The sequence below is a fragment of the Poecilia reticulata genome, chromosome 5 (genome assembly GCF_904066995.2).
Source record: "Poecilia reticulata chromosome 5, P_reticulata-male-v2, whole genome shotgun sequence".
In the NCBI taxonomy this organism is placed as follows: domain Eukaryota; kingdom Metazoa; phylum Chordata; class Actinopteri; order Cyprinodontiformes; family Poeciliidae; genus Poecilia; species Poecilia reticulata.
The window spans coordinates 11,191,345-11,335,523 of NC_088834.1; the positions used below are offsets into that span (position 1 = coordinate 11,191,345).

At 37.6% G+C, this 144,179-nt stretch overlaps 6 protein-coding genes and 1 long non-coding RNA gene across 7 annotated transcripts; 4 read left to right on the forward strand and 3 right to left on the reverse strand.

Annotated features, from left to right (window-relative positions):
- Positions 1-3,764: 3,764 nt before the first annotated feature.
- LOC103464427 (uncharacterized) lies at positions 3,765-20,329 on the reverse strand. Its single transcript, XM_008408513.3, has 6 exons — positions 20,143-20,329; positions 14,258-14,408; positions 11,568-11,603; positions 10,874-11,025; positions 7,715-7,942; positions 3,765-5,821 (listed from the first exon to the last, which is right to left on the reverse strand). The coding sequence occupies exons 1-6, from the start codon at positions 20,207-20,209 to the stop codon at positions 5,637-5,639; spliced, it is 819 nt and encodes a 272-aa protein (XP_008406735.1). The 5' UTR covers positions 20,210-20,329; the 3' UTR covers positions 3,765-5,636.
- A 5,512-nt stretch (positions 20,330-25,841) lies between these two features.
- On the forward strand, positions 25,842-31,005 carry alas1 (aminolevulinate, delta-, synthase 1). Its single transcript, XM_008408515.2, has 11 exons — positions 25,842-26,026; positions 27,226-27,460; positions 27,593-27,775; positions 27,876-28,016; positions 28,100-28,319; positions 28,824-29,008; positions 29,097-29,276; positions 29,369-29,533; positions 29,971-30,239; positions 30,381-30,543; positions 30,680-31,005. Exons 2-11 carry the CDS (start codon positions 27,256-27,258, stop codon positions 30,838-30,840), a joined length of 1,872 nt encoding a protein of 623 aa, XP_008406737.1. The 5' UTR covers positions 25,842-26,026; positions 27,226-27,255; the 3' UTR covers positions 30,841-31,005.
- A 20,075-nt stretch (positions 31,006-51,080) lies between these two features.
- poc1a (POC1 centriolar protein A) lies at positions 51,081-81,635 on the forward strand. The gene is made up of 11 exons (XM_008408517.3): positions 51,081-51,300; positions 55,256-55,340; positions 55,436-55,607; positions 55,814-55,993; positions 56,139-56,246; positions 56,467-56,582; positions 58,214-58,347; positions 62,173-62,241; positions 62,376-62,528; positions 73,653-73,925; positions 79,533-81,635. The coding sequence occupies exons 1-11, from the start codon at positions 51,286-51,288 to the stop codon at positions 79,638-79,640; spliced, it is 1,413 nt and encodes a 470-aa protein (XP_008406739.1). The 5' UTR covers positions 51,081-51,285; the 3' UTR covers positions 79,641-81,635.
- b9d2 (B9 domain containing 2) lies at positions 53,372-54,242 on the reverse strand. The gene has a single exon (XM_008408516.3). It carries the CDS (start codon positions 54,076-54,078, stop codon positions 53,551-53,553), a length of 528 nt encoding a protein of 175 aa, XP_008406738.1. The 5' UTR covers positions 54,079-54,242; the 3' UTR covers positions 53,372-53,550.
- Positions 81,636-91,967: 10,332 nt separating the features above from the next.
- On the forward strand, positions 91,968-104,590 carry dusp7 (dual specificity phosphatase 7). The gene is made up of 3 exons (XM_008408518.3): positions 91,968-93,259; positions 96,109-96,537; positions 100,038-104,590. Exons 1-3 carry the CDS (start codon positions 92,851-92,853, stop codon positions 100,352-100,354), a joined length of 1,155 nt encoding a protein of 384 aa, XP_008406740.1. The 5' UTR covers positions 91,968-92,850; the 3' UTR covers positions 100,355-104,590.
- A 27,139-nt stretch (positions 104,591-131,729) lies between these two features.
- pacrg (PARK2 co-regulated) lies at positions 131,730-132,674 on the reverse strand. The gene has a single exon (XM_008408519.3). The coding sequence runs from the start codon at positions 132,515-132,517 to the stop codon at positions 131,843-131,845; it is 675 nt and encodes a 224-aa protein (XP_008406741.1). The 5' UTR covers positions 132,518-132,674; the 3' UTR covers positions 131,730-131,842.
- Positions 132,675-134,555: 1,881 nt separating this feature from the next.
- On the forward strand, positions 134,556-138,675 carry LOC145551662 (uncharacterized). The gene is made up of 3 exons (XR_014087552.1): positions 134,556-136,783; positions 136,868-136,939; positions 137,031-138,675. It is a non-coding gene; the product is annotated as an uncharacterized LOC145551662 (long non-coding RNA).
- The last annotated feature ends 5,504 nt before the right edge of the window (positions 138,676-144,179 follow it).

A 144,179-nucleotide genomic window follows, 5' to 3' on the forward strand; every position in this document is an offset into this window, starting at 1 on the left:
GATGTTCCTACCAAGACTAATGTGGTGTCTCATGACATTGTTCTTGCCAATCCTGCACCTATAAAGCAGAGGGCATACCGTGTCAATCCCACAAAGAGGGAGGTTATGAAAAAGGAGGTAGAGTACCTTGTTAAAAATGGACTTGCCATTCAGAGTTGCAGCCCATGGAGTTCTCCGTGTCTATTAGACATGAAGTCTGATGGAAGTCCAAGGTTCTGCACAGACTTTCGTAAGGTGAATGCTGTAACAGTCCTTGATGCACACCCGTTGCCTCTCATTGAAGACTGTATTGATGAAATTGGACCAGCAAAATTTGTCACTAAACTTGACATGCTGAAAGGGTATTGGCAAGTACCTCTAACAAAACAGGCCTCTGACGTCTCAGCTTTTGTCACACCAGACTGTTTTCTCCAGTACACAGTGATGCCTTTTGGGCTATGTAATGCTCCGGCTACGTTTCAAAGGCTTGTGAATAAAGTACTGGGAGATGTGCCAAACTGCAGAGTATATCTAGACGACATAGTTGTATACTCAAATGACTGGCCTAACCATCTGGCAGCTTTGCTTGAGGTCTTCAAACGTCTTTCAACTGCCTCACTAACACTCAACCTTTCAAAGTGTGAGTTTGGTAAAGGTACCATTCTCTATCTTGGCCAACAAGTTGGTGGAGGAAAAGTGTGTCCTGTGGATGCAAAAGTTAAAGTCATTTCTGACTTTCCGGTTCCTTCAAGCAGAAGGGAGCTCCGTCGATTCCTGGGGATGGCAGGATTCTACCGTCGCTTTTGTAAAAACTTTTCCACCGTAGCTGCTCCTTTAACAACTTTGACCAGCCCTTCTAAACCTTTTACTTGGTCTGATGAATGTCAGTATGCTTTTGAACAGCTAACCAGATTGCTCTCGTGTTCTCCTGTTCTTTCCGCCCCAAATTTCAGTTTGCCATTTAAGCTGGACATAGATGCCAGTGCTGTTGGGGCAGGAGCTGTCCTTCTACAGGATGATAAAGATGGCATAGAGCATCCTGTGAGCTACTTCTCAAGGAAGTTTAATCTTCATCAAAGTAGATATTCTACCATTGAGAAGGAAGCGCTTGCACTACTCTTGGCGTTACAGCATTTTGAAGCTTACCTTGGCTTGAGTGTGGAACCCATCACTGTCTTCACAGACCATAACCCACTTGTCTTTCTTTCCAGGATGTACAATCAGAATCAAAGACTTATGCGGTGGGCTTTGATCATTCAGGAGTACAACCTCAAGATCTGCCATAAAAAGGGGTCAGAGAATGTGTTAGCAGATGCTTTGTCACGTGCATTTTGAGCTTGCATTTTTTTTCTTGAGCATTCCAAACATTTTTGTTTGGACTTATAAGGGTGGGGGTGTTACATGCCTGTCAGGCTGTTTGTTTCTCTTTCCCCTCCCCCTCTCTTTTGTTTGTCTCTTCACAGGTAGTAAGGAAAGCTGGTGTCAATCTCTCCTGATTGATCCTCGTCAACCAAGGCCCAATCAGCATCCAGGGAGGCCTTATATAAGCATCCCAGCCGGAGATCTCTTGAGGGGGAACTGACTTTACCTGACGCATGTCTTGTTGCTCTTGGTGTGAAGGTTTGTGGTGGGAGTTAGAGGGCGAGGTAAGTTTGGGGTACCCTGTACATGTCATCACGTAGGTGTTTTTCTGTTAGAAACATTAGGTAAGTAGGTGGGTGCCACCCATGTAAAGTTTTGGTGGAAACTTTTGTTAGATTAGGTAGGCAGGGTTTTTGTTTTCTATTTCTTTTCTTTAGCATAGACGGTAGTTAGGCCCTGTTTTGTTTTATTATTTTCTTTGATTTGGCACCACCTAACCGTCCCTTTCTCCCCCACAGTTTGTACAAGCCTTCTGGGATTTTTATCAATAAATCCCTCTTTTTTAAAACATTCACCTGGACTCTGTCAAGTTTTTGTGGTTGTCGGGTTACTCCCCTCCTCCTCACAAAAGGGGGGGGCCGTAACACATTCCTCAAAGAGAAACATGTATTAGTTTGCTGTTCTTACAAGGCTGCAGAACCTTATACCCCCCCCCCCCCCCCAACATCAGGCTTTACTGCTAGAATAGGTCAATCTGAACAATATTCTCTCCGAAATTGTCTTTGACAGGGTATGAACTGATTTGATTTGTCATTACAGCTGTGGAAAATATTGACAAAGGAGGCTAGATTTCCAGCAGGTTATCATCCCAATAGTCTCAGATGTGAACCCATAATAAGTGTGAGAAAGTTTATTTCCATCATTAATGTCATATTTTGCAACAAACCAACATTTGTGTAAAAAAAAAAAAAAGGGAAAAAAATGTTGTTAAAGCCCTATCCTGACCTTTACTGTAGAGTGTGTGTTAAAATCCTGTCCAGTTCATTTTTAAAAGTAACTGCTGGCTACTTAAAACAGTCTGCAATCCAAGTGTTTGCTTCCTGGACGTTCACTGATCCACCATGTTGACATAGAGATACAGTATCGCCATATCAACATGTAAAGACAGTCGTGCATAGTTGTGAAATAAATAGGACAAAAAAAAAAAATCACGTTAATAAACATTTTTGAAAAGTGTGACAAGCAAATATTAATCTCCTTTACTGTGATATCTCCCTTTATATGCATCCTAATAAATTTGATCCAAGTATAAATCAGCTGTTAAAAATCTCAGTGCAAAGGCGTCAAACTCGCAACCTGCAGGTTAAATTTAGCCTGCAACAAGTATCTATGTGGCCCTCCAGAGCAGTGGTGTCCAAACCTTTTGACCCTGAGGTCAAAACTGGCAAATTTAAACTACTTGCAAACCACAAAATTCATTAAATTAAAAAAGCAAAAGTTAGGTTTTTTGTTGTTTTACCTGCTCTATAATAAAAAAAATGCAATAAATCTATAAATCCTTAAAGATGTAATTATAAATAAAGGCTCTGGATTGTTACCTTAAAATAAAAATGGTCAATTTCTAAATTTTTGGGCTCATTAACTAATTTCTGATTTGTTGGCCAATTTTTTTTTTTTTTACCATTCTTGGCTTATGGTTAAGGGGTTGATCAGTCATTTCAAGGGCCACAAATAGCCTCCGGGCCACACTTTGGACACCAAATTGACAGTTGTGTGTCTAAATTTGATTTTATCAGTCAAAGCAGTTTTAATATGTAAAGAACCAAATTATGTCACTGTGAAAAGATGTTAATTTTAAGAAAACATTTAACAAAGCACTATGGGACAACTAAAAAAAAAAGACTATGAAGGCATGTCTGTTCACCCAACTGAAAGTCTCAGAAGAGCATTAAGTGGTCCTGGAAGAGCTGGAAACATCCACAGGTCTGGTGGACCAATTTGAAATCCTGTTGAAAGTAGGGGATGCCAATATGGTACACTTTACATCATCATGACAGGGCAGCTGATCAGAATAGACATGAAAGACAGATGGAGCTTAATACTGGGCGAAATCCTACTGGAGGCTGCAAAACACATGAGATTCCCACTGTAGCTTTGGAGGCAAGTTTAGATAAAAATATAATCATGTAAGAATGTCCCAATCAAAGTCCAGACATAAAATCAATAAAAAATATTTAGCAAGATTTGAAAATTGGCGATTATAGGTAAACTCTATGCAACCTAACTGAGCATGAACTTTCTTTTTCAGAGAAGACTGAACAGACGTTTTGGTGTTTAGATATGTGGCTCCGGTAAGAATACACCAAAAAAGATCTGCAACGGTGGTTGTTGCAATATTTAATAATAAGATCATAACACCCATCTTTCCTTTTCCTTCCTCAATTTTATTTTCCAAAATATTTAAATGCCTTACACATTAACTCTTTCACTGAAAGTGAATTTAAATAACCAGATGCAAGCAGGAAAAAATATATTTTATGAAAGTCTGTAAAATAAATGGTACATATTTACATACGACAAGAAACATATTTTGGATCACAAGATGAAAAACAGTAAAAGCTAAGCTGTTGTTTTTTTTCCCCCAGTGACAATGATTCAAACAAATCTGAAAAACTAAAAAATACCCAGCGAGTTTAAAACAAAAGGCAAACCAAGAACTTGTTTTTCTTTAAAAAAATGAAAGTAAAAACAACACATTTTCAAATGACTCGAGTAAATGGCAAAAACAGTTGAGCTCTTTAGTGACAACAGAACAAAGAAAACACATACAGAAAACGCACAAAATTTCACAGGAAATACAAAAAAGCATCAACTATTCATAAATCAAGTTGTTCAATTACGGTACAAGGGTATTTTATTGAAGTAAACCATTTTATTGTAATTTGAGTTCAAATAAAATTTATTAATCTCTAATCTGAATGTCTAAATGACAAAGACATGAAGTAATTGTTTATGTAAACAGGATACATTGTTTGAAATGAAAAAGATAAATTATTATAAGGTGCGCTCAAATAATAAACAGTTCAAAAGAAAATAAACTTTTCAAAGCCAGGACATGTTCATCTGGGTTCCACAACCTAGCTATGAAGGCACATTTGTGTCTTGCATTTCAAAAATGTAACATTTCTCCTTTTTGGTTTAGTCTAAATGTGTAGTAGACTGAAGAGACAAGACCTTAAGTAACACTAAATGAAGCTGCAGATGCAAAAGTGTACAGATGTACATTTGACAATCAATAAAAACTAAGGGTGCACTAATTGCAGTTTTCTGGCTGAAAAAGCTCGACCTACTGATTTTGATTCTGATTTCCGTTAGTTTCTGAAGTCTGAAATCCTGCTAAATATAACAAGAAGGTCCCCGAGTTGGCAACAGTGGGGCAACTATTGTAAACTACAAACATGACCTCAGAGGTGTGTCTGTCAGTCAAGTTACTCTCACGGCACAGACAGACAAGAACAGTAGACAAGAGGGGACGAACATGTGCGTATCGGCCAATCACAGATCTCTCAAAGTGTAAATCTGGATAAATCATCCAGTCGATTTATTGACTGGATGATTTATCGGCGCAACTGTAATAAAAACCAAAGCCTATGAACTCTACCACATATAAGCTATTGTTTTTTTTTATATACCATTTTCCTAACTGATGAGAAAGTGTTCCCTTTTATAAAGAATGCTTAGAAAAAAGTATTTCAGCAGTGTATTAAAAACTAATATACACTTTTTGAAAACATTATAAAAACAAGGGTATGACAAGACAGAAAAAGTTTAAAGAACTTTTGCAAGAACCTGGCAGATATTTGAGGTGTTGAGCATCAACATGAAAGCACCTTGGTCAAAGTCTGAAGGTGAATGAACGAGTCCAGTTGGTTCAGCTGGACTTAAAAGGCAAACAGGAAGTTTTGAGGCATCTTCATAAAGCTGAAAGATTTCTACACACTTTAAAAACTCAAGTCAGACAGAGCTTCATGTTTTATTCCCCCAAGATGTGTAAGGAGCCACAAACAAACTGAAATCAGACAATATTTACACATATGTAGGAATGTAAGCTGAATGTCTATGCAAAACAAGTCAAAGGGCATCAACACGTTGTACTTCGAGACAACTGAACACAACAGATGCTCGACATTATATTACATTGTCATGTTTACCATCGAACTAAAGGAATGAACACTTTCTCCTCAGGTTCTGCCAATGTCAGGAACGTTGTAGTTTATTTATGGTATGAAGTACTTTTACCCGGTTGTGGGTGGTGCAACATAATCTGGGTTGTATGCAGGCTGTGCCAGGAAGTCCGCGTGAGAGGATGGAGCGTTTGGCTGTGGGTGGGTGGGAGGATGTAGAGGATACGCTGGCTGTCCGGGGTTGTACGCAGCCTGGCTGTAAGGCATGGGCTGGGTGGGAGGGTAGGCTGGACCGACTGGAATAGAAGGGAAAGTAAGAATGAATGGGCCAGACCACATGAGAGGTCTGCAACATTCAGTAAACGGAAATTATCCGTTTCCTTTTACTTAAAAAAAAAAAACCTCAAACATAACCTAGTATTTAATCCACCTCCTCTCCTGCTATTCTGGAGTAACAAGATGACACAAAAGCAGACAAGTCTTCTTGCAAAATCAGCAAAAAGCTTTGTGCTGATTTCTTACAAAATCTTTTTGCTGATTTTGCAAGTTATCGCAACATTTGAGTTAAATGAAAGCATATTTATTGATGCATTTTAAGTACTGGTGGAACTTTTAATCAAGATAACTGCAGGGTCTGTAATTAGTTATTCACAATTTCTCAAATTTTCATCAAAAACCATATAACCCACAAATTAAGCAGCATGTTTAATTCAAACAACCTCTTTGCTACTAAAATAATGAATTTGACTTTGAGACATATGAGCTCAACAACAAAAATATTTTCTGTTTTTAATCTACTAGTTATTCAACTATCAGATTGGTGCAAAGTGCTGTTTTATCAATGGAGCTTCCAAGTGTAAACACCAACCCAAAAGCCATTTTTTAAAAGCAAGATACATTTGCAAATATACTCCAGGACATAAATTTTTATTTTTGCAGACATGTTCTGTGCTCTGATGAAACTAAAGTGGAAATGTTTGACCTGAATGATCATTGTTATATTTGGATAAAAAAGGAAGACGCTTGAAAACCTCAGAACATCATCACAACTATATGGGGTGGCAGCATCATGTTGGGTGGGTGTTTTGCTGCAAGAGGGACTGGCAAACTTCATAAAATAGATGGCAAATAGAAAATAAATAGATCTATTTTATCTATTTCATACAATAGATAAAGAACATTATGAGGAAATATTGACGCAACATCTAAACGATAACAGTCAGAAAATTAAAGCTTGGGCACGGATTATCTTCCACATGTGCAAAGACTAAGCATACAGCCACATTAGTAGTTATCCAGTGGCTTCTGGACAATGTTTTAGCATTGACATCAGAAAAAAAAAACTCTGTCCATTAAAAAAATGTGAGGAGCTGAAAAGGTGAACAAAAACAAGACGACCTACAAACCTGACTTTGTTACATCAGTTCTTTCAGAGATAACGGGCCAAATCTACAACAGGCTATTCTGAAAAGGTTTTGTAAGGAAAACCTAAACAGTTTACAAGAAAATCTACACAATTAAGGAATTGTATATAAATTTCAGAATACAAAAATGTAACACAAATAGATGTGGCGGTCCTAATTGACAACCAATCAGTGAAAAACAGGTAATGTGTCTTTTTATATGCAAACTAGTTTCACAATAATGAGACCAAATTAATTGTTTTTATTCCTTTGTGCATTTTGAACAAAACTTGAAAATATTTTTATCTGCTAAATGTGGTTACAAATAAGTGTGTTACTGTTGCCATTAAAATATCTTTATTGTTAATATGCGTTTTTCACTCTATTGAGAAAAAATGTTTGCATTTAGTTTCCAGTCCCTGAAAAAGACGCTTAGTCACTGTCCTGCTAGCTTTACTGCAGACCAGACAGTACATTAATGAAATATTTATCCTCTGGATCACTGCTTACACTCGAAGACAGTTGTTCAGAGGAAATTTTTACCTGACAGCAGCAGAAATTGAGAAATATCATATAGCTATAAAGCGACATAAATACTACACTGAGAAAAAAGGCTGACTAAATACTCTTGTGTAATTTTAGATATGTGATAATATCTACATGACAGTTGTAGATTTAAAAAAAATTATAATGTAGACTGGATTTATTTAAGACAACCACAAACACATGTGGCCATCTTCTGGGCTTTTCTTATTCATCTGGACTCAAGTAACAATTCACACTCACTGGCTTCTTGATAAGGTGGTGGGGGTCCTGGGGTGAACGCCTGTCCTTGATAAGGCGGCATAGCCATGGGTTGTGTTCCATAGCCAGGCTGAACTGGCATGGGCTGGTAGGGTGGATACTGGGTGGCCTGGTAGGCCTGGGGCTGTCCAGGCACTGACATTGGCTGCTGGGGGTACTGCTGAGGAGCAGAGGTCACCACTGTGGTATGGGTGGTAGTAGCTACCACAGCTGCAAGAAAACCACAAGCAAGGATGATGAATGTCTGACAAAATTAAAATGCACGATTCTCCTAACAGGATTCAGTAGGAAAGACACACAATCTAAATAACTGCTTAGTTTAAAAAGTCAACTGATTTCACTAAATCTGACAAATCAAAAGTTGTTCCTAACATGGAAAAGTTACAATAGATAAAAACACATAACTACGCCCATCAACTGACACCACAAGATGTTTATAGAACCATGAATTTATTTGAATCACTTATCTCATTCACATCATTATTTTGGCATAAGGAGTGTTTTTATACTCATTAATGCTGATAAAGACTTTTTTTTTTGTAAAAAGACTCGAGAGTAGTCGATTATGCTTTATAAGTAAGCATAAAACATGAATATATGCCGACTATCAAAAGAACAAAAGTTTAGGTCGTCCACTGAATACAAGTCATTCTTCAAAAAGAAAAAGAGACAAATCCACACCTGTAATGAAAAGAAACCTCATCACACTATTTCTGCTTGAAGACAGAGGTGCAATGAAGAAATATATCTATCCTTTAAAGAAAGGGTGGGCATCTTCCCAACCGTTTCCTGGAAGTGACGTCAACAGTTCTTGAGGTTTCCCCTCAATGGTTGTCATGGAAACAATGACTCAGACTGAACATTCCTGTATCTGATCCCAGAAGGCAGAGCCAGAAAACCACATTGTCGGGCTTACTTCTGTTTTATGCTTAAAAAACAGTAGTATCTGTTTTTTTTTTTTGTTTTTTTAAGTAGTAGCTTTTTATATTTTCTGTATTGCATTTTTTAGTCTTGTGGTTCTCTATCCTTCTCTACAATGTCTGAGCGTACTACTGTTTATCTACTTAATCTGCTGGAAGCAAATATAGTTTAGGGGCTTTTTAAGAAAAAATACTATCAGTATGTCTAAAATTAAAAACAAACACCTCTGCAGCAGTACAAAAATCCAATTGGTCAGAGCCAAACAACAACTGCGGTTAAGCCTTAACATTAAATGTTTAGCGGCAGATCTACATGTCTGGGATCATCTTTTCCAGAAGCTACCTGCCAAACAAAATTCCTCCTGCCGCAGCCAAGATCCGCGTTCCAGGTTCTTGATGATTCTGAAGACTTTTGGAAATACATTTTGTGCAAATGTAAGACAAAAGGAATAACCTTTTAGAAGGCATATATTATATTTACATCTGGAGTGAAAGCAACAGCATATTAGAAAAGAAGCATCACCCTGAGAGCCTAATATGGCGGTGGTAGCTCCTCTGGGACTGCTTTGTTGTTTCAGGAACTGGACAGCTTTTCACTATTGATCCATGAATTTTGCTCTCTACCAGAAAATCCTGAATCCTGGATGTAATGTTGTGACTTTCTGTTCAAGCACATTTGGGTTCTGCAGCAGGACAATTGTCCAAGGTCAGTTTGATTACTTAATTAAGGTTTTGAAGTAAAAGATACGTGACAGCTATCGCCAACCCTTGAGGACAGTTGTTGCTGCCAAGACTGGTAGCATCAGCTAGATTAAGAGGGCAATTTCTTTTTCACACAAGGCCACATAGATTAGACATCTTATTATCTCATTAACACAAGAAATTATTATTTGAAAATTGCTTCTTGCATTTAATTAGCTCATCTTTGTAAATCCAAAAATCAGTTTTATGATCTTAAACAGAAGCATAACAAAAGCAAAAACTGTAAAAAATCTGTAAAATGAAAACACTGTTTGAGATACTATGCATGCTTCAATATACTTCCCAAAAGGCAGCAGCTACTAAAGCAAATTTACTAAAGCAAGAAAACAGGTATTAGCATCAAGTTTGGCTCAAACCACAAGCAGTAATTATCTTTGACGACTGAATGTGTCATAATCCAAAAGGATGATGACTAAAAAGAACATCAGGCTTTATGAACCTCCGCTCAGCTTGCCCCTTGATGTCACGTCTGTGCTATTTCTGTAATGGAAGTCAGGTGGTGGGTGGGCCACACGTCCTGAAATGAGTCCCTGTTCTGTCTTACACTCAAACACACTGAAAACCACAAATGCAAGTTTTCTTCTGACTGTGTTCAAGCCAGTTGCCACACCACTACATGCACTGACAGGCTCGCAAACAGCCGGCAGCTCTAGTTCGTTTCTTGTAGGTTGTGTGCAGGAAGCCTACATGTGTGCAGCAGCACGATGCAGACACTGCAGCAAATGCCTGCAAAATGTCAACGCATTATATGCCCAATCTCCATTTAGGTTTTTTAGCTAGTTGGATATGTTAATGTGCCAGGTAATAATAATTATTATTATTATTAACAAAGAGCAACAGCTCATAGGTTGCAGCTATTTCTGGAAAAGAAAGTAATGTATGTTTACCATCCAAACTTAGCAAACACAAGTTTTAATTACATTTTTACATGACAAGATAAAGATTATTATAATCACCAAATAGTATTTGGTCAAGTTTAGAGTATAGAAGGAGCAGGTCCAGCAAAGATTTAATCAATTTTGCTTTTAGGGATGATTGTTAATAATTTACAGGTGCAAATAGTAAATTGATACTGAATATCTTAGAAATAATAATAAAATGCATTGATCTATAGTGTGCGTATGTAACCAATTAAGTCACAAATGTGATCTTATTTTTGAGAAGGTCACATTTGAAGAAGAATTCAGATTTTCTACTCCAAATCAATTTTTTGCTCCAATCTGTGACAAAAGCCAGGTGTACCCAATGAAAAAGGGCTGGCGCATCTCTTGAAAAAGTTAAATTAGTGTAAAGTTCTGAAAGAAGAGTGGCATTTAAGATTTACATGTTTATAAGGTGGAAGTCAAATTAGGTATCTGTACCTTTTTAGCTTGTGTTTTCAGTCAGAAAACCAATTCTAAAACTGAATAAACTTAATACAAGCCATAAATGAATCAGGTGTTTCCTGAGAACTACTTACGCTGCGGCCTGCGGCACATCTTGTAAATACAGCAGCAGGGACAGATGCAGCAGCAGACGAGGAGAAGAAGAAAAAGGATGGCGGTGATTACGGTACTAGTAATCACGGCCACATGTGTGGAACTGCTGAACTCCTTATGGAATTTTTCATTACTAAAAAAAATAAATAAAAAAAGATGACAGAAAAACAGACATCAATGATTACGTAATCTCTCAGCAGAAATCTGATTCTTTCTCTCCGTCTTTAAGTAATGTTGCATCATTCTCATGTCCACAGCAACATACGAGATCGTTATTGTTAAGTAACACTCTACAGTGAGAAACTGTTTAGGTGGTTTGTGGAGCTTCCAAGCGTGCAGATTTGAAGCGAACCAAACCAAAAGAAGGTGTGAAATTTTCTAGGGCTGAGTCCCCAAACACAAATCTGCAACCACCAATAAATTCAAGCAGAACTATAAAGAAGAGTTGCCCCGAAATCCTCAAAAACATTGTGAGAGACAATTTATTCAGAAAACTACAATATCAAATAATTTTCTTCTGAAAGTGGTTAAGGCTCCTGCATCATGTTTGTTTTGTACACTTACAATCAGACTTTGAATGTCAAAATTGACAATATTGTGATGTAATTTATTCTTTAAAAAAATTCATAGATTTTTTTTTTTTTTTTTTTTGCATGAAAATGTATACAAACTTACCTATCCAGATTTCCCCGACTTGCCGTATTTCTATCACTGCAAAAACAGGAAAATTCAGAAAAAAATAAACAAACGAGAGCAATCCTCTTTTGCTGCCACGGCAAACACAAAACCAATGTTTGACGTTACTTTCTATATCCATGCTTTTTTATTTTAGTGTAAGATGATCCTTCATTTGTCCCTCAGCAGTAAAACATATTTGTGTCAACAGCAAATTGACAAAGAGAAGAGAAGCACATATGCCACAATAAAGATGAGCAGTTATAATCAAATAAAATAATCACAGGACTTAATCAAAGGTGAGACCATCTTTAAAGGATATTAACATTTACACTATTTATTTACATGTTTTCTAGTCTGTTTCCTGTTTTGCTTAAACAGCAAAGTGAGTGGCTATTTTTAATTAGATATTTTCTGTACCCTACGTAATGGCTTTAACCTAATAAAGGAAGTTAAAATATTGTGATGCTGTAATTTTTTTTTTTCTCAACCAGAAAGAATCCTGCGCCTTCAAAAAATGTTGCTGTGGTATCAAAACACGAAATCATGTAAGGAGCATTTTCTCTTAAATTTCAGCATCGAGACAACTCTAGGTTAGATTTCAATAAAATCAGAAAGTACTATACGCTAGATCACATGTGTCAAACTCAAGGCCCGCGGGCCACATGTGGCCCGCCATGTCATTTTATGTGGCCCCCCAGCGTTTTATAGGATCATGATTGACTTAAAATAGGTTTTCAGCACGAATTGACTACAAACTACATCTCCCATAATGCATTCCGATTGTTACCAGCCAACATTACGGCTTCTCGCCACTAGAGAGCAGCAGAGTCACCTCAAGCTGCTTATTGATTTTCCCAGCGAATAAAACTGAGACGTCGACAAGCCAACATCAAAATGTCCAAGAAAAGAAACATCGATTTACAAGACTGTAAATGAAGATGTGTGTGAGTTGGTGTCAGGGCGGCAGCTAGAACTTTTTTTTGTTATCCGTTATCTTGACCGACAACATAAAAAAAAATCGTTCATGTACTATTTTTATCCGTGAAATTACAACCATATTAACATCGGCTATTAAGTCGCATTTTATGCGGTTTAGTTGATATTCACCGTGAATCCAGATCCCACATTTCTCTCCGTAGTGACAAAAACTTCTGACTGAGGCCTCAGTAACTTTTAATAAAATAAATTAAGCGACTTCACTTAAATTAGCATCACTTCACCCGCTGGGGTCTGAACGCACTTCTTCCTCTGCAGAAAAATCTGCGCTAATTCATCAGTCAGTTGGATCTGTCTGATCCAAACAGATCAACTGAACTCTGAGTGTTTTGCCCTGTGCGCGGTCCGGTTTGCGCTTTTACCAGGATTTTTTGTTGTTGTTTTGCGTGTTTTCGCTTCTCCGAAACGAACAGATGTTCCGTCTGCAGCTCCTCCAGAGCGCCGCTCTCCTGGGTAATGTGCACCGAGAAGGCTCCGTTTGTTAAATCTTCTGGATGAGTAACTTCCAGCGGTTTTTAATTCTTCCGCAGTGGTTGAGCAGCGGACTGCGCATGTTACGTCTAACTAACTTCTGCGTCGTCATTTATTTCCTCAAGATAAATTACCGGCTCCTCAAATGGATTAACACAACGTTGCATTCTCTTTAGTTTTCTCTGGTCTGTAATGGAGACTTGAATTTAACGCGCCATTTCAACCAAAGGTTTTGAATGCGCTTCCTAAGCAGACGCTCCAAAGCGTTATTTAACAATATGAGGTGTTTAATTTATTTTTAACATTGTATTTTCATACGTTTATGCTAGGGCTGCCCAAGTCTAGTTTTCCAGAGCTACTATCTGCAACTTTAGATGCGTTCTTTCTCCATCACACCTGGATCATTGACTCATTATAAGCCTCTACAGAACTGAGTTGCTGCTGATGAGGGAAGTCAACCTTTTGTCTGGGGTGTTTTAGCAGGGATGCACGTAAAAGTTGCAGTCTGGAGGACTGGACCTGGGCACTCCTGATTTGTACCGTCAATGTGGCCCGTTGAGGGAGGCCAATATGCTGAAGTGGCCCTCGGTGAAATTGAGTTTGACACCCTTACGCTAGATTATTAGTGCGATCACAATACTAAAATTTCAAACTCAAAGCGGAAAAATATTACTGAAAGGCAAAATATTATTTCTAAAAAGGATGAGTAAATATCTTCGCTACCAAAATGAGAATATTTCACAGTTTCAGTTGGTGGAAATTGGGCTAAATGTTAATTATATGAAAGTTGTGGTTATTTTTGGCAAAAATAAAAAAGGTTGTATTTTTTTCTCTCAAAATCAAAACCAATTTAATAACACTGCTAATGACATATTACTGATATTCTTAACAATATTACTTAAAAATAAGCATAAGTTGGTTGTTTAAATTATTGTTGACATCTTTTGACTCCCACACATACTCATTTATATTGATCTGAAAAATCACCTGTGCTTATTTGTAAGTAAGAAATAGGAAATATCAAATATCTTTCAAATGTATTTTTTAAGTAATAGAATGTCCAACTTTTTGTGTACCATTTTCAAGATTAAGATTCTCAATTATCAAAATCAAAAGGTTACATGTAATGCAAAATTACAACTACTGCAACAACTCGCTCCCCAATTTATATACATTGTGAATTGATATATGAAGATATAAAGAAAAATTTAATAACCTACCATATTTCTTGAGCGCTTTCAGTGAGTTTTCGAAATGGAACGTAACAGCACTCTCTGCTTTTACAGGTACCACAGCAAAATGATCCCCATTCGCATTCTTTAGGCATGTGGTAGATATTGTATAAATCCCTGTATGATTTACAGTCATGTGCTGTAGGAGAAGACACCAAGAGAAATGTATTAGAATGGTTCAATTTCGTAGCATTGAAACAATGATTAACGATTGAGTTAATGTTTTTTACATGTGACCTGGAACAGTTTGTAGCTCTGATATCCACATTTAAATCAATCATTTTTATTTTTCTTGATTTAAACCCTTTAAAGTAGGAGAGCTATGATCTTACATGTTAAAACATGGTAGAAAAATAAAACCCTACAGTTGACTAATTGCTTACACGTTGACATTGAATAAAATGATCCCGATTTAACAAAATTAGCAAACTGCAGGTCATGGAGTTCAAGTTTCAGCTACCATCAGCACCATCTTACACCGGTTAAAAGAGTCACAACACAACATCCTGTTGGAACAGGTTTGCAAGTAAAAGCGATGACAATCGAAATGGAGTCAATTTAACTTGATTTGCTTGGAGGGTACAGTTCTCAGTCAAGGTTTACATGGTTGTTGTAAACAAATATATTTTTAAAGAGTACCCAAAGGGACACTCTGAAATTATTTTATCTGCCATAGGACAAAAGAAATACCATAATTGATTTAAATGCCTTTAGTTGACAAAGAGAAGCACATAAGGCACACCAACAAAGAATTTTACTTGCAAAGAAACAACTTTTCAAAGAAATTTTAAAAATTAGCATGAATTTACAAACACCAATAAGGCTTCCCCTGCATGTGCAATTACTTAAAATGTCTACATTAGGTCACCATATTCTTTAAGGTTTATTCATTTATATCGGATTTTTAAAAATGCTTTATTAGAATTATCAATTTAACCATCTTCTTGAACATTTTTTTTATATTTTTATAATATAGTTTGATTTGGTTAAACATATCCTGTTAATCACCTAAGGAAAGAAAAAAAAATGAATCCTGAAATCAACCCAGTCAACATGATGAATTAAACTAGTAAAGTGTTTTGAATTTACATTTAGCACCAAATTGACACTACACAGAAAACTAAATTAAAGTGAACTGAATTGAAAAACAAATTTAAACAACCCTCGCAGGTTAGATTGGCCTCACATGCATGTTGAAACAACATGAAACCTGTCGAAACAGATCCGGTGCGTTCCACCTTTTAACGAAAATGAATATTTTAATACAGTTACTGAGGAGATACTCGGCTGTTCTCTTGTATATCGAGTAAAAATGAATAGGAGATTGTGAAATGACAAAAAGGGGAACTTCAGGTCCCTCAGATCAGCGAGTCTCCATAGTGACAGGGCATTGAGAAAGTTGGGAGTTTCCAGGCTGTTGTCGGCAGAGGACAGGTTAGAAGTGTGTGTGTGTGCATTAAGAGCAAACATTCCTATCATGTTTTAAAATTAAGCAGCATTTACTTAAAGCTACAGTACATAACTTTTATGAAAAATATTTTTATTTTACATATTTGTTGAAACTGCTACTATGTTGTCACAGTATGGTACAAGGCAGATAATCTGAGAGAAAAATAAAACTAATCTGCCTTCTCCCAGTGCTAACTACAAACAACCAACCAGAACCAGCAGTTAAAGCTGTTAATCACACTTGTTTACATGCTGCTCCTACACAGCTCTGACACATGAGGAAATAAATAAAGCAGAATAAGTAACTTTAAACATTTAGTTAACTTCACCAAGTCTATGCCAGGCAAAATGAATAGATCTCAAACTGCAGTCCTCGAGGGGCAGTGTCCTGCAACTTTTAGATGCGTCCTTCGTTCTACACACTTGAACTAAACACTGAAAATGTCTCACTGGCATGTAGTCAAGCTCTACAGAGCTCTGCTAATTAGCCAATATGGAGCCAGGTATGATGAAGCAGAGAGACATCACTTTGGCCCTTGAGGACAGGAGTTTGAGATCACTGGTCTAAGTCAAGCAAAATGAAAAATAAAAAAAGCAAGAAAGTGGGATCATGTTTATGGGCGATAGCTCTCCCACACCTGAAAACTTCTGGATTATGGGACACAAGAAAACTCAGAAAAATGTGCTCCGGTCAAATCAAACCAAAGATTAACTTTTAGGCACTAATGCAAACAAAATGTGTGACAGATATCATCACTGCACACAATCCTGAACACACCATATCTATAGTGTAGACCAGGAGTGGGCAACTCCAGGCCTTGCGGGCCGGTCTCCTGCAACTTTTAGATGTAGCTCTACTTCAACACACCTGAGTCAAATAATGAGACCATTAGCAGGACTCTGGAGAACTTGACTGCACTTAGGAGGTGATTCAGCTATTGGATTCTAGTGTGTTGGACCAGGGAGACATCTAAGAGTTGCAGGACACCGACACTCCAGGACCAGGATTGCCCACCGCTGGTGTTTACTCATATCTTAAGGATGCTTTACTTCTGTACAGGTCCTTCTCAAAAAATTTGCATATCTTGGAAAAAGTTCATTATTTTCCATAATGTAATGATAAAAATTAAGCTGTCATATATTTTAGATTCATTGCACACCAACTGAAATATTTCAGATCTTTTATTGTTTTAATACTAATGATTTTGGCGTACAGTTAATGAAAACCCAAACTCCTTGTCTCAAAACATTAGCATATTTCATCTGACCAATAAAAGAAATATGTTTTAATACCAAAAAAGTAAACCTTCAAATAATTATGTTCGTTATGCACTCAATACTTGGTCAGGAATCCTTTTGCAGCCTTCAATGGAGTGTGGCATGGAGGCAATCAGCCTGTGGCACAGTTGAGGTGTTATGGAGCCCAGAATGCTTCGATGGCGGCCTTAAGCTCATCCAGAGTTTTGGGTCTTGCGTCTCTCAACTTTCTCTTCACAATATCCCATAGATTCTCTATAGGGTTCAGGTCAGGAGAGTTGGCAGGCCAATTGAGCACAGTAATACCATGGTCAGTAATACCAGTGGTTTTGGCACTGTGAGCAGGTGCCAGGTTGTGTTGAAAAATGAAATCTTCATCTCCATAAAGCTTTTCAGCAAATGGAAGCATGAAGTGCTCCAAAATCTCCTGATAGCTGCTGCATTGACCCTGCCCTTGATAAAAACACAGTGGACCAACACCAGCAGCAGACATGGCTCCCCAGACCATCACTGACTGTGGGTACTTGACACTGGACTTCTGGCCTTTTGGCATTTCCTTCTCCCCAGTCTTCCTCCAGACTCTGGCACCTTGATTTCCGAATGACATGCAAAATTTGCTTTCATCCGAAAAAAGTACTTTGGACCACCGAGCAACAGTCCAGTGCTGCTTCTCTGTAGCCCAGGTCAGGCGCTTCTGCCGCCGTTTCTGGTTCAAAAGTGGCCTGAGCTTTGACCTGGGGAATGCAGCACCTGTAGCCCATTTCCTGCACACGCCTGTGCACAGTGGCTCTGGATGTTTCTACTCAAGACTCAGTCCAGTGCTTCCCCCAAGGTCTGGAATCGGCCCTTCTCCACAATCTTCCTCAGGGTCCGGTCACCTCTTCTCATTGTGCAGCGTTTTCTGCCACACTTTTTCCTTCCCACAGAGGTGCCTTGATACAGCACTCTGGGGACAGCCTATTCGTTCAGAAATTTCTTTCTGTGCCTTACCCTCTTGCTTGAGGGCGTCAATGATGGCCTTCTGGACAGCAGTCAGGTCGGCAGTCTTACCCATGATTGCAGTTTTGAGTAATGAACCAGGCTGGGAGTTTTTAAAAGCCTCAGGAATCTTTTGCAGGTGTTTAGAGTTACTTCGTTGATTCAGATGATTAGGTTCATTGCTCGTTCAGAGAACCTTTTCATGATATGCAAATTTTTTGAGACAGGGATTTTGGGTTTTCATGAGCTGTACGCCAAAATCATCAGTATTAAAACAATAAAAGACCTGAAATATTTCTGTTGGTGTGCAATGAATCTAAAATATATGACAGTTTAATTTTTATCATTACATTATGGAAAATGATCAACTTTATCACAATATGCTAATTTTTTGAGAAGGACCTGTAGAGAAGGAAAACTGGTCAGAGTTCGTAGGAAGATAGCTAGAACCAAATATTGATCACGCCTGGAAGACAACCTTTCAAAAGCTGCCAAAAGCCTTTGGCTAAGGGATGAAGTTTACCTTCCAATAAGAAAATTGATGTTCAAGCACTTTCCATCTAATCAGGTTGACTTTGAGCTATTTTTCAATTAGAGTGAAAAAAAGAGAATAATGCTGAACAACTTGCTCATACTCAGGGGAGTTTTATGCAAATGGTTACCACACCTTTGAGATTTGAATTTACAAAGCATGTTTAAAAATCACCAAACGCATCTTCCACTTAACAATTCAGCATTACTTTGTATTGGTCTGTAACATAAAACTCCAAATTAAATACACTGAGGTTTGTGGCTGTAGTGTGACAAAAAAAAGAATGGAAAGGTTAAACATGAAGGAGTACTTTATAAATGCCCTGTAAAGACATGGGAAACTTTGTGGGAGTTTTTCAGCAAGTTCTACTTTGTTCTTAAACTTACATTCTATCAAAAATAACTACATTTTATGTTTTCCTTACCACATAGGGTTAAATTCAAATAGCTGTTTACCAGGCCTACTTTCAGAGAAACTGAAAGTATGCATGGGATTGCTGCTTTTGATCTAGGAACAATTTTTGTAGTGTTAATCCCGTGAGACTTTCAATGAATAACAAAATATTTAAAAGTATTGCTTCAGGCAGTAATTGTATGCTCTTTACCAATATAACCACACTACGTAATGTAAGTGGTACATTGAAATAGCCTACTTGATAATGGCTAGGCTTTATATCTATAGCAGTATTTGTTGGGCTCAGAGAGTCTGAACCAAAACCACACATACGCATTCATGCGTACACAATGATTATTTTGTTTAATTCAACTCAAATATGTTGAGGTAGATAAACAGATGACTAAATAAATTTGTGGATGTTCAAACTAGAAGATTACATATGTTGAAGAGCAGATATGATTTCCAAGTGGAAATAGTGCTTTGAATTTATTTCACTATAACCAGAAATGAAAGCTTGGTTCAGTATGTTGATTGTTTGTTAGTTTGATTGATTTTCTTTCAGATGTAAATAAGAAGAGTCAAAAAGAAAAGTTACTTTCACTAACCTATTTTAACATATATTATAGTTCTAGAATTTGGAGCAATAAAATGTATCATTTACATACAATGCACGTTTCATAAAATAAAAAAAATACGCAACACATACATTTTCTCTAATTCTGTAATAAACTCGTCAACATTAACTTGAAGTTTATTCTGGTCTTAGACAGACGGGAAGTGACATACATCCTGTTGCCAGGGTATTGGATCCAATCACAAACAAGGAAAGTGGCCCCTACCTTTCCCGTAAAAGTAAAGTGCTCTGGTTAATGTTTTCCCCAATTTCTTTTAACTAAATAAATCATATAAATACATAAAATATATAGACAACATTCTTATGGATAAATTACTTTGCTTAAAAGTTCGACAAGTTAGTTTTATCATAGGCTTTTCCCTACTACCAAACCCACATTAAAGTGATTATATTGGTTGGTATTCATTTAGTTTGCTGAAACAAATAATTTAAAGAAAAACATTTTAGTGTTAACAAAATACCATAATAAATAACCGTTTTTCAGTGACTGTCAGCCTCTAATTAAGGGACTGTAGGTTGACGTCGTTCCGAAGTGTGCCGTGCGAGACCCCGCCTGAAGCTAACGTCTGCGGCTAACCAGCTGTCAGAAAGCGGCGACGGTTTATCAAGTTAAACAGTCACACTCACCAAAGACAGAGATGGACATGGAGGCACAGATGACCAACACGACTACACCGGACACGCCTGGCACCATGGCTGCTTTATTTGTCCCAGAACCCGTGCTGAAGCTGACTATCTCCTCCACCTCACCGACTGAAGGAGGAAGTCTACTGTCCTGAAGCCACTGCTGCGAGTATCCAAGGAGCTCCGCCCGCGTTCAGCGTTCACACAGGGTGGAGCATGAAGTAGCTCATGACAGGAAGAGGGTCCTCTTATTTGCGAAAATGTAGAAATTATATTTGCCTCCATTTTTCAGAGACATACAGAAAATACAAGATAAAGCAACATCAACACAATCTGCGACTCTGAGGGAAGCATGAAGCTTTCCGAAACAAACCAAAATACAAATAACATAACAAACATGTAATAAAGATACTTTTTTGTCTTCTTTTTTTTTTTTTTAGAAAAGGTACATTTGAAATAGCTGGAGTAGTATTTTAAATATGTATTTCTTTAACAAAAAAAAAAGTAAATTTGTAAAGTGTAGATAAAATACTGTGATAACATGCAACAGTATGAAATCACATACAGCAGGGTAAACTCATTTTCAATTTGGCTAGATTTATTGGTAAAATTATTCAACTGTTAAAATGGTAAATAACCATCTTTATTATTTTTATTCAATGAGTACTTCTTAAAATTAATTAAGGTGGAACATATTTCACATTGATGTAATTTGCCAGTATAGAGAAAAAAAAAGCTTTGATAAAATATTAATAAAAATGTTATCAGTATTACAATATTGCCAGGATTATTAGCACATAGCTACTTGTCTGTAAGATATTATGCATTTAAAGACCTGGGGCGGAGCCAATTTGATCCAGACAGACTTTATCCCAAAGGGAAATTAAACGTAACGCATCACCCACAAATTGTGGACAGTGACGCTGTGGGCAAAAAGGAGTAGCAGTCAGTCTTGCAACAAATTTGGTAATACCTCTGACCTAAGACTGTTATATGACAGTCTCATGATGATCATGACATGCAAACAGCTCAATTTCAAAGCAGGAGAGATTATATTCCACAGTAGCATGTTCTGGATGAAACAATCAGTTGTTGGCAGGCACTGCTAATCCACTTCTCCTACTTTTGCCACTTATCTTTAAATATATATTTAGAAAGCCAGACAGAGAGACATTGGAATCGGATATATGGTCTATTTACATTATGACTAACGGACGAGATGGTTTGAATTTCCTTCCTTTTTCTCTGCTTTTTGTCCTGCTCTGCATCCACAAAGCCTCCTTTTTAACTCCTCTGGGAGTGTAGTTAGAGTTCAGGTATAACTTGATCTATTGAGATGCTGATTAGGTGCTCCTATTTGTAAGAATAACACTTTTTTGTTGCCATCGTTGCACTGTCTGAAAGTAAAAAGGAGCAAAAGTCCTTCCACAGCATCCAAAACCAGAGGAATTGTTCAAACATGTAATCCCTCAATCAAAAGTCTACAGAGCTACTCCAACAAGCTGTCACCATGAGCTGCACAATTGTTTTTATCCATTAACACGTGTTAAATACCAAAATCATTTGTAAGATTTTTTTTAGATCATTCTTGTTTGTTTACATACGTTAAAATTGCCAAGCCATTAAACAATTAAGGAAATTCCAGATGATGATGTTATGGATTTGTAAAGTTTTGATTGATTAATTAACCACATTTGCCTTTACAATCCTTTGGTACAAAAGCACATGTTTGGCTCAATAACTTCAAAGTGCACAGGTCCTGGTGCAAAACAAGCCCAAATCATCAGCCCTCCACCACTGTGCTCAACAGTGTTTGTGTGCTTAATTTTTACCAAACATGGAAACTGTGCATTATGTCTCAACATTTCTACTTAATCATCTGGGGAAAACACTTGAAGTAAGTCAAAGGTCAGGGTTGTTCAGTGGACTGGTATTTTACTTTGTATATGTAGTTTTCCACTCATTTCTTAATTTCAAGGCAGGAGAGATGATATTCCATAGTAACATGTAACATGTTCTGGATGAAGCAGTCAGTTGTTGGCTGGCACCGCTAAAAATAGATTAACAAAAGAAGCTTTTCCATTTTTGTTTGGCTTCAGTTTAAGTAATAATGGCAGTGTGCAATCTGTTTGGGTTTGTGTATTTGAATTATTTTAGAGACAAAATATGTTTTATTGTAAGTTGATATCCTAATCCTTACATCCATCCATTTTCTTCCGCTTATCCGGGATCGGGTCGCGGGGGCCCAGACTTCCCTCTCCTCGGCCACTTCTTCCAGTTCCTCTGGGGGAACCCCAAGGCGTACCCAGGCCAGCCGAGAGACATAGTCCCTCCAGCGTGTCCTGGGTCTTCCCCGAGGCCTCCTCCCGGTGGGACGTGCCCGAAACACCTCACCAGGGAGGCGTCCAGGAGGCATCCTGACCAGATGCCCGAGCCACCTCAACTGGCTCCTCTCGACGTGGAGGAGCAGCGGCTCTACTCTGAGTCCCTCCTGGATGAACGAGCTTCTCACCCTATCTCTAAGAGAGCCCAGCCACTCTGTATCAGGGTAGCTAATCCTTACAGTAAAGGACAATTTATTTTCCTTTGTTCTTGACTGTAGATGAAAGATCATAGTTATTTTCTGCCATCTTTTTATCAAATATTACATGGACAGGAAGAAAAGTAATGACAAAAAGTGTCATTCAGTTGTGGCTGTCATGTGATATGTCATGCCAGATGTACTCCTTAATCATCTGACCAGTTGGTATTTATATATATAAAATCATGGTTTTAGAATAAAACTCGCCCTTAGGTGTTCACAACTATTTCATATTTGGGATTTTTTTCTTTCTTGTCTTGAGTTAATTTACTCTTGTTCTAACTGATTTTTGTCACGTCGTTCTACCAATACAGATGTTTTAACCAGTCAAACAGAAACAAAAGTAAATGAATACTGTTGTAAATGTTTCTGTATTCATGTACTTATTTAATTGAATCAAACTGAGCTGCTCTTAAAATGTTTGATTGAAAAAGTAATTCCCCACAGGCACAGAGCTATGGGATCATGTTATCTTAAATAATTACTTTGTTGCTTAGCTGCAGTGCCGGTAATGGGAGTGGTCAGAGTCACATGAGGCCAGAAATGTAAACAAAGCATCAAGACTTAGAAGTTCCCTTTAAGGGCAGAAAAGCCTCTGAGGCAATACTGGAAATGCGATTGTCTGGTTCTAACTTCACATTATATTAATTCAGTTTTTATTGTGTGGTCACAAACATCGAAACTCTTGATAGTGAAAGAAGTTGTAGCTATATAGACAAAACATGAAATAGAATGAAAAAAACGTTAACTCTAGCATTCCAATAATTTAGTAAACTAAAAATATTTAATTGTTCGACAATCATTTGCACTTGTAGATTATTTACAACTTTTAATCTGTAAATTATTGTATTTTCTGAACTGGATAAAATTATTTTATAAATAAGGTCAAATCCCTCATCTTTAATTAAGTAGCCTGGTATGAACAGCAGGGGGCAGCAGAACACTGGGGATTCAACAGATTGAACTACAACGCAAGGCACAAATCCTTCCTACATTTAAAATAGTTCACCTCAATATATAATAACAACTTCTGTAATTATTTGATTTATATCCTGTGTATGTTTCAATGAGAAATGTTTGAAATTGCTAGTATAAAAAAAAGTTTAATCTTGTAGAAAATGTACACCTTTTTATTTTCATTTTGTTTTTGTTTAGTAGATAGGAAATACTTCTCCATCGTTCTAGTTATTATACATTTATCCTTCTTTCTTTTTAGCTTTTAAAAGGGATTTGTGCATGTGTCATAGTTGCACATATTTTGTCATTCACTTCCCACTGAGCATAAAGTTCATAAACCTCCACTTATTAAAAATAGGGGAACCATAAATAATGGTAATGTGAATTTTTTAAACTCCAGTCAGAGTTAAGTTTTCTTTCCTTTTTTGGTTTAAATTTTTTGGAAATCTGTTTTATAGAATAGAACAAGAATTTCTTGTAATTATTTTTTGTCAACCTCTTACAAATGATTATAATACGGGGTATATTAGAAACTATTTCTTGCAAAACCTCCTTAGGCAGCTGTTGCACTCAGTTTGTGATTATGATGGGGGGTTAGAGAATGAGAGAACTAAGCTTTTGGAAAATAGAAGTAGAATTGACCAATCTCATAAACCTTAAATTTGTGTTACTTTTAACTTTTTCGATTTAATCAGTGACGCATGATGGTGTCACTGAGTGAACAGGATGGCGAGAGTGGCGCATTTGAGGCACCACAGATGACCTGAATTTATCAATCATGCATATGTTTTGTATGCATGATTGATAAATTCATTCAAGTCAACCACAATCGTGTTCGTAATCATCAAAAAAATATACCCCCACTCAGGATTCCTTATATAGAAGAAACATATCTCCATATGTTTCCATATGGTGAAATATTGCTCTATCCATTGGTGTGCTGCTGCAACTTAAGTCAGATGAACTGTCTAACTGACCTGTGACTTGAAATCCCACTAAGCAGTGTTGTAATGTTTGCTTTTGAGTCATGTCTGAACTGACAACCATTTGATCCAGCTCCAGACTAGTCTTATAACCTTCATAATTACTATCATTGTAATGTGCATCATAAAAATTATTTATCTTCTTTAATATTTTACCATCTGACCACAATCTTACAGTATGATCATTTTGAGTAAAAATGAGTGGTGCTTCTTTAGCAGGACGATTAGAAATACTGACAAACAGCTGAATGTGTCTTTATTGTGCAGGATAAAGTTTAGAAGCTGTTTCTCAGGCAATAGTAGGCAGTGGGCAGTAAAAGATTAGGGAGGGGCAGCGTAGCGTTACACTTGACTTTGTACAACAAGAGATGTCTCAGGACAGACTGAGACTTTTTAATAAAAAGTGATTTAGAAAAGGAAATTATTTGTTTTCCAATATGAACTTGGATTGGTTGACTTAGGTAGATTTTGCCTAATAAATTACATAATCATGTGAAAACTGATTTTAGCATATAATTAGTTCTAAAATCTGAAACATGTAAAAGTGACAAAAAGGGGAAAAACAGACAGAATCTTTTAAGAGCCTAAATATTTTTAATAGCACTAAATTTAGAAAATATACTAATTGAGTATTGCAAAAAATGCTACTTACAATCTTTTACTGTAATATTGTAAAAAAAAAATACATTTGTTTAATATAATATAACATTTTAGTTTACAAAAGTATCATATATTATTACACATAAGTACAAGTTTAAATCAGTTGGGGGCCAGGGGAAACAAAGGAACAGTAACAAAAAAACAGCAGCAAATGCCAGAATAGATAGGAAATGTAACATTTATCAGTTTTTGTTTGTTTAATCGTTAGATTAAATACAAAATCGTTTAAAATGGTTTTAAAAAGCTTTGAATTATGGTGTGAATTTTACCTCGAAAATTCTGCCTTTAGTTATCTGATCAGAAGATTTCTTTATAGATTATAAGTTGTCCTTGATCGTGGCTTTAAATACTTATGCATTATAGTCAAAGATCGACTTCTTCACATTCTTAAATCTCAGGGGTATAAAAACTAAAGCTTACTCGTGATTAAAACCTCTTTCCGCCGTAAACATGTCATTGACTAAATGACGTATATGACGCAAATATCGCGAGACTCAGCCATGCCTTACAGTTCTATAAACCCCCTGCTCGTCCTCGTCCTCTTCGTTCGTCCTCAGTGCAGGATAACGCAGCGCTTTAGATCTCTTCATTAACAGATACTACAAGTAATTCTGACCAGGCATTATATTTATTTAACATTTATATTGATTTCTTCCGCCCTACTCCACCCGTGAGGAATTTGCTACGCTGTTTGTATTTTTAAAAGGTGAGTTTTTAATGTATTTTCTTAACGGGTACATTTTTACTTCTGGTTGCTTAATATGGCAGTGCAGCTAGCGTAAAGCTAGGAGGTCAACCGGCAAGGATCAGCGGAGAGACTTTAATGTTCACATTATCTCCACATTGTGTGTAAAATATACCGTCCATTTATTTTCTACACTGTAATGCCAGATGCGTGTCGAAATAGCTGTTTTAGTTGTTACGAAAAAAGTCTAAGGTTTGCCAAATAACATATATATAGCTAGCTAACATTTTTACTATGTTTTCCTGATGAGATTTTGATAACTTTAGTAAACACCACCCAAGTTAAAATCAAAATTACAAAGGTAGTCACAGTGGTTGTGTTAATATCTTAAGCGTTGTGATTGTTATTTCTTGAGGTGGGGTTGAGAGGGCAAAAGTCTGAAATGATAACATTAGAACTGGAAATAAAACGTTTATATGTTATTTGTTCAATTAACCTTTTATTACAAAGTCCTTCCACCTTTTTGAGCTCTTCCACTAGTACCATGGAGTACTTCGTGGTGAGTTGTATTTCCGGAAATGTCTACAAACCGACGTCATATGGAAAAAAGCGTCTGGGTGGGAATCAGTTTCGGAGATTTCGCAAAAAGCAACTCTTTTGTTTATTAAATTATCGTCATCAGACCCTAGCTGCGGTGTTTGGTAATGATTAATGAACTTAAGCCAAAAACAAGACAAAACTCTCTTTAGATATGTTTGAGAGATTTTTTTGACAGTCTTGTATGTTTAAAATTATGATTCTCTGTGTTGTTAAAAAAATAAATCTTATGATGACACAGACCTAAATTTAAGATAAAAGAGCCATAGAAAAAAAAAAAGAACATGATGCATGGTCATATTGTTTCTATAACATGCAGCCACATTTTGTGATCAGTAGAAATTTAGTTCTCTTTTTCTTATTTTTTTTTATATACATAGCATTTTTATTTTGTTTGTAATTTGATCAAACTTTTAGATCCTGAAGATTTTTTTTTATTATGTCCTAGCATTTTCAACATCTTATGTGCACTTTACTGTCTAGGAGAAATCTTCTATTAAGAACAAGGGATCCTCGATATTTAACTTGACTTCACTTAATATTTCTTCCTCATGGATAATTTTTAGCGCATGAAATTTCAGCATCTTATTCTGTGTTGGTTACATTTCTTCTCTCTGCTTTAGGTCTCTAAACGCTCATCATTGTTGACGACAATGGAAGTTATAGTCCGTCGCTGTCCCTTTCTGGCATGCGTGCCACAGGCTTTTTTCCAGCAGTCCAGGAAATCCATGGTGACGTATGCTCAACGATGTCCCATCATGATGGAGCTGGCTTCAAAACCTATGGCTCCATCAATGGCACGGGCCTTGTGCTCTTCTACTTCCAATCAGAAGACTGAAATCAAGACTGGAAATGAAGGTGAGCATGAATAAATACACTGAAGCCACCTAATAATGAGATAAATCTTACAGATGCTGGATTGAGTTCGCTTGCCAGTTGTAATATGTTGGTTTTAGCCATGCACTTCAAATGTTGTATCCTTTTTTTCAGCCCCTGTAGTGGGAGTAGAGTCCAAGTTGCCTGCTGGTCATCCTGTGCCAACTACAGGCCAGGCGGTGGCTTCCAAATGCCCCTTTCTGGCTGCTGAGATGAAGCAGAAGAACAGCGGTGTGGTCCGCCAGGTTACCATGGAGTTCCAGGAGGATGTTGAGGAAGTGCGCACTGTTCAGAAAGGTGACCTTCTTAAATGTTAAATGTAAGAAATTTTAACTCTGTCTGCTGTGCTGTATCTAATACTGTTTTTTTTTCTTTTTGTCTTTTTCACCTATTTTAGAGATTTCACCTGCCAAGCTGAAACAGCCAGCCTTGACCATCACCAGTAAAGTGGGAGAGCAAGGTAATTTGATGAAAACTCTCCTGAAGCAGCGTCCCAAGAGGGTCACCCACCTGCTGCAGGACAACTTGCTTGGCAGAAGTAGGTTTTATTTGACTGTTGAGCTTTGCATCATTTACTTCTGCAACATATCATGCAAGTCTTAACTTCCTGGTTTGTTGCAGTGTCCCGCTTCCAGTACGATGACTTTTTTGAGAAGAAGATAGAGGAGAAGAAGAATGACCACACCTACCGGGTGTTTAAGACTGTGAACCGCCTGGCCACTGAATTTCCGATGGCGGACGACTTCACTGGTTCGCTGGAGGATAAGCGGGAAGTGTCCGTCTGGTGCAGCAACGACTACCTGGGCATGAGTCGACACCCTCGAGTCGTAAAGTCCATCATGTGAGTCAAAGACAACAAGCTTGGAGGTGTAGCCTTCAAATTATAACATTTGCTCTACTTTCTAGGTTCAAGGTTTGTTGTGTAATAAAGAAAATATTTGCATATGGTGAACGTTTGCCTCTGATTGCTCTGTGGCTTTTGCCCCAGTGTAAGAGCTGAGGTCAGACAGAAAGAACTAGAACTGCTTAGATGCTTAGATGATGATTAGATGGGACTAGACACCCAGGAACGCTGCCGGGTCTCTGGTTCAGTGGAAGTAGCTGGTCAGAGTTCAGATGAGTTCAGTGTTATTTTCCTTTCAACTTGTTTCAACTTGCCCTTGCTTTCATACTGTGACACATGCTGCAGTGCAGCACAATTATAATACTTGTTGTTCAGTCAATGTAATTTTACACCTACTTAAACTTCAATCTAAGAAACAGGTGTGGACTGTTATTGCGTTACTGCTTTAGAAAGCCAGACAAAATTATCACACTTTCCTTTGCTCTGGTGTTCTTCTTTCAGGGACACTTTACAAAAGCACGGGTCGGGTGCGGGGGGAACCAGAAACATATCTGGGACCAGCAAATTTCACGTGGAGCTGGAACAAGAGCTGGCTGACCTTCACAACAAGGATGCCGCTCTGCTCTTCACCTCCTGCTTTGTTGCCAATGACTCCACACTTTTCACCCTCGCCAAGATGCTTCCTGGTAGGTTTTTTGGAGGAGAAAAAAAATGCTAAATTATCTAGGTTTTTAAATGTAGCTTTTCACTAACCATCTTTCCTCACAACATCAGGTTGTGAGATTTACTCGGATGCAGGCAACCACGCGTCAATGATCCAGGGCATCCGGAACAGCGGCGCTAAGAAGTTTATTTTCCGCCACAACGACTTGGCTCACCTCAGAGAGCTGCTGGAGAAAGGAGACCCCACCAAACCCAAAATTGTGGCGTTTGAGACTGTCCACTCCATGGATGGTCAGTTTTCATCTACCTGTCTGGCAACTCCTATCAAATGTAATTCGAAGTGCTGCATTGTGACCTGTGTTGTGCTGCGTTCTCTGGAACAGGTGCCGTGTGCCCCCTGGAGGAGATGTGCGACCTGGCTCATGAGTTTGGCGCCATCACCTTCGTTGACGAGGTTCACGCTGTGGGCCTGTACGGCGCCAGAGGAGGAGGAATCGGAGACAGGGATGGCGTAATGGACAAGATGGATATCATTTCAGGAACTCTAGGTCAGCACACAATGTCTACAAAACAAAGTAGTTATTTTTAATAGGATATTTGGGCTTTCAATTCCTTTTCGGATACTTTTGAGCTACTTCTGTTTTTATGCAGGACTATATTTCTAAACCAAAACAACTGTTCCCAGTTTGCATTACTCATCCTGCTCTTTGTGTTTATGCTCGTCTGAGGATTAAGCCTCAGTAGTGCCATCCAATATGCCTCTGTGCTTGAAGGAGCATGAGTAGCTCTGTTGTTGCTAGGAAACTGTGTGCTCTCTCACTGCACTCTTATTGAGTTACTGTGTCACTGACGAGCTACTTAACCCATCAGCTCTGCTACGCTGTGCGTCTGCTGCTTCAGGAAGCTTGTTGGTTTTACGAATGTTTTTGTCTTGACTCTAAGTTCTGGAAGCATTTGTAAAATTGCTGGCCATTTTGTTTTCCAGGGAAAGCTTTCGGATGTGTCGGGGGCTACATCGCCAGCACCTCTGCCCTGGTGGACACCGTGCGCTCCTACGCAGCCGGTTTCATCTTCACCACCTCCCTGCCACCGATGCTTCTGGCCGGGGCCCGGCAGTCGATCCAGACCCTCAAAGGGGAAGAAGGCCGCATGCTGAGACGTAAACACCAGCGCAACGTGCAGCTGCTCAGACAGATGCTGATGGACGCTGGGCTGCCTGTTGTGCACTGCCCTAGCCACATTATCCCCATTCGGGTAATCTACGATTTAGTTCACAGCTTAATCTCATCAAACGAAAACACTTTTAAGTACAGACAGCCTGATTAGCTCTAAGCCCCACGTAAGACACCCCTGATGACTGCTCTTTAATCATTTTGTGTGACTTTCTGATCTCAGGTGGCAAATGCTGAGAAAAACACAGAGGTGTGTGACATCATGATGAATCGCCACAACATCTATGTGCAGGCCATCAACTACCCCACTGTTGCAAGAGGGGAGGAGCTTCTGCGCATTGCCCCAACCCCTCACCACACCCCGGAGATGATGAAATACTTTGTTGGTAAGATGGTAAAACAGCTACATGTGACACATATTGCTAAGATTGAGTAGTTGATTCAGTTAAACTGCAACAGGCTGCATATTTACATTCCAGCCCTTATTGACGCTTCGTTTGTTATTTTTTGTTTTGTTTTCAGAGAAGCTGGTGCAGACGTGGAAGGAGTCGGGCCTCGGGCTGAAGCCCCACTCATCGGCAGAATGCAACTTTTGCCAGCAGCCGCTGCACTTTGAGCTGATGAGCGAACGAGAGAAGTCGTACTTCAGCGGCCTCAGTCACCCCATCTCAGCCTGCGCATAACACTACACACCACTGCTAGCTTAAACTGGCACATAAACACTCATTCCTCTGTCGCTGTCATAGAATGTATTAATTATCTTTGATATACGTCTTATTATATGTAATATTTAAAATATTCTATCTTCAGATGTTCTATAAGCTTCAAATAAAACGTAAAAAGGAAAACTGTTTCACTGTTTTTATGTGTGCTTGTTTTAGCAATTTTTGAATAAACGGTGCAACTGAAACGCAGGGGAAAAAGTGAGTCAATGCTCTTAACCAGTGACTGCATTTTCAAGTGTATGCTTGAAACTGAATTTAATGTATTAAACATTAATACTCAGTTTGGGTTCTGTAAAATGGAGAAAAATGAGAGATTACTGGAGTTTAAACAGTTTAAATTAAATTTTAGTTTTGCAGGTAAATAATTGCGCTGACATCAGTTTGTGAAGCCTCAAGAGCCCGGCCCTAAAGGACTTTAGAAACAAGTTTAGGCTGAGAGTGTTTTAGTACTACTGAGGAAGTATGGAAATTAGTTTCTAAATGACTACAACATAATCGCATAGTCATCCTATCATACATGGTAAATGGACTGAACTTATACAGTGCTTTTTCAATTATTTTGGAATGATCACTCAAAGCGCTTTACACTAGAGTCACATTCACCCATTCGCACTCACAAACGCTCATACATTTATACACCAATACGCAGATTGGTAGGCAATTTGGGGTTGAGTGCCTTGCTCAGAGGCACATCGACATGCGGCAGGAGGAATCTGGAATCGGCCCTACAACCTTCCAATCACAAGACGACTACTCTATCCACAGAGCCACGGTCGCCCAACTAGATCATAGTTTGCCAACTTTATATCATCATTAGGTTCAAGTTCAGGTTACTTTATACCTGTAAGTGAATTTGTTCTGCTGCAAGACACCTAAGTGGCTTAATAGTGGTAGCTGCTGGTCGTGACCCAGAAGTTACAGAATCTTGCAAATGGATTTTTGAAAAAAAGAAACCTGCAAAATGTTTTCAAACCCCTTTTAATCTGGCACCTTTAATATCTACTGCTACCAGTTGTATCCAGACATTTATTATAAAAATAAGTGATTCAATCTCTGTACAAATGCAGCATCATAAAGACAGTATAGGACTGGCATGAGTTGTGAATGAACTCTGAGCAGGGTTTGTTGGAAGAGCGATAATCAGCGAAGCAGCCAAGTGGTATCTATGGTAGCTCTAGAAAAGCTGCAGAGAGCTACACCTCAGTTGGAGAATCACAAAACTTTGAAGAGCTCCAAAACCAACCCTGAGCACTGCGTCCATGCAGTAAAATAAAGTGGTTGCAGCATCATGCTGGGGCTGGGGGGTGATTTTTGGTAAGAGATACAGAGCTAAACACGGGGTTCTTGTAAAACCTGACTGAGTAAACACAACAGCCATCAGACTGTTTAGGCTGAGAGGTTCACCTTCCAGCACTGAATTGAATTGAGAATCTGTGGCAAGGCTTTAAATCTGTTGGTCATAGATGCTCCCCAACCTCTAGCGATGCACAGTAAATTCAGGTTTCAGACAATACAGCTGCATTTACCCTGAAAGGGTTAATCTTTTCTGATTAACTGCCTTATAAGCTGCGGTTAAGACATGAGCTTCTTAGGAGTGATTTTAGCCACCTGTAAGTTGTTTAAGTACCTTAGCCAACTTATGGGATGGCTTGATTACATGAATCAACGTGTGAACGGTTTTGAAAATCAGAGTCAAGCCTTTTTTGTAAATTTCTGAGATGACCTCAACATGCATATTTAATGATGAGAAAAAATAAGAATGGTGTGCATGCTGTTGGGATCTGTGAGAAACACAGAAACCTTCATTTAGTCAATGCTGATGATGTGCCATGAGCTTCTTAAGTCCTTGTTAAGAGGCTCATGGCTCATCAAAGAGGTGCCAGCTCTAAAGTTTAAAACTACAGTTCACCTATATGTTAAGGGCAGGAGCATTCAGGGAAAAGAGTATAACTGGGTCTGATTTTGGCTGTAAATTTGGATTATATTGGAATCAGCTGTAATAATCTGAACTGAATTAAAACCAGAAGTAAATATATTGGGACCTTTTGGTCTTGTAAACTGCCATTTGATTTAAGTTAGTGCTAAACTCACAAGCTAAGATGATTTGAATTAATGAATGCAGACCTAGCATTTTTTATTGTCACTCTCATAGAAAATACTTAATACTTTCGTAGTGGAGCTTTTCCATTTGCTTAATCAAGTGTTTCATCTGAAACCACAGTCTTCCAGAGCAACAAAAGGGCAGATACGTGATGTTTAGCCACATACTGTACGTTAAGTGGAATCTAATACTTTGTTAGAAATAGGTCACCATAATGAGCTTGGCTCAGCTCACCGAAAGCCTGAATCTCTGTCTCACTGCCGATGGAACAGCCTTATTATTTCGTTGCACTGCTGTGGGTTTGGCTCATAATAAAAGTAGGACATGTTTCCTGTTTGGCTCTCATTCACACAAAAAGTGGTAACACTTCTATTCAAAGGACAAACAAAAGATTCTGCACTTGCCATTATCATATCGGTTTTTTTTTAATTTATTTAAAATTAGCAAAGATGATTTGAATAAGAGTCCCTCATTGAGTCTTTTCAGTTCTTTGCACATCTAAGCTTCAAAAACTAGATTGTGTTATATTTCTGTGTGCAACGTAACATTGAGTGGAGGACCCACTGACCCACTAACCTGTAAATTCAGATAAAGATTACATGAATTTGTTTGGAAGACGCAAATCCACAAAGATCATGCTGATAATGATAAATACAACCACGCCAAACCTCAAACTATTGCACCACTTTGTAAACCTTTTGAAGGCGGTTTCATTGAATCCTCTTTAAAATAAATGTATCGGTAGTTTACAGAGCTTTTATCACAGCTCATCATCACCACAACACACCAGCACACAGCCAACATGTGTTCCCTGTTGTTGGGCTCAGTAAATGTCACAGCTGCCTGAGAAAAAGGCAGAAGTTCTCTGAAAATGGAAGTGAGAATTGCCTTTGGTTGTTGCAAGAACTGAGGTTTTCCATTGCAATATGTAAATATTTCCACTTCTGAGGTGAGTCGTGCTATGACTGCAAGCAAAAGCTGAACAAATGCAGTGGCAGCATACATGTACAGTGCCTTGCAGAATGATTTGTTTACCCTAGAACTTGTTCACATTTACAAATATATTGTGTTTTTATTAGGATGTCATGAGAGAGACTAACAGAAAATATTGCATAGCTGGGAATGGGAAAAAAACAATATCTGAAAGTGGTGATGCGGATCTGAAATCAGCCACCATGAGTAAATACATCATCCTTTCACTTCAATCAAACAACTGCACATTTTAAGACTTTCATGTTTGATTAAATTACATTACACTACTACCTGGCTTCTTTAGGAAACTGATGTAAATGGATTTCATCATGAGATATCAGTGTGGACTTCAAAAACTAGATTGAAGTCCACCTTCAATCTAGGTGGACTAGATTGAAGGTGGTCCAATCTAGGTGGACTTCAATCTAGGTGGTGTGTGAAAAATGCACACCACTTTTCACTTTTTTCACATTCAATTTTTTCTACATGGAAAACCATGATTTTTTTTTCTATTACTATACAACTGCTTTCCCTTATTGCCTTGCATAGAATCTCAAGAAAATGCATTTTTTTCTGGGATTTGTATGTAAAAATTTATCCTGCATTTTATAACCTAGTGGAATTTGACAATTGTCCTTAATAATTTATACTTCTAATTATACATTAATCAATTGTGACCAAAAACGACTTTGGGAACCCAAAGTTGCAAGATTTGACAAATAATTTCACACCTAAATGCAATGTGATGAAATGCATTTCAAAACTGAAAGAATAGGTTGAAGGAGGGAAGTTACTCTTTAAAAAAGGAGTAGAAAAAGTAAAACTAAAACAACATATACTGTTTCTATATGACAGACTTATTACAGTCATTTATGCTGTCAACTCAATTTCCAGGCATCAGAGACGATATAAAATGTGCTCATTTAGGGTAAGTTTATGAAAATCTCACGTAGAGTAAGCAGTACAAAAGACAACGTGTGTTGCATTTTTATATTTATTTACCTGAAAACATTATAATGAAAAAAAACAAAAACATTAGTCAATAAATTATTTGGTACATTCTAAGTATTGTGCTTTCCACCTTAAACCAAGAAAAACACAACATTGCATAATATCAATATCCACCCTGCATATTTTGTGGATTCTGAATCATAAAAGAAAACCACATTAACTTTCAAATGCCAGCTGAACTGACTGTACGGGAATGTTCATCCAGACAATTCATCACATCCGACAGTGAACCCTATGATTAATCACAATTTTTACTTCCTTCTTGTAACTTAGAAGCAAGTTTTACTGATACATTTATCTATTTATATTAACACACAGACAAATGAGAATGAACTCATGCTTGTCAGTGGCTGCATTTCAAAAATCCAGTCATCCAAGTTTTCATGTGATCTTCAAAGAATTCCTAGATGACACTAACAAGGGTCTCTTTGAGAAAACTTAAGCAGAACAAAAAGAGAAACTCGCATTAAAAAACATACAAAATAAATACACATTACGATATAAAGTTAAGCCTGATGTTCAGCCAAACTATACTGTGGCCGTTTGTCATGTCAACGCCATTGCAGGACAATTTATCTTTGATTAGTGCTGGCTTTGTGAATGCTCACTCATGTTTTTTTGACTTGGTGCTTCATTAAAATGATGGACATTTTTGTCCTCATGTGGGAAAGTCTTGTGAAAGACATTTCACTGGGAGCTATTTGTTTACGTCTTGTGAGATCTGAGCATAGTGGCTGAATTTCCATGGCTACTCATTCCTGCACAGCTGCCAGCTCTCGTGATCCAGACAAAAGTACAGAGCAATGAAGAGAGAGCCCACACATGTTGTTAAAAGATTCAGTTTGCACACCAAAGGACTGGGCAGATCTGTTTTAGTGTAAGAGAGCAATACTTCAGAAGTTTGCTCAGTGGATACTTTTCAAAACTTAAATGCTCCTTCCTTGGAGTTTGAAGAGAACTACAAACATCCTTCTTTTGTGCCAGATGCACAAAATGTTCAAAGTAGCTTTTATCCTAATGAATCCTCATTCAAATGTTCATGATTTATTGTCTCAATTCCCCGAAACAAACAGGGTTTTTATGTGCCTAGACAACATGTGTCACATCTATACTTTACATTCAGAATCTTTGCTGACTTTTTATTTGTTTAATCAGCAGCATTTGCAATATGCATAGAAAATTATCAACCAGCATTGATTTGCTTAGGCAGTGATCTGACTGTATGCCTACAAGGTTAGATATTTTCAGGTACTTTGAGTTAGATTTTAACGTGAAACAACGAAAGTAATACATTCATGTCATATTTACTGATATTTTTTAAAGCTAACTGTATTAAAGATGACATTACAGTGTTTTTTGTGTGTTTGTTCTTGCAAAAGAGAAGTATGGTTTTTACTTTTCCTTTTCTTTGTTGTTTGACTTGCTGAAAAATTGTAAAAGTTACGTTAAACAACATACATTGGTATGCATCAAACAAAACATTATATTGATTAATGAAATGCTAAAATATTCTCAATTATTTAATAAAACATTATTTGGAAATGCCCTTTGCTTGTTAACCCTTTGGATTGGACAATTCAAATTACATATCACAGTGATTATTGTACCATTAAAGAAAGTGGGGGGGAAACATTAACTCAAAAGCTAAGTGTTGAGTGGCTGGAACGAAACAGAGTAAGCCCTAATATGGGTCTAGGCTTGACATTTCTTTAGTCCACTATGTGCACTCTACTGCTGGCCACACAACAAGAACAAAAAGCAATTGTCATCATATTAAACTTTTACTTACCATGGCTAAACCTCATTCCCGTGGTCCCTCACGACTCCATCCCTCTGCATCCCTTGACGTTTATTTCAGGAAGTGGTTAAAATAGTCCTATGATAAATGCAACACTCTTTCAAGAGGAACGATCGGTTCTAACTAATTTCTATGAAGTAAACTTACTGTAAATGATCTATGACCTTGTGTGCTGTGTAAGCAGTTATCAATCTTGCAGCACACATTAGTTTTAAGTTTGTTGGGGAATAACAATGGTGAAACCCCCAAATGTACCTGGGGACTGATAAATGAATTTGAATGTATTTTTGATTATGCATTATCAGGATACTAGCAAATTTATACTGACTGGAAGAATTATCTTATTAAAAGTACAGATATCTATTGAGAATATCTTAAATATACTTGGAATTTGCCAGTGACATGTCTATTTATGCTTTTGTCTAAACTTTGTAAACTTAAGTACAATACATTAAAATGCATAAAACTAACATCTTTGGTTTATTTTATGTTTTTGTTTTTGAGAAAATAGTTCAACAGAAAAAAATTGGCAAGCTTTAAACTACACATCCTAATGCAGTAGTATCCAAACTTGGGGTGGGAACCCCATTTAGGATGATAGGAATTAACCTAAATACTAAAACTGACCAAGAGAAAGTATGTGTATTTTAGAAATGTTGTAAAACTATAGACAAAAAAAAGACTTGGACAAAAAGCCTCATTAGCTTTTTAACAAATAACTTGGTAAAATATGCATACAGTATGTATGACCCTCCTACTTTTTCATTTTTTGGTTCGGAAATTGGAAAGCCGCTGTCCAAACAGTGGTGTGTGGTAAAATATTTTTAATTAAGAAATAACTGATTATTTATGCTAAACCCTAGCACTATTTAGAAGTGGGATCAAACATGACAGTTTTGTCAGAGTGACATTAAGCTGTAACCCTGCAAGGACTTTATTTTTCACTTGATGTGGCCCAACAGAGTGAATCCAATGCTTAGGGACTGTATCACTCTTATGTTTCACGTTGGTGTGACTGAACTGTGATATGGATCACTGCTAGTAGCTGAATGTTTCGCCACACCTTGCTTAAAAGGAAGATTGCTAACAGGAAACAAAAGGCAACATCAGCATACGGTAATGTCAAGATGGATTCAGAAACAACAACTAGATCCACTGCAGACCATTTGTCATGATCTTCCTACTTCTGTAGTATTCAAAATAATAGCTGTTTTTTTCTGTTTTTCATTTAATTGCTATATACAGTTTTACTGTACTGCTTTTTATACTTGATTAAACATTTATTATTTATGATATCATCTTATTTGTGCTCACATACTACATATTGTCTACATGGCTCACCTGGAATACCAGCTGTGGTTTTAGTAGAGATTTTCTCTTCTAGAACTTATTACACTATGAAAACATGCTAATTGCATGCCAGCTAACCTGATGGTATTTGGGGGTGTGCCAAGCTGCACTACAGAGGAATTATGTGAATAAGTTAAAACTGAAAGAAAAAGAAAAAAGTTTGACTGTGAAATGAGTCTCATTAAAGAGGTGTGTGACCTTTTAAGAGTTGAACTCTCTTTGCTGTTGATTTATGGGACTTGAAACCTTGATGCACAGGGAGAGGTGGTACTCTGAGCAAACAGCAGGTCTGCTGCCTTCTGCTCTTTCATTTTAAACAAGATTAGTTTTCTGAGAAATCCACCCTTCATAGCTACCCATAAAGACTCAGATATGGCAACCATTTTGCTGGAAGAACTGAACTTTCATGAGTTAAGAACCAGCTTTATAAAAAAAAACCTTGAACAAGAAGCCTAAAAGGTTAGAGTATTCCAAAATATTTGCTGCTGTTTCTGTTTTTATTATGTGGCATATTTACGCATTCCGGAGTTTGAACCTTCTTAAAAGAGTAAATATTCATTTTTTTCTTCAGAGTCACATTAGGGATCATCCCCCTGACTTCAACCACAGAGCCTATCTGATTGGAAGCTGTGATCTGATCGTATCTACCAGTAGCTCACTTCCATATTACACAGGAAAGCACTGCAGTAAGCAAGAAAACTGGTTAAATAGCCCACAGCACACCACATATGTTCATACAGATAGCCTTGTAACACACACACACACACACACACACACACACACACACACACACACACACACACACACACACACACACACGCACACACACACACACACACACACACACACACATGCGCGCACCGACGTCACCTCATAATATTAAACCAAGTCTCTTATTAAATTTCTGTCAACATCCATGTCATCGTGTGTCTCAGTGGTTGTCGGCCACAATATGAAAACTGGCTCAAACTGCATCAACTTTCCAGATCTTGAACATTCCAGTCAGTTTTCAGGGAATGTCCAGAATTGCACCTGAGTTTTGAAAACAATACATCTCTTATTAGACGCTTTCTTTGAAATGTAAAATGAGATCATTTTATGGACATGTCTTCTATCCTTGCGTGACAGAACTAGAAGAGAAAGATGTTTCTGTTCAACATATTTCCAGTTAGGCTGCTGAAACACACAGAGGAAGTTCATTAAAAAAAACAAGAAAACGTAATGACTTAATGACTTAAATGGACTTAAATGAAAGCAACCCATAATTAGAGTTAATTATGATACAAATTTCACCTTAACTTTGTGAATCCAGTCCTGTTTCTTGTTTGCCCTTGACACCAAACTCTCTATCTATCTCACTGCTGTTGTCAGGGTCTTGATAACAGCAGGTCCTTGGAGCTTTCATGCATGACTCCTTTTGACTGCTTCACAGAGTCAGTAGAGGCCACGTGCCTTCATGCAGTGTCAGATTATACTCATAAAGCAAGATCTCTACATTATGCACCCACTGGCAGCTTCATACCTCTGTTGTATTTAAGCTGCTATATGGGGGGAATTGCTTGCCGATGCTGAAACTAATCAGAAGTAAGAAGAGAGAAGATTTAAGGAAGCGTGACATGACTTGCATTTCCATTTAAATAAATTTGCTAAAATTGGAATGATAAACATGAATCAGCTTAGTGGAAAAATGACACTTTCTGAAAAAGAGATGCTTTTTTTATGAAATGTTTTTTGCGCTAGGATGAGGTGGTTTTTCAGCCATATATAAATTGGTGTTTTTTGCTAAACTACAATAGAAATACTTTTTTTGCATCACACCGATTTGTGTACAGCAGCAACAAGCTTATTTGTTGGTACTGGCCTCTTTGGACAGTGTTCATCTGGCTCCATCAGAGCTCTTACAGCATCACATAGTTCGTCAAAAATTCAGTTTTTTCTTTGGAAGGGTTGAATTCATAGTTCTGTAAAATGGCTCACTGCAATTTCCCTAAAATTGCAGTGAGCAATTCCCTAATTGCTCACTGCGGCTATATCTGCAGAAGGCTATATCTGCCTTCTGCAGCCACTCCCAAGTATAAGAAGCTTGTTGCTTCAACTCCTCAATAAGACATAAGCGTCTGGCGGCTGATGATGAGCACTAGTGCTGTGATTGAAATATGAATATGAATATAAGTGTTTACATCTGCCTTTGCGATGAATTTAAATTAATTATCACGTGAACAATTTAGTGCATGTGTGATTTTATTTGCCTTTCTTATTTAATGGCAACACTGCAGTTGCAAAATTGTATTTTTTAGCAGAACATCAACTAAGTTTTGCAAACATTTGCAATGGAAACCCAGTTACGGATGTTGGTGTAGATGGGTTTAGGTGAGTGTTTAAGAAATGCATGGCTGACCAGGAGTCCAAATCAAAACCTATTGCAACCATTATAGGTGAAAAACCAAACAGGCTAAAGTAACAGAAAACCGCACCAGGTCCATTTCTGTTGACTAAAAACAGAAAACTGAATCCAGAATTTGCATAGGCTCTTCAAATCTGGACAGTAATACACTGGGTAAACGATGTCTGGTATGATGAGTCTAGATTTCAGCCGCATCTTTCAGATTGTCAGCATCACAGGAGCACCACAGGGGAATGCACTCTCACCTGTCCTTTTCACTCTGTACATCTCTGCCTTCTGGTACAGGTCAGAGTCCTGTCATCTTGTCGGGTGTGTCACCAATAAACAGGAGGCTGAGTAGGGAGAGTGATTAGATAGCCTGAAAAGCCTTCCGGGCTCCTCTGTTAACAGATGGTAATGGTGCTGGTGATAGATATACTAGTTTAGAGACCAAAAGCTCCTGCATAAGGGCTTTAGACTCACATTTCACAATGTCATTTGTTCCAGTTTGAAAACAAATTCATCTACAGTTACTCAATTAGATTTTCTACACATTTGTGCTAAATGTTCTCTGTCCTGTTACACATCATATCATCAGGGGAAAAAAAGCAGCACTTTCAGTTTTACTGTCAGTAAAACTGACAATATTGTCAGTTACCGATTATTGTCAGTTACCAATAATATTAGTAAAACTGTCAGTTTTACTAACAGTCGAGTTTTACTAACAGTCGAGGCGTCAAGGGGCGCCCCCAGGGCGTCGAGGGGCGGTACTCGACGCCCCTCGACGCCCTGCTGGGATCCAGAGGGTAGCAACAGGGAAGAGACTCGCTCTCAAAAGAGAGGGAGTCCCGCCCCTCGGCGCCCTGCTGGGATCCAAAGGGCGGCAACAGGGAAGAGAGTCCTTCTCAAAAGAGAGGGAGTCCCGCCCCTCGACGCCCTGCTGACATCTGACATCTTTAACTTGTCCCTCCAAATCACAGCTTAAGTTTTTGAGCATTTCCTGGATATGTTTAACCTCTGCTTTTTTCCCCTGAGATGATATTTGCTTCTCTGGGTTAAAGATGTGGGTGCAGCACTCTGTCTTGTAGTATCACTGTCTGCTTTTCATGAGGTTTGATGGATGTCCTCTCTCTGGGAGTCAGCCAACTGTCTTCCCTCTTTAGGATTAGGGTTTGAGCAGATCTGATTATCAGCCAGTCTGTGAAATCCAAACTCTGTAAGTGTTTCAGATCAGGTCTCCTTCTAGCATACGCTGCTTTCACACAGTCCTCTTGCATATGTCAGGTGGTAATTATTCAGACGTTTGCAATTTTTTTTATTGGCTTTTAAAATCTGTGTGTAGTGTTGTGTCAGATCCCACAGAATCCATTTATCTCGTTACTGACCTCACATGACATTACCCTCTGCGGTAAGGTAACCAACCGTCTGTAGTAATCCTTCTAATTTACACAATGCATCCAACACAAAATGATCAAAATAAAAACCAAAAAAGGGTATAAAAGAGGAATAATTGAAATGTGGAATTTAAAATAAACAAGAAAATGGAAAAAGAAGCTTGTCTCTCAACAACTGTAAATCAATTGGAAATATAGTTTCATTCACAACAACATCCAATTACCCCTACAGGATTAAGAAAGTATTCTTGAAATACATTTAAATTGAATTTAATTAGCATTAGGTATAAAAACAAAGGAAAGAATGGATCCTTCTTGTCTTCTATCAGGTTGTAATTCAGTGGGAAGCTATTTTACAGCCACCAACGAAGCATTCCAGTATTCATTGTTTCGGACCGGGTCCATTGTTTGGTCGGTGCACTTCTTCCAGCAGAATACAATACCACAATGCTCTAATCTTCTTGTAACTTGATCATGGCAATGAGTTCACTGTACTCACTGTCCTCCAGCGGCTTCCACTGTCACCAGACCTCAATCCAGCAGAACACCTTGTTCCGATAGATTCCGATGGATTGAGATGAAATGGGAGATTTACATTATGGATGTCAACAAATCTGCAACAACTCCAAGGTGCTATCATGTCATTATGAACCACAATCTCAGAGAAATCTTTCTGGTACATTTTAAAAGCTTTATAACAAATATTCGTATAGCTTAATTGGACCATGTAGTGAAGTCCAAACATGGTCCAACCCAGTCCCAGAAAAGTGGACCAAAGAAGATGCGTGAATCTATATGTTTGATGTAAACATTTGCTTGCTTATGTTGTTCACCAGCCATTTATATGTAATGTATGGGTTAGAATGTGTCTGTATGTCTTTCTAACAAAGGTATTGTGAAATCACAACTCCTTAATTATTACAGGCTGAGCTATATGTTTCATGGCAACGTGAAAATGAACAAAATAAAATTGACGCCCACTGGAAAGGGCGCAAGTTTGGATCCTGTCATTTGATCCATTTGTTTGGTCACTTACCTTAGTTTTATTTCTTTTTGATTTGTTTTTCTGTGCATTAATGCAATTCACATCGATTCCAGTGACCAACTAGTGACCTGGTCTGTGAGTGAAGAAGAAAAAACCTGAACAAAAGTATTCTTTAGAAAATGAAACATGATTGAAGTCAATTTTACCAATGAATCACTGGAACAGGATGTTCTTAGTCTGACTTCAGACGTACTATGACTTATTAACCTCTCGCTGTTGGTGTTCTTGGAAGAAAATAAAGATTATGAGTGACGAATATCATCTGAAGAAAGTCACTGACAGAACTGCATTTTTTTTTTTTTGCATTTACAAGAAATTTCAGCATAACAATGAAAAAAAAATTCTTACATTGTTTTTGTTCCCAAAACATCAAGTTCTTACGGCAGCGTTTAAATGGCTTCAGATACTAATGGTTTTCACTGTGCCAAACTAACAGACTTGTTGGATTCCAGCTGTTGTGTTATATGTGGCATTTTATCTCAGTGTTGTTAAAAAGGACTGACAATTAAGAATGCTTGCTTGAGTTACCTGAATAAGGACTCGGCTCCGAGAGGAACCAAGGCCACAACATCTCAGCAAAAGTACCCGATACTATCTGTAAAGCTTGGAGGTGGGGGAGTGCCGTTGTTGCAGAAACAAGGGCAGAGTTGATTGTTAACCACTCTGTGTATTCATGGACAGCAACACTAACAATCCTGTTATTCAAGGTTGTCTTCTTGTGTTGTGCAACAAAGCAGAGATACCAAACAATAGCAAGTCTAAAACTGAACGACTTGCTTTTTATATATATATATATATATATATATATATATATATATATATATATATATATATATATATATATATATATATATATATATATATATATATATATATATAGCAGTCTGTCTAACATTTTAGAAAACTCCATTGTAAATATATGGGCAAAGCTCACTTGAGAGTAATAAAAAAGACAAGATGGAACAAGAGTTATTTTTTCTGACGTTGGTACAACCTGCTGAATCATACGGGTGTGTTATGTTTGCAGCATGATTTACGAGTTTGACTTTATTTGTCCTAATCATCGGTGTTATTGTTGATTTGGACTATTTTTATGGAATCTTTTTAAAACCTGAAAAGATTTATTTATTTGTTTTACATCTTCACAGATAAACTTCACATTAAAGGCAGGTGTATTTTAGGATAATTGCATGCAATTATACGGCAATTGCTTGATATTGAAGCCACTGTCTTTAAGCCTTTTTACAGAACCTGTACTCACCTTTGCTGCTTTGTGTTGACTAATTACCTGCTGGCCTGCCCATGAGAGGAAATTATATTAATAGTTGACTGGAAACCACACAGACAGGGTTTGATAGTCCACTTCAAATTCTGTGAAAATATTGCAACCATTTCCTCTTATGCTTACTGGAACGTTAAATCAGATGATTGAAACTACGATCAGTGCAAAACTCTAACCACAAAGCCTGCATAGCTCAATGAAGGAGAGACAGTCATGTCACCCGTCGGCTTTCTACACAACTTGGAGCATGGATAATTTGCAAAATGTAAAGATATTCTTCAAATAATTAGAATACATTGATACCCGTTGAACTCCACAATTTTTTCAAATTGAAACAACAAACTTTATACTGCTTTATTCAGATTTTACCATATTGTTGGGAACTCACTATCCTAACTGTAAAAGAAGGTGATAGCAGCATCATTCTTTGCAATTGTGTTTCTTTAGCATAGACAGGGAAGCTGGTCAGAGTAAATAGAGCAAATCACATGTGAATGGGGTGAAGGATCAGCCATCATCAGCAGCAATGAGGCAAAAGATAAAACCAAAGTTTCAGATCCGAAATTCAACCGAGCATCTGTTGAAGACCAGACTTCCCGTGTTAAGTTTGAATGAATTTTAAGCATCTCAAATATGCATCAATACATTATCTAAACAGATGAAAGGTCTAGCAGTAAGAAAAATAAAATAAAATGTTGGTGGCAGCATTATGGTGTGAGAAAGCTGGCCAGAACTGATGGGAATATTGATGGAAATAAACCCAATTTAATTTTTAAAGAAAATACATTGGACACTCCAAATGACATGAGACCGAGGTGGAGGAAGTTTATATTTTCCAACAAGACAACAACCATAAACGTAAAAACCTAAGCGGCAATTGAATGAGTTTCTACAAAAGCAAATTTGTGCCATTGTCTAGATGTGTAAAGCTGGTGAAGATATAACCTAAAATACTGCAGATTAAATTCCAGTTCAAATCTACAAAATATTAAATCAAACGATTGACACAAAAAGTACTTATAATGTGAAATTTGGATTCGATGCTTCATCTTGCAGGTCTGACTTTCATGCTTGCTTGACTATTATTTCCACATTCACTGTGCATCCCCTGGTTTTCCCTTAGTCCCGAGCTGAACTGAGAGTTTGATTTAAGCCTATAATGTAATTAGGGACTTATCAGGACGTCACTGAAAAATAAATGTAATTAGGTTTCAGTTAGACAGCCAAGAACCTTAAAAGTCTGATGGAGGAAGATTGGGAGGATGAAAAACAGACAAGAAACTTAAGATTTGATGATGGACACAGACTGGCCCATTTTCCCGGCTCCCCAGCTGGACATTCCTGCTCCTCCTTTGCCTTTCATGTCTCTTGTCTTCAGTTGAAAAAAACTTTGGGTGGACGAAGCCACAATGTGGTATTGTTATTATTATTATTATTATTATTATTATTATTATTATTATTATTATTATTATTATTATTATTATTATTATTATTATTATTATTTAAAGGTTTATTTGGTAGGGAAGGGCATACATTAACATAGACAAACTGAATAAAACAGTTTGCATTTTTGGTGCTTTTACTTGGAAAGGGGATCTCTTAATTTTCACAGTTATTTGCAGTTGTTGCAACGTCTCACTGTCCAGCATGTGACTCAGAGCTTAATGTCATCTCAAGAAGTCAAACGAGGAACAAGGATGTCTAAAAAGAAACATGCCATAAAGGAGGCTCCTTCCTGAAGACTCTTATGTTATCTTGGCAGCAGTTGCTGTAATTTCCCTTACCATGTTGCGATGTCTTTATTTCCAAACTTGTTTATTTGTTGAGCCAAAATGGTAGCAACACCTATTTTCATCGTTTTAAGATTTAAAGCTTATAAGTTTTCCCCGCTTTGTGTTTTTGGGACAGACAGAGCTCTGTTACATTCTCAGTACATACTGTATGTTTGTGTGCGTGACTCCAAACTCTGATGAGCAGATAAGAGCCACTCTCAGGCCATCCAGGCGTTCCTTTTCCTGTCTTCAGGCCAACAGAAACACTCCTGTTTCTTTGAGATTGTAGACCTTCAGATTAAAAAACACTGCAACCAAAGACATCCTGCTAAAACCATTATACTGCACTTTATAAGTCCTCTGTTAACTTTGCAGGTGGTGAGACAATATAAATGAATAGCATCATGACTTCACTTTGTTTCTGTCACTGTGTTGTTGTTCTTCTTGCAGATAAAAGGCTTTCCAGTAAACAACAGAAAGCCACTAAACCTTCAACCTCACGTTCCGGCAGTAAACATAAATGGGACGGCCCTTGTTTATGGCTGTCTTCATTTTACTGGAATGAACCGCATATATGTCACCGAATAAATGATTCAGAAATTGCTTATCTGTGTTAATAGTAGTAACAATGAGTACTTTATGATGCAAAGTGGTCACTCAGGCAGTTCACAAATGCATCCCCTGCACCTGTATAAAGACGTGTTCACTGGGACAATTCTTCCTTGAACTGTTATAAAAAACTGGGACTGGGACAGGTTTAGCTTTTACAGCATGGGGCCAACTCCCAAAAACAATTCAAGATAGAGCGACGTAGAGAGCAAGAGAAAATTAACTATTTTCCTGTGATCGCAGAAAAGTCCACTGGACGAAAAAACGTCAAATTCATTAAAGTTGGCAATCACAAATGAAGAACTACTATTTGGGTACTGTCTCCAACCCAAATCTGGGTCAAACATGATTGATTGGCTTGCTTTAACACAACATGACTTGTAGGTTTGACTGCATACTGGATATATAAGATTTATTCCTACAGTGACACATTTCTTATTTAATCCTATAAAAATGTTCTGATGTCTGATCTAGTTGGTGTATAATTGAAAGAGCTGAGAAATTGCACGAAGTCACTTCTTTAACCTAAAAAACGGAATTTTCTGATATGCAAATATGATCATTTTACACCAACATACATCAAAATAAATACATATTTTTTTCATGCACACATTTGTTTTTCTATGTAGATAAAGCAGTTGATTTAAATAACTATGTATGTTAGTGACCTAAATCTGAACTAGAAATAGCAAGAGTGTGAAACTCGTGGCACAAATAGTGGGATTGAGAAAGAAAAGAGATTAAAGAGATGTTCTCTTTGTGGACTATCGAAAGGCCCTTAGCTCCATGGAACCATCTTTGTCAGAAGAGATTGTACTTCAACTTTTTAAAGATGCTTCTGAAATTGGTAATTAAGACATATGTGAAAATATCATGCTCTTTTTCTTTGGCTTTTATAAGAGCTCTGTGCCACATCAGTTGGAGCGCTTTAATAGACTTGTTGCAGTTTTCTAACAAAAAAAACAATACTCTCACAAGCACGTTAAAAAATGTGGTCTAATTTTTAGATGAGATCAGGTGAGATTTTTGTATATTTTTTTAATATTACAACGGGCAAAACTGGATAAACTTTTTCCTTGCTTCCTATAGTCTCTGATCACTTTCAGTTGCTTAGATATGGGAAAATCAATCTCCTTAACTTCAGACAAAACAGAAATTAACTCAGCAGAACACCAGCATGATTTTAGCTTGCATTGAGGAGAAGTAAAACAAGCGTGCAGGATTGGCCTGCTTAGAAACCCCCTGTTCTGCTTGATGTTGACCAGATGCAGCTAATTGGGTTTAGTAGATATGGAGTCTGTTTTTATGGTAGCTGGCTGTGGTTGCTTCTCTGTACAGAGAACCATTGTTTTAGGTTGTAAAATGTGGCAATGAGTTAGCAGTTTTTTTGTATTCCCCTTTCAGATCTCCAAAGGTTGATCTGTTCGTGCAAAGCAGCCAATCATAGCTGTGAATTTCAAGGCCACATGGGAAATATTCTAACAGCAGATATCAACACAAAGTGAATGTTTCTGGCATATTACAGCAAAACTCAATACAAACAGCATATATGGATCAATAATACTAGCATAAGTTTGTTGACCTCGTCAAGATTTGTGGACAAAATCATTAGGGAAACATACAATTGTACATAAATGCACAGTCAGGTAAGCAAACCTTTCATTGTTCCCTGCTGTGAACTCTGACATTACATAAGAGTGTGACTGAGGGCACTCATGTCATAGGTGAGCGAGGAACAGGAGCCTTTGGCATCAAACCTAATACTCCACCCTGATCTCTGCTGAGTAGACACTTTGGACCTAAAATAAAGCTCATTATAGAAACCTAGAATATGTTTTTATTATTATTATTATTATTATTATTATTATTTATTTTCTAAAATATCCATCAATTTGCTACAGTTACCCAATCAATAGAGGGACATGGGGGGACTGGTTTCTCCATTAATCATTAGGTAAGAGGCAGCCAGGATGCACTCTGTACAGGCTGCCACAGAGGCAAACGACCACACAATCATAACTAAGGCCAATTTTGAGTGGCAAGTTTCCTTTACATGTCATTGGATGGTGGGAGAAAACCCACACAGGCACAGAATGAGCATACCAAAGTTCGCACAGAAAGGCTGCAACTGGGATTTGAACTCAGGACCTTCGAGCTGGGAGGCAACCGTTCTCACAAACGACTCTTTGTTTGAACCGTCAAATAAATACTCTGAGCTTCAAGTAAAATCAAACCTCTGAAAATTTTGTTTTGTTTATTTTTCAAGTATGTTGGTTCTTTCCAGTTAATGCTAGAAAAGAAAACCACAAAGCAGTGCAACAGATCATGTTCACAGCCCTCTCCAGCTGAGCTCAGAGGTATTTGTATTTCCTCATTCATGAAACACATTGTTGTAACTAAATATAAACCACTACTGCAGTCCAGCATTGTTTTGACTGTAGGATTCAGGTCTTAAAACTGTGAAACAATGAGGCGTTTGAAGGCTTTTTGACTTGAAAGGAAATCATACAGTTAAAACATGCTTTTAAAAAACCCAGGAAGAAGGATATGGAAAGTTTTACTCCTGTAACTAATAATATATGTAGGAAAAAAACAGCCTATACTCTCAGCTACAACATTTATGTATGCTAACAGCTTTTGCATACTATAAATGTTCATTTTACAGTATAGAAAACAAAATAGCCATGCAGGGATAATTAAAATCACAGAAGCCCCAGAGAAAGTAAACTGAACTGGGAAGATAAGAATGGAAGTTTTTGGAAGCAGCATCAATAAATGAGTCAAGAACTACTACTGATAAAACTTTCTAGAACATCCTCCCCTGCTGCAAACGGAAATAGGTTCATGAACATGGGCCAAAATAAGGACAGAGACAAACACTTCTTTATGGCTACTGTGAGAGGAAGGATTCCAGTTCATTCGCTTCCAACTTCCTTCTCAGCAAAGTTTCATGTTAAGCATTCCAGAGGTCTGATAGGAACTACTTAGCTGCAAAAGATTAACCTATAGGTGTGTCTCATACAGATTATCTGGAGCCTGTCCACTTTGCTGCAACTGAATGAATGTGACGTCGATTGGTGTATTAATAACTATCTTAATGGCAGAAATTTAGAGGAGTTCAATAGTCAAGAAATTGAATCACTGACCATGTGATATGGTCTGTAGGTGGAGCGGAAAGAACTTAGTAGGAAACTATGATGATCAATATTATAAAAATACCTTATTTCTGGGCAATTGCAATTATAAAACATGCGTTTGAGTTAAATAATGTGTCACATCCCTTGCATGCAAGCTAATAATGGCCTAATGTTATGAGTTTGTAAAAATCATTTGGGTAAAATGGCTCCCGGGTTAGCAGAAGGCATGTTGGGTATTTTTGAGATAAGATTCTAAAAATAATAAATAAGGCAAAACCAACCTAATTACAGTCAGTAAATCCACATAAACACAGTTTAAAAAGTGTGACTTCTGAAAGCATTTGTGGCAAGTCTTGTTTGCTATGTGACGAATCAACCTTACGGCTTTAACAGCCCACAAGCGGATCTAGGTAAATCATATGTTGGAGTAAAAAGATCCCATTTGAACTACCCGCTGCTAGACATAACGTCATACAGAGATATACTTTTTTAAAAAGCTTCCCAAATTACAAATATTGTCTCAAATCTTTTAATAGTTTTTTGTATTAGAAAAAAATAATCGTTACAAAGCCTTTACTCTTCCAAGTAACTTGTCCTATATTGACTAATGTTACTTTGTGACTTGTTGTTGTTATGGATCCAATTATATAAATATATGTTTTATATTTAAAATTTGTATGTATGCAACACCAGTTATTTCTCTTAAATAGAATAAGCCCACTACCTGAAGAGTAAGAGTGTGACTACTGTGATGTAAAAAGGTATAAACTTTATTTCATCTTCCAGTATCTCTGCTAGTTTAACCTCATATTTATAAAACATTTTTTTAAAAAACTGGCACGACTGATATGACAATTGTGCATTTGCAAGTACAATGTATCGTTAGCAGTCTTTGTTAAAAATAACTCAAATTTGAGTTTCTTTTTTATTGAATAATGGACTTGTTCCTTTTTTTAATGAAGTTGAAGTGAGTTGCATATTTCCAAATGTGTCAATATTATGTTTTTGTTCTTCCTTTTACAATACGCAATCCATCCCACGTCTTCCTGTGAGATCCCGGTCAATGAAATGTAAAAATTAAGGAAGTACATCAAGCTTCACAATAAGGGTCCCATTTCTTAAGAAACTTTAATGAGCTACTGATGACACCTGGTGGCCAAAAGTTGCTAGACGTTTCAGTGATAAAATTTACATTTATTGTCTGGTTAAAACTGTTAAAAATGGTGCGAAAAGGTTTTATTTTTTATCTAATTTATGTTATTCTGGTTGCTGAACAAATTTTAATGAAATTTTAGACTTAAAAGTACCTTACTGTTGGGTGTCTCCTTTAAGAGCGCTGACCAACGGCCTCAGCGCCCAATCGCGGCGCGTAAACTGAAAGTGTTGTTGTTAGCAACTAGCGACTAGCTTTCAGCTAATGTTAGCAAACCGAAGAGCTAACGGTGTGAGACATCTGATTATTTCAAGCAAATTAAAGTTGCGTTAACCTTTAGACATTTAAGTAACAGGAACAAGTCTTATCCAGTGTGTGCCTTCAACAAAATCAAAAATGACTTCTGCATTGGTGAGTTTGGCTGTTTGGCTGTTTTGCACTTTCTACTAGAGCAACGGAGATGAAATGACTTTCATATTTGTAATATAGTTTTTCGGGTAAAGTGAAAGGTTGTTTATAAGCGAGCCTCTTGTTGAGCACACTTTACTTTATCATATTTACTTAAACATTAGTTGATATTTTTAAATTGTCAGATTGTTTCGTCCTACAATAGGTGTGAATGTGTCACACAGTATGTTAAAAAATATTCGACCAATATGTAACAATATACGAGTGTCACTTTTCCAACAAAACTGCATAAACTGCGTTTTAACCGAGTACAACTTACAGACATGTAAGTTTATATCAATGTTGCACTAAATTGTGCAGTTGAGATACAATTTAGACTGGAAACTGTTGTAATGTCTTTAAACATACCATACCTTCAACTTAAAACACATGTAAAACATATATATCAGTGGTGTCCAAAGAAAGTCTTCAAGTACCCTGCATGTTTAGTTCTTTGCCTGGTTCAAAACACCTCAAATTATGGTTCATTAGCAGGTCTTAACATACTAAGGAGGTAGTTGGACCATTTGAATTAGCTATGTAGGAGCAGAGCAGAGACTGAAGGAGTCCTAATTGATTTTAAGACTGTATGATTTGATCAGATTGATATCAAATGTTGAGTTGCAACACTTGTCTGCTTGTTATGGTGGCCAGTTATGACATCATGTTGAACCCTGAAAGGTGTTATGGTTACTACAACTAAGATGGATGACAAACTAAAAATGTCATGATGAGCAAACCATCTTTTTGATGTGGTAACCCAAGTAAATTAGTTTGGACATGTCATAAGAAATTATTTATGAGTTTAGAGTAATGTGCACAAGATGTTTCCAAGTTGTGCATACAGGTTAATATGTTGGTAAGTATATTTTAGAAATGCTCAGATGATGTTAAATGACCATGTGTAGATCGTATTGCACGTCTGTGTATGCAGCTAACCTGTGGTGTAATCACAGCAAATCCAACATCAAACAACCCGGGATGGCTTTTCAGGATGCATTTAGAAACTTAAGCTTCCAAAATGGGCAGGTGAAAGTCAAATGAGTGCTTCCTGTAATGTTCCCACTGTTCACGATTTACTCAGCTAATTTTCTTTATTCATGTTCAGCTGCTTGAAGAAAAATATGAAGACTTTGGCTCTAATAATACAAAATTGCACAAAGTTTTCTTTGGGCTTCAGGAAACTGGACAATAGTTTGTATGCGATAGCAGCATCTCTGTGCAATGTAATGTTTGCATCTACTGCCTTTTGGCTACTATGTTTATTTGTATATTTGCTCTGTTTTTACTATCTGGATCGGCCTCTCTAAAATATTTCAAATGTATTAACTGGTAGATGTGGATATCCATGACATTTTTACAAAATCTGACTGAATCTTGGAAGAGAAATTAAAATTCCAGGACTTAAAAGTTAAATTGGGGAAAATTTTTATTGCATACTTTAAGGTCTTTTAAGACCAATAAAACATTTGCAGCTTTTAGATACACATAGAAGTGTTCCTGATTCCAACTGCAATGATCAGTGTTGTGTGTGTTTATATAAAATTTTAGCAACAAGATTTATTATTGTTTTTATGTTCTTGTATAGCTGCATTTCTTAATATAATTTTACAGGGAAAAATCTTACATCTGGCCCACCACTTTTTGTAAAACACCTCATTAGTTGCTGCTTACCACTTAAGAGTTTCTATTGGTTAATCTGTTCTTCACCTCAGATTAGTAAATGTTTACATAATCTTACGTTAATTGTTGAATACATCGAAGGGAGTATAGGTATTATAATCCCTTTTTATAAACGTCTTTTAGCATAATCAGTCAAAATTGAAGAAGTATTTACCTTGTGAGAATTTGGTGTTATGTTAGAGTTAACGGGTGCCTCTCCCCAAGAGATTGTAAGTGCAGGGTGCTCAGTAATATAATATTTCAAGACTAGGTTATGAAATGCCACTTCAAAATGTGTGTGTAGAAAGTGGTAAGTAAACAAGTAGATCAATACAGAAATATACTGCTTAAAAATAAGTCTATGGACAAAATATCAGTATGAAATCATCTTTATCAACAATAGTTTATTATCACGTATAAAAACGTGAAGAGGATAGATGTAAAAAAAAAAAAAAAAAAGTGTACAAACTTCTTTTTAGGGTTTGTTTTGTATAGCTCTTGCCTCAACAACATGCACTCTATGATAAATGTTCAAAAGTTTGTTCAAGAGTCTCAGCTCTCGACGCCATATTTGTCAAAGTGTCTCATAATGATTCCCAGCTCCAGCTCCACAGTCCCCATAGTTTCGGTGTGCAGTCTGTATCTGTCCGCTCCGCTGTATATCAGGTCGGGGTTCCGGAGTTGGGGACCTCCCCCGACAAACATTTGGGCCAGCTGCTCTTGCCAGGAGCCGAGCGGCCTCCAGGTCACGCAGCTTATCCGGTGATGTCCCGCGCTGGAAGGAACGTGGCAGTATCCGTACCCGTACAGCTGGCAGCGACCGAACGAGTCCTGGTGCCATACCTGCAAATAGATCTTGGGCCAGCCTTGGAGACCTTTGGTCGCGTAGTGCAGATCAATCGGGTGACTCCAGTAGGCCATGTCTCCGGTTTGAGGATTGTCCACCTGAGTCTGTCCCTCCTTTATTCCGGAGAGAAGACGCCATGCTCCTCCCGTATGAACTCCCCATTTGCAAAATAGACTATTTTGCGGGAAGCCGCTGGCCCCGATAATCTGTCCTATAATGTGAAGCTCTGCCATTTTACAACTGTCCGCTTTAACCAGAACATGCGGCTCTCCAATTCTTCTTTTCACTCCTCGAGTAACGGCTAGCCTAACGGTTAGCTCCGGCTGTTCAGCTAACCTGGGAGCTAGCGATACGTCTCCTTGGTAACCCGGGCTGCCTCCGTTCGACTGTTAGCATTTTGTCCTGAGTAAGGACTGTCAGGCTCAGGAAACGACTCTTTAGATGTGAATTAAAGTCTTTGGAACAGAATTTACACGTTATCTTTGTCTGGATTTGACAGATAATATTTTGTATTTCAGTAAAAGTGTTCTTAAAGTCATTGTTAAATTTACAAATGATGGCCGGTTGTGATTGCATAAATTAGATATGCAACCTGACACATTAAGCTCAGGACTTATATTTGTAAATTAACGTGTTTAATTTGGATTTATATATAAATAATTATTTCTGGATGGTTGGAAAATAAATAATTTAAACATACAAATAACCTCGAATCATTTCGACAAACATTCAGATTTTAGTGTTATTTTTTTTCTCTCTTTCTAAAATAAAGCCTTTTAACTGGACGATCAGAGTGAAACAGCGCCACACAGTGGGTTCTGTCTTAGCATCAAGTTCACCTAAATCTGACAACGAAGACAATTTAACTGATTAAACTCACAAGTAAACAATAATAAATAAATTAATAAACTACTTTATATGGCATGGTAATAAAGTAATTTCTCACTCGAGAATTTTACTTGCATGTGTCATTTTACTCAGAGTAAAATACCTTCACTTAATTAGATTTACCTCCCCGTTCATATCATTTACAAAATGAATATCTGGCTTCACTTTTTTTTAATATAATGATTAAAAGCTCTTCTCTTTCTGTTATTTATTTTACTTTAAAAATGTCCATGTTCTGACTGTTAGTTTAAGTCCTCATAAATTAAAGTTTCAAATGTTTCTGTGCAGTTTTGATATTAGCACTATGCCTCCAACTAAGTGAAAGCTCTTCATCACTACTCAATCCATCAGATTTTGTGATCTGTTTAGAATTTGTTTCTCATGATATCAAACTTGATGTCTATTTCTTATCAGTGTATGTTTATAAATAATCATTTTCTGTTTAACTTTTTTTTAGATGCAAATTTAATTTTGGTAATTTATTGTCACTCAGTAGATTTCTGTGTTTCTCTCTCCACATAGTCGGATCCAACCCTTGAGAGACATTTTAAGGGTCATCGGCACACTGTGACCAGTGTGGACTTCAGCTGCAGCATGAAACAGATTGGTAACTGCCTTATTCATATTTCTCATCATTTTTATGTCTGCACTGTTCACTGCGCTCTTGAGCAACTCACTCAAGTGTGCTTCCCCCTCCTCCAGCTACGGGCTCTGTGGACTCTTGTGTGATGATCTGGAACATGAAGCCTCAGATGCGAGCGTATCGCTTTGATGGGCACAAAGAAGCTGTCACTTGTGTTCAGTTTTCTCCATCTGGCCACCTGGTGGCCTCCACCTCTAGAGACAAAACTGTGCGTCTTTGGGTGCCCAGCATGTAAGATTTTATGAACCATCACTTTCTGTATTCTGTTACTCCTCTTTTATTTAAGTTCAACCTGAAACTGCCACAGAGGACAATGCTGCAGATTAACTAAAACATTTGAATAGAGATGCAATTCTAATAATTGCGAATCTTCTGCTGTGAACACACAGCCCTGATCCCACCGGACTGCTTCACATTTAAGTGATGTGTGTGTGCAGGAAGGCAGATTCAACCGTATTCAGGGCTCACACAGCCACTGTGCGCTGTGTTAACTTCTCCTGTGATGGACAGACTATGCTGACATCCTCTGATGACAAGACCATCAAACTGTGGACGGTCCACAGGCAGAAGTTCCTCTTCTCTTTCAGCCAACACATGAACTGGGTCCGCTGTGCTAAGTATGACACACACATATACAATAGTTGGAGTTGAATATAATTTTCCATACAAAAATTGTAATGAGTTTATTTTTATCTATTTTTTTTTTAAATCATCCAACTAGTTATTGAGGGACATTTTTTAAGTGATTCTTTTTTCTTTCAGGTTTTCTCCAGATGATGGTTTGATTGTATCATGTAGTGACGATAAAACCATAAAACTGTGGGACAAGAAAACTAGAGAATGCATTCATACTTTTACTGAGCATGCTGGGTAAGGGCTTTAAACTAGAATGATTAATGTGTGAAGCTTTGAGAAAACATGTTGATGAACATGTTTCTTACTTGTTCATCAACATGTTTTTTCTTTTTACTTCCTAAAAGTAAGTTTCTTCTTACTTTTAAGAAGAAACTAAAAGTAGTAGCTAAAACATCGTCTTGCACTTTGTGTTTTGAACTGATCCTTTGATGTCTGTTTTCCTCTGTCTTTGAAGTTATGCAAGCTATGTAGACTTTCATCCCAGTGGGACATGCATTGCTGCAGCAAGTACTGATACCTCTGTTAAGATTTGGGACATCAGAACCCACAAAATGCTTCAGCATTATCCAGGTAAAATCAGCCTCAGTACCCATCTTCTGTTTCAGTGAAATAACAGTTTGCACTCAGCTGTGACATGTTTTTAGCTTTATGAACAGTTTTAAAACGTCCTAATATTTATGAAATCTTTCTGTGTTTTTTATTTTTTATTTTATTTATTTTTTCATTCCTAGTGTTTCATAGCTATTACGCTTAAGTGTTTACATTTTTGTTCATGAAATACGATTTGTGTTTATGACATACATTGAAATAACATAACAAATAGTTAAGATTAGGTCTGTACAGTAGACACACCTGCATTCGTGGGGATTAGGAACCACAGCCACCCTTGAATACTTGAGACCTCGTCTAAAGTGCTTAGACACTTTCTTTTTGATTTATTGAGTTACTTCTTTAGTTATTGAGTTGCAAGTCTTGTTTTCTGTCCTTAAATGAACCTCTTCTTAAGGATGCAGCCTCTCTCTCTTTCATTCTCACTTTGCAGCCATTTAATCTCAGCTTCCAGTTTAGTTGTTTCCAGTTAGAAGTTTCTAAGTCTTAGCAACGTTCATCCAGCAGGGGGACCCAAAGCTTTTACATGATTTCTTCTTGCTGTTTGTGAGATGAAGACATTTAAAAAACAAGAGGTGATTTTAATTCAGAAGGATAACTAATTGTTTTCTGATGCATTAGTGTGTTTACAACTGGGATGTCAAGGTTTTCTGTCTAAACTGTAGCTGAAGCAGTGTGATGCACCGCAGTCATGAGCTTCCAAACGACTAATCTGCTGATGTGTGTTTGAGCAAAGTAAAGAAAAACTGTTGCTGTAAAATACCTGATTTTATCTTTAAAGATTGTATCGCTAGTTTAAGTCCACAGATGCACTGCTGCAATATGTAACTAGGACTAAGGACGAACCATACATAGTAATGTTTTGTATCTTTTTATAAAATCCGTTTTAATTAGCTAAAGAAAAAAAAGTGAATACTTTCCTGATTAGCTGATTTTTTAAAATATCTTTTAATGTAAATTATTCTCGTTGAGATAGAGGTTTTGTACTTTCAGAAATCTCGTTGCACTCCACTTGTTTAGTCATTTTTGACATCCGTGTTCAGATTTTTCATTCTTCAAAATAAAAACTGCAAATAACTATCCACTTCCTTCTCTTCAGTCATCCAGACCCTCAAAATAATGATGCATAGTTACTGAAAACTGTTCTGCTGGAATATTTGAGAAAATACAATATTTGTGCTTTTTTTTCTGCTCTTAAAAAAATTTCACTTGTACAAAGACTAGTTTGTACACAGCATGAACATTTGTTCTTAAAGGTTTACCCTTCATTCTTGATTTCACACGAAGAGATAACTTTTGGGAGGAAATAGAAATGGGAACATGCAAACCTCTTTAACCAGTGGACGTTTGTCTCAAATGGTTAACTTGTGTTTTCTGTAAGTTTGAGAAGGTCCTTAAATTTGCACGATGATTTATCTACACAGACTGAAGCCTGATAATATTTTAGAGATGATCACCAGCATGTTTTTATTATAGAAATTCCATCTCTTCAAGAAGAAGATGAGCATATGTTTTAGGAAGTATTTAACATAAAACAACATTGGTAAATGTGCGTTTTCCACTATAAGATCAGTGTGTTTTGTCTTTTCCAGTCCACAGTGGTGCTGTGAACGGTTTGTCTTTCCATCCTGGTGGTAATTTCCTAATCACTGCATCCAGCGACTCCACAATGAAAATACTGGACCTGGTGGAGGGAAAGCTATTGTATACACTGCATGGACATCAGGTACACACACACACACACACAGAAGCACACACAGTCTCCACTGCTATCCTGTGGGCTTAGTTGTTTAGTGTACTTTCAGGACAGGTTGAGTTTCTCTATTTTGAGTTTTTGAAAAGAAACACAGGGTGGGTTATGCTGGTCCGAACGTTTACGCGTGTTTGACATCTCGAATACGCATGTTTATCTCTGCTTAGGTCTGTATGCGTTTGAGTGTGTGCGTATGATGCCTTTTTTGTATTTATTGTATTTTAGTACTTGCTTGGCAAGCAGGCAGCCCACTCAGGATGAGTCATCTCATGGTTGTTGGAAGGAAACAGAACTGTTTCTGCCCCCGTTTCTCCAGATCCTGCCTCTTCCTTCTCCTTCTCTGGTTTTGTTTTGTTGAGTGTTCAACCGGGACAACTCTCTTTCTCTCTTTTCCACCTTCTTAATGACCCTAGTTTTCCTTTTGGACCTTCTACGTCTTTCTGTCCAACATCTGATGCACTCGCATTTTGGCTGCCTGGAGTAGCTGGCCGGGCGGCGCGCTGACTGTGTCTGTTTGTTTGAACAGCTGATGGACTGGCTTGCTGGCTGGTTGTGGAAATCGATGGCTTGCCAGTACCACATATGGTCCATCTGTTTATCTATCCCCTCGCACACTTTGCCCGTCTTTCATTCTACCTTTTTTTTTTTTTTTGCCCTTTTCACCTGTGTTTCTTTGCAGTCACTTGCCAAGGTTCGTCTTTTGTTGGGATGAAGAAGCCTTTTTTGTTCTCTCTTCCCACCTCCAGATTTGTCATCTCCTGCACTTTGTCTCAGTTTCTGTTGTTCTATTTAGCTCTGTGGTGACACCACCAATCTGTTGGTGCCGGGACCACTCAGAGCGCTAATTATCTCTCCTGCTGCAGATCGAGAGATGGGAGAGACCCCCCATCTGTTCTGCGTGGGTGTCTAGGTTGGTGTGTTTGTGTCTGGTTGCATGTGTTTTGCTGTGCATACATGTTGGCCTGTGGTTCATATGCAACCATATGAAACGTTGCCTTTGGACCTGATCAACGTGTTGCTTACCCAGGCTCAGGGGGATGATACCTGGCTTCAGATGAAGTGAGCTACTGAAGGTCTATTTTGTGTGTCTGCTTTAATATAAACCTAAATAACATTTTATAATTATTGTTTTATTTACTTGTGAATTCATTGCCAATTTTTTTTTTGAGACATTTTAGATGACATTCATTTGCTTCTTTTGTGATGTAGTTCTGGGTAAGGATTTCAAGTGCCATTATGCTTTGAAAAAACAACTACAAGGCACAGAATGCAACACTGCAAACAGCACTGTAGGATGCCAGATATGCTCCTAATTCTCAAGGCCTAATTCTGGCCTTAAAACCTTTTATTATTGTCTCTATATGGAGTAAGAATCAAAATATTCTTGTAAGTTTAATACTGCTATAGAAAAGGTTTCATTTTAACAAGGGTTGGTTTCAAAAGAGGGATTTTATCAGTAGGTAGAAGCCTACCATCAATAACCATGTTAAAGCTTAGTCTAAAAAGGAGTTGAATTTACATAATCTGGGAGAAGAAGGTCAGATCTCTGTGCTGAAAAGCACCAACAGAAGTTCATAAAGTTATATTTTACTCGCAGCTTTAAATATGAGGTTGTGTGCTTTAAGGAGGACTTCTGTTTTATGACGTAGTTGGTCATGCTGAGGTGAAAATAATTATCATTTTAATATGTCCAAATACATTGCAAAAATCTGATGTAGTTCTGCTAAAAGCAACATAATGCGTGTATGATTCAGATTTTTATGGTTTATGTGCATCTATTTCTTGGGAACTGGGAGGTTGAGTCAGTAAAAATATACAGTTATTTTTTAAAATTGGTATTTATAAGAGAAAATTTGTGACTTTTGCGTACTTAAATGAAACATGAAATACTAGACCCACTGTAAAGCCATGGGTTCATGGAGGCAGTGTGTGGAACTAATTACAATATGCAACACACTGCTGACGGTTGTGTTACTCAGCATTTGTATCTGGTTTTCAGTCTACGATTAACCTATAGCCTAACTCTGTAACTAACGCAAACTTCTGGAAAATAACTACATCAGTTTTATTTATTTTTTTAAATTCAAGAAAAATAGAAATGCTTATTTGATGTTTAGAGTAATAGAAACTATAAGGTTTTGGTTTTATTGTTTGTGTTTACTCCAGCTGCTTTGGAACATGAAGAGTATGTAATTGTTATGTGCATCGTTCCTTTTTAGACGGGACCATATGGGTTCTGTCTGGTTGCTGTAATACTTACTCTTGTATCACAAGACAAAATGGGCCATTTAGGTTCATTGTTGCGTGTGTGTGTGTGTGTGTGTGTCCGTGCGTGGGTGTGTGTGTGTGTGTGTCCATGGCAAGTGCCAGCCTGGCAGCATGCATTAGTCAGAGCAGAGACAGAACATGCTGTCTGTCAGACCGTCGCGTTGCCATAGCGCTGCTCTCTGCTTCTCTCAGGTGCTTCTGGGAAACCATCCTCAGCCGGAGCGGCCTGTCTGGGTGCCAGCTGCAGGACACAGCTCCTCCTTTTTTCCCCTTCTAAACAGCCTCCATGTTCTTGTCATTTTTCTTGTCTTTTTTCCTTTTCTTTGAATACAAAATGGTTTATCAAGTGATGTGGGATTTTTATTTTTAGTTGTAGGACTGCTTTTTTCAGTTTCATGTAGCAAGCCTAAGTCCTGATAATTTTAATGCGATTAATTTTTTTTCTTTTTGTTTTCTTGGACCATTTGTGACCCAATGTTAGTCTTCATTGTTATTTGATTTTATTAATAGCTTAGCTGTTAGCCTTCATACCGACCCGTCCTCTAAACACCCACATTCACACATACGTACTCTGGAGATTCTGTTCTCTTTCCTCTGTTTTGTTTGTTTTTGTTTTGCATGAAATAAAGTCAATTTGTGTTTGAAACAGTTCTTGGATTTAAACTGGATTCAATTTAAACAGAGTTTTAATAGAATGGTGAATGAACTGGATGTATTGCATACATAAATAAAAAACATGTTGGATCTGTTGTGTTTTCTGTAATAAAGTAGATAGTTTATTGTTATGTTTATTACAGTTTAAACCAGAATGTTACATACACTGAATAAAAGGCTTTTTATTCCTCACTGGCTGAAGTTAAATCAGTCCAGACTTCTCGTGTTTTAGGTCAGTTAGAATTACCAAAATTATTTATATTTGCTACAATAATGAGAGATTTATTTATCAACATCTTAAAAATTAGAATAAATTAGGTTTATTGGTTTAATCCTTTAAACTGGTTTTATTTTAATAAAGAAAAATGGCTATTCAAACCAAACTGGCTCCATGCAGAAAAACTAATTGGCCCCTAAAAGTTTATAGGTGCTTTTGCCATGTTAAATTTATTTATTCATTCTTCTGTAAAAACAATGACCCAATTAATGACTGCCTTACTGAATGTTTTATGTTGAATGTTTTTATGTCGACATTAATATTGTACATTTTGTTCCTTGTTTTATTGCCTGGCAATACTGAAATCCCTCAATTATGTCTGTCAATGCCCAGACCTGCTCATTTTAAGTGGAGATGTTCCGCTGTTGTCGCTGATTCAGATTCCATGTTTTGTTGGAACGATGACTTATTGCTTAAGCTTTTCAGTAAATCAGTACAAACATCAATTGTTTGATATTCAGTTAGACAACCTTTATGTATTTTGTTAGAAACAAGAAAGTTGTTGATGTTAAAAGATCATGATTTTATTGTCTTATTTGTATTTTATTACCATGTTAACTCACTTTTCTGTCTTGTCTTGTGGGTTTTCTCTAATCCAGGGTGCAGTCACATGTGTGGCCTTCTCTAGAGCGGGGGATTACTTTTCATCTGGAGGTTCTGATGAACAGGTGAAGGCTTATTCTTCTAATCTTTAAGACTAGATTTCATACTGTTTGGCTAATACAGAAACTTTATACTGAACTAAATTCAAAAATTGTATCCTGGTGTATAAGTCAATATACAATAATTTATGTTTTTACAGGTTTTGGTGTGGAAGAGCAACTTTGACGAATGTATTGAAAGCAGTAATCGTGTCAAATCGCAATGTAAAAGTGCAGAGAGTTCACAGTCTCGGCCAGCCAGTTCAACAACTAATCTTCATTTTAACTCGCAACCACCTGTCCTCAACAACCAGGTAAGACAAAGAACAGCTTCTCTTCTCATCCACAGTGTTGGTAGGATAAAGGACGTGCAAAGGTATATTCAGCAGTTAAAACGTCCAGCTTGGAATAAAACCCCAGCCTCAGCTGTGGAGTACGTTTTAGCTCCTTTATGTTTGTTCTTCTCACTTGGCTGCTGGTTTTTGCCATCTGAACCCAATTTTATGCTTGTGTTATATTTAAAGCCACATCATCAGTAGCCTCAGCAGCCAGTGGTGTGGGGAATAGAGCAGTTTAGTGCTTTTCAGTGGAGCATATATTAAAACAAGGACAGATCCACTGCTCATTGCTCATCCACTCTTTGTTTGTGGTGCCTTGAATTAGTCCACGTTTGTGAATGCCATTGTAGGTTTAAAATTTGAATTTAAAATTCTAATTTATAACAACTTAATTACCTTTTATCCTTAGCACAATGAACACATCAGAAACACTAATTTCACATTTCAGTTTTTATTTCTGACCCCTGAACATTTTAAGCAGGTTGTGTAGTTGAGCATTTAACATTTAGTTAACTTTTACAACTTAATGTCTGTAACTTTATGATGGTCTGTTTGAGGTTAACCACATCTCTCTCTCCTAATCCTGATTTTTTTCCCCTTAATTCACATGTTAAAGTTTCAGTTAATATGTTCACTATATTAATATTTTTTTTTATTATTGTGCATAAATGAGCAGAGATAGACTGCAAGTCTGACCGGTTTGTAAGATGGTCTGGACAGCCTGGGCAGGCTGAAATCACTGCAGTCCACAGCCAGAAACTGCAGGGGGCGCTAATACAGTAGCTTGAGCACAAAAATCCAACAAAATTAAGGATAATAATGACACTCAATAAAAATCTGAATCTGACCAAGGTCAGCATGAACATTGAAATATAGTTGGACTAAATTGAACGTGTTTGTCCTGTAAAGAAAACGACTTCAATATAAGCAAGCTGAGTTTAATTTAGTCAGATTGAATACAGCCTTTACGCCTTAGTTTCATAGAAACCTGCAGGTTCACTGCCAATGTTACTTTATCCCTAATAAGAAGAATTGAACACAAACTCCAGTGTGTCTGAAAACCTCCCTGATGTCCAAAAGACAAGATAATTTCCCTCATGCTGTTCATGAAGAAAAAAATTGCTTTTGAGGCCATGTCATGTGTATCATAGCTTATGACACCTAATTACCCACTTGGACGCCATGTGATGTCTTCTCTCTTGTTCCTTGCCGCCTCTGCCCGTTGGCTGAAGAGTTTTGAAGGGGTGTGGGGTTTTTTAGGAACAAAAAGGCTGCATTATGCTGTTTCTGCCCAGATCTGGCGAAAAAGTGTCATGAAACAGGCATTTGAAGATGATTTGTAATCAAGATTATGTGTACACTGACCTAAAATGGACTTTGGCAGCCTGAGTGTGAAGCTTTTAATGTCTTTTAGACACTTTTTCTCATCTAATATTTTTCGTGGAACCCTTGAGATACTTTTTGTTCTTCTCTATGTGGCTCTTTCTTTCGCTCGCTGGAGCTGTGAAAGCAAGGCTGCAAATGGATTTTAATAGCTCCTCAGGTTGACAGTTATTATTACTGATGAGTCTGAAAGATAACAAAATGGCCAGCTGGATCATGTGGAGAAGGTGGAGTCACACAATGTGTGAAGCATGTTCTTGAGGATTCATATTCTTGTGTAAAAGAACTGACCTTTTTCTTTTTTTTTCTTTATCTGTGAAATGTTGTTTTCTAAATCCACCTGAAGCATCAGCACTAATGGAAAGGCAGGATTTGCTGTATGACAATAGGTCTGATGTTGCTATTTGTTTTGAACGTTTCTTTGTCAGAACACAAAAAAAATTTAAAACAGCTTCAGTTGTGCTATTTTCATTTTCAGATTTTAAATCTAAAACTGTGAGCTCTTGCCCACAGGTAGAAGCTGTAATTTGTGGTGATAAAACAGGAGGTTAATGATTTATTGTCCCAACCTATCAGCAGAAATCTTTTGAAGGAACTAAGGAAACAATAGGGACATTTTGTGGATCTGTTTGCAAAGTATATCTACTTTACCGCTGTTAACACAAAACACTTTTGCAGTTACATTTTTTGTGCAAGTGTGTGATTGTAGTGCTTCAGTAAATTTTAATCTTGTTCTGCAACTGCATTATCTTAATAGAGAATGCATGTATGCATGTCTGTGAACGCTTGCGTTTTACTGTGGTTCTTCTTGTTGGGTCTCGCATTGTTTTCATTTGGTTTTGACTGAAATAAGAACCAGATTTTTTGTGGAGTTCTTTGTTTATGTGCTGATATGGAGGCATAAACCATTTACTCCCGCAGTTTGTGGCGTTTCATTTGTAATTGGAAGTTGGACAGTCAGAGAACAACGGCCAACCGGCCAATTTATGGCTCCTGCACATATAAAATGTCCATTGTTGCAGAAATGCTCTGGTTATGTACCCTTTTGATTTTTCTGTTGCGTTAAACCAATAGCACAGAACAGATTGGAATATGTTTTTCATTTAAATTTCCATAACAATGAGACTGAAGTGCATCTTTTGACGTGTAAATAGAATAAACTAGAAAAGAAATATCCTTTATTGTCCCAAAATAAAGGATATGGAGAAACTTCTGCGCAAAAGCAGCAAAGTGACAGGCTTTTACAGCAAATAGACTCACACAAAGATAAAATGTATAATATATAAAAACAGAATAAAGAATAAAAATACTGTACAGTAAGGGAAATATTTCCTTTAGACCTTAAACCTAAGAATCAGTCAATACAAACAAAAATGTCCAGTAAATGAGAATGTATTTACTATAAAAGTAAAGAAGAATGCACACACCTTCTGCACAATCCCCAGTAAAATCAGATTTTTAAGTTATTAAGTGAAATAACCACTTTTGTGTTAAAATCTATAATTAAACCAGTTTTTTTTTACCTCATGTTTTCTACCTGAATATGTTCTACCACACAGTTCTGTTCAGCCTTTAGTTGTGAACTGGTTCCCTTAGTGTTTTAAGGGAAAAAGGAAGAGACAGAAATACTTTGTTTATATTCTGCATACTTGCTTGCACAATTACCAAATGCGACATATTTTACATATTCCAACTGTGGGCTCAACTCAGCTGTGATGAAATTTCTAGATTGAAAAACATCTGTATTTATTAACCTGCTTTATGCTTAAATAAAACAGTCTTGTATCAGGACATTGTTTGCTTATCTGTAACCACTAGTGCCACAGTAAAGTGCTTCGACACTTGTCTTTCCTCATAGGGATTTTTAAAAAAAATTTCAGAAATAAAAAAAATTGTTCAGTTGATCTTAGGTGCTGTGATTACAGAAATATTGATAACTGAAGCTCTAAAGAACATTTGATGGCAGTAAGGTCAGTGATTATGCTAGATGAGATGTTAATAAGGCAAAGGATCAAGAAGACACAGACTGGATTCTTTAAGCTTAAATACTTTATAAAAGTGACATTTATTTAATTTTTCTTCATGGATTCAGTAACGGCCTTTGGCTAAGTAGTTATAGTAATAAAGTGATCTCAGGCTAGAGGCCAAAAGCTGCTTTTCTTTTATGTATAATTTATTCATTCATAATTTATCATTAATAACACTCCTTCTTCTTGAATATTGCCAGTCATGTCTTGCCTTAGAGGAAGAACAGGAAAAAGACTTCTATGACTGACATCTCAACAAGTCTAATCATAAAGAAGAAATCTAGCAGAAGAAAGTGATGCTTTATAACTTTTTCTAATAAAACATTGTACAGACTCAAGATGTGTACAAGGGGCTTTTATTTTAACAATGCTGTGCGATCATCAGCTTACAGGAGTATTTCAAAGACCCTCCAACATCCACTTTTTCATAAATTATAAATATTGCCAAAATCATTTTTAATACAGAACTGTGATGTTTTAAAAGTGAAAACGTACTGTTCCTTCCTGAACAGTTTAATTGTTGGATGTTGCCTTGGTCTTGATTTCCCTGCATGCATCTGAGTGTTGTACAAAGATGAATCAGACATGTTGAGGTCCACAGTTCTCTTGATATCTTGGCTGCTTTCTTTAGATTTTTCCATGACGTCACACAAGAGAGCATTAGGTGTAACGTACATTCACAGGTGTGTCTCCAATTAGCATTAATGTTGTGAAACAACCAGTCAGAAACATACAAACAGATTACTTCATCGTCTAGACTTCCCAGAAACTGTTTAAAGGAACAGTATTTTTGGTGTATGGAAACTTGCTGAATTTCAAGAAAGTAAATAAAAAAATCTAAATCCTCTAATTATTTTTGGTAATTTGGCAAATTTAAATCAATTAGTAATTTTAATTGACTTAAAAAAAGAAATTTAGTCTGAGTTAGTTATGCAGTGAGGGTGATTTCTTTTACTAATTATGTGTACAGTAATTTGTCAAATTTTGTCAGATACTGAATATTACACCAGACCAGTAAAAAGAAATGTGTGTATGGTGAAAAATATGTTTAATACCTGCCTGAAGGTCATTTCCAAATTGTATTTTTAATCTAACAAATGAACCTCATTGGAACCCATAATTTATTGAATATAACTTCTTAACTGGCTTATTCATTTATTTATTTATTTAGTTTTTTGTTGGGTTACATCTGCATTCAATAACTTGGGGGTGTTTTTATTCTACAACTCCAGTGTTATCAGTATAATATAAATAAAATCCCAGATTTTCCAGGAGTTTACAAATTACCCGTAAGTTCTCAAAAGAAGCTAATTTCATCTTCTGTTCTCTCTAAATCAAATTCAGAGGGTTTTATGTGCTCATCTGTCACTTTGATTGACGTAACATAGCAAGTTTATGTGTAATTTATGGTCACATTACCAGAAACACGAAAGTCCATTTGTTGAAAACAACAAACCAGATTCAAAACAAAGTCTGTCCAGCTACAGACTGAGAAAGCGTTTGGCTGATTCTGGTCATCTTTCTCTCCTCGCTACAGCAAATCTTAATTTGCCGCAGCTTTTTTTTCATGAGAACATGCATGCACTGATGTGTGCGAGTGCCAGCCATTGCTGACAGGCAGATCAGCTCCTTCTGATCACATTGGCTCCAGCCCTCCCTTCCTTTTTCCCTCCGTCTCCAGCTCCACATCTGGGTCTTTCTCTCGCTCACGTGTGCTGACAGACGAGCAGTGCTCTCTGAGCAGGCTTCTCTCCACGGCTCAACACAAACACATATAAGAACCACCACAGTGTTCAGCTTTAGGACCTGGAATGGATAGAATGGAAATTCATCTCCTTAACCCTTATTTTATGTAGGGTTAGCATTGAAAGCATTGTGCAGCAGTGTAACAGTTTTTTTTTGTGCTGTGTAGCTTCAAGGTGCAGGCACAGAAAAGGCAGGTGGTATTATTTTGACAGCAGGAGTCGAATGCATTTGACAGCAGGAGGTAAAGGGAGAGGCAGGAGTTGTGATGAGGGACTGTTGAAGACAGGATAACAGTGGAGGTAAAATAATGGTCTAATGGTCTGGTGAAGGGAAGGAGCAACACTTCTGTGCTGGCAGAGGGGAGTTGAAGGTAGAGGCAAGCAGGGGGAGCATGTGAGCAGGTAGACAATACAGGAACAAGTCATGCAACACCATAAGGAGCCAGAGCTGGCAATGGTTTACACATGTTAAAGAGAAATTATAACAAAGAAGGAAGGAAATAACAGCAGGAAGAGTTTAGAGTATCATGGAGCGAGAAATGTGAGATACTCCATCCCTTTTTGAATCTTTAACTACCGTTAGTTCCTGAACCACAACCGGCTTCATTAAATAAAGAAAGAGCCTCGCTGACAGTTTTTCATAAAATGTTTGCTCAGCTGTAATTAACTGAGTTGAGCAGCTGGTGAAAATGTTTGTCTTCATTCAGGGGCGATATTATGAAGTGCATTTATACTTACACACACACACGCACACGCCTACCAGCTTTTTCTGTTTGATCAAAAGAGAAATATTGTCTAATAGGAGAACATGAAAACTGACACTTTCCATAGTTGCTAAACCCAAAAAAAGAAGCAAAAAACTTTTATTTGGAACTCAGTTAGAATATAAAAATATTCCCCTGGACTTTTAGCATGGATATACAGTTGCACCCATTTCTTTTAAACTCCTACTGCATATTAGATTTATTATCAAAATATATGAAAAAAGGTTCAGGTGTTTGCAATAAACAGATTGAAAAAGAACAAATGGCTGGGCAATAAATTGATTTTATCAATTAACGGAATATTCTGTTTTTGAAAGTTACATTTTTGGAAAATCTGGATTATTTTTTCCTTCCCACCAACACATTTCTTGAGTTTTCAGAGTGATGTTAACCTACCCAGGAACTGTGATGACTACCATTTTGTTTGACAAGCTTGTTTTTAGATTCTATTTATTTCTACCTAGCAACACGATCACGTTTGGTCAGCTGGTTTTATGGCTGTAACCGCTGCACAATGGCTGGTGGAAAAGACGAGTGTTTTGTTGATGTAACATCCAGAAACCACTTTCTGCATTCTTGCTGGTTGTGCAGCACTTCTGCTTTTCAAAGATGTACGGTTGTAAACTGTGGATCTGTTTGCAGTCATTTTCCTTTCTGAGGGTAAATGTTGAGTTAGGGAGTGTGGCCGGCAGCAGCTTATTTGAATTCAGAGTGACAAGAGGCCTTAAAACGGCTCATTCTGAAATGACCAGACCAAGATCTCATTATCTAAGAACAAAAATGTAATGAATACGTTTTGTGTAGCCCGTACACCTGTCCTAACCTTTTCAAGAAAGCATAAAAGCTCACATTTAAGGAAAAGGATCCTCAGTCATGAATGGCTGCCACTGAAGAGGCAGGTGGTCAAAAACCCTTGACGGACCACAAAACCTGTAGGAAAATTTGGTGGCAGCTAACACTGAAGTTACAGTTTTCACAGTGAAGCGCATACTGAATGCTGAAGGGCTCCGTGTTTGACCTAAAAGCACATAAAAAGTCAGCTTTCAATTTGTGCACAGCTATATAAATAAAGCCAAGAGGTGTATTTATATCGTTTTGAGGGATTCTGTGCTGTGGAGCTATTAATTAACTGTGGAACTTTGTGAGCCTTTGGATCAGTGGCAGGTCTTGAGGAGCCAGATTGGAGTGTACTCTGAAAAGAATGCAATGCCTACGGTGAAGTTTGGTGGTGCCTCAGTGATGCTCTGGGGCTGCTTTGGTCTGCTAGTCGCTGGAGACATGTGGAGGGCAAGATGCGTTCAATTTACTGTCAGGAGAAATGCAATGCTGTCTTTAAGGAAGCTGAAGCTCCGGAGCCATTGGACCTTCAAACAGGACAGTGGCAACAGGCATATCTCAAAGTCCACGTAGACTTGATTTCAGAAGACAAGCCGACACTAGAGACGTCACCATGGTCACCTGACTAAAACGCTACTAAAAGTGTCAGGCAGTATTTGAAACAAAGACTCTTCAGGATCACAGCCAGAAGCTGGTGTCTAACTCTGAGTCATGCAGGATGCTGTTCTGTATCTTTTAATTCAAGAATTTAAAAACTTGTAATGGTTTCTCTTGAAAAAGTGATCATATTTAAGTAAAAATGTGGAGTTGGTGAGGTATTACCTATTTTAATGAATAGCATTTTTTTTATCCAAATATTTTATTTTAATGACTTCCTAATACACATATAGGAAGTAATTATATACTTCCTATTTGCATATAGGAAGAATATACATATACTTAGTACTAGTTAGCACTAATACTAACTAGTATTAGTTCCCCAGCTAAAACTAATACTACTACTGAATTAAATTTATCGAGAACATCCAGAAAGTGTGGTTCAGATGTACATCATTACATAAATTGATTCACCCTCAAAATTTTTCTGGAAAAATAATCACTATAACATGTTGTCATTTAAAGAGGTGATAGAAAATGATAAACCTAAATCTAAAAATATTTAGAAATGTAAAGGTTTATAAAGTAATGTTTGCATGAACTGCTGTGAAAGTCACAGTTTGTTGGCTCGAAAACTAATCTGTGCCATCAGTGTGAAGACATTGAGATCGTAATCCACTGCATGTTAGATATTAAGTGCTCAAGGTCACTTAAAGTCCCTCCTCAAATCTACGATGTATCTTTTTGATATAGCCTACACTTGCGTGTTTGATTGTTAATGATTGTGGAGGATGCAAACAGAAGCACTGTAATATTTTATAACGTTCTTTTAAATTGGCTTCAGGCAGAATTGCAGTCCTGTTGAGACAGAAAGTGATGGTGGAAGCAGCTGCTGTTGCAGACAGCAAAGGTTTAGTTTTTACACTTGGAATGAACAGTTAAGTAATCTACTCTGCGTGAACATGTCTGTGATGACTGGTTTCTATGGGGTAGCGGCGGCTGACTGTCAGGGTTTAATTTAGGTCTAAGGAAATGTTCCTTTGTTAGTTTTTCCACTTCAAGTGATTCATTAGAAGAGCATTTACTGTTTGCCTGTCCGTTTGTCTGTACATGTATGCACAAACTGTTGAAACACAGTTTCCCTTGTATTAGTCAGTTTGATTTAACATATCAAACTGGCTGAGTTTAGGTTGAATATGTTCAAATAAAATTAAATCACCTGTAGCTGGAAATAGTTTTCCTGGCAACATATTTTATTGTTTGAACTAATCCTTCATAGGAAAGTAAAATGCATTTTTAAGTATTTCATATTAGACTTAAATCACTATTTATCTTAATGAAATGTGTTTTAAAAAATAAAAGTCCAATTAAAAATAACTATTACTCACTTGATGTTTCTTCTCCATTGCATCACTGGATTCGAAAGCAACTTTTTTAATGGCCTCTTCTTTCTTTGTTTATGTGATGAATTCTGTGTATTAGTTTATTAGATTTATTTTATATGAAGATGTTAATCTGCTTCAAATGGCAGCAGATTAACAAAAGGTTTTTGTCTGATCCCATCAGCTATGCTGATTGTGTGACTGTCGTTTTCAGGTAATATCAGTGACATGACATTGAGTTTTTATTGTTTTTGAGAATTTTAAAGAGTCAGCTCCCATAAAACAGATAACCTGCTATTTCAAGAAAAATGCCTCCCCACTTTTCCTCTGGCGGGGGGTGTTTTTTCCTGCTCGTGATGAGCCGAAAGACGGCTGGCGGTTCTGTTCATCTGGCTTCATTTAGAAGAAGCACAGTTTGACGTCATGTTTCACTGAGCGAGAATAGGTTTCCTGCTGCGTGGGGATGAGTAACACAATTGTTGTCTCCCTTGCTGATATGCATGAGTGATACCCCAGCAGACAGACATCTACAGAAATGGAGACATATGAAGGAACATATAGATGTAGTTTTTTTAGTCACATAAACATGGAGAAATGTGACCGCTGACCTTCATGTGTTCATGCATCACTGAATTAATCACAACATAGGAAAACTGACTCTTTGCGTGCGTGTGTGTGTGTGTGTGTGTGTGTGTGTGTGTGTGTGTGTGTGTGTGTGTGTGTGTGTGTGTGTGTGTGTGTGTGCATATGCTGAAGCAAGAGTCAACAACTTCTAACTTTGGCCTTTGTTTGTAATTTTCCATAATTTTATTCTTTTTTTTTATATAATTTGCTTCATAGTTTTTCTGTCCATTTTCTGTTCAGTGATGGTGCATTACATTTAAATTGTTTTACATCTTAAGTGTTAAAACATTTGGACACAATTAAGAGCAGAACACAATGAAGCCAGGCAACATTTCTACATGAACAAAGCGGTTGGGACAATTCTGACTGGGTTTTTTTAATCACTCTTTCTGGTACATTTAAACTGGTTGGCACATGCCTGGTTTAGGTCTTTTCCTTTAGAAAAAAAATCATTTAACTCTGAGCTTTTGGAAGACTATAAGGAATCAGTTTTATTGTGGGATGGGATAATGATCCTTTTTGTAGCACCAACTTTCTGCCATCTCACCCAAACTGATGTCGTCACATGAGAAGACTTTAGTTGAGATTTTCTGGAGTAAACCCAAAGCTGCCAAAAAAAGCTGGAAAACATTTTCACTGTTCACAGTGAAGAGAGTTTGAATATCATCATGGATAGAGTTTGAATATATTTCTAATCAACATGAATAGAGGGAAGCCAATAAAGAAATAAAGGCTTCTGAAAATCCCACACATTCCAACATAATGGAAACTGTCTTCTTTAGGAAAGTCTGTTAGATCACAGTAACAAAGAAAGCTTCATGGGGTCTGGGTGACCTTTGAGCCTAAAAAAATCTGTAAATTTGTCATTTATTTTTTGGCACTGCTGTATTTAACTATGCAGTGGGCGACTGTGTCTGTGTGGATAGAGTAGTCGTCTTGCAATCGGAAGGTCGTAGGTTCGATTCCAGCTTCCTCCTGCCATGTGTCAATGTGCCCTTGGGCAAGGTACTTAACCCCAAATTGCCTACCGATCTGCATATCGGTGTATAAATTTATAAGTGCGAATGGCGAATGGGTGATTGTGACTCTAGTGTAAAGCGCTTTGAGTGATCAAAAATGATTGGAAAAGCGCTATACAAGTTCAGTTCATTTACCATTTACAGTGGTCAAAAGTTGTAAAAGTTTTATCTCCAAAATGCTTATGGCCAATAGAAGTTGAAAACTCAAAACAATAAAAAAAAATTATCTGTAATCTGTTCAGCCTTTCTGTTGTTTTCTGAGGCTCAAAAGTAAAATGTTTTTTTTTTTTATGTAATCTGAATTAATTTGCTGCATGTATCAGTAACACATGTACCTTCTTAGTTTCCTATATATTAGCCTGTTGCACATTCTTCTGACTTAATTTAAAAATTAAATGAAATAATGATAATTATTAAATGATCACTTAATTTAAAAATGAAAATAAGTCAGAAGAAGTTTTATATTAGTTTTTTAACATTAAAAAACTAATATAAATGGTTAACTTAGTTTCTTATTTTTGATGTTTACAGCAATTGCCTGGCATTGCTAGCACACATAGGTCTTTTAGTTGTTGTGGATTCACTTACTGATGAGTCAAATTTTTGCTGTCAGTCAGTTCCTGTCACCAGCTGACTGTGTGGTGAATTCCCCGTTTATAGTTTTCCTGTCATAATCAAATCCAGCTACTGTCCAACTTCTGTCCTGTTGCTTTTTTTCCCAGACCTTCGAAAGAGCAGAGCACCTCAACAGACCTAACACCCAAACTACGGCTCGCACTCTTAGTTTCGGCCATAGTGATGGCCACAGTCGAGGGTCTCACTCCCATGCCCACAGAGACGCCGCCACCGGTTCACCCTCCACCCAGCAGACTCAGGGTTCACAACGACCTGCACACCAGGATAAAGGCCTGTCCGATGTTTCGGATGGAAGGGTTCCCTCCAGTTTAGCCAACACCCTCGAGCACATCATAGGTCAACTGGACGTTCTCACTCAGGTAAGCAGAAGATGTGCTGATCTGTAATGACAAACATGTGGTTGTGCCTCACACCAAGTTGCCTAAGAAGAAAAATATCTAAAAAACTCTGCTCAGAGACGGTTCAGCAACTCTGACAGATAAGGTTTTATTTCTTAAACTTATAGCAACATTTCAAAGGGAAGCATCACTGGTTAAATTACATGTAATATAGCTGCCTTTAGAAAAACTAAGCTAGGAAAAAAACAAAACAAAAAAAAAACCGAAATATACATTTCTTCTTTTACTTTTTGCTCCACCCCAAGCTGGCGTCCGTTAAGGTCTCTGTAATCTTCCCTTTATAATAGTCCCATAATTGCTAACTCACCTCACTTCACACAGAAATCTTTTTGTTTTTTCTGCACTGACTCACTGTGCCGGTGTGTCTAGTTAGCCTCCACTCAGTGTGAGCGTCTGGTGAAGGCAAGGCACAGTGTGAAGCCTGAGCCTGCAGCACTAAAAATAGATTATCGAACAAAACAGAAAAGGACAGCAACCACTTTAAACCCTAAAAGCTCTGCTTCTTATCAATTTGTGTTCTTTTAAGCACCACACAGTTTTTTGTTACATTCATGAGTGGTTTTTTAGTGACGGGCGATCACTAAAAACAACGAATAAGAGACGGAGGACATTTTAGACTCTTGCTCTAAACATCGAAGGACACGACAGATTTCAGGATTTTGTCAACATAATTTTTAAAAAGTAATAGTTGAAGCTGGTTTACCAGATTAATGGTAATAAAGCTCTGCTCTTGCTTTGGCCTCGCACCTCTTTGCAAGTCCTGATTTTGATTTGATTTTTTTGCTGCAGGTTTTTATTACTTTGCCCTCCATGGTTCAATAATAATAGCTTCCTACTGATAAGGGACAAGCCACCCACCAAGGTTAATCCTTAAATATCTTTTATTTAATTCACCAGTGACTTTTCTTTTTCTAGATGGTGAGTCCTCTGTATGTGGAGATTTTCCATTGGTTTTAATTTAGTTGTGCCCTAAATGTGTGTGGTTGTTGATATTTATTAAAGGAAGCCAATTTATGGTGAATTTATCCACTTGGGTCTTTTTTTCTCAAACTTCTGGAACTACCTTATTTTTTGGTTTTTAAAGTTATATTAAGTATTTTCCAGTCACATAGTGCCATTTCAAAAAAATGCTGTATCAAGCATAGCTTAAAAGTGATTTGACTGTAATTTGATGACTTAAAATGCCTTCTGTCTCCTTAAGAAGCTCCTCCTCTCGCCAACATTTTGCTTTCACCACTTCATCACAACAATGTTTCTCATTACGTCGTTGAGAACCAGTCTTAGAAACATTGAACTGGGCTGCCTATGACTGTCTATTGCTTGAAAAATCACAGTTACCTTAACGAGAAACAATGTAATGTTTTGATGTCACAAGATCTCGTTCAATAGTTACACTCCTACTGTAGACTTAGTAAAAAGTAAGTTTATTAATCTGTGTATAAGGGCATCAGACCCTCATGTCAGAGCTGAGAAACACAGTATAAGTTATTAATAGTTCATGACTCTGTTTTAAATAATGCGCATAGGTCTTAGACTCAACTCTTAACTGTGTTAAAATGGACTTAAGCAGGATTAGCAAACAGGTAATGTAGGAGGAAGTGATCTGTAATTGAAAATCGACAAAAATCACGATGTGGTAAACCGTCTCAATAACAAAGTCTCAAATTTAACTCGCTGAAACTTTGATACTTTCATATCCTTGCCTTGACTTTGTAAACATTTCTCTGACTCAGCAAATACAGATACAGTTTTCAACAAACTGGCATTTTTCTATTATATTGGGTTTTTCTAAATGCCAAGCAGTTGCCGAAGTTTTAGTCAAATTTAATCACGTTCAAGCAATGTTTTGAAATGAAACCTTGATAATTGGGTTTCATTGGAGTTTGCAAATAGAAATTAATAATGTTTTTCTCCTGCTTCATGAACATCACAAACATCTTTGAGTTGATTAGCTGTGGTCTCCCAGACAGTGACAGATATCTGAGCAAAATGCATAGAGGAGCTCACATGAGGGCAACAAACTTGGATCTGCAGCAGCCGGTTCACTCTTATGAATTAGTTTGGACAAAAAAACAGACTCATTAGATCAGCAAAATTGGCCACTTGCCTCAAAGTTTTGTTATTTTTAACAACTTCTCTAAACTATTTCCACCTAGCAGACTTGTTGACAAACTCATATGGGGAATCCATGTCACTGTGCTGCTGATATTAAGCAGCCATGAGGAGTTGAAATTTAGTTTGGTCATCTTAAAAAAAAAAAGATTAGGACCCAAATTTGTTACCATGTAATTACATCCTTGTTTTTTTTCTTTCATAAGTGAATTTTTGATGGTCCTAACAGACTTATTTATTTGGATTTAGACATGCATCTTTTGCTAGTAAACAAACATTTCATAAAAAGGTGAGACATGTGATCGCTTCTTTTTCTTCAACTCTGAGCTCCAGGCCAAAACTACTTAGATCATTAAGAGGCTTCTTTTTTTTTTCTTTGGTTGATCAGAATCAAACTTTTTATATTTGTTTCTCAGTTTTGTTCTCTTTATTCTTTTTTTTTTATCTCTTCGTTTTGACGTGTGATGCTCTCATCTTGCCACATCCAGATGAAAGGGTTGCTCTCCCCTCATGTATCACCATTACCAGATTTCTTTACTCTGACTTTCAGACTATTGTAACTTTCGTCATCCCAAAGTTATTCGACTTTCTAACAGAGGGCAGTAATGCTGAGGGCAACAGCACACTCTATTTTTAGGAGCGTAAAGATTTGGTTTCCACTCCAGATGAAAACCATAGGGCTGTATATTGTTGCTGGTGCCCCGGGGACACGTGCAGATCCAGAGTCGCAGACACAGACACCAATCCCTGGCTGTGTTGGGGAATGGAGAGCTGCAGCAGGTCGGGGAGATGAACAGGCTGGTATTGATCCTGAAAATGGAGACAGGCAGAGTGAAAGAAAGTTAAAAAAAAAAAAAAAAAAAAAAGGTGAAGTAACAGGAGATGTTATCTTTTTGAACAAACCGAATGAAAACATCTCTCGCCCACTCGAAGTTGAAGCCATTGCTCTGTTGTGGTAATGTTGCATTGTTTGATCATATTTTGGTTTCAGCAACATTGTTTTCTGAGATCTTTATTACATGTTAATTCCATCCAGGGCTGCACAATGTATCAACTTTTTTATCACTGCTGTGATTCGCAATATTGCAATTACAAAGGAATGCAAAGATGCAATATTTAAAATATTGATTTCTATGTAAGCCTGAGTCATAGACAGTCAGTATCTCAACAATGTTTTTGTTATTCAATGCAACTTAGGTGTAAATTTCAGCAATGTTTCTGTTTTGAAAGTTACTTTTTCAGCTAAACATAGAAACTGAAAATGTCACTATAAAGTCCTCTTAGAGATCACTGTAAGGGACTACATTGTTTGTACATTTTTACCCAGATGATCTATAACTTATTTATAAAAACCAATGGGTTTCTTGCACTGGCTTGATGGAGCACTTCTAATTGTTATTTCCAGCTTCAATTATAAAAACAAATCACCAGCTAATGTTGCTGTTTTCTCTTTTAAAGAGATTAAAATATTTCCAATCTTAACCTAATCTTGTCTATGTAATTTATTAAATAACACAGATTTGAGGCTATAGAAACAGGACATTTCATGGTGATGAACTCTTCTTCTGCACTGTTATTTTTGACAGAAATTTAGAATACAGAGGCCAGATCACACATTCACTGAAAGACATGTCTCAAGTTACATAATGACATATTAATGCCCTCTGGGTGTGGAAACAAAACCAATTCCTAACTAACTTTATGAAACCAGTTGGGAACCAGCTGTAACATCTGCTACTGGAATTGATTTAGTGGAAAACCCCTATATTATTGTTTTCCTGAAACCTACCTATAAATTAGTGTAATCATTATGGAAACCTGGTATGGCATCTCTAAAGAACAGAGAAACAAAATGAGGCAAATTTAATAGCATGGGATTTGATGCCATTAATGTCTTGAAAAGGCGAGGATTACTACACTATGTTGTGGCTAAATATTTAGTCATGAAACAAGATTTTTGTTGTTGTGTTTCTCCCCACTCGGCTGCTTGGTAATTGCATAGGAAGTGACTCATCTTTGCCGCTTTCCAGAAATGAGGAATGTCTAAATTACTCTAGCTGGCGCAGGAAATAACATATTGAAGATTTTCAGGTCAAGACATGCTGACATACTTGGATGTTTCTGTTGCGCCAAACCTGAACATCTTCATTTGTCTGGTTAAATTTACCACAGTGTTCACCAAAAGGCAACGTTGGCTCAGAAAATAAGTTGCTGTATGTCAAAAATGGAAAAGGTATGACTAGAGAGAGTTAAGCTAACTGTATCATCTTTTTACTAAGTTTTTATTAAACCTGTACTCTAGTTGATGGTTGATGGTGAAGGCAGCTTACTGAAAAGCAGAGGACAAAAATGTCTTTTTGAGTTTAGAGAACAATAGACTGACTCGTTTGAGATGACTCCGAGGCAACAGATCTCAAATGACCTCTTCTTACAACTTAAGTATGCTGAATCCTCTCAGAATGCACAACATTCAAACAGTAGTGCCTGAATTTTGCATAAACTAAACAAAAGCATCCATCCATAGTCAGATGTACAACTGAATTGACATGACGCCAAGATAAGGTCTCAGACAACTCTCCAGCAACTGGAGATTTGTCTACATATCACAAAATCATGATGTGATCATATTAATTTGTACTGGGGAGCATCCCTCCCCTACGACTCTCCCACTCAGCTCCTCCAGACTATCGACAGCAGCAATTAGCAAACACCTGGTGGAACGATGCATTTGCTTAGATTATCATACGATCTATTACTTTTAAAGAGACGGAGGGAAAATTTCAAATCATCAAATTGTGACGTCTCAATTCTTTTTTTTTTTTAAATCATGTTTGATATGTACAGCATTTTTATAACAACTGAAGGTAAGATGGCTATTTAACTGAGCTACAAAATGGCATTATGTGCCTGGAAAATGCATAATACCACCACTTTATGTCTTTTAAAATCTAAAAAATGTAAGTAAATGTTGAAAGGACTTAAAACCAGGACTCTGCTTCACTAGATACTGTCTTCTCTGCAAGTAGGACCTGGTGGCTCCTTTGATAAACAGGTTCAGATAGCCCTGTGCTGAAATGCAGAAGCACAAATACACAACAAATGCTGTCTGTGTTGGATGATGCTCAGAGGAAAAGTATGTTGTACTGTGATCTCACTACCCACACATGTCGGCCCTGGATCGGGAAACGACTTTCTTGTGTCGTCTGTGTGCAAAACAAGATGAGCTGCATACCGACAACAGAGACTCTTGCATTGCCATCTCAAGCAGGAGATTTAAAAAAACAAAAAACAACTGGATCATCTAGAAGTGCTAGATGATCCAGCTGTTATGCAGATACATGTTTCGAACATGTGTCTGCATTACCATTATAGAGTCATTACCCTCACTCTGATTCTGCGCAGCCCCTCTCTAACATCCATCTGTGCCCTCTCTGGTCCCCGTCTTTCTCCACCCAGACGGTTTCGATCCTGGAGCAGCGGCTGACGCTGACGGAGGACAAGCTCAAGGAGTGTTTGGAGAACCAGATGGAGATTGGACTGCATCTCCAAAATCGAGACGAATGAAGAAGGTGGCCAAATCAACTCTGTTGATGACAAAAAAAAAAGAGAGACTTAAGCTGATGCTGCAAAGGCAACGCAAAAAAAACCGTCAGCGTACAAATGCAGTCAAACAAGCTGCATAACCAAACAAATGCTTTCTGAGCTTTCCTGCTGATGCACAGGTTATTTCACACACAGATATCAGAGGTGAACGAGTTGAATATTAGAGAAGTTCCTCCACAGCAGTGCTGAGTGTGCAGACTGTTTTCTGCTGACAAAGGCCTTGTCCCCGTCTATACGTGCATATAATGTGTGTGCGTGTGTGTGTGCGCAGAACGGCTGCCTGCAGTCAACCTTTATGATTCTCTTTAGCGTTTGCATTTCAATTTGCCAAGCGAAGACTGTGATTAAATGCTCAAACGTCCGTCACAACATGCATGCATAGAAAGAATTAAGCCATTATGGCAACTTGGTAAATAATTAAACGTAGCAACAATTAAAGAGACAACGCAGTGCCTTTCTTTACCGTCGTAAAGAAAAAAATAATAACAGTTACAAGATACTGGAGGCCTTGATGTATTTTTGGGAAGCTCCTTTAAACTTTTGTTTACATTTAAATTTTCTTGGTTTTGGGCTTAAGCGTTACAGACGGGGTAGGAAAAATCCTGGACAAATTAAAGAATTTGTTCCTTTTCTGTTCAGAATTGTTGACGGTCAGAAAATGTTTTAATTGCTTTAAAGTTGGACTTTTCTTCAGAAAACCTAATCTAATTTTATTTTATTGTCTGTCTTTCTGTGCCTCAACCATTTATTCTCTGAAGTAATTGTTTTTGTTTCTTCTCTAAATAAATGTTTTACACCCTCAGCCTTAATTAGGAGGTTCTGTTTCGTAACAGTGAGGGCTGTTTGTGTGCTGAGTCAAAGAAAATGTGTCTTCTGAACCAGATTAATGAAGTCATGGGTTACTTTTTACTGCTGCGGTCCTCTGAGCTGCAACAATTACCGGACGGAGGATGACTTTCCCGCTTTAATTGTCCCTAGAAGAGAAGTTAAGATCATGAGCTGTGAGCTGTGTCATCAGGTGATCCCAGCGAGTAATTTCCAACCCTTGCTTTGCCAGAATCTGCCGAATTATCTTTTGCAAAGCACAGAAAGACACTAAAGGTGTGTTTGAATCCAAAAATCCTTATGTTTTACACCCACAGCAGTAATTTTATTATTAGAAGCGTCAATGAAAATGAGCGAAAGCTAAATTTTTGGTCACAAAGTGACGGCATTCTCTGAGCTAAGCTTGAACAACCCATCTTATTTTTATTTATTTCTTATTTTTTTCACAAGGTAATAATGTGCAGTTGTTTGGTGAGTCAGGATGAGTGGAAGGGAGGCGGGTGGGGAATCAGATGTGTGAGAACGACACGAAGAAAATATTAACAACTGTTCCTTTAAGACCCGACGCTGCCTCTGCACTGATGGAAAAAGAAGAAAACAAAACCGGAATTCTGGAGCTGTGCTGCCGGGCCCACTCTCTTCCTTCCTGTCTGGGGCCCGCGGACTCACACACACACACACACACACACAAAATGCTCTCCAGCCAGAGAAAACAGCTCCCTTTGCTATGGGCCTCAACCAGACGGTCTGCCAGGAGCTCTGGCTGGAGGGGGCTGAAAGAGAAAGCTCAATAACTTTTGTGCGTGTGTGTGTGTGTGTGTTTGAGTTTGAGTTCTCTCATATGGATGCCTCTACAAGGACCAGGTTTCAATTTAAATCATGAGAGCGAGGAGATTATGGGTTAAGTGAGAAACGTCATTCAAAGGTCGAGTTATTTTAGATTTTGAGACAAACTTTTCTGATTTCTCCTCCTAAGATTTTAGTTTATATTTTATCGGCTGACACAGTTCTACTAAAGCCCCCAATAATTTGCGTGAGTTTCTAAGTATTGATTCTTGTTCATTTTAAACTGTAATGTCAATTTTTTTCTTCTTCCATAATTAAAGCCAGATTGTCGCTCATTAACCTCAACTCTGTGTCTTATTCATCTTCCAACACGCCTCCTTCTAAGATTTTAAATAGTATTTGTCTGGTGCTGTAAAGAAATTGGGATAATATTTCGTTTTTTAGCACTTATGTCTCTACAAGATGCATTGTGTGATGTAGCTTTCACACACGTACCAATGTAGCTGCTTGGTTGTGTCTGTGGGTGAGAGAAAAAAAAATTGTGGGGAAGGCTGTTGCTTTATGTAGCCCATGTGTGGCCACGTGTGTGTGTGTGTGTGTGTGTGTGTGTGTGTGTGTGTGTAGGAGGGGGTTGGTTATCCTATGAGGAGAACATCTGGATATATTTTCACTGGTGTGCTGTAGCTGAAGCTGCTTTTGGCCTCCTTGTGTGTGTGTGTGTGTTTTAGTGCTTTTCTAGTTCAGTGTGTCAGGTCTTTGCACTCATTCTCTCCTTTTTATTGTTCTTCCTCGAACATTATGTTATACTCTGACCGTCTTATGCAATAGAGATAACACCCAGACCGCTGCTGGATGATTTATCAACAACCTATCCGCGTTATTCGGCCAGGGTGTATTCTTAGAATCACATGTCAAACCGGCTTTGGTCTTGTACTTTGAACTGGCTAAAACACTGAAGTGTACATTTTGTAATCCTTGCTAATAACAGAAAGGGAAGTTGTGGTTAAATTGATGTATGAAATAAGTGTTTCATGTTCTCTGCCTTGTGACTAATTTCTGAAGAACGCAAGTGGAATAACGAAGAACAGCCCAGAATTCAAAGAAACATTTTTACAAGTTTAAAGACGTTTTTTTTTTCTCCAGTACTTCAAATATTGAGTAAAAACATTCCTGAATACATGTATCATATAAAACTCAATTGCATTTTGTTATGAAACACACCACTTAGTGGGGATAGTGTTGAATATAACATTTAGAAAATAGTTCAAGCCGTCTCTTCCTAAAACTATAAGATAATTGTTTCATTAGCAGCTAATACTGAGTGATCATTTCCTTTGTAGTTTTGTAAATGGACAATGATGTGCCTTGCACTTTAACCTTTATGACATTTTGTTCCATTACAACAACAAACTTTAAAACTTTTGTGGGGATTTGAGGTCAAACTCTTGACAAGACAAATAGGGCATACAGTATCTGAAGTGAAGTTTTATTTCTTCTGATAAAATCTAGTGTGGCATGTGTTTGTGTTCAGATGACTTCCCTAAATGAAATCCAGTGTGGCAGAATTATTCAAAAAAGGTTTCCTGTGATCAATTTATTCCTGAGATCGGTGAAGTGAAGGCTTCAGAGGTTATTAGAGGAAGAGGAGCAACATGAAGACCACCGGCCTTCAGTTTTAAAACTGGGTTATGTTTCCTTCCTGTTATGATTAGTAGACAGATGTTCTCCAATCTCATGGGAGCCTTTAATGTCTTAGGTTTGATTTTAAAGCAGAACGTTGAGGATGATATTTAAAGAATAGCTTGTTCATGATTTTTTGGTTCTAAAACTGTTTTTTAGACTTTTTCTTTTAAGATTATGCTAATTTTCATAAATGTCAGAATAGTTTCACCTCTTTATGAACTGAACAGATAAGAAATGTTATTAGTGGTATTTTTTTTCTGAGAGGTTAAACATTTAACCCCTTCTGTCCCTCTGACATCTCTCCGGTATCAGATTTCCTTCTGGGTGTTTGCTCTTGGATCAGTTTAAAGGTTTGAGGGTTTTCGATCAACTTTGTGCAGTCCCACTAATGTCTTGTAAATACTAATTCCCTCAGTGCAGCGTTTGCCCTACACATTGACTTGCCTTCCAGTTACACAAGATCTACATCTTGAAAAGACATGAAAGCAAAGCAGCTGTGTTACTGGTTCATAGTAACTTATAGAAACTGGAGTCTTTGTCCTTCTGTGATCAAACCTCCCCTTTATCCTCGTCTCTTTCTCCACCCCTTTTCCTTCTTGCTTTTACTACCCCCATGCTTCTCCTACGTTCCCCCCCTTTGAAACTGGGCCCTGCTTGAAAGCTGAGGTTTGGCGCTCTGCTCTTCAAGCCCACGCTGCAGCTTCTGATTCAAAACCGTCTTTTAAGTCCAGCCCTAAAGGGGCTGGACTCTTCTGTCCTACTACTAGAGCCACAGTTTCTAGCTACAGTCATAATAATGTGAAGTACCATGAATGCTCTAAAGTTACGTGCTGCCACTGCCAAAGCAACAAACACGAAACTAGGTTACGCACACTTGAAGGTGTGTGAAGGTGTGCTAAGTGTTTAAAATAATGACCTGCTTCACAGCGACCAAGCCCATAAAGCAAACCTGGTGATAAGTCAGGAAGCACCAGCCCCCCTCTTAAAGCCTCGCCTCACCCAAACCTCACCTGGATCTCTAAACTTCCGACACACACCCATAATTTAAGACGACCAACAATGAACCGCGTCTGCAAGGTTCACAGGTTTTTGTGCCGTGTGCACAATGAGGTCACTGACTTACATAAACACAAATCTAACATTATGACTCTGGACGTTACGGTTTTAGATACAAGAAAGTAATAAATTCAAAGCCCACTCCAAGGTCGGGACAGAAGTTTACAAATTAACTAGATAAAAGAAAATGTTTATTACTAATTTTCAGAGTCAGGGAGAGTATAAGCTTACATGTTTTCAGGCAGAATGTTTTTCTGATACCGTACTCTGACCATTTATTTTTATCGTCAGAAAATCATTCATCTTTTTGGTTTATACAAGTCGATATTTAAAAAAAAAAAAATTACAGTGATAATCTGAACATTTGCTGAGGCAACACAGCAGCATGCAGAAACCTGAGGAGGAGCTTCATAACTTTAATGTCAAAGTTTTTTTTTTACATTTTGAGAGCTAAATGTGTCAATAAAATAAGAAACGTGTCTTTTTAAATATTTTTTCCTTTCATTACATTCTGTAAAAGAAACTTTGTCTTTACTCGCTTTGCCTGACAGGGTCAGAGAGGGCAGACATGTGTTTCCAGCGGTTGAATAAAAATATTTTTAAGTCTAAAGCTGTCAGCATATGAATAATGTTGGGCTTCACTGTGTGTTTTTTTCAGTGCTTCAAAATAATTTCAGGTCAGTCTCTGAAAATAGAGTCCTGTTGGAATGATCTCCCCATCATTATTGAAAAGGCCTAAATGATGGCAGATGTCGCCCACTATAAGTAATAACCAGAGGTTACTCAAAAATACTACTGTAACATATTTTTACTCAAGTGAAATTAAAAATTAGCCTTCCAAGTGAGGCAAAAATATAATACATAAATTGTGGACTAACATAAAAAACCTAAACATCTCAACTTTGTCTCTCAGCACTCTGTGCTTCTCATCCGATGGAGGAAGCTCTTTTTTTTTATTGTATCTGAAATCTCGTTCTTTCTATTGTGACCCATCTCTCGTCAACATAGGATTCAGATCATGAACTCTCCTGTAAGTAGACAGGTTCACATTTTGGCTCGTCTCTTCTTTACGAGACCATAAAAGCACCTGAAGAACTGAGGATGAGACCCTGATCTATCGGTCCATTTACTGATTTCCTGACAACACTCATAAATAAAAACAAAGCCCAGAAATACATACACCAGTCCTTTTGACTGCCTTTAAAAACCTGATGTTGTGTAACAAAGTGAGCAGAAACACGTGTGCAGAAAAACGTCCAGACATTCAAGTCAAATACTGAAGCACAAATGTTGACGTTTCTCATGTCTGTTTTAATGTTTTATTTTATAGCTGGGCTGTGTCACAGTTTCAGAAATGACGTGAATATATAATAAAAGGGCACCAGAAAAAGAAACCCCTTAAACATTTGCAAGTTGTTTATTGTTCTTGGACGTATTAACCACTTATTGACGCTGGTTATAAACATCCAGCTCACAACAGCAGCCATGCAGCCCAAATAAACATGTCCGTCACCGAGAGCCAGGACTCTGCACGGCTTCTTTTTTCGACTTCCTTTCACTCCCAATTTTCCCATCTTCCTCGTCTCTGTTATCTGGCTGTATTTAAATTTAGATTAAATCAAACCGAAAGCTATAGAAAAGCCTTCTTCTTATTCGTTTTCAGCAGTGATGTGTCGACGGGCTGTTCCGCCGCATTTCTCGGTTGAGCTGAGCTCGGGCATCGGGAAGGAAAGAGAAAGAGACGGAGGTAGATCAGCTCGTTAAAGTGTGATTTGACCACCTTTGACCATCTGTCTTTATGGTCCTGACTTTGAGCTTTCACTGTGATATAATGGGGCGAGGTTTGCAGTTTATGTGCCAGAGTATGAAAGAGAGAAAGATGGGGAGGTGAAGACTGAGTTAACATACGATGAGTCACCTCAGTGGGTTTACTACCCTGCCTATGTAGGTACAGTGTGTTTGTTCTGCATGGGGATTAGATACACTAGGCAGGGTTATCATTGCTTTATACAAAAGACCTCAATGCCCAGTGAAGAGAGTCGATGTGTTTGTCGTGTTGGTGCTGCGATTGATTAATTACTCTTGCAAGCTGTGAACAAATACTTTAAATGTGTTTTTTTGTAGATAATCCAATCTGAGAGCAGCAGAGGGATTTTTAGGGCATGTTTGGTGACTCATTTTTATGGTGGATTTCCTCGGTTAACGTTTCTGTTGACAGATTGGTTCATTCACCTCATTCAAACCCAGCTTAAGGCCTGTGCTGCTCTTGGCCAATATATTTTATTTCACTGTTGCTGCTCTTCGTTTTGATCTGTAGTTTTCTGTGATATCGCTGAGCTTAGAGTCTGACAGGGGTGTGCTTTTTTTATTACTTTGTAAAATGTGGGCTTTTACCACAATGATATAGAGTTTAAATTATGTAAAATAGACTTTTTTTAAATATTTATATGACGTTCCTGATCTGCTGAGAGGATCAGATCAGAGCTGACCTTTCCTCCATCCAGGGCTTCTATAAGTCAAGGTTTGAGAAAAGGGCAGCTAAAACCAGCGCAGACCCCACACATCCTGGACACAAACTGTTTAGGCTTTTACCTTTAGGTCAGCACTACAGACAGTTTGTTCCCCCTGGCTTTCTCTCTGATGAACACAATGAACACGTTACAGCCAGAGCAGTCAGGTAGTCTCCTGTAAAACTAAATATTTGTACAGCCACAAATTGCCTCCTTTTTTTGTCTTTGTCTTTATTTATAAAACAAATGGATGTAAATACACATACATGTACATATAATTATTTTTCTTCTTAATTTTATTTATTTAAACTATATATATATACACTGCTCAAAAAAATAAAGGGAACACTTTAACATTTAAGTGAACACTGAAGTGTTCCCTTTATTTTTTTGAGCAGTATATATATATATATATATATATATATATATATATATATATATATATATATATATATATATATATATATATATATATATATATATATGTACTAGACACTTCTTTAACTTACATAATTTAAACAAAATATGTTATTGGATACTGCAGTACATTGAATTTTTTCACTGTTGGGTAGAAATAATGCATTTTTATAAAAGTTTAAACTTTGGGAAAGTGAGATATAATTAAAAGAACAAATAATTTTAAGCTTTTCAGGACACATAAAATGATGCAAATGTATTTTAAAAGAATGACTCAATTATGTAGTTTTTGCACATAAAAAATATATTTGTTTTGTATTTAAGGTAACTTGAATTAGTCACTAGATTACTGCTAAACCTTTAACAGAAGTCGCAATGTTTTGTTTTTTTTATTCTGGCGTCAGTGGTTGTTTATGTCGGATTTATTAAAAGTCTGAAATTAAAGAGCAGATATGTGACATGTTTCTAAGGCTGTTTTATGTGCTGAGGACGTGATGTTTGAGGGTAAAGGAAACAGAGGAGGAAATGCCAGCGTTTGTGTGGGAGACGGGTGGCCCCTCGTTCTGTCACCAAGGTGAGTGGGTTTAAACCACAGTCTGCTGCTTTAAAGAGACCACAGACCAAAAGGAAATCTGGTCTGCAGAGATGGTTAGAAGGAAGATTCATTATTTGATTAACCGCACTGATTTATACAGGATAAAGTACAGCAAATCCTGTGAAACGAGGATGAATTACAGCTACATCTGCTGTTTTAATGAACAGGTACTTTTTATGTTGAGGACATAAAACTTAAATCCCTCTGGGCTGTCATGCTGACTTCCCTGAACTCTGACTGTAATTTTCCAGAGATTAGAGCTGATTATCTGCTTTAGAAATTGTCTGTTTAATATTGTTCAAGAGTGGAAAAACTCCAGATGGACCAAAAAAAATCTGATTAGCTGTACAGACGGTACAATGTTTCCTTTTATTGACATTTATTAAAACAGAGAATACAAGTTTAATACATTGCACATGTGTTTCGGCTTTAAGAAATGGTGTCAGGTGTAACAACCTGAGTGGTCTTTTAGGGGGTCTACCCCACCAAAGCAAATTAAGTGCCAGAGACTGATGGTGAGACTTCGATTAAAAACATGTGGGCTGTGAAAGCTAAACTTGTCGGAGTATTTCTCTGCGAGACAGAACAAGAAAAACGGAGAACATCAACATTAAGAATAACAAAAATGTGACTGTTGTTTGCTGTGATTAATAACAAACTGATTCATGCAATAGATATGTTAACAATTTTGGATTATTTAAGATCACCTGATGTTTTATGGATCCTGCCTAGAAGAAGCAGATTTAAAACCCAATCAGAGGTCAGAAAATCTGGTCATCAATGTAAAGGCCAGGGTATTCTTAAACACCTCCTGTTAGTGGGGGGAAAAAAACTTTTATTTGAATGAAATTACCTGATACTACTGATACAGCATCAAAAATATTTTTTTGATTACATTTAGTTCAGTTTATGCAGCATTAGTTCACAGTAAATATTGGTTTAAGGCACTGAACAGACCAAAAGGACAATTTAATTAACATCAAACATAATCCAATCGGGTCAGTTCAAATCAATCCAGTTAAATTAATTTATGTTTCAATTATTTATTGCAATGTAAATATACATATTTAACAGTTGAATCTGATTGTATTGCAGTACCATAAGCCAGTTTGCTTAAAGTTATTCCTCTAAGGAAGCTCATCACTCAGTCTGACCAACAATGTGGTGAAACAATCCACTGGCAGATTATTTCATTTATACTAAGACATGTTTTTTTTTACCATAATTTAAGTGAAATAATCTGCCAGTGGATTATTTCACCATATGGTTGGTCGGGCTGGTAAATATTTTTTTTATAAATATTAAGGACATTATTGACTTAACACAAAGTTCTTATATCTTGCTGAAAAATTACTTGTAAATTAGATTTCTCTTATTTCAAGCGTACCAAAATATTTGAACTAGAAATTAGACAAAAATACTTTAGATTAAGTTTTGCAGTGTAAACGGTTAAATTCAGCTGAAGTAAAAAGTATTATCGTAAACCAAACTTTATTTACGAACTAGCCACAACTAAACAAAAAGCGCTTAAAGGAACAGCTGCTTGTGTTCATGTTTACAAGGACACGTGTGAATACTGTCACCCACTGGGTTGTTGACATTATTTTTGTAATGTCAACAACTTAACCCAAGCAATGCTCATTTTTCTGTAAATCAATGACGATAATTTGGTTAAGTAATGGAGTGAAGTTGTGGAAAAAAACAAAAACACGCACGCTCTTCCTCAGAGAGCCTGTTGTTGTCCATGAAGGGAGTGGAAACACAAGAGCCCTAAAGTTTAAGCATGTGTCCGAGTGTGTGTTTGTGTTTGTGTGTAAGTCACTGGAGAGGATAAAGAGCCATTGTCTGCAGCTGGTGCATCCCCCTACTCCTCCTCTGTGCAGCTGTGAGGAAATCAAACGCTCTTCTTTTCCTCCTCTCTGCCTCTGTCACAACCTGCTGATGCCTTATTAGGTCATCCATGGTGATGTGTAGTGATGGTTTGTTTAGAGTAGTAGGCAAACCGCCAAGCTGTTACATACGGAGGAATATCCTACATGGCGCCATCGTGACGCCCAGTATGAATGTAAAATAATATATTTTTCATGAGTGGCGCTGATGAAGAGAACCGATGAGGAAGACTGGATTAAATTTTAAAAATTAACAGTTGTTGGGATGACGGATAATTAAATGAACAGCATCACAATGTCAGCTGAGGCATTCGTATGCTGCCGTGGATATATTTTCTTTTTTTATTATTTTTTTTTTTTTAGAAGATACTGTCCAGCTTTTGTAAGATTTATCCTGCTAATTTTGGTTCTTCTCTTCCAAGCCTTCCTGCTACAGGCGTTCATTAATTATTTAGGCCTCTTATAGGAAGAGAGGCCACGTCATCTTGCTTGTTGGAGAGCAGTCACTGTAGAACAGGGTGTTAATGTCGTTTTAATGAAAGTCAAAAGTCATTAGATCTGTCTTATCAGATATTGGTGTGAGTAGCATTAATAAATCAGCATTCTCCTTTTGTATGAAATAGGTCCTTACTTTAACTTTGAGATGTTCTGTGACAGGATGAAGTAATAGCCGAAAAGTACAAAGCAGATCAGCTTTTATGTAACACGCTCAGCCTTCCTGTTATCTGCTAGAAACGCTCTTTCTTGCAGTCTGAATGAATCATATATATATATATATATATATATATATATATATATATATATATATATATATATATATATATATATATATATATATATATATATATATATATGATTTTGGAGTTTCCAGCTGGTCTTAAACGTCAGCAGGATGTTTTTTGTCTGCACAATTGCACCTTGCTGTATATGTTTAGTTTTTTCTGGACCATTTTTGACCTCATGGCTTATGACTGAGGTGAGAAACTGCAAATATCTGCATCTGAGGTTTTGTCAAAAAAAAAAAATCTTGTTACTAATGTATATTTACAAATTTGCTTGTTACAAACCCTTTTTGCGTCTTTTTGTTTATTTTTCTGTAAAAAAAATAAAAAATAAATAAAGCATTCTTAAAGATACTTGAATAATATAAAATAGTACAAAATTTGGTTTTGGTGTTTTCCAAGACTTCAAAAATATATATATAAAAATAATAATATAAGCAGGAAACGACGTGTGACACAGGATTTTGTTCCCACTCCCAGTTTCAGTAACGCAACAAGAAGTATTCCCAAAAGAAAAAAAAAAAAAAAGTCCATGGATTAAACTTGTTTTTGTTTGATTAGAAGATTAGATGGAAAATCAAAGCTAAAGTCACCATTTCCTTGTCATTCAATAATGTTAAACCTTTATTGTTTTAGTTACTGTCTAGGATGTTAATTGTTTGCTGGAGACACATTGAAATAATTTTTTTAAGGAAAAGTTCGAAGTTCATTTACTGCAGGACCTTTTTCATGTAGCTTGTTCAGCCATGACCCTTCAAACATTGGACCTGTATTGATTTTTCCTTTTGTTTCCATTTCAGCCCTCGTCAGTATTTAGGATGATACATTCAAGCTTGGACTTTAGAAACTCCCCATGCCTTTACTTAATTTGATGCAAACAATATATCAGTCAGCCTGATATCTCAAATTGGTTTAAAAAGTTAGGCTTTTTAAATCAATTTGATAATTTAAAAAAAAAAGACATTGTATATAAAGACCTTAAGCTAACATTTACAGACAATATAATATAAATGTCTGTATCTAACCATCAGAAATTGATTGAAAATCTAAAAATCTGAATCTGGAAAAGGATCAAAATCATTTTAAGTCCACCTGCTGAGACGTATAGAACTAGTTTTCCCGATCGTAAGGTAAATCACACAGAATCTGAAGGTACAGCTCAAAAAGAGCAGAAAACCATCATTTGATTATGTTTTGTTCTGTGATTGTAGAGAATAAAAGCTGTCTCTCAGTGAGAAATGCTTCCAGTAATTTATTTAAGAGGGTAACATGTGGAGGTGTATGCAGTGGGTGGCCTGAGTGAGAGCGTCCAGAATACCAAAGAAAAACTGGTAATTGTGCTTTAGGAAGCACATTTTCACAAGGCGCGTAGTTTAGTTTCTCTCTGAGATTGAAGAAGAAAATTAAACTCTTTATTGTTGTAGGTATATCCAGATCAAGGTTTTTAAATTTGTCAATCTAAACACAAAACATTACAGGTATAGAACTATCTCAGTTATTGTACAGTTAAAAATAAGCAAACATAAATTTAAATTTGAGGCCAACGACATGTTTTATTGAAGCTTAATTAGCAGCAAAACTGGACTTTCAGATATAAAAGTTCACATGAAGAGTTTTTCCACTGTTGAATTAAAATATAATAAACAAGATTAACAATTACAGCAGTTGTAATTTACAAGGATGTGGGACCTGCAGTGCAGCAGTCTGTCGCTGTGTTGGACGATTGCAAAAGATTGCGATAAAAATATGGTGAAATGTTTAGCTGAAACATGACCAACTCTACAAGTGAGTTGGGTAATAGTGGAAGTAGACTTATTTTAGTAAAATGTCATGACTAACTTTTCAGTCCTCTTATCCAGGATTCTGCTCATTTAAAACCCTAATATTAGCGCATCTATTTGATTTAGGATGATCAGAAGCATGAATCGGATTATAATTTCTGAGTGTGTTATTCAGATTTAAGACTATGAATGGATGCTGGGTGATTAAAGTCGCTTGAATCCCTGCACCTTTAAATTTCTCAGCTCCTCCCTCTTCTCAGTGACAAGTCCGCAGAGCTTCTTCTTTAATGCATACAGAGGAAATGACAAACCAGAGGCGCTCTGTGGGCAGGCATGTCAAATATTAACACTGAACCTGGGCTTTAGCCTCAGCAGCTCAGCTTTAGCTCACATGTGAATGCGCTAAGTGGACATCTGCGGTCCCGCTCGTTACTCTGCGGACGGACGCCCCGGGGGTGGGGGGCTGGAGTGGACTCGCTGAATGGACGTCGATGGACTGGACTGACATCCACTTCAGTCGGACCGAGCGAGGGAGCGAAAGAGAGCTCTGCATGTTCAAGTTCCCTGCTCCAAGCAGAGCGGCATCGCGGTGTGCGTGTTGGATGCGTGAGGAAGTGCGCGTTTGGTGCGCAGCGCCCGCTGGAGCTGGAGCTGGACCTGGAGCGGCGGCGGCGGCGGTGGTGGTGGTGGTACTGGAGGTGGAGCGAAGTTTAACGCCGTGATTTTCTCTCTCTTTTTTTGTTTTTTTTTTTTTTTGTTTGTTTGTTTATTTTTCGCTCGTTTTCCGCCAATTCTGTTGTGTCGCCATAATGTCCCGTAAGTGGACAGGTGGGCTACCGTTTCCCCGATGAAAACGGATCATCTGTGCAGAGGCTCAGTGATCGTGACTGTGATGATGATGTCGAGTAAGAGCGTGGAGTGGCTGCAGGACGAGCTGGAGTCCGGGGCCGGCGCGCTGCTGCTGCTGGACTGCAGACCCCATGAGCTGTACGAGTCGTCGCACATCGAGTCTGCCATCAACCTGGCCATCCCGGGCCTCATGCTGCGGAGGCTGAAGAAGGGCAACCTCCCCATCCGCTCCATCATCCCCAACAACGAGGACAAGGAGAAATTCGTCAAGCGGTGCAAGACGGACGTGGTTCTCCTGTATGACGAGGCGACGTCGGAGCGACACGAGTCCGGGCTGGGGAGCTCCGTGATGGGGCTGCTGCTGCAGAAGCTGCGGGACGACGGCTGCAAGGCTTTCTATCTGGAGGGTAAGAGGTTTATTTACGTTTATTCTGTCCGATTTGAGGGGATAACTTGTCACTTTAAACACACATGGTACCAACTGGTTTCTGAGCAATCATATAACATTTATTAGGCGTTTATCCGCAAACTAAATCTGTAATTAACTAGCAATGAGTCTTGACTTTACGGCTTCTTCTCTTGGTTATTAAATTCAGTGTAACAAAGCTGAGCCTTCAACTTGAACTGCCTTCAAACTTTGATGTCCCTCGCGCCTTTTGTTCCTCTAGAAATACAAAAACTAGAGTTTGTTCAAAAACTAAACTCCTCATGAATGCCTGTTTGCGTATAAACACCGTGTGTTTTTTGTAGAAATAGCCCCGCCATGTTGTGCTCCTTCAGGAAAAGGCAACCTTTTTTTTTTTTTTTTTTTTTCATGAATGGAGAGAGGAACCAGGACGCAGACTCGCTCTTTAGAGAGATTCCCTCAGCTCTGCATTAAAGAAAATGCAGCTTTTAAACCCGACGGGTGTAACAGAGTGGACCTGAGTGTATGTGAGCCGTGGATAAGTGGATGTGTTTGACGGGGAGTCACAAGCTTGGCTGCCATTCACAAAAAGTCCACTGAGCTGTGAAGTGTTGCTGCCGAGCCTGGCTGTCCTGATTCTCCGCAGGGCTCAGCTTTTCTCAATGGAGCGCGTCTGGCCGCCCTGTTTTCATGCTTATGTTCTGGAAAATGACATGTTGTCACCCTTTATCTGCCTGAACACTGCGAAAGGACAGACTGCTGCTTAAAAGGAGATCGAGAAACACACCTGCGCTGTCAAGAATGGCAAGATATTTGATTCGGATTCACCTGCACACCCATATTATGACCTATGATTTGCTACACAAACTTGAAAAATATGGAAGTTTCTTTCCCTGTGGCTGGTTGGATGAATGTGACGAAATATAAGTTTATATTTAAATGATATCATGTATTACAACCTGAATGTTTGTCAAAGAATACATGCTTTTCTGGGATTTTTCTCTATTTCTAACACACCAAATGTCCTTTAAATAATCTGTGCTTAGTATGAATGAATCCAGCTTAAATCTGATAGGTTTCTAAGTGTTTTAGCTCCACTATTACCCAATACCGTCAGGTCCCACATCAAAAACTAACTTCATCATTGCAGGGGTAAGAAGCTCAGAATGGTAAACATTTTTCCTTGGATGTTCTCCGTTTTATAAAGACTGGCAGACATTTTATATTATTCTTTCAGCCCATAAAAGTATTGGATTTGCTTTTATCCTTATCCAGGAATAAAAACAAATGCATTTATTATGGAAAAATCTTTCTCTTTTCATTTCTTCTAAAAGTTTTAAAGATAATACAGGACTTTGTACACCGACCCACACTTGAATGAAGTCGTTTATCTTTCTCATGACCTTGTCTTTCAGGTCTGATCTGCCATTTCCTATTTTGAGAAATTAATTTTCTTTTTATTATATAATTTAGATAAAACATTGCATGTCACTTGGTAGTTGTAAAAACTCTCAAAACGAATTACTCTTCAAAGTACAATGCTGGTAGTTTATCTGGTGGGAGTTGATTATCCTGAAAATAAGATCTTAAGAAAATGTAAAAAAAATAAAAATAAAAAAAATAAATATTTAAATCAGCTTATAACTGAGTGTAGGGAAACTGGTTTATTCTGATCTCTGGCCAATTGATTGGTGCATCAGTCTAATTATTCTGAGCGACTGAGACAAAGAAAACAGCAGATTCACTGCGCTTTGGTCCTGAGGCCGAACACTGGACTGGTGTTTTTTTAACTGGCTCCAAATAAAACAAACATCAATAATTTAAAATTTTTACAAACAACAGTTTTCATATTAAACATGGCAGACTACATTGAAAGAAGCAGTGGTTAGTGTTGATTAATCAAGGTCTGATTTATTGGGTTGTGTTACAGATTTTGAATCTGATAGAGCTTAATGTCGTCCCCCCCCCCACACACACACACACTTCTAAATCAGAAGCTAACTTTAGTGTTGTGTCGTCTCATAATTTAATGAGCATATAGATAATAAAATTCACCACAAATGCATTTGTGGTGCATAAAATGCCAAGATTTTATGAGATCTGACAGAAAATCAACAAAAAAAATGTCTCATCATCCAGGTTAAAATAATTAGCATTTATTTAATTTTCAGCTTTCACAATGTGAAAGCAAAAATGACAGCAAAAAATGCAATCAAAGGAAAAAACAAGGTATAAAGATGGATATAAAAGAAAATGAGGATAAAGGGTACGCAAAGCACCAGCATTTCAATAAATGTATTTAATTTCAATAATTAAAATCATAAAATGAAACTTATCACCCATAATATTTCTATAATAAAACTATTTCATTAGTTTTTATAGGAAGTCCCAAACATGAATGGTAGATCTAACAAAACAAGGAGTGTGAAGTTAGAGAAAATGGTCATTTAAATGAAGGGCTGCTGCATTTTTTTATCTTTATTTGGCTGAGATTCATCTGAGCTTTAGCCTTGATTTAACAACAGCAGGTTGGAACAGATCCAGTTAAAATGGATATATTTAGAGGATGCGAAGGCCAATAAGGTCAGAGGTTTTTATAGACAAAGAGGTCAGAGATTTCTTGAGGACTTGGAGTTGCCTCCATAGTTTTTAAAATAAACACAGTGATCATTAAAACGGATGCAACAGCAGAAGGAAATTAAAAATCTGGGCTGATAAATTTTATTTTCCTCTTCAAGCAGATGTGACGAACAGAATGATTAGGCTGCCTTTGACAGTAGATCAAATATTCATTTTTAAAATGACGTTGAATGACATTTATTGTACTTTTTTTTTTTAAATCATCATCAGGAGGATTCAACAAATTCCAGTCCGAGTATCCAGAACATTGTGAGACCAATCTGGACTGCTCGTGCCCCAGCAGCTCCCCGCCGACCTCAGTCCTGGGCCTGGGCGGACTCCGCATCAGCTCCGACTGCTCGGACGGAGAGTCCGACCGGGAGCCGAGCAGCGCCACGGAGTCGGAGGGCAGCCCGCTCCCCAACAACCAGCCCGCCTTCCCCGTCCAGATCCTGCCGTACCTTTACCTGGGCTGTGCCAAAGACTCTGCGAACCTGGATGTGCTCAGCAAATACAACATCAAGTACATCCTGAACGTCACGCCCAACCTGCCCAACATGTTCGAGCACGAGGGAGACTTCAAGTACAAACAGATCCCCATCTCCGATCACTGGAGCCAGAACCTCTCGCAGTTTTTCCCCGAGGCCATTTCATTTATTGGTAAGTGGAGGCGGAGTGTCCAAAAATATAGAAAGGTTGAGTTAAAATTGACCAGAGAAATTTCAATTTTTGTACTTAAAATAGTTAAAACTGACACTACCAACTCAAAACTTAAGAACGAAGACAAGCTGTGAGTTTGTTTTTCAGCCTGTTTTGGTTTGACTGTGTCTGATTTAGTGAGCAGTTCTGATCTGCAGGGCTGAACTACGTCAGAGTGTGAGCTCAGAGAGGAATAAATCCAGGCACCTTATCTTTATTTCTCTCCAGCTCTAACGTTACATCATGCCACTTTCAGGGGACTTTGAAAACAAAAGGTCATATCTTTTTTAGATGCTCATTTTTGTCTTGCTGCAGAACAAACAAATACTCTCAATTTAATATTTATTTACTTATTCCAAGAAAAATGTGGTTAATGCTATATTTTTTAAGAATGCATTCATCTTTGTTGCCCAAAATTAATCCACATAACCACAAGTTTAAATGTTTCTCTCTGAAAAACGTAAATAGAGGAAAAATGTAGCTACCATGGATTCTGAATTTAACACTCTCAGCTGAGGAATCTTCTTTGTGGTCGTTTAGTAAACTGTTAAAGGATATAAATTTACACATCTGCGGATTAATACCAACCACTTATTGATTAATTATAGACCACAGAAATGCACTTTGTTGTGCTTGACTCTCCTTGTGGTATTTTGTATAAAGTGCGTCTGAAAATCTTCAACAATCAAATCCAAAAAGTCAAAGTTTAGTGATGCACCATCTAAAGGCAGCTGCAAAGACAAGTGTTTTACTGCATCATATCTCACTTCATTTGGACCGCATTAAATGGAATAAAATTTTGAAGAGTCATAATTTAAAAGGACAGAAAGTTGCTCTAATCTTTTTGCATTTATATCAATCGATCATACTTATTTGTTTAGCTTATTTCAGGATAAGCATGGGACAAAAACCAACAGAGCATGGATGAGTCTTTTTATTTCCACATTTTGTTCCTGGTTTCTTTAATCTGTTTATTCATACCTATCCATCTGTCTGGTCATCCATTTATCTATCCCTGTCTGCCCATCTATCCAGCCCTCCATACGTTTAATGTTTTTCACATGTTCTGAATTTAAAGCCTAACTTTTGTAAATTAGCAGCAAACTCTGGAAATTCAAGAAATTACTGAATTTTGCAATAGAACATCTTCAAGAAGCACAACTTTTCCTTTTTGTGCTTCAGGCTTAATAATCTCCAGTAAGTTTTTGGATTACTTTTAAATAATAAATGTATCTTTTTTACCTAGATATATTCTTTATGAGTTGTGGTGAGTGTAGGGGGGGGGGGGAAAGCTTTGTTGTTTTTGTTATTAAATTGCTTTCCAAGAAAAGCTTTGTCATCCATGAGGTCATAAATAAAACAGTGGTTCTTTGAGAACAGAGTCATAATCGCGACTTTTCCGCTCATCTGGTTCGGTTTTCTGCATTTCCCTTCATTCTTTCTGACTTTATTCTCTGGGAATGAATGAATCCCCTCTGCAGGCCAGGGGTTTTTAAACTAATAAATCTCCTTAGGTGGGAGTAAGTGTGACATACGCCAGACCAGGAGGTCGTGGCAGATTTGGGTCATGCTGATGTTCGATGGAGCCGTCCGGTCAGCTGTGATGTGCAGAGATTACATCAGATCCTCCTGGTTGTAGTAGGGTAATTAAGGATGTGTCAGCAATCTGCTGCCGGAAAGTTGAAAATTCCTTGAATAACTAAAACATGTTGCTGGATGTTTATGCAACGACGTAGGAAGGGAAAGGAGTTTGTTTTTCTGGTAGTTAAGCATCTTGATAAACGGAGGATTTCGGCGATGTTGTGGCTCTAAAGCAGCAGTAATGCAGCTCAGCTCTCAGATCAGTTCCAGGAGATTAACCACTGGTTATTTATTCCACTTCTGAGCCGTCTGGAGCTTGGATAAATTCTCCTGACGACGATTTTTACACCCATCTCCCTGCCTTTTTTTTTTTTTTGCGTCGTGGAATGTGAGCATACATCACATATAAATTTAATTTGGCATCAGCGCGGCTGCCTGAGTTCGCGAGCCAACTGACCTCAATCCTCCAACAAGGGAAGCAGTCAGAGAGAGCGAGAAGAGGCTGAAAGAAAGGAAGGAAAGAAGCACTTAACTCTCGCTCTAATGGCCTCTGGATGCGAGTGCAAGGGCTCGAAACTGATAGGTGGATGGGTGCAGCAGCTTAATAATGCAGGACGCTTTTTTTATTCACAGTTTGCTTCAGACCGAGAGCTGGAGGGGAACTCTTGTTCTACGCTGTCATTGAGAAAACCAGTTGTGAGCCGTATCATTTAGACGTAACGTCTAAATGATCATTATTATGCAAATTTTAAAAATGACATACATTTTTGTTCTCAGTGTTTCCTCTGATGCATCGTAACAAAGACGTTTCTAATAACGAGACGTGACAGTCGTACATTTACCCCAAAACTAAATATTTACCAAAAATCCACAAACTGCGAACAGAAAAACACTACAAAGTCAGTCTGGGGCTAAATTTATTTAATCTAATGAATGCTGGTAAACGTTTTAAAGTCATGAGATAATCATTTTAAAGTCAAAAAGTCATTTAAAGGATAGCCAAAATAAATAATCATTTTGTTTATATTTGATCATCTGATCATCATGTGATCATCATTTTGTTTATATTCATAAAAATTTGCCATTATTGATTGATAAATTAACATTTTGGTTTATTTTAGCTCATTTTAGAGCTACCTCCAGATTATTAAGTTATCACCCAAACTTATAGAAATGATTAATGTCACAATCGAGACATGATTAGCTTCCTGAAAGCAGATTCTACAAATATTTTAACCACTTAAGCCTTCTTATACAATGTAAAAAAAAACAACATTAAAATATGCAAATAAGTGTTTAATAAACATCTTAATTTCCTAAAATGCAAAAACAGCATTCTATAATTGTGCACTTGATCATTTGTCAGTTCTACAGAAAAACAAAATGCTTCTAAAATCAACATGTGAAAAAGTTCAGCCCTTTCTGCTGGACTCATTGTCAATACAGTGTAGGCCTAATCTGTTGATTGATTGATTGATTGATTGATTGATTGATTGATTGATTGATTGATTGATTGATTGATTGATTGATTGATTGATTGATTGATTGATTGATTGATTGGATATCAAAAAGTGCTTAGTAGGAAATTTTTGTTTGCAGAATTTGAACCGAGTGAAGCTAAAACTTTTTCAAGTGTTTATATTATTTGTACTTTTTTTTTTACTTCTCTCAATATGTCATTTGAGTCAGTATACTCCAGTTAACAGCTAATTGATCACAAAATTAGTGGATGATTATTTTGATTTTTGATTAATCACGATTAATTTGATTCATCGTTCCCGCCCTAACTGTTTGCATTTTAATGTATCAAAGTAAATCCTGAGTTTCAAGGTAACCTTATAATTTCTTTCTCTTCTCCTTTATTCCCTCGCCCGCTCCAGACGAGGCTCGTTCCAAAAAGTGCGGCATCCTGGTCCACTGCCTGGCCGGGATCAGCCGTTCGGTCACCGTCACCGTGGCCTATCTGATGCAGAAGCTCAACCTGTCTCTCAACGACGCCTACGACTTTGTCAAGCGGAAAAAGTCCAACATTTCCCCCAACTTCAACTTCATGGGCCAGCTCCTGGACTTTGAGCGGACGCTGGGTCTCAACAGCCCCTGCGACAACCGCGCCACCTCCCCGCAGCACGACCAGCTCTTCTTCACCACCCCGACCAATCACAACGTGTTTCAGCTGGACACACTGGAGTCCACTTGAGAGTATGACTTGAGACTGTTCCGAACACCCCTCTCTTTTTTTCCAAGAGGTAGGAGAGGTAACGAGCGGCTGCAGTGGGAGGAAAGCAGCCGGTTTTATTGAAAGTTTTCGCCTCCTGCTCCGAGAGCCTGGCCACAGAGCTGCTCTAGAGCGACCGGAGGGGTCACTGAAGCCAAGTTTAAGAAGATGTGACAGGAGTTTCTTTAACCCAGAGCAGTGGACTGTGGGTTCACACCTGAGCTGTCAAGGCTCGACTAAGTTGACTGAACGACCGCAGCAGAACTGACAGCTTAATACAAAGAAAGGAACATGGAGGATCCAGAGACGACGGCATTGCCGCTGTCATGCTGAGCTTGTTGGCGTCTTGTGGAGAATCTGGGATTTACTTGCTCTACTAAATGTAGAGTGTTTTTTTTTTTTAAACCAAGGAATTAACACACACACACACACACACACACACACACTTAAAAAAAGTATGTAAGTTTGTACTGTATGTAAACGTACATAGCAGAACATGTATGAGAAGTCCTTAACAAATTCAATATGTCTATATGCATTTTTTGTATATTTTTATGTACATTTACGCACAGATCTGTATGTTTATATAATGATATACTCTTTATCTTTGTCCAAAAACAAAGTGATTCAATCTGAAAACGGCTTAAGAGATTGTAAAACTAAAGAAAGGGAAGAGTTGTTGGAGTTTTTGTTTTTTTCCCGACTCGTTTTTTGAATTTTTAGTGACACAATGCAGTTTGCACAGTGGTGTAGCCGACGTAGACGTGCTGGCACTTGATAAAGAGACATTCAGAGAAGGAGGAAGAGCAGACAGAGGAGAGGCCAGTCCCAGGCTGCGACGAGTCCGGACAGCTGCACGGTGCTGTGGGGAGGGAACGGGGACCCGGAGTCCCGGACCGAGGTCGGGGTCTGGGCGAAGGTTGGAAGTTGGCTTTGCCCTCCTTGCCTCCCCACACCACTGCTGGCTCGGCTGCCGACGAGGAGCCGCGGGGTTGTGTCCACCAGCTCAGTCGTCTCAGTGAGAAACCAAACTCTTTTGAACTTATTTCCGTTATTCCATCACAAGCTTGTTTTGCCAAAACTGGTCTCTGCCCGCTCAGACTCTCGTGTTTTTCTTTTTGTGGAAACTTCCCTGAGAGCAAAAGAAGGAAGCGATTAACGGTTCAGAGCAACTTTTTTTGGGCACCTTATCTGATCGGTCTCGCTTTTGCCAAAAAGGACACCAGGAAGAGGGACGGCGGGGGCGTGATCTGGTGTTTGTGTTGTGGACTGGGACCGGCCTCAGAGACCGACCGCACTGACTGTCCCTTCAACTGCATCAAGGGGCAGCAAAGGAGAAAGCTCTTAGTAAGGATCACCCATTTGATTAAAGATAGTTTTAAGCATTGGCTGTATCACCAGAGAGATATATTAATAGTGAAAAGGGAATTTATATATTACAGGTATTAAACAAATGGATCTTATTTTGTATACCTGAGCATGTTGTGGTGCTGTGTGCTCTCTAACAGTCTTTGTAACCAAGGGTTGGATGTTGATGTAAAACGTGGGAGGACTTTTTGCTTTCAAAGTATAAATGGCTTTCTGGGACAACATGCACATCTGCTGCGCTTAGAGGAAGTGCTAAAGTAAAAAAAAAAAACAACAACTGAGAATTAAGAAAAATTCCCAACAAATGGCTCTATTCTGCTCCTTTGCTTGCAAATTATTTCCTTCATTCTTTGAGTCAATTTGGGCGCAGGATAACATCTTAGCGTACACCATGCCACTCAGCTTAAGGTTTTAATCGTCTTATCTTGAGATTTAGACCAAAAGAAATGAAATAAAGCAGCTATTTCTGCTCTGGCTTTTAATCTACCAAAATGCCACACAGCTAGGTTTATTTGACCAAGGGGAAAAAAATAGTCTGTGTGTAATCATGGAGTCGTTTTTAATCGCACGCAGAGCTGGAAGCCAAATAATCAGAGCTAAAACAAGACAGTCGTCAGATTTTAAAAAGCTAAAAGTAGACGGGAAACGTTTGGTTGACTGGTACTTCCTTTACTTCTGGAGATGCGCTGATCAAGCTTTTCTGATTTCTATAAGATCAAACTTTAGTGCCAATTATGACCAATGAAGATATTATTTCTCCTTTCAGGAATTATGAGATTAAAAAGAACATCCAGCTTCTCATATAAACTGTAACCAGCTTTTCAGTTCATCAACATCATCATTCCCACAGCATGATTCTGCCACCACCCGGTTTCACAAAATGCAAACATTTTTATACCAAATAAGATACTGAAAGTAGATTGTAAAAACACAAAATTAAATGATTTTTCCTGATTAATTTGTAGTCTTGTAAAACCACATGACTATTGACATTTCCATTTGAGCTTTCTTGTAACTTCAAAGCTTGCAGCTGAATAATGCAGCATTTAGAAAATGATAACAGGTCGTATTATGTGGACGCATTTAAAAAACAAAAACGGTAGTCTACTGGGCATAATTCCTCCGTTTTTTCTTTACTCTTTCCTTTCTTTCATCTGGGCTTTAATATTCCTTAGCGGAAAATGAATCTCTACCAAAAATGAGGTTTCAAATTGCTGAGCAGAGCCATTCAAAGGGAAATGTACCCTCTTCAACTCTGGCCGGACCAATTGGTGCATCTCTTTTGATTTAGCTGACGATTTAAAGTGAATTTTCAATAAAACAAAGTACATGATGTCTAAATCCAAAGTGATTTTCTCGTAGATCAGGAACATTTCTCCACGAAGCCCAGCGTCTATCGGTAACTGATTGTCAAAGAGCAGATGTGGACGGGGTCTAAACAGAAACAAAGCTCCGGGTCTCTGTGGGAAGCAGCGTTTGGATCTCCTCGTTGGTTTAAAGCTGGCCTTATATAACCTTTCTAACGCTGACTGTTCAACACTCTTGTAATCACACTTATTAATAAACATTTCTCTGTTTTAAAAAAAAAAAAAATAGGAATACGGTAAGAGTAGAGAGGCACGCTGCCTTCTTACCGTAACGGGTCACATGAGGTCCTCTTTGTTACTCTGCAATATATCAGAACACCTTGTTTTGCAGGATTTTGTACATCTAAGACCTCAACGTTTTTAGATTCCTCTCCTTTTGTACGATATCTGCTCTGTGTAACTGTTCAGGATCCAGCGGGGTCATGAGCTTCTGGACTGAAGCACCGTTTCACCTGGTGCAAATGTGTCCAACATCAGAGGCCATTGCAAACACACACACACACGTACGCACACCCAAAGCTTTACACAGCCAGAGCTGTGCTTCAGCATGCCAGTATTTGTCTCAACACCCGGCTTAAATAATTACAAATGTTTTTTCTTTTTCCTCATATTTTGATATAACGTGCTCTATGCTATTCCTGTGGCCTTTCAATATGAATATACTGTATAATCTCAGTATATGTATACATTTTGAATTTATATGCAAAGTTGATCTCACATTATGAAAACAATACGATCGAGGTTCCTTGTTTGGATTCGTATCCCATTTACAATAAAACAGTGAGCAGCGAGAACTCGATCATTTTCACCCGAGGACAGGAACATTTCAAGCTTTTCTATTTAAAGAGTACACGGTTTATTTCGAGCTGCTTTCTTCTGGGTGGTGTTTTTGTGTGTTTGCGTGTGTGTGTGTGTGTGTTTGTGTCTTTCTAACATCAAAAGAGAAATTGAGTCATTTTCTCTGTTTGTAAATTTCCCAGATCACGGGAACGGACGTTTCTGTGTCCTTAAACTTGTAGCTACAGTACATGCGCTTGAGAGAGGAAGGTTGTGTAAAAAAAAAAAAAAAACGAGAGCAGATAGAGGAGAAGGGAGGAGGCGGTGCCACGATAAAACAAAATGAAAGGAGGCGTGAATGATTTGATAAATGTTACCTCAGTGAGGAATTCTTCAGGGATATTGTTTTTTTTTTTGTTTTCTTTTTTGACAATGCATCTTGCATCGTGTTACAGCTTAAAAGTCACGTTGAATAGCTGTTTTATTTTGTGCTGTAAGCGTTTTTTGTTTTTGTTTTTTTAAATAATGATTAAAAAAAAAGATGCAATCTGTCTCTGTATAAAAAGGACGGGCATGTTAACCAGGGCAGTGTCACCTTTCTGTCTACTGAGAGAAAAATGATTGACCCTACGTATTGTACAGTGTATGGAAGCAACTCAAGACATGTTTATACAGCAAATAAATCTTGAAATATTTTTTTCTTTAACGCGTGTTCCTGTTATTTCTGACCACCAGGTTTATGTTAAAATATTTAATCACTCATAAGTTTTTATGTGGCCTTCCAAACACTAGAAGAACACATAGAAAGAGACTTTAAGATAACAATTATGAGCTTAAATGTTATCTTACCAATCAAATCAAAGTAGTTTTGTCTGCATGCTGACAATTAGATCAATATGAAAAGAAATTCAGTGTAATTTAATTTTAAAAGGTATTCATCAAAGGCAGAGAGAGCTATTTATTCATATCTTAGCAGTGTGTTCATGAGTTTTATCAATGCATTTGGGCACAAATGACCATTTAAGGACATTCATGATCTTGATATGGCCCAAAATGAAAACTAGTTTGACACCCCTGGTGTATGTGAACAGTAAATGATGGCAGTGAGGCAGTGAGGAGAGGAAAAAGAGCTTCCAAAGACGCCGTTGTGAGATGAGCTGACTATAAATACCTCCGCTCTTCCCTCCTCGTCTCTTCCAGCGATGCCCTCTCGCTTCTTCTTCCCACTACAATTGCTCGGCTTCGCCTTGGCAAAGATTTCAGCTGTTGCACAACCAAGTGAGCCGTTTAATTCATAGTAAATGAGAGCGGATATTACACTGACAGCGGAGGTGATATAAAGGAAATTAAAACCCAGCCCTGTTTGAACAGAAACGACACTGAAAGCTGAAGGATCGGGGCCTGCTGGTAGCACGATGTGAGGGTTTCCCACACGCTTAACAGCATCACGCAATCTGAAATAGTTCCAGTGCGGTTTCCTGTGACACTATTTTCATAGGAACAATAAATCTGACGGCTCGTATACAGATTTCAGGCTGGCTGACAAAGAAAGATGCATGATTTACGATGGACTTCCCGCTCTACAAGGTAATCTAGTCGTGGATAATTGCAAAACACTTCAGATGCAACTCAGTTTGGTATGTAGTCGATTTAAAGAGTGTAATTATCCAACCTCTACACAAAAAGACCGCATGTCAAAACCCATTGAGCTTAAAGGGCTTTAATATGAAAATTATTGGCTCTAATCACCTGAGAGCACCTTTAGAGATTTGTGGGGACAATTTACTTTAAAGGTTGTAGACAACTGGGAGTGCGTACAGTTAAAACCAAATATTAACAAGCACTGTATAAAACACCACATGCTCTTTTTGTGTGTCAGAAAATACAATTCTGATGTTTATGGTGACCAAAGTGATTTTCTTTGCAACAGGCCAGGACAATAACTAAAATTATGTTTCAGATTATTTGTTTTTATCAAGATAGTTGCATACATTTCCTTTGTGAGGTAGAATTGCCTTTTAATCTATAAAACTTCAGTCAAATGTTTTGGGTTTTCTTCCACATCTTTTCACAGTAGTGACAAAACTGATGAGTCGGGTTTATAACGACTCGCTTCAATCTCATTCAATTTTTCCCTCTAACCACTTTGTGACGGTCACTCCCCGTTTACAATCTGCCAACACATTTCTTTCTGAAAATGTCTCCCAAATTGAGCAATTTTTCTCAGGTGAACCTCAGCGTTCTCTGACGATGAGGAGTGTGTGAAGCATTAGTTAGAACCACTTAGAATCATGAATCTCATGATATACAGCTCCGAAAAAAAAAATGAAGAGCCCACTGCAGTGAACCCCATTGAAAACCTCCTGGTTATTCCACCAAATACTGATTCCTGAACTCTTCCTCAGTTAAAACACTAGTATTGTTGTTTCTAAATGAGTATCAACTAGTTTTCTTTGCATAATTCGAGGCCTGAAAGCGCTGCATCTTTTTTGTTATGTTGACCATTTCTCATGTTCTGCAAATAAATACTAAATTTTTGCTTGACATTTCAGAGACATGTCGTCAGTAGTTCATAGAATAAAAGAATAATGTTCATTTTCCTCAAACATATACCTACAAAACGTAAAATCAGAGAACCTGATCATGTTAAGTGGTCTCTTAATTTTTTCCAGATCTGCACTCAAGTGACACATCCACCGTTTCATTGTGGATGTGCAAGAATGACTTACTGTAAGAGCTACTGGCATTTATTTGCAGCTGAAACATGTTTTTCAGATAGCACTAATTAGTTAGAGAAATGTTGTGTTAATGTTAAGACTGATGTGAGAGATGCACCAAAGCACCTGAAAACCCCCCCAAAAAACTGTAAAAGTTCATTTTTAATGCCTTTTCAATGCATGTCATAATGTATTTCTTATTGCTGGCATTGCAAAAAAAAAAAAAAACTGTTAACGTTCATTAAAGTTTGATAAATTTGAAAAAGTTCAAAGATATCATTTAAAGTTATTTTATTTTTTAATAAACAGACGATGGAGAGAAACAAAGCACCCTTTCAAGTTAGTGGCAGTTTTCAAATACTGATTGCACAAAATATTAAAACTCGTCTAATAAAGACTTAAAACACCCTCCCATTAATGGGACTGGTGAGTGATGCTCCTCTGGTGTTAACGCCATGTCTGTGCATGTTTGCAACGACTGGAAATATTTCCAAACTGACATTTTCTCGGTGTTGTAACCATGGGAAAAGAGTAGCCGTCTTCCTCCAGCCAGTTACTGACGAGCAGGGCTAAGCAACACGTGGGGGAGGGTGTAGCTCACTGTTCTGTGATCCATGACAAAACTCCAGACAATTTCTTTATAACTTTTCTATAAAATCTTTAAACCAGAACAACCCAACAAATTATTATTTTTTTTTTTGTTGCTATTTTTAACTTCTAAAAAACTCAGTTTAAGTCTTTTAAAGTAATATTTTATATAAAGGTATGTTACTAATGGGGAAAATAAGCTAAGATACCACATTTATTAAGCTTGAAAACTTGGTGGCATTTCTGTTTGGAGACTCAAGTGGCTCTGATAGAAGCAGCTGTAAAGACCAAACCTCGTGTCGCGCTACCTGTCAGCTGCTGAGCCACAGTGAGTTTTCTAGAAAGAAACGCTGAGGAAAAGAAATCACTGACATCTCATCGGCACGCAGCGCCAGCTGCCGAAAGACTAAAAGCTCTGTGAAATCTCATTTCAGGAGTGAATGCATGTCTTGGTTGTGTAGAGCAGCTTTTCTGAGGTTAGACGTAATCAAATTGGAAGGGAGATCAGATTTCTTTCAGACTATGATCTCAGCTGCTAATGTGTACTGAAGGATGTGTGTGACTGTGGGCACCGGATGTCTTTATGTACGCAAGAGCAGCCATGTGAGAGTTTTTGTCTTTGACCTTGTTCTTGAACAGCAAACAAATTCAGGTTTTCTATTTGTTTGTCCCCTAAATCAACAGAGACCAGTGGAATTTTTTTTTTTGCTTTATTGCTTGTTAATAAATTTAGACTAATGATCCTAATGCTGAAATTCAGGTGTCTAACAGGGCAAAAATGATTTTAAATATATTAGTTTTCTTCATGCACTCTCTTTCTAAACCGTCTCGGAAACCTCCTCCGTTTTCTTTAATTCATTTTGGTGATTTTGGTGTCCGTTTCACTTAATCGAGATATCACCTTTTCCTCTCCTTCCTCCTCCTCCTCTCTGCTGTAAGTTGAGTTGGACAGGGCGAGGGTCAGGTGCTTACCGGCCCAAGAAAGTGCGTCACACATCCGCTCAGAAGTTAAAGGTTAACAGCAGCGACTGATTACAGCACTACGTGACCATCGACTCGCAAACACTCGGGTATGTCTCTGGAGAGTGATAATAAAGTCCAATAAATTGGGTTTTAATGACATTTTGGTAAAAACACTCCAGAAGGAGACACTATTCAATCTTGAAAAAAATACAAATGAACAAAACTGTACCTTTTTAGCAATAAAGAAGAGATGATACAATTAAAACATGATATCATGCTTCATCTTCTTTTTAGAATAAGGGGAAAGAAAACCAACAGATATAGAATAGGAATAAGAACATTTCATAATATGACTAATTAGTAAACTTATGACATTAACATGCGTTGGCTAGTTTCAAAAATTTGGCATTTGCATTTTGTCTGAGTAGAGGAAAGAAGTTAATAAGGGAAAGTGAAGTTATATGAGGGTTTACTTCTATTTGCTCCTTTTTAGACAATGGACTAATAAATAACAGGCAGAGGGGATTGAAGGTCTATTGACCTGTGTTATTTATTTTGTTGTCTGAAATCAACCTAACCTAATTTATTTAAAAATCACTGAATGAATTTAGTTCTTCGGGTGACTTATTTTTAAAACAAATATCTCAACATGGCTTGACTTTAGTAAGTAAAACCTAAACTCAAGACTCCAGGGAGGTTTTTCATGATGCATGTTTGGTGAAAACTAAATTGGATTTGTCTTTTAATTTCCCTTTGGGATTAATTTTTTATTTTATTTAAATTGTTAAGAATGGATGTGGAAGATAGCATTTAGGTTCACTTTAGTTACCACAGGTCAGCGATGTCCAAGGTCATTCCTCAAGGTCAGATGTCCTTCATGTTTTAGAAGTTGCCCTGATGTATCACACCTGAAGCAAATTATGGGTGATTAATAGGCCTTTGAAGAGATAAGTTTCACAGCTGAAACGTGTCTAAATCTAGGCCAATAAAGAAAATTTCAAAACCTGTTACCAAATCAAACTTCAGACCTCAACCAAACTAATTCAGAGTTGAAACAAGATTTATTACTGTCGTCTTTTTCACAAATGACTTGAAGAAAATCATTTTAGGAAGAGTAGATTAAAAACTTGGAATTGCGTGTTTTTGTGCTCTTCGGTTTAACTTTATAAATGCCTCACATCTTCTTAAATGCATTTTTAACATTTTCCAGCTACACTATTCAGAGAAATAGAAATTGTCAACTATGAATCCCACTTTAAGTCTGTCTGCAAAAAGATCCATCCATCTCCCCCCATAAGAAGCAGCTATTAGACTCATTCTCCTATCTGGTATTAATGACTGATGAATGAAACATCTGGTATGTCCCCCTAGAGTCAGATTTGCAGCCCATTAGCACATAGACTCCTTTGAACTGCCCCATCATGTCAAGGCCAGAGCATCTAAGTCCTCATATTTCACCTCTGCTGCCCCTCGGAGACAAACTGAAGCAGAAACGACTGCCAGATGTGAGACAGTCACCATGCAGTCACACACGACTCTACATCTGGATAATCTTGAAACTTGAACAGCTGTATCTGTACACAGGACACACAGAACTGAGACGCAGCCTTTTGATCCTCAACATTGAAGAGTCAGAAACAACTGCACTGCAGTTTGAAGAAGAAATAAATAATTGCAGATTTTTGTTTGTTGGATGTTTTTAACAAAAAAGTTGTTTCTGAAATTTTTCCCGGTGTTTTCAATCTCATATAATCGTCATAACATCAACATTTTTCCAGGCCTTTTGCATTTTTATAGAGAATGTGTCAAATATATTTAGCAGCAGTTTTTTTAAGGTTTCAAAAATTACTTACACCAATGATTATATTTTTAGCAATAGATGCTCCTCCAGGAAAACAACAGAAGTGTGTGTGTGTGTGTGTGTGTGTGTGTGTGTGTGTGTGTGTGTGTGTGTGTGTGTGTGTGTGTGTGTGTGTGTGTGTGTGTGTGTGTGTGTGTGTGCGTGCGTAAAATTAAAGGAAAAAGGTTGTGTGCTCTCTGGTCTGAATCCCAGCCTGTCATAGTTCTAGTAGAGAACCTGACAGAGAGAGGTAACGTTTGAATCTGCCTACCTTTTTACAGAAAAACAACAACTCTGCACCACTTTAGCTCTCCTGTCCTGCACCTGACCTAGAAAACGCTGAGCAGGATGTTCACATGCATCACTTTTTCTGCATGTGGGTCTGAATCGAAATGAGATGCAGAGTCGTTCTGATGTGGTGAAGAATCGTCTTTACCACAATATACATTTACATATATTTCTTTTTGTTCCTGTTAACAGAATATTAAATTCAGATCAATTCAAAAATGGTTTTGATTCTTCATGTTGTGTTGTTAAAAACCAGCAGAACTTGTGGTAAATGTTCTTCCTTTTAGCTCTTTTCTGCAGAATGAACCATAGGATTACTCATTAGTGAAGCATTTGAAGAGCGAAGCCATTCGTCTAAATAAACGTTCTGTGCTCACTTCCTTCCCATACGCACGCTCTGTTACAGTCACCACTTTTCCACCGTGTTCATTTCTGCCTGCTCTTGCAGATGAAGGCCCGAATGGACACTCAGACGTTTTTTTTACGAGCAACAATCCACCGATTGTCCTTTTTCCTTCCTTTATTTCAGCTCCTCTCACACTCTTGAAAAAAAAATTGCCGCACACTCAAGCTGTAGCGTGAAACCCACGAGGACACTCAGTCCTCTGGCTGTGTGAGGCACAGAAATGAGGAAGTGGAGATAAAAATAATTTTTGCAGGCTGATCCGTCTGATGATAACAGAGTTCTCCCTGGCTGTTGCCAAGGTAACCGCGAACCAAAAAAAAAAAAAAAGGGAAGTTGAACTGTTGCAGAACTGAGCGGGCCCAACAATACCAGGATCACTGCCTTCAGGGGGGAAATTTGTGCATGCGGAATAGTTCAAAATGTTTTTCAATGGGGTTCAATCAAGTAGTCATTATGAGGCAACATATTACCTGCAGTAGACAGAATCTGTAGTAAACAGTTTGGAAATAAAGGGAGAAATGGCAGCAGAAGCCTCCAGACAGAGCAGGTATTCTGGATTGACAGAATACATGACTTTTCAAACACATGTTGCCAGTTTTCCCAAACAAACAACCATCCAGAAATCATTCTGCAGGCATTATACTGATGATAACTATATCCATAAAATCTGATCAATCTAAATAGACTACAGGGATGTTTTGAAGACATAAAAACATGGATGACTTCTAATTTCCTCATTTTAAATTCAGACAAGACAGAACTTATTTTTGGACCAGAGCCTCACAAAGACAAACTTTTTAAGTCATTCACTTGCTGTGGATGGCAGTAACTTGGTCTCAGGTAATTGTCTAAAGAACCCTGGTGTTATTTTTAAGCATAGTATCCTATCTAAATGCTTTATTTAACAGATTTCTAGGTTATAAATATCATGTTGTAATTATTTACAAGCTGGATGCTCAAAAACATTCAATATGAAGCCTTCAGCTTATCCAAAATACTGCAGTTAAGAGTTCTGATAAGAATTATTTTAACTTTTCTTCATTTGCTCAGTTCATCCGGAACAGAACTAGAAATTGCCCTTTCCTTTTTAATAAATATTATAGTTAGAATGGCTCAGGTTATCCTGAGTTTTCCCTGCAGCAGCAACTATAAACCTACACTGGTAGAGGATACACTGTCCACCATTTCTCCTCACTCTGCCACTTCCACCTGTCACTCATCATTTATGGTCATCTGCAGACATTGCCGACATTAACTTAGTATTTTCTCCCAATTTTTTTTTCCGTTTTGCTTCACACTGTCACATTGTGAAGGATTGCTGCAAAGTTGACAGGGTGCAATTAATTGCGCATTTTTGCCACACATTTATTCAGGAAGACATATTGCAGCAAAGTCAGCAACTCAATGAAATCCTGTGATAAATCCTTTGAAAACTTTTTAAACTGAGTTTAACTGCGTTTTTATATAAGGTTGTAAATAATTGATTTGCATCTGTCTATATGATTAAGTTACGTTGATTTTCTATTTCTGTATATAGACTGGACCTGTTTGTTCCATAGACAAAAGTTGTAAAATATCTTCATAGAAAAAAACTCATGAATATAATAGAATTGAATTATTTCCAGCCAACAAAAAGACAAATTACATTAAACGCATTTTTACAGCAAAGATGAGCTTCAGCTGTATTGGCCAAAATGCAAAAACGATAGTTGCCAACCAACCTTTGTTCCTGAATTATGGACCTTCATAAAAACTTGTTTGAATCTACAAAAATATTTTGTGAAAGGCATTTATGTCCACATCATGATGTAATGGGATAAAGGCTCTCACCTTATATGAAATCTGATTTGATTGAAAATCAGAATAACAGCTTGAGAAAAGCTAATAAAATTAGCTATAGAGTTATTTTTGGTTGATTCAAAGAAACAAATTTTCAGTGTATGAAAGTAAATGTATTTACGACTTCAAGTGACCCAATGCTTATGATATTAAACTGCACTATAAATGGTTGAAACGTGTTAATAAAAGCCCAGAATTGCGACGCATTCATGTTAAGGATGACTGTAGGGAGAGGCAGGCAGCCAAGGCTTCTACAAGAACCTGGTAATTCTGTTTCTGACTTGTTTGCCAGATCTCTTCTTCCTTTCGTCCATTGTTCTGCACATTTACACAAAAATGCCCCAATCTGTTTTGGGCTGCAGCCGGAGAGCAAAGCATCCGTTCTAATTGTGTCTATTATGCTGTGAAGGCATGAAAGTTTAATCTTCTCATCCCTCATATGTACCAGATTTGAGCATCTTGATCTCCTGTCTCTTCGTGAAACTGAGAAATGATGATGATGATGATGTTTCAGCTTCCTGAAGAAGTATTAACCACCAGGGATAGGCATTGGGGGCAGGAACACTTAAATATGACTCGTGTGTTTCTCTGGTTGGTTCACTGAGCTCTGGACTCCAGCCAGAATCTTATCTGACCCCATTAGATTATTTGTATGCTTGCACAATCAAACCCTGCAAACTGCCACTAACCAGAACTGCAGTGAACTGAACCCGGATCAAATGAAGAGAGGCACAGCAGACCAGACTGTGCCTTGATTATTAAAGTAGCCAGCAGCAGGGAGGCCGAGTAATTCAGCCCTCTGTGCAGATAAATAATCCCTGCTGGATTCAGTGAGAAAATGAGCATGCACTTGTTCCTTTGGTGGAGCAAATCAGGATCTCATGCTGTACTTTGACCTGACTTTGCACTGGACTAATCACAGATATATAAGGAATCAATATTTTGATAACTGTATTGCCAAAAAAAAAACTTTTCCAAAGAAAAAGTGACAAAATTATGATGATAATCACACAATAAATAGTTAATTTGTTAATTATTTAAAAGCAAACAAAACCTGCCTATATAGATCCACACAAGTGGTGTGATTTAAACTTAATGTTTGAGAAAAACCATCATAAATAATTAAAAGTCCTCTTTTCTTACACTTCACAGTAACACCAACACAAGACAAAGGGACAGATTTCTCACAGGACTTCCAATAGCTGTGAGATTATTGTGAAAAACACTCACCGCCAAATATAAAACAATTAAACTTTTTTTTAGAGAAAAATCTTAATCCCTTCATCCTCCACTAATATGAGATTGGGCAAAGGAGGAAAACCCAAACATCCTTCACATTGCCCCGCATATTTTATGGGCATGAATAAAACTTCAATAAATTTGTGTATTTCACTGATAAACCCTTCTTTCTGGTGAAGCTAAAGCTTTGCCTGGCCTACATTTCAGAAAGCTTGCTCAGCACAGTGAATGAGGCCTTATGTTACGTTGAGTTTCTTTAAATAATGCAGCAGGATTCCCTCTGAAGTATATTTGAGATACAGTAGGACATCGGCCACACATAATTCACAATTACCATGTCTTTCATTTCCCTTTTCCTTAAATGCAATACTAAAGGCGGCCTATCATGCTTCATTTAAGACATTAGGATACATCTATGGGCTATAAAAAACAAGTTCGTTACATTTTTTAGCATAAAATAATTCTTAGATAACATTTTTAGTATGCTCAGTTTCACCTATGTCGAGCTACTTTTCAGAATCAGCTATTTTAGGCATTTAGTCACTTTAAATCTAAATAAAATGCTGCTGGCCACGCCCCCTTGCTCAACGTTCACACTTGCACATGAAAATGGTTGCAAAAACATGCGCAATTATGCAACGGTACGTTTTTGAACAGCAGAAAAAGAATCTCTGGCAACAACCAACAAGAATGCAGCAAGTAGTTTCTACATAGTAACACTTTATACAGCGGTAAAACTACTCAACTTGTTTCGGTAGCGATTCTTGATTTGGCTGGAGTTGCTAGGTAACGATTCTTGACTAAGCAACGACACAATGATATGTAACTTAACAATCACGAGGTTTTTGAAATGGCACAACAACAAAAAAACATTAACTTATTGCCAAAAACATTTGTTTTTTAGGTTATGTTAAGTTTTTAGAACTAGTTGACACCCGAATGGAAATATAAATTTTGCATGAAAGATCCCCTTTGACATCCTTGGAGAGTCTTTGGAGAATCCTATCAAATGAGCAATCTGATTAATTGATAGGATTTTACACAAAGCACACTGAGACACTGGTTTTGTGAGAGCGGCCATCTAACCTGAATAGTTGCTAATGTAAGTCGGATCAACATGCAATTTTTCAGCTCTGCTGAATTGTTTTGTATTTACCACATTGTATAAACTAGCTCAGCTCTTTGTATCATGGGAAAGTGGGCATTTGTTTAGTCTGAGCAGAAACTGAAACCAAAAAAAGCCATTAAAGTGAACCTAATCCCTCCAGCGTAAGCTAATATGATCCAAACATCAGTGTAAACAATTTGCATCATAGTGCACCAAACCCAGAGTTTAGAAACCTTTGGTCCTGAAGACATTTATATGCTCTCTGCTCGGTTATTCAGCCATCTTAAATACTCGTGTAAACCTAAACTGTTCAGCGTGAACAAGTCGTAGAGTGGGGTAGATATCATTTTAAATTCCTTTTTCTGCCTTGTCGGGCCGCCTTTGTTGTTCAGGCGGAGCTAACGTGTGCAGGCTGCACGTCAAGTGCTTTATTATTGAGGAGTACGCACGATTTAGGAATCAAAGCTCTCTGGCGGATTCAAAATAATCATAAAATGTTCTTTCCACATTGTAATCTCTTTACGGACTCACAGGGTGTTCTGGTTTTATTCAAACTATCTGTAGCTAACTCTTCCCGCCGCTTTCTGCCTCCCTCCACTCATCCATTAAACCCTTGTCTCAACTCTGAAACCCCATGCATGTGTGTCTCACCTAATTAGTGTCAGTTATCTGTGGGGAGAGCTGCAGATGCGGCGTTGAGAATGAGGATGTCAACAAGTCATTTCCTGCGGGAGGTACGAGACACTGTGTGTGTAAGTGTTGTGTGGAGGGAAATAATGAGCTACAAATGCCCTGGTCATGTTGTGGTCCAAGCCTCATGTCAGAGCTGCTTATTGGTGAATGCGAGCCTTACGAGGCAGCAGCTGAGACATCTGCTACTGTGCGAATGAGCATGCTGGCTCGCCCAGATTAGTTTCTATCATTCTGAGAGGAATCCCTTTAAGTGGAGGAGAGATTCCTGCAGCGCCAGTAGAAAAAACGTGCTAAATATAGTCTGTTAGGAGAAGAGCGCCATAACGAGGTCTGATTTTTTTATATAGTTGAGATGTTATTAAAAATAAAAGTGCCTTCAACACTTATTGGCACACATTGGTAAAGATGTGTTAATAAGTACAGATTTAAATAAATTCCTCTTTTAGTGCAGTACCGTGGAAAAATGAATTGAGAAATTCATTCATTTCAGGACGTTTTTGTTTTTTGACCTCCTAGTAATAATTATAACTTGTAATTGAAAATGAAATGTCACTTTTTTTAATTAACCAGGATTTAGAAACATTTAAATTGCTATCAATCAATCAATTAAATCAATCACATTTTATTTGTATAGCACATTTCAGCAGCAAGGCATTTCAAAGTGCTTTACATAATTAAAATAAAAACAGCATGTGACAGTGAATAAACAGAAAGACAAAGAGAATTTTTTTTAAAAAAGAAAAAGAAAAAAGGTTAAAAACGATAAAATCATTAAAACTCGCACCCCTCGTAGGACTTCAGTTAAACGTCTCACACCTCAGAGTTTTAGTTAAGATGTCATTTAACAAGGATTCTCATACCCCTAGATATAGATTTGTTTAACTGGGACGTTTTCCGGGGGGGCTTTACATAGACAGTGTGAAAGAGAAATAAAAAGAAGTTAATAAATAGATGAAAAGTAAAGATAAAAACATTAAAAACATCAGACATCAAAACCCGCACTCTAACCCTAATTTAGCCATAAATTAGATAAATCTAAACTACTAAACCCACACGTCCTTATTCTGTAGTGTATAAATGTGTCATAAAGGTAAAAATGAAAAAATAAACTCTCTTACTAAAGGCCAATCCGTTGATTTTATCTTGTCAACATGCACGAGGATTAAAAAAGACTAAATGAATTTGTGTATTCAAAACTCTCCAAGAACCACAGCAAAGAGTGACATCTTCACCAAGTCTTCATAAGACAGTTTATTTGGAGGCTTTGTGAACATCTTTAACAGGGATGTGTCAAAAACAACCTAAAACCAAAGACTGAACAGGAAAAGCAGCTTAAGAAAGTTCAACAGAACATGAAAAAAATAATAATTTGGGTGACAGATAGATGCAGAAATCAGGATCAGGAGTCATTTCAACCCAGAAAGCAAGACCAACAGAAACAATACAAGAAAATGTCTGAACCACATCCAGAGATTTGTCATGGATTTAACACTCACTTCACTTGTTTCTGAACATTTTATGACTTTTTTGTTCAGGTTGTCTTTTGGAGGGCGGTGGTTTCTGTTAAGCTGCAGGAGTAAGACTGAATCGAATTTAGAGTTGCCTCTAAGTTCTCTTCAAACTAATAGCTGTGTGATGAGTAGCAGTGTGTGATGGGGTCAAGTCAAAGTAATTACAGGCAGCAGACGCCCATGCATGTCGAAAAAGATCCTCAGCATCGAAGAAAGATTTTCCACTGCAGAGTGACAGAGGAGAGGTGCCTTTCCTGTTTGCTTACGCTCCTTTATCTATGATCTCTGATCATTTATTGATATGTTGCTTTGACTTTTTGTGTGTTTCGTGATGTCTGCAGCTGTTGTCTGCAGACTTTGTTCTTTTTTCTACTTACAGGGAAAAGGTGTTGGCCAACAGGGCAGATTAACACAACAGCGTTAGATAATGCAATAAAGAAGGAAGTCAAATTAAAAGTTTCACAAAATTAATGGAGTTGGACTAAATAAGCAGCATTTTTATCAAGTATTCAGTAACGTATGGTGTTCTCTGGTGGCTATGGTCCTAAAAATCCCTGCAAATGCAAGTGGCCAGCAGTGCATAATATTTAAAACATCCATTTTTCATTAACTTTAATCAATTTTGCACAAAAATAAAGACTGATCAGAATCAAAATTGTTACAAATGTCTCAGCTAGGCTCATCTGGAAATTGGGAATATTTCTTCAGCATGCCGGGAACTGGCATTAATAAAGACCTTCATTAATGAAAATATTTGAAAAATTTTGTATTTTTATGTGTGTGTCCAAGAAACACAGGTTGAGCACAAAATGAGGAGAAATTAGAGGACTGCACCAAATAAAGCATGTTAAATCTACCAGCCAGTTGTAATTTAAAAATATGCGTTATTTCTTTGGGAAATAAACATATGCAGCATTGTTTTTTTTTTACATCTGGATAACTGGCTAACAGTATACTGCAGGAGTTTATGTCAACAAGCTAGTTTTGAGGTGGCCTTCTGAATTTAGCAAAGGACGTAGGATTTTGAAGCATTTTCATCTGTTGTCCTCAACGTTTTTCTTCAGGAGCACATCTCAGTTTTTAGAGGTTATTATTGTTGCCTTGAGTCTCAATATAGAAGCAGCAGAGTCAGTATTTCTACTTGTTTTAATTCTCAGTCCAATATGAAAACTCAAGGACTCAAGTCCTTGAATTTATGAAAGAAAGAAAAAAATATCTCGATAGTGGTGTGAATCTAATCTGTTATCATTTTTACCAATATTCCCACTGAAGTAGTTTGTTACTCAGGTACAGTAATTAGATTGCACTTCAGATTATCAGCATATTATCAATCAGGCTTTATCCTTTTCCCATGTTTGTCTTTTTGCATTGAGCCTTAATTCTGAGAATAGTTTCATTTAGTCAAGCAGAAAATAATTTAATCTAAACGTGTGTTTTGTTTTATCAGAGATTGTTTGCTGAACATGCAGGGCTGAGTGTGCCTGTCTGCTTCACTCTGACTAATTCTCACTGTGGGAAAGTCTTGGCCTGTCCTTGGCCCGACGCAACAGATTCCACCATGTGACAGATTCTTTGCATATCAGACGACTCTGGTGTCCATGTCCACTTCCTGCCTTCTGGGGCACACGCCACGGGCGCGCGCCAACACACCAATGGACACCTAAATCCTGGTGTCCAATCTGTCTTCCTGTCTGAGTGCGTACGATCCGCGGCCCAGCCCAGGTCCGCACAGCTGCCAGTCGTCTCAGTTTGCAACACTCAACCTGAAAATAGACCCGTAGGCCATTAATATCCAACATAACGTGATCCACAGAGCTTCCTGTTAAAGCAAAGAGGAGACACAGATGGTTCACCTGAAGTAAATCAGGTTTTATGCACATTTTAAATGTTCTACGTTAATGCTGCAGGATGTAACTTTAAAAGAAATATATGATTTTTACATAATTACTACAACTATTATGTCTATTATGTCGCAACATAATATACATGATGTGACAGTATATTATGAAACAGATCATCTGTGAAGCTCCTTGTCATTTGAAGAAATACACTGATGGTGATTAAAAACAGCCAATCAGAGCCAGTCTTGGTGCTGTCAGTCAACCTTAGGAAAACTATTTATCCGCCATCATCAGTGGCCATGGTAACTAGCCTTAGCTTTCACGACAGGCTCTGCTGATGGAGACGAGCTGTGTCATCGCAGAGAGCAAGGGGTGAGCAAGAGAGGGTGAGCGACATGCACAGAGGCATGATTGACAGCGCTAAGACCTGCCTCCTGGCTCTGATTGGTTGTTTCTAGTTAGCACTTGGAGCACTGGGAGAAAGCAGTGGTGCTTGATATTTGTCACAGATTATGTCTCATTCTATACTGTCACAACATGATTTTGTCTTTCAAACTCTTATTGTGATGTTGCTCCGTACAAACAGCTGTATCTCAAAACATTTACAGTGGTGTGAAAAGGCGTTAGCTCCCTTCCTGATTCCTATTTTCTGCATGTTTGTCAGGCTTAACAGCTTCAGAACATCAAACCATTTTAAATATTAGTCAAAGACTCTTTTTCCATTAATTACTGCATCAAGGCAGTGTCAGCTCGACCACGCAGGGCTCTTCAGCAAACATTTAGTTTATACCAGTAGGAAACTTTCAGCATCTCTTTCTCTGTGAAATATCAAAAGTCTGGTACTAAAAATATCACACCCATCCTCAAACAAAGTATGAGTTTTTTGGTAGTGGTTAATTGAGTCCCATTTTAGCATCTTGCAGTCTGTTTTCAGGATTGAGATGGAAAGGTGAGACCTGGACACAAGTCAGACTTTGTTACAATTCACCAAAAAAAATCCTGTAAAATGGTCTTTGCATCAGTTTTTATTGATCAGTTATTCCACTCCAATTTCTTGTTGCTAAAATTAATTTTTAAATATCCACAGTAGAAAATATATTTGAAGCATATGAACAAATGCCAATGCGGGGTGTCCTCGTTTTTTCTGTATCTAAATATAATTACATAACTTCTTCACTCTCAGGGGTTATTCTCTTCAAGCAAACTCTGAATACCCTCTTATCCTTCCACCTTTACTGTATTTCAGTTTTCAAATAAAAGTTGGAAGACGGCATATAAAGTTTGTAAAAGTCCTCTCACCACCAGACAGTGCTGGGGGAGAAAATGATTCACCTTTGAGTCAAAGCTGTCAGAGGCAGTTTCAGTCTGGGGCTCAATGGAAAAGAGGCTCTTATCTGGTGAGTAGGTGTTCTTCAGGCCTATTCCTGGTTGGAGTGCCGACAGCCACGCTCAAGTGTTTCCTCTGCTTTGTCACCGGCAATGCACACTCACAGACTGACCCAGACACACACGCACACCTAGACACATGCAGTGCTGTGCCAAAGCACTGATGAAACCCTCACAAATCAACACCGGCTCAGACTGGGGTGTGACAGGACGCGTACGTACAAACAGAGGGCCTGATATTCTGTCGCCCTGTCACGATGGCAACTGCTCCCCAGAAATCACCAGTCTCCTCAAGTGCAAGACCGTTTATGTGTGAAAATGTAAGGATCTCTCCACACACACGCCTGTGTACATAAGTAATGCAATTAAATTACTGTCTGTATAAATGTGTGATTAACCTTCACTCCTTCACGGTGAGAAGGTGTTCTCTTGAAGGAAATGTTTCATTCCTTATTAAAACTCAGACAAAAAAAATGAGAATTTACAGAACTTGTTTTTCTTCACAAGTAGAAACGTCTTTAACAGCTAACCAAGCTGAGACGGTGTTGAGGACCAGCATTCTGTGTCCACACGAGCCTATCAGAAATATTTCCTGGTTTAAATGGGACCTACTGTACTAAATTCAGATTTGACACATTTTTGTACTTCCATTTGGGCCTCAACTGTTTTTAAAAACAGTCCAGTCGCTTATAAAAAACACCCAGACATTTTGGCAATAAGTTGAGGCTTTTTGGTGTCTGTAAAACGGGTCATTTCCAAAACCTCCGGATTGTGAAATCACTCTGCGCTGTTACCTAGCAACCTAAGTGGAGCTCCAGCACCTTTGGTCAGCTGGTTTTAGTGCTGTATGCTCCGTGCAAAACACAATTGTTTTGTTTTTCACTTACTATCCAGAAACCACTTGCTTCATTTTTGTGTACTTCTGCTTTTCAAGGATGTATGGTTGTATAATTGAGCATCTGTTTGCAGCTATTTTCACATGTGAGTGTAACGGTTGAGTTGCGGGGGCATTAGCCAGCAGTAGCTTATTTAGATTTAAAGTGACAAGATGCCTGAAAGCAGCTCAAAACAGGCAGAACTGACTAAAATCTCATTACCTAAGAAGGATTTTGTGCAAAATATGTAATTAACATGTTCTATATAGCACATATGCCTTGTTCTATATAGCACATATGCCTTGTTCTATATAGCACATATGCCTAACCTGAACAAGGAAGCACAATGGGTCACCTTTAAATATAAGAACAAATGTATGTTGCAGAGCAGTGCTGAAAACCCAGCCATATTCAGTTCCTGCTCAGCAGTGCCTGTTGTAACTTGTCAAAATTGCTCAAAAACCCTAATCCGATATCTAGAATCAACATGTTGAACTGGTTGGGTCAAAACAATGCTGACAGAGGTCACCAGAGCTCCCAATGTTCCCATCAGTCAACTGCCAAGATGGATGCGTCACAGACTTTAAATCAAGTCAGAGAAAATCCACCTTGTTTGCCTCGTGACCTCTGACAAATGCAAGCATATTGCAGTAATTTATCAACAGGTGGGCTGTTGTTAAAATGTCAAAATTCATTTCATATGACCAATTACATTAATAAATGATGACAAAAAGGCACTTTTTTTTGGATTCTGCTTTGACTGGACTACAGGAGTGGGATTTTAAATAAAAGACTCCTTCATAGAATTGATGTTTTATTAAATTTTGTTAAAACTTTAATTACCTTCAATGAAAATGTTCTTTATTAGAGCATCACTTATTTTTTTGAGTGCTCTCACTAACCTTATAGTAAGTGCTCTCCAATGAATTATAATCTAACTCTTGAAGCGAGCAATCATCATTAGCTGGTTGTCACCTCAGTGCTCTTTAGTATTTGGTATTCTGGATGTAAATTTTTCTGCTCTTTGCAAATGTGACAATTGGAAATTAAGTCTTTTTTTCTATTGAACTGATTAAATGTTGCAGACTGCTGATGTAAGCTCTACCTACCATCATAAAGCAGGCGTCTGCTAACTTTGCTATTAATATTTTAGGTAACAAAGCATGCATTTTGGTAGAAACATTGATTTGCTTGACTCAAGCAAATCAACTTTTAATCAACTTTTTGGAGAAGAGATTCTTTACACAAAGTCAAGTGGTTGTTTTCATTGTGTTTAAGCATTTCATCTGCACAGGAACGTCATTCACCTTCACACAAACCGATTTGCCAACTGTAATAAATATTTATTATTCCTAATGGCTCAATGAGTTATTGATCTGTGTAATTGAAATCAAAGAGGTCTTATTTTTTATACATTACAGTTATTGAAATTGGTGGATTATTATTATTATTTTTTATTAAATTAGTATTTTGTTCTTAGACTAATCAGATGTATTGTGTGTGCGAGAGAGAATTTTCAAAATATATTTTTTCATATTTTTGTTTACTTTGTCCCTGCTATGTAGAATACTATTATGAGTCATTAGCAATAACAGCAATAAGAAATATCTTATGAAAGTGAATTTAAACTGTCTTCTTTAGTTCATTTGTATTGCTTTTCCCACAGTGGGAAAACGTTGAAATGCTTGACAAGCGCTTGAATTTCACTACGGAAAAATCTGTATAAGGGAGCAAATATTTTTTCACATTATGAAATGTGTTTGCAACTGCCATGCTTTGATCAACTTTGACCTTCCCGTCGTCTGTGGCAGAGAGAATGTGGATCCGTTTTGACATGTTTGGTTCATCAAAGCCAAAGCTGCAGTCAGTGCTGGGTTACAAGGGGTTCTTCCTGCTTCATTAATACTTAATTAAGACCAATTCACTGCCAGACAGGAGTGCTAACTAACTTCATATGTCTTCCTTTTATCCATTCAGACTCTCACTTTCAGCCTGTCTGTCTACTGGTGTCGGGTGAGAGCGTACGCGTCGTCTACCTGCAGCACCTGAGCGTCTGCGCATACGTGAGACTGTTTTTAAATAAATGACCTCCAGACGAGATTGGATGTTTCGTCTGGAGGTCAGTTGCAGGAACTGAGAGATGTCTCCTCTTTGTCATCTAATAGGTTTGTTAAGTCAATGTGTGATCCTTTGTTGTATGTGTGTGTGCGTGCGTGTGCATGTGTGTGTGTCGAATGATTTCAGATATCTAGGACATTCAAAAACAAAGTAGTGATGAGGAATAAAAACTTTATTGACTCATTACAATTTGTTACTACCAAGAGAAATAACCTCTCAACAACATGCAAGAAATGGCCCAGTGTGGGAGGAAAATGGAGCTCAAATTGACATTTAAAAAAGTTTTTTTTTAAATCTTTGCAGTCTTCATTTGACGAACAGGGACTAAAAGTACTTAACACAAAATATCCCTTCCGAGAGTTACATCAGAAAACCGTTTTCTCTTTCTTTTCTAATCAGATATATGACATTTATTTTACATCTGACACACTTAATATTGTGTATCTCATTTTGTTAATCAATAGTTTTAAAGATACAAATAGAGGCAAAAAGGGGAAAGCAGCTGAAATATAAAAAACATATTCAACAGCAAAAATAATAAGTAAATTAAAGCAAATGAATAAACTGTATTTTTTACATTTCCAATGCAACGAATAAAGCATTTTCCAGTGAAATTTATTTAAAGGACAAATAAAAAAAAATCTAAATTCAGAGTAAAATGTTGGTATTTGAATTACTGGAATAATACAATATAAATCTGGAGTCAACTGCTAAAAAAGGGTGAAAACATTGAATTTTTTTTCTTTATCTTCATCTTCATCACACCTTCCTATTTTTTCCTTCCTACTCAATAGAATATTATCTGGATAGTGAGTGCAGTATTTCCATTCTAATAATCCACAGTGTTTTTATGTTATAATCTTGTTAGTATTATTGTTAATCTTGCTTTTTTTATATATATATATTATTTTTTCAACCCTTTAGGAACTTTTTAATGAACCTATATGTCTGATGCTGCTTTACACCTGACTTTTCTCCTTTGTGGGACAATAAAATCAATTTCTATTCAATTGAGTTCCCTCCTAATGCACAACAACTCACTTCAATGTGAGCATTAAGCATCTACCTGTGACCTGCAGTGTATGCATTATAGCTCTTTAGCGTAGCAGAATTAGGATCCTTTGTTGTTGTTGACAAACACACGGCTCAGCCTGAAGGTGCCCCGGCCTGTAACTTCAGACCGGACTCAGGCAGCGTAGAGGGATGGATGAGCGGATAACATTAATGATTCATGATGGAGGTCTGGTAGTTGTCGGTTACTGGCAGAGTGCCTGGTGTCCCTCCTGACCGGCTAAACGATGATGTCATGCTTTAGTGTATCGATTAAACTCTCCCGTCTAACACATCACTGCCTCTTTCTCCTTCTCTCATTGTTCCCTTGTTTTTTTTTCTTTCTGCCTCATCTCGCCTCCTCTTCCCTGCTCGTCTCCCCCTGCTGTGACCTCATCGAGACCATCACCAGAAAACCAGATGTGCCCAACTAAAACAATAAAGCCTCCATCCACCAACTCATAAAACACAATGTAATCAGATGGGCTGTGCCAAGATCAAGATCAATACTTTCCAGTTAGACCCAGTACCCTGGAAGGCCAGTTTGGATGCTGCAGTGGGATGCAGATAGGGAGAGGGTGGGGGAGAAATGATTGATGAGGAGGCAGGGAGTTGGGTTACAGCTAAAGTGCACCAGAGAATCGATAGTTTGTGGAAGCCCTGGCATACAGTCAGTTATGGACCGGTCTCTCATGGGATCACCAGAGCTCAGGCCTGCTCTACAAGACAAAAACAACGGATTGTGTTTCACTTTCGAAAAGCATTAACCTCATCAATGTGAAAGGCAGCAGAAATGTTGGATGAATTGCACACACCTACAAAAAATACAAAAAAAAAACCACACAAAAAAACAGATCTGACCAAATGGGGGACAGCAGAAGATATTCTCTTGAAACTGAAGGATTTTTTTCTGAAACCGTTCTAATGACCAACATTTAAAATTGTAAGATGATAATGAATGTACAGAACTTACCTACACATGAATGTCAGCAGGGATCCATAATACGATATATTCTATTTCTTCTTCTGTGATTTCTGAAGACATCAAGTTAGTATTTGCTTGGGTGTTTTCACACCTAATAGTCCAATACACTCGGTTCGATTGAGGAACAAAATTGCAACATTTGTCACTCTTTCAGCTGGTATGGTTCGCTTTGAGAAACTTGACCCCTCCGTTGCCTGTGGTGGCGCTCCACCAAGACCCTTTGAAGGAAACAACTTGAAAACTGATGAAGAAGAAACTCAACACAACTTCCTTCTTCAATGTAAACAAAAATAGAGTGGCGTCAGATTTTAGCGGTTATAAGATTTCTTTTTTGTCTTTGGTAAAAGACCACAAGCCATTTCTCCCCGTAGCATTTTTGGGTTGCATTTACCCAGAATGTCCTGCGCTGCAGTCCACTTCCTGTTTTTGGAGTGGTCTCTGGTCCACTTGTCACTGATGCATTCAAACTGTACCATAGTTTATTTCAACCAAACTGAGACCTACGTTTTTAGGCGGGCTAAAGTTCTCTTTTTTTATCCTCATCACCTGTCAATTACACATTCAAACCTCCACAAACAAACCAACGAGCCACCGTTAGGGCCTCATAGTACAAAATTAGCCCTTCTGTGATGCTTGCTATTTTACCCAGTCTCTTTCTTATTGTTGAGCAGTGCTTTGGAAGTTCTTTTGGGCTATTTGGTGATGTTTTGGTTTAGTTCTCAATGTGCTGTTGGAGTAACTTTTGAAAGCTTGACACTCTTGGGACAACTCACCACTTTTTCATATTTTCTCCATTAGTGGCTAATATTTTTCACTGGGGTCTGCTGTTGTGTCAGACTTGGAAATGTTTTGGTAAACCTTTTCACTCTGATAGATTTGTTTCTCATCTGCTACTAAATTACCTTGAATTAAGGGAAGGGCTGCACTTTGAGATTTACTTCATGTTTTCCGACATGTTCAGTTTATGATCGCTACTTCATTCTACAAATCTGGCAGTAATCAGGCATTATTGTGACTGGTGAAATCGAACTTGCTTTCTCAAAAACTGTGATTAATCACAGTTGACTCAGAATTTTTCAAGGGAGTCATTACTTTTTCATTTGTAGGGCCAGGTTGGTTGGATAGGTTTAGATGAGGATGTTTTGATGATTTAAAACATGCAAGTTTGAGAAAACAGAGGAAATCTGCAAGCAGGCAATTTTTTCCCACCACAATATTTTGCTATCACAGATTTGACCTCTCTCAATACTATATCTAAATATTTCTCTCCTTTGGCAACTTCTCTCCTCTTATTTCCAAGACAACAAGGATGGAGTGGTGGGGAGAGCCCCACCACTCCATCCTCTCTGTCAGACTTTGTTTCAGTTGAATGACAGATCAAGCAGCAGCTTCTGAATGAGAGGGATTTGCTAACACCCCCTCTCCTCTGAGCTCCATCTCTCATACACAAGCACTACCATATAACACTGAGTAATCCTCAACAGGGGATCAAACAGAGAACTAATTCCACTGTTCTGGAAACACACGCTCTGAGAATTTCATTCATTCAGCAAACCTCCTATTGGAGAGGAGAGAGTTGGGTCGTTTTCATGGACACTAGTGTGCACAGACATGATTACAATGAATGCAAATGAAACTTTCTGCTTCCTGCAAGTGCTGTTCACACAAATAAAGTTGGTTTGCTCTCATGTACAGAGGGCTCTTTTAGAGATGCATGAACTCTATTAGGGATGCATGAAATGCATTGTTGTTCAAATCTGCTGTCACATCGTCACTGTTTGGATAACCACCCTGTACAACTTCTCTGTCTAGCGTTTTCCTCTAACCTTCTAATAAAACAACAACAATAAGCCATAAAATAATATTCAGCATCTCTAGATCCAAATTATTTTCTTTAAAATTTTTCCCATAGAAATTCAGTCTAACCTCATAAAAATCCTAAAAGAACTTCTTTTTTTTTCCGATGCATTGTCCCACCTCTACTCTCTGCATCACTGACATTCTTTTTCCTAAAAACAAATAGAGACCTTCATTTGTAATGGATTGTTCATGCTGCCGTGGGACCTAAATAGGCAAAAAATAAAAATAAAAAAAGTAAGATGTTATGGATCAGGTCCCTGTTTCTCCAACAGTTTGTGTTGTTTCCCTTAGCAGCAGATACAAACCAGATGCTGGAATGCGCAATTTCCGAGAATCACTGATAGTGTTACTATTTACAGACAGGTTTAGATAATGCATAGCAGACTTTTTTCCACATCATTTCATCATTATTGTTTACTTTCATTTAAAGCACATAAACCCTGCTAACTAAAGACACACTAACCCAAACTCTGTTGCTTGTTGTGCTTGCTGTGTCTGCATAGAGTAGTTCATACTTCTAAAAGCAAATAAAATGCTTCCATAAAGATGAAGGTCTGAACATTTGGTCAGGATACTGTTGTGAATCTGTTTGTGCCTTATTGATGATAATTTGAGTAATTTCCTCTCATTACCTGTATGAAACAATATCAAACAGTTTACCAGTTTACCTTCCGTCTCTCTGTATAATAACATGATTTCACTAATAATCTTCTTGGTGCTGTCCCCAGATTTGAGCTCTTTTATAACCGGAATCTGTTATACATTTAATTTAATCTTAAGGGCGACTGTGGCTCTGTGGGTAGAGTAGTTGTCTTGCGATCAGAAGGTTGTAGGTTCAATTCCAGCTTCCTCCTGCCACATGTCAATGTGCCCCTGGGTAAGGCACTTAACCCCAAATTGCCTACTGAGCTGCATGTCGGTGTATAAATGTGTGAGCATTTGTGAGTGCAAATTGGTGAATGTAGTGTAAAGCACTTCAAGCGGTCAAAAAATGATCGGATAAAGCGCTATATAAGTTCAGACCATTTAAGTCGTGTTCTTTTTTTCGGGCAAACTCTGCTGTCCTCTTAGCAGCTCCCACTTTTGTAGCCGATCCCAATTGTACATCACTTCGACCATGCAGGACCATGTTTAGAAGTATTGAGATATCCATCCACATTGCTTTCTTTTCTCCGATTAAGGCATAAATTAACATGTTAATTTAAAATCTCATAGCCGAAGCAGACCTGAAAAGCACCTCTGAGCTAAAATCCTCAGTTAAATCTTCAAGACTTTTTTTTTCCACCCTTCAACAATGTGTTTAATCAACACCTTCAACTCACTGTTAACTGCATATATGTGATTAAGAAGATAGGAGACCTAGTTTTTCATCATCACGCTGACGACACTGGGGTGCCAGCTGTAAGCATCGGCATGCACAGGCCAACCAGCAATGGACTTCCACTGTAATTACAAAGGCGCACACCGATGGCAGATTAATCCCTCTGCCAAAATAGTCTGGAGAGAGAAATGAGGAGAAAGTGGAGGAAATTAGGACAACAGGATGAAACTCCAGGAACAAGGATTTGTTTTTGTTTCATTAATACAACTTCAGATCATGTAAAGCGACCATAAGTACATTTTTTATGTTTTTTGTTTTATAGCTTTTTATAGCTCTCAGAAGTTGCTGACTCTAACGTGACATTTGCCACTTCATAAGCAGCCTCCTTGCCAGTACAAAAATAAAGATGTCGGTGAAAAGCAACGCAAATATCCAAATGTTTCCATCTTTGGCTTCTAAAAACTGAAAACCCAGCAGAGAACTAAAGACCAGAGTTCACAGAGAGTATGCAACAGAGGACCGTAACATGATTTTAACTCTACCTTTGCAGCTTACTGTTTCATTAATTTAACATAGGCCCACTCGAGGCATGAGTCACTGTGTGACTGTTCTCAGCAAGATCAGCTTCAAGCAAAACCGCAAAAGAGGGAAATGTAGGTGTCTGTGAACTAAACTTTTAGTCAAGTTTTTTTTTCTCACAATTTAGGCTGTGATTGTATCAGGTTTAACTGTTTCATAGGCTGTTTGGTGTAATTCCCTAACAAATTTATGAAGCATAAAGCTGCAGAACCAGCTCCTATAATAAAACATTTCTGCATCTTTGTGGTTGTGATGCAAAATCTAAATAAGTATAAGTAAATAAGTAATTGGCTCTTGCACCAATTATTTGCGAAACATTAGATGGAAAACATGCATGTAGACACACAAATCATTTCAAGATGATTATTATTGAGAAACATATGCAGAAAGTAGACGTTGATCCAAAACAGCGATACCAGGTTGCTATAATTGTATGATCGATACCAACATGGCAAAATCAACACCTGCAGTTACATATCCTCTCCTTAAATGTATGTATTTTTATATTGTTTGTTTTTTCAATTCTACCTATTTTATTTTATTTTATTTTGAGTACATAGGTTTGGTTGATATTTCACATAGTTTCCTTTATTATTTTGACATAAGTCTTCCCTCAAGATGCACCCATCGTTTTTGGTATAAAAATCTGAAAAGGAAAAATAACATATTCTAAGTAAATTATTGTAAAAGTGGTACATTTGGGTTGTGTGGCTCCTTGAAAGGCGTAATATTTAAAGAAACATCCAAGAGGAAGACAGTAACTCTAGAGGAGCTACAATGTTCAGATAAAGGGTCAAAATCAGTAAACCAGACAACAAATCTGCCCTCAGTGGAAGAGTTGCTAGAAGAAATCCTTTGTTGAAAGAAATTCTGCGTTTTTGCATTTATGAGCTTTAATGTAACACTTTTTTTTTTTTGCCCTGTTTTGCCTGTTGCTCTTTGACATGAATCCTGTCATTACTAAGTGAATTTTCCAGAATGTGAATTACTGAATCTGCACCCACAATGTTTTGCTGAACTTGGTAATGAAAGTCCCTGTCTGAAGCAACATTTATCTTCACCCCTGAAGCCAAAGTAATTATTTGTGGTAGCCTGAAGAAACTAATTAGATAATCATTCTGTATCTGGGTCTGAAAATGATACATAAAGAACAAACCTCTGATACAGAATGGAGAGTGGGTTTGTCTCCAAAGAAAAGAAGTTGAATAATCACACCCAATCTGGAGCTAAACAGTCCCATCAATAAGCATGAGTCAGCGCCTGTCCTTGTTAGAGAAAGGGTTGTTTCTTGTCACAGAGCCTCAGAAATTATACAAAAGGTCAAAATCATTCAGTCAGAACCAACGTAAAGATGCCTTCATTCAGATTTTTAAAATGAACACTTTAATGCAGTTGCATGTTTAAAATAAAAAAAAAATTCTCCATGTGAAATATGTATTCATTTGATCTATTTAAACTGCTGTTTATAATCATATAAACGAGAATACATAATTGTTTTGGGTTGTCTGAGAAAACACAACTTTTTGTTCCGAGATAAATAAAACAACATTTCCACTGATATCATTTTAGGACATAATTATGCAAGTAGTGTGATTTTAATTAAGATTTCCAAAGTGTGGAGCTGAAGGTTCAACACCATGAGAGCAGCAAGAGTGTTGGCTCTCTCAGGAGGTCTGTGCCTCTTCACACATTATTTACAGCATTATATAATCAATCATTTCTCACTGTGCTGCACAGATAAGCAAATGTATAATGTCTAAGGAAAACATCAAGATGTCATATCATCATTTAATTGTTACGTCTAAAAGTCTGAAAATATCATAATAGTTGAAGTATTGATGGACTGAGAGCAGACTTAACTTATGCAAGAAGAAAATTATACATCCATTTTCTGTAAAATTATTTTAAATATTTAATGGAATTCAGATGTTGTGCAAGTTGATTAATCATGTGTTCATGTATTAGATCAGCTGATCATAAATATATCAAAAACAATAAATATAAGACTGTTTGATTGATGTAAAAAAAAACTCCACTTGTAACTGCTAGATTGTGAAGATGGGGAAAATTTAATTTATTTATAGTTTATATGTTTGTAATACTTGTTTGCATAATACAATTATTTCATTATAAACTTTACAAATTTAATCAAATTATTATTATTATTATTATTATTATTATTATTATTATTATTATTATTATTATTATTATTATTATTATTACACACAAACATACAAAAATATTCCACCTCAGAAAAAATACTGGTAATTACTGGTTTCTTCACAATAAGAGCAAAAGCTACTCTTCTTCAGGCGATTTAAACATGGCTTTGTCATGATAAAATTTTAGAAACAAATCTAAAAATGAATGAAAGTTATTCCGGGTATATTTATTTTATATAGATTCAGGAAATTGTATCCTGCAACAGCAAATAAAAAAGTTATTTTTGAGGAGATGGTGCAGATATGGGTACCAAAACTGGCTGTAGCCCAGGTGCCCACATTCTCTTGCATCCGCCTGTGGTAAGGATAACCCAATTATGTAGGATTCAGACATAAAATCATCCGAAAATTGTAAAACTATGTAAAGCAAACTCACGTAAATTAAGTGAATAAATGAATACAACAGTAACATAATGTACTTTTCAGACAAGCTGGTATATTTAAAACAAGAGCTTTGGAACAAACTTCTTAAGGAACAAAATAAATGAACTACAGTCAAAAGTCCAAGAGCTCTCACTCTGTCAAGTCTTTACACGGGACTATACGTGGGTACCATAGATTTAATTTGCTTAAAGGCCTCCGGGCCACCGTAGTGTTCCAGTATCTGCAGAGTCTCCTCAATTAGATCACCGATGCTCTCTTTTTCCCTCCGGCTCTCGATGGCATCTCCGATGTTTCTCTTCTTGTTCTTGAAGAGGTTGAAAACGGGCAAAATCTGTTTTAAGTACGGCACCAGAGCTATGCCGACGCCCTCTGCGGACATCACCAGATGCTGTAGGACTCTCAAGGTGGTGCACATCACGTTGTGGTTTTTGGTGTTCATAGCGTTCCTGATGGGGATGATGAGCTTGGGCAGGACCGGGAGGATCCTGGGGCCTCCCCGGTTCAGCATGTCTCGGATCCCCTCTCGAGCGAGGAACTCGTAAGGGTACACCGTCTCACAGAGTCCGTGAAAGAGCAGCGGCAGGTAGTATTGGTAGTCCAGTTTCTCGATGTCCACCTTCCACGCTATGGCATTGCCTCTGTTGTTATGGTCCACGGAGATCGGGAGCTCCCTGCGCTCGTAGTAAACCCGGAAGGTGGTGGGCTTGGGCGGCCGCTTCTGAAACACCCCTGTAGGTGGAGGTGCCCCAACCACGGAGTTCTTCATGAAGGCCTTGACGGTGAAACCGTCAGCTTTCAATTCATTCTTGGTCTTTGACATGTCACAACTCCTTCCGCAGCTGGGCTGAAAAGATGAAACTGTTGAAAAAAAGGTGACGTTGTTCCGATAAAAATGTAGTGCCCGCAAAACTTAAGAGTCGTTTGTTTTTCCATGGTTGCTAAGGAGCTTCGGACGCTTCATTTCAAATAGGACTGGCATCTGGTTACCATAGTAACACTGTACACTGAAAAGGAGACGGGGAAATTCCCTCGTCTCTGGGTATCACTCCGCCAAAAATATAGTCCCTAAAACGATTAATCAGCTTTTCATTATGCTGCTGACTGTTTCAAAACGCTTCATTTCAAGTTGCATGGACAATACAAAGAGGGGCAAATTTAGAAGCAACGTTTCATTTAATTTTATTAAACTATAAATTAAAAAAACAGAAACAGAAGAAATCTTAAAATTAATTTTATCTTGAATAAAACTTAAAATAAAATAAACATTCATAAGGTTTTATGAATAATTGTATCAAACTTAAGATAACTGAAGATGAATTAAGTAATTAAAACTGAGCCATGCACATCTGGGGATAATCTGCAGCAGGCCATTATAATTATTAAGTTCTAGATGAACTAAAATACATAAAGTTTCTCTGCATTGAAACATTGATTACATAAACACGTGTAAAAAATAGTCTCATTTTACAGTTGAAAAATTCCCCTTTAAAAGGTTAATGAGCAAAGTAGCTGATTATAATAATCCATATTAGCAGCTGTTTGCAGGTAAATCAGGTAAATCCAACACACCTTTAAATCAGATTTGAAAACTGTCCTACCAACTACATAACAGGTGATGGTGAGTGAAATGCCTCCATAAATAACCCGAGTAATCATTCACAGGATGCAGTCAAGACCACCTCACACTGACTGTGCTGAAAACATCCCGGCAAAAAAAAAAAACATAAACTAGTTTTAGAAAACTAAAGTAGAATTAAATCAGTGGAACATTTGCATAATTGTGTCCCTTTTAGCAGAATATGACAGTAGAAAGTAAGAAAACCTTTATATGCAAGAACGTCATAAATTAACGTTTTTCAATTCACGCAACATAAATTATTGCAGTGTTAATAACAGTGCTGTTTTTTGAGGAGACAGGGTCTTTAATGATGATTAACGCCTCATATTTCTATTAATCACTCGTAAATTTAAAGGTGAGTTATCAAGAAACATCCCAACATCTGTATTTTTTTTTTATTATTATTTGAGACATTTTCTTGTACTCTTTGCATTTTTCACTTCAAAACCTTTTCAAACCTCGTTTGCATCATTTGGAGGAATAAATCTCCAACTCCCCAACCAGAAATGTGACAAATCGTCCAAAAATAAGCCATATGTTCTTCATTATTGCCTTAATTTACTACCAGAACACTTTCCTGACATAACAAACTTCTGAGGCCTGCTGAGTACAATTGCTTTCACAGTTCTTGTAAAGTGCATCAAGTTGTTCATAAACTCAACCACCACCAATGGGATCTCATTTCAGCTTTTCCCCTTTTTATCACCTTTACAACCAGGAAAAAAGCTTCGACACTTGAAATGAGCTTGACGAGAACGCCCACTCCACCTACATTCTTCTTTTTTAAATTGTTTTGGCATTAGAGAACTTTAATAAATGTTAATTTGACAGAAAATATAGATTTTTTAAATTATTTATACATTGATTGGTCCTCTGGTGTTAATTCTATTTTACTTTACTAATGAATTGCTCTCCATTATCCATCCATCCATCCATCCATTTTCTTGCACCCTTGTCCCTCAGTGAGGTCGGGAGGGTTGCTGGTGCCCATCTCCAGCTAACGTTCCGGGCGAGAGGCGGGGTACACCCTGGACAGGTCGCCAGTCTGACGCAGGGCAACACAGAGACAGACAGGACAAACAACCATGCAAACACATACTCACTCACACCTAGGGGCAATTTAGACAGACCAATTAACCTGACAGTCATGTTTTTGGACTGTGGGAGGAAACCGGAGTACCCGGAGAAAACCCACGCATGCACAGGGAGAACATGCAAACTCATGCAAAAAAATGGCCGGGAATCGAACCCAGAACCTTCTTGCTGCAAGGCAACAGCTCTACCAACTGCGCCACTGTGCAGCCCACTCTCCATTATATTGTATGTATTTCATAATTGGTCTTGATTGTAGCTACTATTCTAACAAAACAGGAATGCTGAGATTGTTGTGCATTGCTGTACTTAAGATAAAGACTACTACTTAATATTTAAATATCTGTACCACATATGTGTTGGATTTCATGCCTAGCGTGTGAATTAACTAAACTAAACAATATATAATGAGAACGCAAATAAACACAGCAGCTCTGCACTTCGTAGTTGCATTGAAGTAACCATCAACACACCTCAGCACACAATCAAAAGTCTCTAATAAAAGTAAAATAATTCAAACCAGATTTGACTCTATGCTTTTTATGCTCTTATTGGTTCAATGAGGTAGGTCAGAGAAAGTGTTAAATTTACTTTTTTGTGTTTTGGATTAATATTAATGAGGTATTGAGATCCTCTTCAAAGTTAAACGTAAGAAAACAATCCATTAGAATGAATTAAAGGATATTGAGATATGAAAAAACTATTCTGAGAAATAGAAACAGTACTTAGTAGGAAATCTTGGATGCTGAAAATCTTTGTTTAATTGTATTTTTGTGATTTAAAAGCTGAACATTTTGGGAACCACTGGTCTAACCAGTGAACATTTACATTTAAATGTGTAAAATTTTGAATTTAAGATAATTAACACATTTTATATCCCTAAATAATCACAGAAACATCCCTTTGATTAAAATGTGAGTGAGACCCGAATTTCAGTTTGAGCTTTTCCAGCTATCTCTTATCTTGTTTTGCTTACAGGCAACAAAAAAGATCCACCTAAAAAAAACAAACAAAAAAACACTGCAGGATATAATGCAGATTCCCAGTGGTCATCATCACTGCTGTCGGGAAGAGCAGAAGTGAGTGAGTCCTATCTGCTTGTGCTGTGCTGCCTGGACTCACTGACACAGAAAACAGGTCAGAGTGAGACCGACTGTTTAAGAGGCTACCCACCAACACTGTGTGCAGAAATACCCGTAGCCCAGCTCGTGTGTTTCTGTGTGTAGGCGTGTTGTGGAAAAAAAACAAAACATGTGTGTGCAGAAAATGCAAGCGCAGTGTGTGAATAAAAACGAGTGTGGCGGTGATACCAGTGAGTCATCAGAATATGGTCGGTATATTTTGCTTCCCTCTTTTTATGTTCCATTATTTAATGAAGGAATAATCTAAAACTAATCTGTGCCATCCGTAATGAGGAGGAATATACATTTAAAAGTTGTTGTTCTTAGTTGAAAGAAAATATATATTTTTTGTATTTATATTGAAAAACAATTGAAATGGCTTATTGTTGACAAACCTTCGGCCTTAGTCCCCATTCAGTCGTATCAAGATGAAAAAATAGATACCAAACTAAAAAACTAAGCCATTTAATCACCGTAAGATGAAAAGTTTTGCCAAATGAATAAGTAATATACAGTTTAACCACATTAAAATGCTAAATCAGCACACCTACTACTTGTAATATAAGCACATTGAAAAGCATTTGAAGAAACAATAAACTGTATCTTAACATTTTTACCCTCATATCCACTACAATAAACAACTTTATAAATTTGTGTGTAAATTAAAAGATAACATTAATTTAACAAAAGATCCATTAAACAAACATTACTGCACTTACTGTGTTTTCCTGTAAAATTAATGATTGTCTTTTACAGATGATGAAACCACAAAATTCATGTTTGTTAGATAAACTTAATATTTCAGAAAAATAATAAACTTGCAAATTGTTGGCAGTCACCTGCTCACTGCTCAAGGAGGACAAACTATAAAAGATTGTAGAGATTTTTTTCCCCCATTGAATCTTGTTTGAGAGAAATGCTTTATCACTTTACAGCAAGGATTTTTGCTTTGATTCATCTCACTGTTTACATTAGTGGCACAAAGCTGTCCAAACTTATTTTAGTATGAAAAAAAAACAAGGATTTGACATCTGACATGTGTTGAAATGAAGGTCACTAAGACATTTTCATTTACTTGTGTGCAAAATGTAGTAAAACATCAATTTGTGATTGTTTTTTTAAAGCTGTTTTTTGGCACCATTGACCTTTATTGACAGGAAATAGGCAGAGAGAGATGCAGCAAAGGTCACAAGGTCAGAAATCAAACCGGCTGCAATGAGAACTATATCCTCTTCATATGGGATTGATGCTCCAGGTATTACCAGTTTAATAGAAATATATACATCTTTCAGAAAGCAGAGCACTGCTTACAAAAGCTGAACAAAATTCTCCTTTCTAGATGAGTTTGGATCTTGTTTCCTCCATGTGCACCTGGATGAAAGTAACAACGGAAGGAAAAAAAGTGCTGATAGTGAGCAGAGAATCCGGATAAAACCAAAAATAAAAAGCTGTTGTAACCATTGAGTTTCCAATAATGACCCACCGTCTGTTTTTATTGTCAGGAGAATGCGGTTGGAGGAGATTCTCCTTTTAAAACAACGATGAACAGAAATCCCCTGGAGCCTGCTGCTGGTGCCAGATTTGTGTGTCGTGATTCTTCGATTAGAGACTCTGCATCTTAATCAATATGTGCGTTTGAAACAAGCAAATCAAGTTGCAATGTTATTTTGCAAGTAAATGAGCACAGCCAGGATACCAAAACAAAGAAGAAGACAGCCATTGTTGTGTAATGTTTGACCAAAACTGCATTTCTTCCTTGGTTACATCTCCTCTGCTGTAATATGGTTTCTCACGGTGCGTTGATATTTTATGGAACGTCTTCTGCTCTGACGGACAAACGAATCAGTGTGATGTTGTGACTCACTGTTTACTGCGCAGTGTTGATGTGTTTTATGTGAACCAGAAGTAAATGGCTGCACAAAGTCAAGTATGTTGGATCAAAGTCAGAGAACAGGACAGAGAGCGCTCCTGTTATTCAAATTCTGCTTCATGTTGTTATTAATATTCAGAGACATCTGTTTTTATTCCTAAAGCCGCCACAGAGAGAGTTAAAAGACACACGTACACAGAGATGGGTTTAAAGTAAATGCTCGGCCTCGCTGCTAATTTGGGGAAGAAGCAAATGAGGCCGACTAGTAAGAACAAAACTGGAATATTTCTCTGAAGCAAGATAGAAGTTTACTGCCAAAAACAAGAAGCTCACTTTTCTTTTAAGCAGACTGGAAGACCTGAGTCATATGTGAGGAGGGGGAACAATTACGCAAAACTTCATCACCTTTTATTGAGCAAGACGTCTTGAGTAATTGGTGAAATAATACTACTGCTACTTTATAGAGATGTGCCATTTACAAAAATACAGTCTATTTCTTGTAAATCTAAAGTTAAATCCACATTTGACTGGGTTTTTTTTAAACATATTGGGGTTATTCTGTTTTCAGCAGGGAATATAATTCATATGATTATGTTCTCATTTTTATTAATTCAGAAAATTTAGGCTGAAATTGAGTTAGAAACATCTGTTCTGGATACATCATGAAGACAATTATATAACCACAGATATCAGAAAAACAACTCACACATGTCTTAAGACTAAAAAGGCTCTGGAAAGTGAATGATGTAATGATTTAACATATAGAAATAAAAGGAGAACTTTGTTTTTTCATTAAAGACACAAATGTTCTGACTTTTGAGAAAATACAATAGAGATTCACATCCAATGTGGACGGCATAGTGGTGCAGTTGGCAGCACTGTTGCCTGGCCGCAGCAAGGTCTTGGGTTTGAATCCCGGCCTGAGGCTTAAAAGCATCGAGTTTACATGTTTTGTCCATAAATGTGTGGATCCTCTCCAGGTACTCTGACCTCAATGAGTGTTAGGTTAATTTGAGCTGTGTTGCAAACATCTAATTTATTACTCTAACATTTTCTGTACCCTAATAGGAAAAATAAAATATTGGGCAGGAAGCAACATTTCCTGCCCAGCATTTGAAAAAGAAGAACTTTCTTTTCTATTCTAACCAGGAACTTTATTGATTGAGTTAATTGTAGACTGAGATGTTCTGGTGGCCCACTGAGTTCAAATCTATAACCTGCAGTCAGTGTCTCCATCTGGATTATGGTCCTTGGTAAAATATATTAATTTAAAATTCATCCAGTAGAAAAAAATTAAAAATAAATAAATAAATATATATATATATATTTATTACAAATAAAATGTTCTTCTAAAATCACTGATTAGTGTTCTTTTCATTAATGTCGTGTTTAGCTTATTTTTAATCAACTAAAAATTAAATAAATAAATGTAGGTTTTCAGATTATTGTAGCTAACTGTTCAGACACCAATGGTTCATGAACTTGAAGATTATAAGATTAAGAAAAATCTTAAGGATGTTGAGTTTAAAGACATACACTGCAAAAACACAACGTCTTGTGTTTTTGGTCTAGTGAAATCCTAATACATTTGAAATAAGAAAAATCTCATTTGTAAGTACTTTTCCAGCAGGTTCTTAGTAAATCATTCCTCAATATTGGATTTTAAAACGTTTTAGTTCCACTGGCAGATTATTTCACTTAAAACATTTTTCCCATTTAATAAGTAAAATAATCAATCAATGGAACTAGCACTTTTTTATGAATATTAAGGAATTACTTACTTAAAATAAGCCCCTGTACCTTTCCAAAAAGCTACATGTAAGTTAGTTTTGTCTTATTTCAAGTGTACTTAGATATTTGCACTCAAAACTAGACAAGTGGCCCCCATCTCTTCACCTTTTATTAGACTCTGTGGAGTCAAGATGGGGCAACGGAGAAGCACTTCCACATCCAGATTAGCAGGGTGGGCCGCTCAGTGAGATAGCTGTTAGCACTGTTGCCTTGCAGCAAGAAGGTCAGCGATTTCTGAGTGCATGATCTTTGGGTCTTTGCCGGTTTTGGATTTCATGATGAAGTTGCTTGAATTTGAATTGAAGCTGTATACGTAGTTTAAATGTCAGCTGTGTCAACATTAATGGGAGTAAGGCACAAAAAGAAGAGAACTACAAACACCTTCCAAAGCAAAAGGAGAATTAAAGCAAAATCTTGCAGTAAGAGACCGTCTTTAACAGTTTTGCAGTGTGAGATTAAATGGCTGCAGCATTCAGGTATTTATGGAAAAGGTAGGAGACGAACTGCAGCTGAAGGCTGACGGCTCACAGCGGGCAAAGGTTTGTTAATCAAGAAGAGAGCTGGAAAAAGAGGGTAAAAGAAGTAGGAGAGAACAAGCATGACTGACTGTAATTGGCAGTACCAGCCAGGTTTAGACATAAAATACTAACCTGTTCATAGCTGTGGACGACTGAGTTTAAATGCACAACTTCAAGCCGATTAAGCCTTTTTTTCTTTCCTTCAGATATGCTCCTAGAAGATCACTTCCAATCTAAACCAAAAATATTTATCACAGGTTGCTTATTTGCACATAACAATTCATCACGCCTCTTCTGAGATCCAAACCGTTCTGCCTCTGGTTCCTTCGGCTTCCAGAGACATTATGAGCCGGGTCTTTCATGTACTGACGGGAAGTAACTCCCTGAGGGATTCACTTTTGTGCAGCTCAAAGACGAGACTTCCTCTTGCAGATGAAAAGGAAATGAAAGTGGGTGTGAATCACAGCAAAAGGGAGACAGGAGGTCAGAGGTGAAACTGAGACACAGAGACCGGAAGAGACAAAAATTTAATCTGCATTTTCTTTTTTTTTTAGAGAAGCAATGGAGGCCGTGGATGAAAAAAGAACGAAAGAGAAGTAAATAAAAGGATAAGGAGAGATTAGCTGGAACAATGAAAGCTTTTCCCTGAACTTCATCTTTCACAATTTTTTCAGATTCCTAAAACTGAGTTCTATTTCCTCATTTTCGTTCTATCCATAGCCACATGCTATTAATAAAAACAGGATTTAACCTGAACATAAATTTGAGTTAAGATCCTTTTAATTAACGGATGACAAGAGAAGAATTTTACAGTTTTTTTGTTGAGTAAATTCATTTATAAGTTATTTTATTTTTATAACAAAATGCACATTTTAAATAAATAAAAACATGTAATTCAGTTTTATGAAAAGTGATGTCACTTTTTCTGCTGCTCAGATCCATTTAAATTCATTTTATTTCATGATTTGTTGACTTCATCTTCATCTGAAAGAATCTTCAGAATATGATACCTATGAGACAAACACATTTGAGTTACAATTTTCTGTAATTTGAGCAGAAAGCTGCAGAATAAATAGTTTGCTGGTACAGCTTCAGGCAGCAGTTCTTTACTCTGCATAACACAAACTCAGATTACTATGTCTTGGAAAGCCCCAATAAACATTTCTTTATTTCACACGAAGGAGTCGTGTCCTGTGTCCTTGAGATAATTTTTGTGCAAACTGTTGCTTATGAACTCCTACAGAAGTGTATAAGATGTTAACTACATTAGAACGAGTCTCTATTAGTTAGTTACTTAGCAAGGAAGAAGCTGTTACCTCAACAAAATAAAGAATTAGCAAGATTTTGACTTCACTCAGGAAGAAAAATTTAAGTTTTGGAGACATGTCCAGAGTACATGTGGAGAAAAAAAGGTGTATGTTGCTACTGAGAACATAAAGCTGTAACCCTGAAGCCTGTTCTGATTAGGGGAAAATTTAGCATGAGTCATTTCAAAGTTACCAACACGCCAGGTATTTAAACGCCGGAAAATCTACAAAATATCGCCAACGCATTAGACATAACAGCACCTGCAAATAACTTTTATGCGATGCTCTGAAATAATTATGGAGAAGAAATAAAAGAACAGAATGACAAAGAGTCACAATAAAGATGAAATTGGATATCACAGAGATGAAACGAGTTCAGCAGCGGGGGAAGCTGCATGTGTTCAGTTTAAATGTCTCACAGGGAAGCAATTAAATACCACAGCTTATTGTTGGTGGGAATTAAAGCCCCTCTGAAGATATTGTCTCTATACAATACATCTTCATGGTATAATTACTATAAGTAGGTCATGGTGAATGATATGCACTCTATTATTAGATACGCAAAGATGCATATGTGGAAGACTTGGAATATTTTTCACAATAAACAGATTTCTGAAGCAAACATAAATAGTCTTTTTTTCCCCTCTGGCACTAAAATCAGTAATTCATATTAAAAGCAATTAGCACTTTTAGACGTGCAAGTTTGGACATTTTTTTCCTTCTCCTCTAAAGATTCAGATGAGATTTAATATGTGCTATAATTCCAGTCAACAGTTGAGACTTTTATATCCTGTAACAGTAATGTGGAGTGGTGTTTTTTCTCTTTTGTGCATGTGTGTGTGCACGTTTGTCGGCATTTGTACAAAACAGAGAAATGCACAGACGTACATAGATTAATTTACGCGTATGAGGAAGACAAGTACATATTAGGAGGGTCAAATACAACAATTATATCTCTTTTATGCGTCTTTTTCCATAAAAATGTGTGTTGGAAGCTCAAAGCTTCTTGGCTTGCTTTTCCAGTCTACAATGGGAGTCCTTGGCCCGTGGCAAGTCTCTTCAGTGAGAGGATGTTCCCCTTGGCTGTTCTATAAAAGCAGATGCACATGTACTTCCTTCCAGATGGTGGAAAGCCTGATTCAAAAGGCTAATACTGTGCAGGAAAGACTGCAAAGTCAGCATTGTTGGCAACAGCTGTACACTGCAAAGCAATCCCAGCCAAAAGGCAGAAATGACAGTCATAAAATGCATTCAGATAAATATTTCTAGATGCTAAATATGTAAAATGAAGGCTATGTAACTTTATCACCTGAACAGATTGCACTCTTGAACTTTTACACATTTTGTCAGGCTGCAATAAACTGCAGAGATTAACAGGTTATCTGGAACACGTGTTAAAAAGGACAAATATTAGTGGTGCATCCTACAAATCTGACCTGTCCAGATGAGTGGGAAGAAAAACATTGCTTGAAGTTGCTGTTTGCTACAAACTTTGGAGCGGACTAAGCAAACATTTGGAAGAAGAACCCAAATCAACCTTTCTGGCCTACATGCAAAGCACTGTGAGTGACAGAAAACTAGTCCTCCATATCACCCTGGGTGTGGCGGGGTGCTTTTGTCTTGAGCATGAACAGGAAAGTTGGTCGGGGATGATGCAGGGCAACCCTGGAAGAAAATCTTTTTAAGCAAAAATCTATCAAGATAACTGAAGCGTACAGCCAGAACCGCAAGTTCAAAGCATATTTTTGTGTTCAGATGGTCCAACCGAAAGTTTAGACTCAAATGTAATTGAGTGTTTGTGGTAAGACTTGATGTTCACAGAGGCTCTGAGTCCAGTCAGCTTGAGCTTTTGTTCAAGAAAGAATAGCCAAAAGTTCCAGTATCAAGATGTGCAAAGCTTTGAAGAGACTTGGGGAAAAAAATTACTCTACAAAAGATAGACAAAGATGAGCTGAATACAAATTATGCACTATTGTGCCGGTCTGTCGCTTAAAATTGCGATAAAACATGTTTTAACTTTCACAAAAATGCAAGTACAGCTGCAAGGCACTGATTCACAACATCGATTTTATAAGAGGTTGTTCACCTTTTTCAGATCTGCTAATTGAAAATGACATGATTAGGAACACAGCTGGTGTGTGTCATTCGTGGACCTTTGCATGACTTTTTGAACCACAGCAGTTTTAAAACTCAAACTGACTAATCAAAGCCCAAATTAGCTGTTTTAGTCACATCTCCTGACGTCTGAGACCAACAATTCCTTCAGATCAGGATCTCTGCCAACATTGTAATGTCAGATATAATCAGATCTTTTTCATGTTTCAAATGATTGTCTTTGTTTACTTTCTTTTCTGTCTTGAGGCAGTGGGTATTGCTGTAAACAGCACCTTGAATGTTGTTGTGATCGGTCGGCTCGTTCAGATTTATTCTTACTTGCCTTTGCAGTTTGTTTTGTTTTGCCTTACCATAGATTTGCCTTATAAATTACTGACTCTTGTCTTGGCATCCTGGAGTTTGTTGTTTTATATTCAGTTTGCTTCCCAGCATGCAAAAACTAACCTGTTTTCATTCCTTAATTGTGCATTTTGCTTCATTTTTACCTGACACTGTGTGAATGACTGATGTGTAGCTCAACATACTGAACAGGCAAAGACCTGCAGACTCAGACCAAAAAATGTTACTACCATAAATCTTTTTAAAGGAGCACAATGAAAACTAGCCAAACTCTATTCCAAGCAATGTGGTTGGAAGTATTTTTAAAGCATTGTACTGTTTCAGCGATGCAACTGAAACCATCTCGGCCAATGATTGCAGGACGATCAGATATAAACCAGTGAAGGGGGGAAAAAAAAAGAAAAAAAAAAGCTCACTCGAGCATGTTCAGCTTGTTGTTCAAAACTCACCGCAAAACCAAAATCACCATGTGTGAAAGATATCAGAGAAAGTGGAAGCCAGCATGCTCTCCGCCGCTGTCAGATGAGGGAGAAAACAAGAAACAACGCATGTATCCAAATCTGTAATTGACTGAGCGGAGCTGAGAGCTGCAGAGTGGAGCGGAGTGACTCTTCTGATCAAACCAGGGGCTAAATATAGGATCCTGCGGCACGATTTCTTCTGCTTGAGCAGGGATTCACCCAGACTGGGAAAGGAAAGGAAAGGAAAGGA

What these genes read in the sequence shown, in the direction of transcription:
- LOC103464427 (XM_008408513.3), bottom strand. Translation starts at nt 20,209, where the DNA reads ATGGTGCCAGGCGTGTCCGGTGTAGTCGTGTTGGTCATCTGTGCCTCC. An exon ending in GAAAGCGCTCAAGAAATATG is followed by an intron (nt 11,604 to 14,257) that starts GTAGGTTATTAA and finishes CTGTTTTTGCAG; the next exon opens with TGATAGAAATACGGCAAGTC. An exon ending in AGTCGGGGAAATCTGGATAG is followed by an intron (nt 11,026 to 11,567) that starts GTAAGTTTGTAT and finishes TATTTTTTTTAG; the next exon opens with TAATGAAAAATTCCATAAGG.
- alas1 (XM_008408515.2), top strand. Translation starts at nt 27,256, where the DNA reads ATGGAAGTTATAGTCCGTCGCTGTCCCTTTCTGGCATGCGTGCCACAG. An exon ending in AGTGCGCACTGTTCAGAAAG is followed by an intron (nt 27,776 to 27,875) that starts GTGACCTTCTTA and finishes CACCTATTTTAG; the next exon opens with AGATTTCACCTGCCAAGCTG. An exon ending in GGACAACTTGCTTGGCAGAA is followed by an intron (nt 28,017 to 28,099) that starts GTAGGTTTTATT and finishes GGTTTGTTGCAG; the next exon opens with TGTCCCGCTTCCAGTACGAT.
- poc1a (XM_008408517.3), top strand. An exon ending in ACTTTTACTGAGCATGCTGG is followed by an intron (nt 56,247 to 56,466) that starts GTAAGGGCTTTA and finishes CTGTCTTTGAAG; the next exon opens with TTATGCAAGCTATGTAGACT. An exon ending in AATGCTTCAGCATTATCCAG is followed by an intron (nt 56,583 to 58,213) that starts GTAAAATCAGCC and finishes TGTCTTTTCCAG; the next exon opens with TCCACAGTGGTGCTGTGAAC.
- b9d2 (XM_008408516.3), bottom strand. Translation starts at nt 54,078, where the DNA reads ATGGCAGAGCTTCACATTATAGGACAGATTATCGGGGCCAGCGGCTTC.
- dusp7 (XM_008408518.3), top strand. Translation starts at nt 92,851, where the DNA reads ATGAAAACGGATCATCTGTGCAGAGGCTCAGTGATCGTGACTGTGATG. An exon ending in CAAGGCTTTCTATCTGGAGG is followed by an intron (nt 93,260 to 96,108) that starts GTAAGAGGTTTA and finishes AATCATCATCAG; the next exon opens with GAGGATTCAACAAATTCCAG. An exon ending in CGAGGCCATTTCATTTATTG is followed by an intron (nt 96,538 to 100,037) that starts GTAAGTGGAGGC and finishes CGCCCGCTCCAG; the next exon opens with ACGAGGCTCGTTCCAAAAAG.
- pacrg (XM_008408519.3), bottom strand. Translation starts at nt 132,517, where the DNA reads ATGTCAAAGACCAAGAATGAATTGAAAGCTGACGGTTTCACCGTCAAG.